General features: G+C 40.9%; 2 protein-coding genes across 6 annotated transcripts; one reads left to right on the plus strand and one right to left on the minus strand.

Moving 5' to 3' along the window:
* Window positions 1-13,011: 13,011 nt before the first annotated feature.
* Window positions 13,012-74,271, minus strand: PPP4R1 (protein phosphatase 4 regulatory subunit 1). 5 transcript variants are annotated; one of them, XM_039219087.1, is made up of 20 exons: window positions 74,177-74,271; window positions 73,925-73,969; window positions 54,699-54,783; window positions 53,814-53,920; window positions 49,366-49,508; window positions 48,768-48,914; window positions 45,480-45,587; window positions 45,277-45,342; window positions 44,443-44,601; window positions 40,197-40,324; window positions 32,780-33,303; window positions 26,167-26,339; window positions 24,750-24,845; window positions 21,880-22,065; window positions 19,251-19,412; window positions 18,743-18,843; window positions 15,904-16,024; window positions 15,670-15,804; window positions 15,061-15,202; window positions 13,012-14,112 (listed from the first exon to the last, which is right to left on the minus strand). In XM_039219087.1, exons 1-20 carry the CDS (start codon window positions 74,181-74,183, stop codon window positions 13,949-13,951), a joined length of 2,799 nt encoding a protein of 932 aa, XP_039075018.1. In that variant the 5' UTR covers window positions 74,184-74,271; the 3' UTR covers window positions 13,012-13,948. The 5 variants fall into 5 exon arrangements, with proteins under 5 accessions (XP_039075018.1, XP_039075016.1, XP_039075019.1 ...); XM_039219085.1 differs by having other exon boundaries at window positions 54,699-54,834; XM_039219088.1 differs by lacking the exon at window positions 73,925-73,969.
* Window positions 74,272-112,419: 38,148 nt separating this feature from the next.
* On the plus strand, window positions 112,420-113,013 carry LOC120221591 (ubiquitin-40S ribosomal protein S27a-like). The gene is made up of 2 exons (XM_039219081.1): window positions 112,420-112,592; window positions 112,851-113,013. The coding sequence occupies exons 1-2, from the start codon at window positions 112,420-112,422 to the stop codon at window positions 113,011-113,013; spliced, it is 336 nt and encodes a 111-aa protein (XP_039075012.1).
* The last annotated feature ends 31,166 nt before the right edge of the window (window positions 113,014-144,179 follow it).

Genomic DNA, 144,179 nt, shown 5'->3' on the forward strand with positions numbered 1-144,179 from the left:
GAAAGATTTTGAAAACGGTTTTTATCAGGAAAAGATGCTGTATTTTGTCAAACGCTTTCTCTGTGTCAATTGAGAGGATCATGTGGTTCTTGTCCTTTCTTTTATTGATGTGATGAATCACATTGATTGTATTGCAGATATTGAACCAGCCCTGCATCCCAGGTATTAAATCCCACTTGGTTGTGGTGAATAATTTTTTTAATGTATTGTTGGATCCGGTTGACTAATATTGTATTGAGGATTTTTGCATCTGTGTTCATCAGGGAAATTGTTCTATTCTCCTTTTTAGTGGGGTCTTTGTCTGGTTTTGGAATCAAGGTAATGCTGGCTTCATAGAAAGAGTTTGGAAGTTTTCCTTAAATTTCTATTTTTTTGGAACAGCTTCAAGAGAATAGGTGTTAACTCTTCTTTAAATGTTTGGTAGAATTCCCCTGGAAAGCCATCTGGTCCTGGACTCGTGTTTTGAGAGACTTTTGATTACTAATTCGATTTCCTTACTGGGTCTATTCAAATTTTCTATTTATTCCTGTTCCAGTTTTGGTAGTTTATATGTTTCTAGGAATTTGTCCATATCTTCCAGATTGTCCATTTTATTGACATATAATTGCTCATAATATTCTATTATTGTTTATATTTCTGCTGTGTTGGTTGTGATCTCTCTTCTTTCATTCTTGGTTTTATTTACTTGAGTCCTTTCCTTTTTCTTTTTGATCAAACTGGCTAGGGGGTTATCAATTTTGTTAACTCTTTCAAAGAATCAGCTTCTGGTTTCATTGATCTGTTTTTTTGTTTTTGGTTTCAGTAGCATTGATTTCTGCTCCAATCTTTATTACTTCCTGTCTTCTGCTGGTTTGGGGTTCTATTTGCTGTTCTTTTTCCAGCTCTTTAAGGTATAAGGTTAGGTTGTGTATCTGAGACTTTCTTCCTTCTTCAGGAAGGCCTGGATTGCTATATACTTTCCTCTTATGACCACCTTTGCTGCGTCCCAGAGGTTTTGGGATGTGGTGGTACCATTTTCATTGGCTTCCATGTACTTTTAAGTTTTCTCTTTAACTTCTTGGTTAGCACATTCATTCTTTAGTAGGATGTTCTTTAGTCTCCAGGTATTTATCTTTCCAAATTGTTTCTTAATCTTTTTGTACTTGTTGAGGGCTGATTTGTGTCCCAGTATGTGATCTATTCTGGAGAACATTTTATGCACACTGGAGAAGAATGTATATTCCACTGCTTTAGGGTGAAATGTTCTGAATATATCTGTTAAGTCCATCTAGTCCAGTGTGTCTGTCCATTGCTGCAGGTGGGGTGTTGAAGTCCCCTACTCTTATGGTATTATTATCAATGAGTTTGTTTATGATTAATTGATTTACATATTTGGGCGTTCCACATTGGGAGCATAAATGTTTACAATTGTTAGGTCTTCTTGGTGGATAGACCCCTTAATTATGATATCATGCCCTTCATCTTTTGTTATAGTCTTTATTTTAAAGTCTAGATTGTCTGATATAAGTGGCTACTCTGGCTTTCTTTTGTCGACCATTAGCATGATAGATGGTTCTCCATCCCCTTACTTACAATCTGAAGGTGTCTTTAGGTCTAAAGTGGGTCTCTTGTAAATAGCATATAGATGGGTCTTTTTTTTTTTTTTTTTAATCCATTCTGTTACCCTACGTCTTTTGGAGCATTTAGTCCATTGACATTTAGAGTGAGTACTAAAAGATATAATTTATTGCCATTATGTTGCTTGTAGAGTTGGGAGTTTCTGGTGGTGTCCCCTGGTCTTTTCTAGTCTTTGTTGCTTTTGGTCTTTTTTGGTCTTTTCTCCCCTCAGAAAGTCCCCCTTAAAGCTTCTTGCAGAGCCGGTTTAGTGGTCATGAATTCCTTTAATTTTTGTCTGGGAAACTTGCTGAATAAAGAATTACTGGCTGCATGTTTTTCGGATTCAGCACATTGAATATATCCTGCCACTCCTTTCTGGCCTGTCAAGTTTCTGCAAACCTGATCTGTCTTCCCTTGTAGGTTAAGGACTTTTTTTTTCCCTTGCTGCTTTCCTTGCCTGAGTATTTTGTGAATTTGACTATGATATGCCTTGTTGATGGTCGGTTTTTGTTGAATCTGATGGGAGTCCTCTGTGCTTCCTGGATTTTGATGTCTGTGTCTTTCCCCAACTTAGGAAAGTTTTCTGCTATTGATTTGCTCACATAACCCATCCACCCCTTTTTCTCTCTCTTCATCTTTTGGGACCCCTATGATTCTGATGTTGTTTCTTTTTAAGGAGTCACTGATTTCTCTTATTTATAAATCTTGCTCTTTTGCTTTAGTCTCCATCTTTTTTTCTGCTTCATTGATCTCCATGGTTTGTCCTCTATATCGCTGATTCGCTGCTCTGCCTCATCCATCCTTGCCATCATGGCACCCAGTCAAGATTGCAGCTCGGTTATAGCATTTTTTATTTCATCCTGACTAGCTTTTACTTCTTTTATCTCCGCAGAAAGGGTTTCTAATCTATTTTCAACCCAGGTAGTATTCTTATTATCGTGATTCTAAGTTCTGGTTCAGACATCTTGCTTGTATCTGTGTTAAGTCCCTGGCCATCTTTTCTTCCTGCTCTTTCTTTAGTGGTGAATTCCTTTGTTTAGTCATTTTAAAGGAAAAAAGGAATTAATAAGGTAAATACAAAATGAAAAAACACAAAATCAAATAAATGATGCTAGATCCTAGGTTTTGATATGGTTGTTGAAAGGAGCTTAATGGATTAGAGAAAAAAGGAGGCAAAAAGTTTGAAAATTTAAAAAAATCAGTACAATGAAATAGAATAAAATGAAATGATGGAAATAAAATAGAACTTGAAAATTTTACAAAAATTAAAAATATAGTAGAAAAAATTCAAAAATATTGTTCATAGAAATTGAAAATAAAAATAAATTTTCTCTGTATTCAAGAAAAAGAAAAACTGAATAGATGGACCAGTGAACAGAATGAAATACGATTGAAATTACATTGTTTTCCCCTAGAAGTCAAACTGTGAGGCACTTTATAGTCTGTAAACTAAGCAGGAGGAGAGACTTGTGTTCCTGAAGAGCGAGGTTGGCCTGGTTGGGTGGGGCTTGGTGTAATGGCTGCATTCCCCACTAGATGGCGCTGCTTAGCTTACTGGAGTGGATTGTGGCTCCTGTAGGTGTGCGTGCATACGTGCAGGATGGGTGAAAAAGGCATCACCTAACTACCAAGTCTCTAGTGTTGGAACTCTGTTCTCCCCAATCAGGAATTGCACACCTGTACTTTGTCTACAGCTTCTGTCAACTCCCTGTTTTTACATCGTCCGTGACCAAGTCAGGAGGCTGCCAGGCACACCTCCCTCCTGATGCAGCTGTGTTTCCCAACCCCTCACTTCTGAGGGACTGCAGCTTTGACCCGCTCAGACCTTTTGCAGGAGGGTCTCACTGAGCAATGGCCAGGTGCCGGCAGCACCCAGCAACGTTTGTGGGACCATGCTGCTGCCGATGCCCAGAGACTGTGGGTAGGTGCCAGCCCGCCCCAAAAAAAGTTCATGCAATAGTGTGGCAGCAGCGTTTAAGGGATTATGGAAAATCACAACACACATCTGGCACCAGTCTTCCCCTGTAACATCCTTGTTCCAGCGCTAGTGAATGTGGTTGTTCTCCAGGGTCCGCTGGGACCTATGCCTGTGTGGAGGCCGCCACAGCCTCTACCAGATGTCCTCCTAGCAGGGGAACTGCCTCTCCCCATGTGTTCTGGGGACCCCTGGACCTTGTTTTGCTCCTGATTTGCCCTTCTCACCAGAGCACCACCAGGTATTGAGCTGTGGAGTTTCTGACTCTGGCTCCCCCTGTTTACAGACTCTTAATGGAATTTAAACCTTCTCCTTTCTCCCTTTTTGCTCAGTCACTGTGGCTGTTTCCACTTTTCTCCAGCTGCTTTTGGGCAGGGGGTGCTTCTCCCATACTTTCCCCTTGTCTCCGTCTCTCTTCGCAAGAACAGCTCCCTGCCCTCCATGGCTTCTGTCTCCCCCAGTTCACCTCTCGGTGCCGCGTACCTGCTGAGTTCTGTGGTTCAGATTGCAGATTGTTGTATTAATCCTCAAATCAGCTTTCTAGGTATGCTGGATGGTTGAGTGTTGATCTGGCTGTATCTCATGGATGCGAGAGGCAAAAAAAAAAAAAACCTTCCATGCTGTTCTGCCACCTTGGCCCCTCCTCCTGAAAACTATTTTTAGGGAGACATACCAAAAAGCATAATTGTTATGGGGTTTCCTTAGTGTTCGCCCAGAAACCATAATTGTTGAAAAGTTCACTTATAAAGTTTATCTTACATCTATTTAACTTACTTGTTCTTAACAATTTAGACTGGTCATGAAAATTTCATGATATTAAACAGCTAGCCACCATCTTATCTTTCTTGCTGACAAATCCTGTAACAGAGATAATGTGAGCTCATTTGATTTTTAGTAGAGTAAGGTAGAATAAAAGTTATATGTACACATTATATTTAATAATTCTAAAGACATGCCTGTTTTAATGAAACCAACAAACTTAACTAGCTTTTACTTACTGAAGATTATCCTAGATCACATGAATTAGAAAATCATTTGGGTTAGTTTCTGTATTTCTGAGAGTATACTTGATTTATATAATACTTGTTTGTCTTTAAGTCAATTAAATGGGGCTCTTTACAAATTAATTGTATCAACACCATTTGGAGCTTAAAAAAATCACATTTATAACATACATTGACATACATAAACCGTTAGATAACATATCTTGTAGCTTTCATTTTTGGATTTTAGCTGTGAGATAAATAATGCAAAACTCAGTAGTTTACAAAAGAACAGTTGGATCTAAATTTTATTTCTGGCAGAATGGAATAAAGTAAGGTGGTCAGGTGGCTTAAACTTTTCATTAATATTTCTGGAGAAGATTTTAAAGATAGATTTTTTTCCCCCCTGACAAGCATTGCATCAAGCAGACCAGGTAGAGAAAACTCTTCCATCTCAAAAGGCACAAAGAATGCAGATTCTGCTAAGGACTTTTGTTCCCTAAGTCCACATTTTTTACAATACCTGCAAGACTTCTGAGGTGAACAGGGGAGGTTTTAGGGTTCATGAAAATGATAGGTGAGCTTTAGACTCAGAGCCAAATTTCTATTCTTGTGAAGGCTCAATATGTAAGGCAAACACGTTTTTATTTTTTTAAAGTTTGTTTTTAGTAATCTCTACACCCACTGTGGCGCTTGAACCCATGATTGAGATCGAGTGACTCACTCCTCTGAGCCAGGCACTCTGCCAGGCACCCCAAGTACAGTTGTTTTGAATTCCTCAAAGATTGGGTTGCAACCAGAATATCAAGAGGCTGCCCACCTACCCAATTACAACTACATTATCTTTTTAAAATTTTTTTAAAGAGTTTGAGTGGCAGGGGGGTCGAGGAGATGGGGTCAGAGAGAGAGAGAAGCCCAAGCAGGCTCCATGATCAGCAGAGAGCCTAATTCAGGGCTTGCTCCCAAGACCCTGGGATATGACCTGAGCTGAAATCAAGAGTGGGATGTTCAACTGACTGAGCCACCCAGGTGCCCCCAACTATATTACCTTTAATTTGCTGCTGTCTCTTTTTTAGAGACAGAGAATGCAAGTGGGGAGAGAGGCAGAAGGAGACAGAAAATCTTAAGCAGTCTCCTTGCTCAGCATGTGGGGCTTGATCCCACAACCCTGAAATCATGACCTCAGCCAAAATCAAGAGCCAACTGAGCCACCCAGGTGCCTGCAACTCGCCCCTTTTACACCAGGGAGAAAATCTTCAATTAAGATGGAAATCAAAAAATTCCTTTCTAGTTTTAGAGCTCGGTGTCTTTGGAATATTTTAGTAAATCCTTCCACAAAGACTTCAGAATATTTTTCTTTCCCTTGGGGGACATAGTTTCACATTAACTTTGGGGAGAAGGCCTAAATCTGTTCCTGTCAGGCTCTGAATATCAGCTTCCAGTTTGGCCAACTTCTGGCCATTTAGCTAATTAAAAAAATTCTTTCAAGTAGCTGGTCGGGTTCCAGCTGAGAAGATGCAAAAGATACCACATGTCTGATTATCCAGAGCCACTCTGAAGGACAGCCAGAAGAGACAATTCCCCTGAGGGTTGCCAACAGAGGTTTGGACCCTAGCCCCAAATGGAGAGTGTAACCCACATTTTTGTCCAGCCATACTTTTAAGGTCCCAGCCTGAAAGTTAACAAGCTAAGTTCTGTGGATACAAAATGAGACTGACAGTAAGGCAATATAACCGTCCATGGGAGAGAAAGGATCGACAACCAATTGGTAACTGAAAGCAAATTCCAAGTTACGATGGAAAGATTTAATCTTTTTTTTTTTTTTTTAATGTTTTTTATTTATTTCTAGGAGAGAGAGAGAGAGAGACAGCATGAGCAGGGGAGGGTCAGAGAGAGGGAGTCACAGACTGAAACAGGCTCCAGGCTCAGAGCTGGCAGTCAGCACAGAGCCAGACACAGGGCTCAAACCCACAAACCAAGAAATCATGACCTAAGCGAAAGTCGGACGCTTAACCGACTAAGCCACCCAGGCGCCCCAAGATTTAATCTTTAAAAAAAAAAATATTTGAGAGGGAAAATGCAAGCAGAGGAGGGACAGAGAGAGAAGGGGAAGGACAGAATCCCAAGCAGACTCCGTGCTGTCAGCATGGAGTCTTACGTGGGGCTTGATCTCATGAACTGTGAGATCACGACCTGAACGGAAATCAAGAGATTCTTAACCAACTGAGCCACCCAGGCGCCCCAAAAAGATCTAATTCTTACAAATACTTCTTGCCTGCCACTCTGAATTGGGAATAAAGGGAGGGGCACAGTAATGTTTTACCTTCCTCTCTGGACCAGGCACCACAGACACACAGGAGTGCTGACTGGTAAGAATTCTCACAGTTCTCTGGCTTCTGCCAATTTCCCCAGGATCCTGGCTGCAGTGAGTGAGTTGTTCCACCAGGTCTCTTCCTGGTCACCAGAAACTGTAGGCGAGGAAAAATAATTTTCCCTCTACTTTTAATGGTGAGTGCTTGGCTAAGACCCATTTTTCTCTAGGCAGGTCATAAATGGGTAAGCTTAGCCAGGTTTAAAGTTGTGACCACCATGCAACTCAGGATTATCCTTGGTAAGGTAAACCTGCTTGTTCAGCCTTATAACAAATTTTATTCATCTGAGGCCTCACACTGGACCCAGTCCAGCTAAGTTGGACCTAGTCTGACCTTGGACACAATCCAGTTTTCAGGCTGGACCTAGTTAAATCTGGATCCATTCTAGTTTTTAAGTCAGACCCAATCTGTGGGGGGTGGGGTGGGGGGGTGGGGTAGGGGAGTAAGGGGATGGCTCAAATAAAGTCTGAAAGCTCACAACGCAAAAGCTGCAAGGCCGGAGCTAAGGAGGACTTACCCACCACCTCCAAGGCAACAAGAAAGCAGCAAGCTCCAGGGCCTCGATGGGTACCTATGCTTGGTTCTCTGCTCCTGGGGGCTGATGGGTGTCTCCTTCAGATCCCACATCTGACACCAGAATGATTACACACTGGGGCATGTTAAAAGTTTATTTGAGCAAAAATTGATTTCAGTTAGGCAGTATCCTGTCCAGTAGACAAAAGGAGTTCCAAGGACCTGTATGAAATGAGATTTTTATAGGCTACAGCGAGCAGGGACAAAGAAGTGATTACTGGCCCCCCCCCCCAAAAAAAAAGCAGGTTGGTTATTACAAAGTTGCTTTCCCAGGATGGCCTGGCCCATTACCTTCAAATTGCATTTCTGGGGGAGTTGGAACTGTAAGCTGAGTCTTCGGTTTGGTGACGTGGGGCTTAACATAATAAGAGACTCCACTTTGGGCCTGTCATCTTGTTTATAAACAGGAGACCCAGGCGTAAAGCGGTGACGTGGCATGTGCTGTCATCACAACCCCCGAGACAGAGGGAATGAAGTAGCCTCTGTGCAGGGCCAGAGTTCCGGGCCCAGTTCTGATGGTCTCAAAATAGACGCAGGGGAGGGGGGAACCAGCTCAATTCTCTGGAGTGCCCAGCTCCAACAACTGCCAAGAATTCCAATTAGAGAAAGCAGGAGTTGCCTCTTCACGCGCGTGTCCATAGCTTTGGGATAAAGGTCGCACCAAAAATTCTGGGGCTAAAAAAAAATCTATATCATTTACTGCTATTAAGATTGTGTCAGTGACATCTGCGGTCTGCCCTCCTAAGCAGGGAGAGGAAGTACGGAAGGAATGGTGAGTTTTCTGGAATGGAACAGTAACTGGAAGGTGGGGCCGCCCAGGCCCGTCTGTCCAAGGGGGACTCCTCGGGAGGAAGAGCCCCTGAGCAGCGATGCTGTTGTGGTCCTTGGACTTCAGTCTTGACCTTCAGGTGGGGTTGCCATTAAAGTGCGGACATCCTGTTACATTTTACTTTCAGATCAACAGTGACAAATACTGTCCTGGCTTCTCTCTCCTTTCCTGTATTTTTATTTTTTGTCCGGTCGCCCCACCTTAGTGCATTAACTGGTGATGGGGCTGCTCATGCCTCTGCAGAAGGTCACAGCGACCCTGAGTGCTGCACAAGCCAGAGCCTTTCTTACTGGGGAACAGAAGGGGCCTCGGTGTAACGAAGCGCAGGAGAAAACTCAAGAAGTGCTGACGCTATCAAGTAGGTAGAACTGGGGAAGGAAGGGTGGATTTAGGATTGACCAGTTTGGCTCTTTGCCTTCAATGTAAGATAGCGGGAACTCTTGCTGAGCAAGCGTAGAGCCTGACGAGTGGGCGGATTTGTGTACAGGAGGCGGCGGCTGACAGGAGATGGTGGGTGAGCTGAACAGAACAGTCGGGGGCCGCTGGAGGACGCAGCCACCCCGGGCCCACGACCCTGTCCCTGGCTGACCCTTGCTGCCTCTGGTCAGCTGCAGGACGGCTGCCCCTGGGCCTTCCTGGGCTTCAGGCTTGCATACCGGCTGTGGGTGATGCCACTGCAGCCACTGGCCACGCCTGTCCCGATGGCCAGCACCACGTGGCTGCTGCCACACGTTAATGCATTGTTGGCAACTGAGGAAACCAAATATAAATATTAAATACTTCATCTTTTTCTTTTTAATGTTTATGGGGGCGGGGAGGCAGAGAGGGAGACAGAATCCGAAGCAGGCTCCGTGCTCAGTGCAGAACCCGGCATGGGCTCGGTCTCACGAACCGTGAGATCATGACCTGAGCCGAAGTCAGACTTCAACCAACTGAGCCACCCAGACGCCCCTACCGGCAATATTTAAAAGCCAGAACCAACCAAAACAACAACCGGAAACATCTCAGAATAAATGGCTGTCCAAAACAAGGCAGGTGGCGCCTTTCCAATGCGCACACACGCACGACACTGCACCGTTCTGACCGCGTGAGTCACCGAGAAATTCCTTGTTGAGGGTGGGGGGTCCCGCCGAGGGGGCAAATCCTGTTGCGGCAGCACCAGAGGTTAAATGGCAGCCGGCGTGGCCTCCCTAGAACTGAGAAGAGAAGGCCCCAGGAGAAGCGGGCCCGCTCTCCTCCTGTCAGAGCCTGAGCTGGCGGCATGCCTGTCCTCCGACATTTTCCTTCCCAAACTCATACCTTCCCAGGCTGCTGGGCCACTGGCGAGCTCCAGGCCTCGCCATCTCACGGGGATGGCAGCGGCGACGCTTCCCTAGGCCGCCTGACAAGAACTGCTCGCGGCTTCCTCACAGAACATCTACAGACACGGCCCAACACGGGCTTTGTATCCAATTAGGAACTGTTGGCATCGTGAACACGAAGTACAGCTGGCCAGGCTGAGATTTATACGCGAAACTTTGACTAAAAGCCCCAAGTTTCAGATCTGGCCAAATTTCTATCAATCAACAAAATTTGACTTAAATGAGACTTGGTGAAAATAAACCTGCGACAGCAGTGTAAAACACTGCGTGGAATAAAATCTGATCCCTCAGTGGGACACTTGCTGTCCCAAGTTTCTAAGAAAAGGATTCTTAAGGAAAAAAGGTTTCTGTGAGATTAAAACTAGTTTGTTCTCTATAGAAAACAGATGAAGGAATCCATTTGGCTTAATGGGAGTTCACTGCAGAAATGTCTTGAACAAAACGTATCACGGTTGGAATGTTTGTGTTCACGAGCAGGCAGAGGTTCTCAAGGTCAACACTTCCCCTGGGTCAAAACATTCATTCTCATTCAAGAATCACATGGTCTCAGATTTGGGGTTTCTGGTGGAAGAATCAGAGACTGAGGCTTCCTTACCCTCCCCTCTCCCAAACCACCACTTGGTTTCCTAGTGAGCAGCATGTACATGAACCCTGACTCATCACAAGCACAAAGAGGGCAGGGCCTGCCCTCCATCCACACGGGGTCCCCACCCTGCCGCCCACAGGGCCTAGTGTAGGGTGCAGCCGGGCACCTTTTGCGGGCGTCCTCCCCCCAGTGACCAACCCCTCCAGGTGGCCTTGCGCTGGACCTTCTCCATGTGGTGTGAGGACTTTAGAAAGGCTCGAGACGGGAATTCACAAATACAGCAGAACCACAGAGTCCCGTTTACTCACATTTATGTCCAGACTCAACTTCTTTTCCTCTGGTTTGAGTCAGAAGATTATTAATTGTAAAGAGGCCGTTTGCATGGTTTCGAGTTGCTGGGAGTCTCTTTTCCTCCCGTCACTCATTCCTTCCGTCTCCTGGAATCTTGCACGGAAACATTACCTTACAAGGAAACAATCGCGTGTGTCCCAGCCCTGAGCCGCGCTTTTTCCTATAGATGGTCAGTTTCAAGCCCCATCGCCCCCTCTCTCGAAACTCCCTCCTTGGAGCCGCGTCTGTGAAGTATTGCTCCCTGATGCTTCCCAAATATGCCATGCCTGCGGTTTCAGACATCCGTGTTCCCCCGACGCTGCAGTGGGCAGATTTTCTACTTGCTTCCTTGAGTGTATTCTGCTGCCGGTAGGCCAGGAAAACAGACTCACCCAATGTAAGGGGGCGCCCGGACCCAACAGGTGTGGGAAGGATCGGTAACACCCTGTGCACCCGACTGCCTGCCCGGCAAACTAAGAATCGTCTGGACGGATGTTTCCTGACAGGATGCGGGCAGCTCGGGGGACACGCACGCGGTAAGCTATCTCAGGAACTCCGCACTTGCCAGCTCAGCTAGAGGGGTCCTGAGAAACCAGTGGCCTGGCAGCACAGAAATACCTCCAAGACGCAGGGACAAAGATCACAGCCAAGACGTGGCCCCGAAACCATCCCGCTACGCAAACAGGTCTGGTGACCCGGGGGCTGGGTGAAGGGATGCCCTGAAAACTCAAAAAGCATCGCCAACAGGTTTCTCGCAGACAAGGGGCGGAGCAGCCAACGTCGTGTCCGGCACCGTGACACGGAGCCAGGCAGGCTTGAGGAGGCAGGCTCTGCCCGGCGGGGGAGGGGAGAGCGGAGGGCAGGAGAAGCACCTGGCAACGACCAACTGTACCCGCTGAGTAATGAGCTCTAGTTTTTGAAAAATACAGTTTTCCTCTTCACCTTGTCGACCTCCCTCAGAGGTCCTAGGATCACAGGATATCTTCTAAGATTGGCCACCCCATATTAAATACCTAGGAGGACACGATTACTATTTTATTCATTTTTCTATTACGAAATTAATCTGAGTATTAACTGGCTTGTAGACTTTGCCTCCTAGAGGATTTCAAAGAACTGCTGATTTCACCAACTTTCCTCACTCGCTTGGTTCTGTGCTGCCTTTGCAAGCCCACTCTTCTCCCTTAGGAGACCCTGTTGACCGAGAGGGCGCCCTGCCATCCTCCGGACCCAGCCGCCGCTTCCCGTCGCACCCTGAAGCAGGACCAGCCACACCCCAGCCAGCCCGCTGCAGGCGCTAAGTACAGTTGAGAATCTAGGAGGTGACACCTGCATCTTTGTCCGGATTTTGAATTCACGATTATCCATCCACGCTGGGGTTGCTTTCACTGTAGTCGCCGCTCAACAGGGCAGGCGGCTTTCGTACGTGCTGCCGTGGGCATAAGTGGAATCCCACGTGGCTCCCGGGGCACCTGGGGACCCTCAGCATGGGACCGGTGGCAGCAGGAAGGCTCGAGAGGAGGAATTGGCAGGTGCATTTCTCAGCTTACCCTAGGTTCAAGTTCTTTGTCCCAAACCATACTGTTATTGCCACTGCTTAAAAGAAAACGCTGCTGTTAGTGTTTAACTGTAGTAGTCGGTTTACAGTTGTACGATTTCAGTTGTAGTTCATACACCTGAAATTCTGGGAGGCAAAGTGTATTATCAAAACAGTGTCAGAGAACATGCAGCCCAGAGATCTGGCTACAAGGCCACACCCTCCTCCAATCTCTGCTCTGGTCGCCCTCCAGGCCCCACCCACGTCCTCACCTTCCTGTGCTCCCCAGCCCCGCCCTCGGCACCCACCCGTGTCACACGCTGCCCGTGAACTTCCTGCCTCCTCCGTCCTAGTGGAACTCGCTCACATTTACACTCCTGGGGCCATAATGCAAGAGTAAGAGACGAGGCTTCTCCGGAACGGTCTGCACGGAAAGTGGCCTCCACACTCCCAGATCCACGCGCCAAGGTCCAAGGGGGCCTGTCCTGCTACGGCCACCCTGAGGAGTCCCTGGCAACTGAATCGCCGAGACCGAAGCTCACGCGTGCCCCACGGGCACTCGGGCCGAGGGTCTTTCAGCCTGGGCTCCTCAGGGTGACAGACACTCCCATGCTGTCTCATTTGGACAAGCGTGTGTCACTACCCCGTTTCGCAGAAACGACAGAGGCTCTGAATGTTCTGGAAACAGAGCTGCAGCACTAAGCACCCGGTGCATGCTCGGCGTCCGGGAGCTGCAGAGGCCCAGGGACACCCTGCCGGCCACCGAGAGCAAGGCCTAGCCCCGGGTGGCAGGTGCGGACGGCAAAGAAATTACTAAGCTGCTGAAAAGAAATATTTTAATCTAGTTTCCCCACTTTGTACTAAATCAGTGCTACAGGTCACAAATTGCATTTATTTGCAGACACCTAGAAAACAATCAGAAGTGTATATATCTCTCTAAATAGATCTCATTAATAAATTTTATTTGGACAAGAGAACTTGTGCCACAACAGGGTAAACAGCATGATTAAAGACGGCAGCACTCCCCAGAGTGGTCATAGGTGTGTGCAGCGCGTGAAGGAAAGCCGCACCTCACAGCCGGTCGTGATCAAGGTAAAAACACCTGACATACAGCACACGTGCCAATAAACTCCTTCGGGTCATGACCAGCATGAAGAAACTCAGGACATAGATACTCGGCCAACGTTCTGTAATGTACACAGCAATATGCTGCATTTAAGAGTTAAAATCAGATTCTACTTTAGTGTTAGCATCAAGCCCTTAGGAGAAACCCCCCAAAATCTCCTTTCCCATTTACACACATCAAAAACTATTCACACTTAGGGCGGACTGGGCAGAGGGCCACAGAGCCGACAGGTCCGTGCCTGCGTGGAGACAGGGCTAATACTGAAGGTCTCTCTCGCATCCTGGCTCACAGCCGCCTTCTGGCTGCCATTCCACCTATTTAAATAAAACCAGGAGAAAGCAATGCAGGTCTCTGGGAATCGCATCCCTTCCATAAGGAAAATGCTCTGCCAATTCAAGTTTCATTCAGTCAGGAAGACGGAAGGATTTAAGGCTTCGGTGACAATTATAATCCTCTGAGAAATTATTTTCCCTTAAAGTCAAGATAAGATAATAGTGTTTACTGTACTTTCTCTTGACTCTTAAAATCCCTGGTATCAGTGTAGGCAACTTGCACCTGCAATTAAGTCTGCAAGCGAGGAAGGTCCCTCCTCCTCCCAAAGGCTGTCCCAGATCACACATGTGCGGAGCGCTTGCCAGCCCGTGGCTCCCTAGGAAGCAGGAAGACGACGAGGTTCAAGCTTTCTAGTAGGTTGAGGAAGCGGTGCTCATGGCGTCTTCGGAGATTTTGGTGCTGGCGGGGTGGATGCTTGCGAAATACTTGACGTCACTGTCACGATCCATCTGAAGAGCCATGATGGTTTGTTCTACGGCTTCCTGATGACAGCTGGCAGAGGTTAAGAAATATTCTGGAAACGCAAAGGGCCGATTACAAGTCAGTTTTAATGAACATTTCAGTTTTATCAAGTGTACCAAGTTCATCATCATAACCCTAACTTCTCCAAGTATAAACACAAGCCACACTGAATTTTAAACAGTAACCCAAACTGATTTCTGTGATACAAAAAAAACCTCCCCAAACGTGAGAGAATTAGAAGGTTTATCTTGATTGTTTTCAGAACAGAGTAATGGCTTCACTGCGCTAAGCTGATATATTAAAACTTATTACACCTGTGACAGCTATTAATTCCTTAGTAAAAACACCAATCACACACAGACTGAAAGCCAGTCTTCTCTAGCCATTTCCTTATAATTGCTCCTAAAACAATTAAACTGGATTCTAAAGGAGAAAAAAGAAACAGCATTCATTTACTCATATTCTTATAAATCTTTTACAAACCTCTTTCTGTGCCTCATTCCTGAGTTCATGCATTTAAGTGATATTTATCAGGTATTTTAAGGGGATTAAAATAAATAAAACAAGCGAAATCTTGAGCAGATTAGGATTTGCAGCAAAGCAAACACTAGGGGGCTTTTGTCTTTTGTCTAATGGATGAAGAGGAGGGAAAAGACAAACACGCCTTCTGGCCCCAAACAACAGTAACTGATACCAGGTGGGGCCGACCAAAGGCAGTCATTTTTTATATGATCTTAAGTGACTATCCAGTTTTTCAAAAGACTAAGTTTGCAATTACAAAATAAATGCAACTAGAGCAGAAAGGCAAAAAAGTCCCTATCCTCTAATCTATGTCCTCTCTCAGGAAGAGCCTCCATTAACAACTTACAAATCTATTCTTCTATCAGATTAGGTCCATCAACGTACAGTACTCCTGCTCAGCGGCTCACCTACCCATGTAGCCTACGAACTGCCTCCCCGCCACATCCGGTTTTCCTAATGCGGTCACCTACCCACCCACCTTTCTCTAGTAGGGTTTGTCTCAATGTCTTTGCAAGCAGCACTCGAACGTTTGGAACCCTATCATTTGCCAAGGTTAGCAAATGTGGCATCAGATGCACAGCGAACTGGTCCATGGGAAGGCAATCATCCTCAATGACAGTCTGGGGAAGAGAAACAGCTGCTTTAGATTTGTCGAGTTGGTCTATCAAACCATAATACCAGCTAGCGTCATCTTTTAGTGACAATTTAAGTGTTACAGATTTTAGTTACTTCGTTTTAAACCAATATTCCAGGCACCTGGGAACCCAAAACAAAAATGACATAATTTTAAGTCCCTGCAGACATGCTGTTTTTAAACGGCTCCCTGGAGACCTGGAACATGCAGTCACATTCACTTGCACACATGTACCATGGGCCATGGACCCCGAGCACCCTCTAGTGGATGGCTATGGGATGGGCAAGGCAGACACCCAACTCCAGAGAACAGGTGATCGATCCTATGAAGAGCACCCTGGCAAAACTGTTTGTTCCTTAAGCATAAGAAAGAGGGCGTTGAGAGGCAAAGAGTGAAAGAAGAAAGATACTTTTAGATAGAAAGAGGTATATAAATGGGTGAGTCTTCACTTACCTGGCAGACAAAGACAAAGGCTTGCCGACCAGACCACTTGGGACATCTACCAAAGTTTTCCACCAGCTCATTGATAAGGTCCACTCCAAATGTGGGTGGCGTGGCCATGTGCAGCTTCTTTACCATCTCACTAACCTAGGAGGGTGAACACAGACAAATGAGGAATATATCTTCTGTTCTAAGATCTTATTAAATAGTTAGCTGTTCTAAAATTGTAAAAATTTTAACACATACCAACTTGTAGGAAATCCAACGAACAGAAGAAACTTTATCTGCACACAGATTCAGAGCAATGGGACGTAAATAGTCATAAACATCTCTGGGACTATATAATTCTAGAAGTAAAATCAGCTGTCTATAAAAATGAATATAAAAATAAAATTGTAATTAAAATTTTAAAGTAAACAAATGAAAACAGTTCACATTAGTCATGTGAATAATGTGTACTACACTATCTGTAAGACAAGTGCATGCAAACACTAGCGATCAGCGTCGTCTCTCACGCACAGACTTATCTCCAGTCTCTGGGTATCTGGAAATGCATTTAAACCCTATGTAAGTTCAAAAAGTAGCTCCTGCCTTCAGAATGTAAGGAAAACAAATGTTGAATTCTGTGAAAGTAGGGACTGACACGAAGCATAGTTTCCTAGTATGTTTAACTGGGGCATGGAACATATTCTTTCCACAGTAAGTGTTCAGATGCTGAGACACTTCCATCTACAAACCAGTTTCCTAAATAAGAAGTTCTAACAGCATTAAGCAGCCTGGTGTGGACCTGTCAGGGCTCTGAGCAGCCTCGAAGGGAATGGCAGGCTTATGAGGGATAACAGACATGAAGAGGTCCTCTGGCGAGTGTTCCTATTATGTCTCGTGAGACCTGAAGACCGAGTGTGTCCATTTGGCTACTCTGAGTGGACGCAACAATGCCCTTGAAAAAATATCTCAGATATGAATGAGACTTTTTGCCTTTCAGATTTTATGGTTAAGATTATTTACATTTGTAGTTGGCAGGGAATAAGGTAGAGACATGAATATACACAATGTAGCAATGACCAATGTACCTGTGTATACACACAAACATAAATCCTCAGAGACAGAGGCACACTATCAACTCTTATTTTCTGACACTGCGATGTTCCTTGCTGGCCTCCCCTGGGTACACACCACATGAGACAGTTGGGCATCAGAAAAGCAAACTGGAGAGAGGCCCCTTAGCAGGCATGAAATAACCGACACATGTTGGGGGACAGGCATCAAGCCCCACGCACTCTCCTCCTGGGCCCTTCTCTTCACCAAGCCTGAGCCTTAAGGGGCTCACAGAGGGCAGAAGGGCGGCAGAGCCTGTCCATGCCTGGGTGCAGGCAACCACTGCAGCTGGAGGCAGAGGAGAACAAACTCTATCCCAGGGAGAGGGGCAGCGAACCTTCTGAGCTAAGACCCTGCACTGATAACAGGCACAAGTCTCCTGCTGAGGAAGGGCAGGAGCCTCTGACCACATATACAAGGCAGAAACTGGATGTTACGGGGAGAGGAGCAGAATTCTGAGAAACCCCGGGCACACAGGACCTTCCCAAATAACTGGGATTCTCCCCTTTCCCAGCACGAGCCAACCACATCCTCTCAGCAGCCTACAGCCAGGGGAAGGGAAGAGACCCACCCATTTCACAGGGGCGTGTGAGAGCTGAGGGTGGAATGCTAACACATGAAAAGGCCCCCTGGCATCCCAGCTCCCACCCTCACTCAGCAGAAGGCACTGGCAGGCCCTGGCAAGAAGAATCAAAGCGTATCATGCACTGAAGGCAATCACACAGACAACAAAGCCCAAACCCATCTTGCTCCTGAGCAGATGGACCCGACCCTCCACACCAATGGCAGAAGAGCTATGTCTATTCTGTCAGAACCTGGCAAGCCAGAACTCAGTGGAGTGATCCCTTTAAGGTATGAAGAAAACAACAAGCAACAACCCAAACTGGCAGTCCTGATTCAATACCCAGCAAAGATAGCTTTTAAAAATTCAAGTGAGGTCTGGAATCCGGAATATAGAAAAAACTCCTACAACTTAATCCAACCTAAGATAAACCCAATTAAAAAATGGGCAATGGAATTGAATAGACATTTCTTTAGATTATATACAAATGGTCAACAAGCACAGAAAAGGTGTTAAATACCACTCGTCCTTAAGGAAATGCAAATCAAGATCACCATGAAACACTGCTTCACACCCGCTATAATCATGGCTATAATCTCTTTAAAAAAGGCAAATACCAAGTGCTGGGGAGGATGTGGTAAAACTAAACCCTGTACATTGCTCGTGGGACTGTAAACTGATACAACTGTTGTGGCAGTTTGGTGGCTCCCCAACAAATTAAATAGAATTATCAAATAACCCACCAAATCCACCACAAAATAAGTGAAGATAGGTATTCACAGAAAAACTTGTATACGAATGTTCACAGCAGTACCAGTCACATCAGCCAAAAAAGTAGAAACAACCCAAACGTTCATCAATGGATGAATGGATTTTAAAAACTGGTACACAATGCAGTATTAGTCATAAAAAGCAACAACATTCTGACATGTTACAACACGAATGAATCTTGAAAACACTATGCTAAGTGGAGAAATCAGACACAAAAGACCACATGTAATAAAACTCCACTTATAGGAAATGTCCAGAACAGGCAAAGCCACACATAACAGATTAACAGTTGCTAGAAGTCAAACGCAGAGAGGGATGAGGAGTGACTAGGAAAGGGCATGGTGTTCCTTTTGGGAGGATGGAATGTTTCAGAACCAGACAGTGGTAATGTTTGCACAACACTGAATCTACTACATTTCACCAATGGTAAATTTGGTTATGTGTATTTTATCACAATAATGAGGAATAAAAAAGGAAAAACAAGCTTTAAAAAAAAAGGCTAAGAAATTTCACTGTTGGCAAACCTTGCATTTCCAGAAATGTTAAAAGGAATAGAATTCCAGACAGAAATTTGTTATCTACTCAAATCTAGAAAAGGTAAACACGAAGTAAATATCCTTCCAAAATATAGTCCAGTGAATTGTTAGAACTTACTCAGCCAGTTCAGCTCGAAAGCGCCAATTTCTACTATTGTCTGTCACCAAAAACTCCTGAAGTTGATAAAGATATTCTCTTCTTTTGTCAATATGAAGAAGCTGAAGGGACAAAATAAAAATATGCACGAAGACAATATATAGGCATTATTACTTTTACCACACTGCTTGAAAACGATATAAACAATGTAGTTAATTCTTCTGAATTGTAAGTATTTTTAATTCTAAATTTTGGGGAAAAAAAGTACAAGTGTTTGTAATCATGATGTAACACTGTTTAGAATGAGATTTGCTGTGGACATTCTAAAATTAAAAACTGAAAGACCACCAGCAAAAGTGAAGAGAATGGGACTATTTCTTTTTTTAAGTCATTACATCTATCAAATCATGGCTACATTTTCTGACTTATGAACATACAGAGACTTAATCTTGGTGGGAATAGAAAATCAAAAATCTCAGACCACAGTGGAACTTTACTGTGTTTTTATGCAGAATAATTCAAAAGTTACCTTCAGAAAATCATGCAAATGTTTAAGGACACCTATCCTGACTTCGTCGAGGTCTTTTAAAAATCCATTGAAGATCGGAACCAGATCTGCCGCCGTCAGTTGATCTCCAAGAATAACCGCCAGCTCGTGGATAGAGAAGGCTAATGTCCTTCGAACCTTCCACTGCAGAGACAGAGATGACCATGTTCATAAGTGAAGCACACAGTACTGATTTTACTCTCAGTACATGAAGGCTAACTTACATCGGAACATCACCAATCTCTAACTAAAAGAATAGAAGTAATGGCAAGAACAGATCCTCAGTTTTAAATGTCTACTATGCATCAAAAACTGGCTGAGATGATGGGCATGGGGGAGGGCACTTGTTGGGATGAGCACTGGGTGTTATATGGAAACCAACTTGATAATAAACTATTTAAGAAAAAAAATACATACATGTTAAAAAAAAAAAAAAACTGGCTGAGAAAATTTCAAAGCCAGTACGTATTCTCTCCATTTCATTTACGAAGGGAAAAAGGATTGGAAAGCACCACTGGCATAATCTCTGTAGTTCTCTGAATGATGTCCGATTCATGGATGTGTCCCACATCCATCATCCTCGCCTGACTGTTCCCCTTCTGATTCCTGTACAGCCGATCTTGGATTAAAAAACAATAATCAAACTGGCTTTTAAGGAACTGACAACTAAGGAAATGTAGAAATGGGAAGACGTAGGAAAATTTACATTAAAAACATGTTTTTCTTCATGGGGTCTTAATTTTAAAAGTTTTACTTTGTAACTTGGCTTAAAACACTCTACTTGTGGAGAAGCTGTTTACAGCAAGGGTTTTACCCCCAAACACCCCGTTCTTGAAATAAAATTTTGTACCCACATTCAACACATCAAGCAGGTGAAGGCAGAGGTGATCTGATCGAGCGGAGGGGACGGAGGAGGCATGAAGCCCTACCATCCAGGGCCTTCTAGTCACCGGGGGCCCTGACGTGCACGTGCCACAGGAACCCTGAAAGGTCTGCGGACTGAAGACGGAAAACCACCGATGTGGAGGACGCAGCACTCTGGACGCTGGGCCTCTGTGGTCCCCTGCCCAGTTCTACTAGTGAAGAAGCGTGTGAATACGAGGTAAATTCACTTCACCCGGACCCTGGCTTCTCAACCTCATTGGTCAGTGGAGGATCTTAAACCATGTTCTCTCAAGATTACTGTCAACTCCTACCTTGCTTAATCAACAGCACGATTCCTTGAAAAATGCAATAACCACTAACACATTTAAGGGAAAATTATTCATATGTCAGCATAAATTAGTCTAACCAGACTGCTTTCTTAATAACCGAGAGATTAAATTTCACTGAAGGAACAGATTTTGTGGAAGAGGGACAAAATTTTGGTATACCATATGGTACAGCCCCTCTGGAAAACAGTGTGGAGGTTCCTCAGGAAACTAACAATAGAACTCCCTTATAACCCAGCAATAGCACTGCTAGGAATTTACCCAAGGGATACAGAAATGCTGAGGCATAGGAGCACATGTACCCCAATGTTCATAGCAGCACTCTCCACAATAGCTAAAACATGGAAAGAGCCTAAGTGTCCATCAACAGATGAATGGATCAAGAAGATGTGGTTTATCTATACCATGGAATACTACATGGCAATGAGAAACAATGAAATCTGGCCATGTGTAGCAACATGGATGGACCTTGAGGGTGTTATGCTGAGCGAAATAAGTCAGGCAGAGAAGGACAAATATCATATGTTTGCACGTATAGGAGGATTAGGAGGAACTTGACGGAGGAACAAGCGGGAGAAGAAGGGCGGAAATGGTGGGGGAAAGGGAGAGAGGCAAACCATGAGAGACTCTTGAATGCTGACAAAAACTGAGGACTGATGGATGTGGGGGGGAGGGGGGGATGGGCATGGAGGAGGGCACTTTGGGGATGAGCACTGAGTGTTATGTAGAAACTAATTTGACAATAAACTATTTGTAAAAAAAAAAAAAAAAAAAAAAAAAAAAATTTTGGTATACCATAGAAACCAGACCTAATGGCACGGGAAGTCACATCGACAAACTCTGGGAAGAGAGCCACAAAAAATACACAGATATCCAGACAAGATCACCCAGGTCAACGTTTCATATTTTGTTTTCTTTCAGAAAGAAGGGTGGTGGTGGTGGGTCTGGACAAAGTGTGCACATGTGCACCCACACACGTGCACCACACACAGAACTTCTCTCACCTTTATTCCTGCACAACCTGCTGACCCAGGGCCAGCGCTCGGAAGTGCTAACATTACTATGTGTTAAGCTCTATTAAGGTTTAAAAAAAAAAAAATCGAAGAACCCATTTATAACACTATGTCCAGAATTAATCTACACATACACTTCAGACAGTAACACGTTTGTAAGTTAGGAACTTAGGAGTGTCAAATGTGAGGATTTCCAAACTGGCACTTGGCCCATACAAAAATGAAACCTCTCTGGTATTACTTTTAAACTCTTCTGCACGTCATTTCCTGCAATACCAAGTATTTGCTGGAACATGAACAGGAATTCAGGTTTGAAGGTTTTGCAGGGAAAATCACCATGCCTTCCATCCACGCACACGGTGCTCATTCCTCAGCCGCCCTGCTCACCTGCATGTCTGATGCCAGTGTCTCATAGGTCTCCCTCAGGCAGTGCCAGTTCTGCCTGCCGAGCGTCAGGGCCACACCGGGAAGGCTGTACGCACAGTGCTTAGCAATCTCAGTGTCGACCGTCTGGGCACGAGAGGGGTCCGTCATAGATAAATACTGATCTAACAGAGCCTGAGGCACAACATCCTAATGAGGAGAGAGACACGACAGTGATTCATTTTAGCAGTGTAAGCAAAAATCAGGTAAACGTATTTTTAAATATATTAATTTTTATTTTTTTATTTGAGAGAAAGAGCGTGTGAATACAGGGGAGAGGGGCAGAGGGAGGGAGGGAGGGAAGGGGAGAGAGGGAGAGAGAGAGAATAAGAATCTTAAGCACACTCCACATTCAGTGCAGAGCCTGATGCAGAGCTCGATTCCATAACCCTGGGATCATGACCTAAGCTGAAATCAAGAGTCAGCCATTCAACCAAATGAACCACCCAGGCACCCTAAATATATGAATTTTAACATAGCATCTCAACTAACAGAGAAAAAACCAGTCTCAAAGTTTTAGGTATCTACTAACTGAAATGAGGTAGGAAAAACATGCTAAGGGAAATACGTAAATAAGCAAAAGCAAATCTAGAAGGAAAATGGGAAGACTTTAAAACAGATAACAGCTCAAAAGATGATTAGAACTGATTACTACATTTAAAAGACACATTAAAAGACCAGCACGTATCAAAGACTATAAAGTTTGATGTAACCTAGTACATGTAAGAAAATATGCATTCATGTGCACTATCACCAACATGTATTTTATAAAAACAACACCTGCCTTTAAATGGAAATCGAGCAACTATCTATAAATTTTTTTTTAATGTTGATTTATTTTTGAGAGAGAAAGAGTACGAGCAGGGGAGGGACAGAGAGAGAGAAGGAGACACAGAATCTGAAGTAGGTTCCAGGCTCTGAGTTGTCAGCACAGAGCCCAACACAGGGCTCAAACCACCAACGGTGAGATCATTACCTGAGCTAAGGTGGGACTCTTAATCGACTGAGCTACTCAGGTGCCCCAATGATCTATAAAAGTTTAAAGTGTATAAATATCTAACCATCTGTATAAATGTGAGGAAAAGAAGAATGTATACACAATCTTGCTCATGTACATATACAGCTCTGGAAGAATACACAAAAGAAATGCATAAATGGTTGCTTTGGGAGCAGCCAAGTGGATAGAGGAGAAAAGCCGAGAAGGAACTATCACTGACTGCCTTTGTATCTTTTGAATTTTGAACTATGTAAACTTATATTTTTTAAAAATAAAATGGGGCACCTGGGTGGATCAGTCGGTTAAGCGTCTGACTTCACCTCAAGTCATGGTCTTGTAGTTTATGAGTTTGAGGCCCACGTCAGCCTCTGTGCTGACAGCTTGGAGCCTGGAACCTGCTTCTGATTCTGTCTCCCTCTCTCTGCCCCTCCCCAGCTCACATTCTGTCTCTCTCTCTCAAAATTAAACATTAAAATTTTTTAATGTTTTTGTAAACATTAAAATTAAAACTGCAATAAATTCATTGAAAGAATGAGACCGTCTGTTTTTATTGACTTGAAAATATGTGTACAGTAGAAGTGGTGAAAAGACTGTTTCACAGTGCCATGAATACCATTTTTTTTTTAATGTTTTTTTAAAATTTATTTCTGAGAGAGAGAGAGACAGCATGAGCAGGGGAGGGTCAGAGAGAGAGAGGGAGTCACAGACTGAAACAGGCTCCAGGCTCTGAGCTGGCAGTCAGCCCAGAGTCTGACGCGGGGCTCGAACCCACGAACCGCAAGATCATGACCTAAGCAAAAGTCGGACGCTTAACCGACTAAGCCACCCAGGCGCCCCCAATTTTGTTTTTAACAAGCAGAAAAAGAACATATATCATCTGACCTAGGAAATCTACAGTCCCAGAAGCAAACACCACACACAATCACGATGAGTGTGGTACTGCTTGTAAAACAGGGGACTAAACCTGCAGCAAGCAAGGAACTACAGAGGTGTGATGCCTTTGCGAGATGGAGGCCATGCGGCACGGACAATGTGCTGCCGTGGCGGGTGGGGGTGGGGGTAGTGATGGCGGCAAGCACGTGGAAAGGTCAACACATGCACATGCGTGCACACACACCTTTGTGCAAGGTACAAACCATCATATTCCAAATATTCCATAAACATATTTCCCCACATTTAAAATTTCTGAAACTGGAGTGTAACTTGTCACTGATGGCACTGTATGTGGCTTTGGGACATTCTTTCATATTTTCGTCTGAAATAGAGCTCTATCTTGTAATTTAAAAAAAATGTTTTTTTATTTATTATTTTTGAGACACAGAGACAGAGCACGAGTGGGGGAGGGTCAGAGAGAGAGGAAGACACAGAATCTGAAACAGGCTCCAGGCTCTGAGCTGTCAGCAGAGAGCCGGACACGGAGCTTGAACCCATGAACCGTGAGATGAGGACCTGAGCTGAAGTCGGACGCTCAACCGACTGAGACACCTAGGTGTCCCTGTATCTTGTAATTCCTGGCAGATGAGGAATCATGACATACTTAGGTACAACGGCATGATTCTGACAAAAGGGGGTGCATATGCATGTTTCTGTACTGATAAAATGTTAATGAAGATATATACAAGGAGCTGTGATCCGTGCTTACTCTGAAGAATGTGATCACAGGTGTGAGAAGAGAAGACTTCTGCTTGTGTTTTACTTATCTGAAGCTTCTTATCAAAAGTACGATAGACTAGTTTTATTTTTTAAAAGCTCATTGTAAAAAGGACCAAATTCAGTAAGAAATGGGTTTAGAACAGGAGTGGACAAGGTGCACACCACATAAAGACCGGTCACTTACTTGTACTTTAGATCTCCTCTCCTCATCAGGGCTAAAACTGCTGTTGGTGCTCAAGTCCGAGTCATTATGAATATAGTGAAGGGCAGAGTCCATATTCTGTTAGGAAAAAATATTTACGTCAACAACCGTCCCTTCTGTCAGTTTCCTTCACTTAAAGCATCTTACTAAGTCACTTACCTTTCAAGACTGCCAGATAACATACACACACAAATTCTTCATGCTTTTAAAAGCTTATAAACATATCTAAGACCTCCTAAGAGCTTCCCCTGACTTAAATCAAATATGAATAGATTGCTAAGTGTATGAAAATGAATTCCAGAATAAATTCACTAAAATGTAAATTTAGCAGCAGTTTTGAAATGGCTCAAATACCTAAAATTAGCTTATTCATAAGATAGTATTTACAGGGTGCTTTCAGTCAACGTTTTAGAGGCCATGCGAGGTCATATGTAGCTTTTCTTCTACCGTTTCTATTGCTGGCTATCTCTAATTTCACAAATACACTTTTTTAACAGCTCTAAAAAAAACCCTCCAAAACAAACAAAACACCTTCTGAAATGCAGAGATATCACAGTATTCAACTCTCCAATGCTGACAGGTGGCCAGGGTTTCAGTCTGAAGCACTGGTATTATAAAAGATTTCTAATCTACCAGATGTCACCTAACAAAAACCAAAAGAGAAATCCACTAACGCTCTAAGGACCCTCTCCATCCCCAGTGTGTCTGTAGGCGCTCTTTCCCCAGCTTATTGCTCAAGCCGCTCTGATCTGTGACCGTTTGATTCTGGCAACCAGTGGTGTATTCCTTATCCCTGATTTAGATAAACAAGGGATAAGAAATACTGATACCACATGATGCCGGCTTGGCGGGGGGAATGCAGGGGGAGATCAGGGAAGATCACACAGAACAGCTCCAAGTACACAGCGAAGATGATGCTAGTAACAGTACCCACCCTCACACTCCAGAGTCCAGATAATGCCACTGGCCCCTCCGCAACATGGCCTCAAGTCCCGATCTTCTGCTCAGAATATTGTGTTGCTTGCTGCAGTGAAATGGTCCGATCAGAAACAAAGCACCTCTCCAAAAAGAAAAGGGAAGAGTTAATTATTCTTGATAAAGGGCTTTGTTTCCAGTAAGACTATTTCACTGCAGTGAGCTACGTTAACACATCGAGGCTACTCAAATGGTCGTGTAGACAGGATTGGGATTTACGTTTCCAAGCACTGAACATGACACTAATGTCACAAAGACAGGATGTGGTGACAATTACTTTTACTTTATGTAAGAGGGACAGCTGAGGAAATCAGCAACAAACGGAACGTACTGATGAGAAAGTGATTAGCTACAACTGTTCCCCAACAAAAGACTTCGGATCGGAACTATTCTCACTGGATAAACGCTTGACTGAGTGCGTTACCTCAACGGCATCGCTGATTAAAGGCACGGAGGCATCGAGATTTATTTTACAGTTTGGCAGCTCATTCGCACCCGGCGCGTCCTGCCCGTCACTTCTCTTGTCGGCGTCGCCGGCCTCCTCGCGGGCGTCCAGACTGGAGGCGCGCAGCGCGGCGGACAGCACGTCCACTTGCGCTGTGGGCGGAACACGGAAAGGGCGTGTGAGCGGCAAAAAAAACAGTGTGCTTGCCAGTTTCTCCTCCGTTCGCATTACAGGTTATCAATGAAATGTATACTTTTCTGACACTGCCATCAAAAAGCTGAAAAAAAACTACTGTGGTAAATCATTAGTCCTTCAAGAGAAAAAAGGAGAAAACTAATATGCTTTCATGGGATTAAAAATGTTTATCCACTACTGTACATTATTCTGCGTTAGTATGAGAGAGAGAGGCTATCTAGTTTTGGAGGTACCTCCAGTTTATTAAAAGGAGTCAATTTCAGTGTAAGTTAACTATGTTTTGGTAGTGCAGGAATCAAACTGACAAGGCTTACTTACTAAGCTATTTTAGCAGAAGAGCAGTCACACAAGCCCTGCCAACATAAAACAATGGGAATTACAAAGATTTTTGTTGCAATTACATTTTAACACGTCATATCTTATTCCAGTTTATTTCCCCCTAATTCCTTTTGAACATGCAATCAGTGACTTAGACATCCCAAACTGAGCACTGTCTTGCTTGCAGCAAACCAAAATGACCAATTATAGCACTGGCTATGTTTCGAGTTACACCTTCTTTATAAAAGTGATTCAAAACTAAAATAAGGCATTCTTCCTTCCCCCAAAACAAATGAGACACTCAGCAAAAAAATGCTGCTTAGAATTTACTTTAAGTAACAATTCACCTGGAAGCTCAGCATATAAAAATTCATCAACTTCAAAGTTAATTAGTACAAAGGTCAGAAAATATGTTCCCTCTCTACTTAAAGATTATAAAAAAGCAATCAGAGTACTCTCATTGAGTCAATCTCTTACTGTGCTGCAGCATCAGAGATTTCAAGAGACATACAGAGATACAAGAGACATACAGGATGCAGTTCTAGTCTACTAGGTCATTAGTTGCTAAATTAAGTAAACTGAAGATGTTTAATCATAAAAAGTCACTCATGAAATGAAAAGTAATGCTCATTCTTTTGAGAATTCCAGCTATAATTTTTACTAATCCTTATAAGTGATTTAGTTAGGCCCCCTTCTGGAATCTTCTAAGTTCCAAAACAAAATCACAACAGTATCAAAAGAGATTGTACAACACATAAAGGTCAAAATGTTTTATCCCACATAAAATGCATGGGGGCGGGGGATGTGAGAGCGCCCTAATGCATTTTATCTCTGCTTCCCAGGAAGTAACTGATTAATGAAAGCCTTAAGGAAAATGCCTTACCTGAGTCATTTATCTCTACAGGGACCACTTACTTCTCTTTGTTTATTTGCTAGAGACAGCGTGAAAAGAGGAAGGACAGAGAGAGACACAGTCTGAAGTAGGCTCCAGGCTCTGAGCCATCAGCACAGATGGCAATGCTCGAAGCACAAACCGCGGGGATCATGACCTGAGCCAAAGTTGGACACTTAACTGACAGAGCTACCCGGGTGCCCCCCTCTATTTTAATGTTTGTGCACTGGAAAAAGTTTAAGTGAGTTACACTGTGATGTTACCTTCCTCAAAAAATTGATATAAAGATTATCAAGACAGAGCCTAGTGCTGATTCCCGAGGAACCCTGATCTGCTTCAATTCTTGGGCCAGAGAATAAGGTAGATTCTAACGCCTGGCTAATGCTGACATTTTAGAAGGATGTCACCACCACGACAAATTTAAGAAAACACAACATACAGGTCTTCATCAAGATCTCCATTTTACTTATAATACAGATGGAGATCCCAGGAATTGGGGCTGTTTTCATCGTGGCCTCATGAAAGAAATGCAGACCCTAGTGATTCAAGCTCAGAAACAGGGACCACCTAGAAACTTCGCATTTTACTCCTTTCCTGAAGAAGCTGGTAGGGTTATAATCTCTAACTCTTCCACATATTATACTGGTGGTTAGTCACCATTTCCTAACAACTTATTGATTTCAAGCAAGGAACATTATGATTTTTCTTACCACAGCTACAAAAATGGCTCAATTCTTCCATTGGGCCTAAATTGGGTAGAAATCTGTATTTTGTGAGCCTGGGCACTTTTTCCTTTTGTAGTCCATGAATCTAGATACAGTAAACCAAGCTGGCATCAATAAGGCTACTCAGTAATAGAGTTCAATCCTGAATCAGCTTGGCAACAGACAAAGACCGAAAAACCTCAAATTACCTCAGTAAGTATTTTAGAAAAGGGGATCTCTTACACCTTCTTTGCCTTTCACTACTTCCCTCTCTGGCCTTCCATGTAGGCTATGTTTCTGTTCTAGAACACAGCAAGAGCTTTCTTTTTCTGACAAGAATATCTCATTCTGATCCCTGGAAACACATAAATTTTTTGACCAAAAAGCCCACAAAGTTAAAAAAAAAAAAAAAATCCATGCTTTGAAGAAGAGTTAAAGTAGCAAGACTGATCAGCAAGGGCTGCCTTAAAAGAAGAACCCCTAGCCTTGTTATTGTTTCCCACGACACCGCCCACTGGACAGCGAGTGATACGGCGAAGGAACAGGTGACACAGACGCTTGGGAACGTGGAAACCTGACTGCTGAGCATGTGTCCTCGTTTTACCATTTTATAGCCCAGCTGACAAGAAAAAATTACACATGCAACATGTGCAGTTCAATCGCTGGTCAGCAGTTAGGGTCCCCATTTTGGACTAAGGGTCTGCCTTTCAAATACGTGGACATTTTCTGACAGTTCTGAAGGAAATGGATGCCCACAAGGCAGAATCAAAAATGAGAGGGGCGCCAGGGTGGCTTAGTCGGTTAAGCGTCCGACTTTCGCTTAGGTCATGATCTCGTGGTTTGCAGGTTCGAGCCCCGCGTCGGGCTCTGTGCTGACTGCCAGCTCAGAGCCTGGAGCCTGTTTCAGTCTGTGACTCCCTCTCTCTCTGACCCTCCCCTGCTCATGCTGTCTCTCTCTCTCTCTCCTAGAAATAAATAAAACATAAAAAAAAAAAAAATTAAAAAAAAAAAAAAGAATCAAAAATGAGAAAGCATCCAAAACTAAGGTATATCCCTTCAAAATACCTTCTGACACTACAGAAAACTAAGGCACAGTTACTGAAACTGACAGAAGTTAAACATGTCCTCAGATTTCAATAAAATTAAAAATTCAAGCATTCTGTAGCCTAAGCAGAAAATGCCCAACACAGGCCCACTGATACTTTACTGTAGAACATCTGACACACAGGCAGCGTGTGCACCAAGCGTCTCATCCTTCTGTGCTCTCTGACGCTGGGATTTCTGTCTGGTTTGTGGCTGCTATATATTTAGTGCTTAGGAAAGTATCTGGCACAATAGTAGGTGCTCACTAAGTAAGGCCGAGTGAATGAATCCCTGCACAGGTTATGAAAGTGTCATTATTACAGACAGGAAGAGCACCAGGACAAATTTAAACTGCAGCATGCCTAAGAGCTAATTTAGAAAGAAAACTGATTAAATCACAATATAGTGCTTGTGCTGAAATCTCTTAACTGCAGCCTGTAAATTTATAGTACTATTTTAAGGCAAACAGTATTAGCTGTCTTCGGAAACACAAAGTCATATCCTAAAACTTGTACATGCAGGTCTTTTTATTTTATTTTATTTTTTTAATTTTTTTTTTTAATGTTTTATTTATTTCTAGGAGAGAGAGAGAGACAGCGTGAGCGGGGGAGGGTCAGAGAGAGAGGGAGACACAGACTGAAACAGGCTTCAGGCTCCGAGCTGGCAGTCAGCACAGGGCCCGACGTGGGGCTCGAACCCACGAACCGCGAGATCATGACCTAAGCGAAAGTCGGACGCTTAACCGACTAAGCCACCCAGGCGCCCCGTGTGCAGGTCTTTTTAAAAAGCACACTATGAATAGCGCTTTTAGCTTATTTGTGAAAACAATTTTAATGCGGCCTATTTGATATTTCAGTTGACACTTGTTAAGTGCCACAATGTGGCAGAGACCTAGCAGGTCTGTAACGCATGCAGTGAGAGCTCCCAGAACAGGCCAAAAAAGCTGGGCCAGCAATCTTTTTTCATAAAAATGGAGCATAAGATTCACTGGAAATAGGAGTTACTGAAGTTTGATCAACTGAATAAACGAATAGTAAAATTTTTAAAGCTAAAAGCTATAAATGTGTATCAAAAGTTGGATACCCTCAGCTGTGAACATCCCTAGTTTGAGGTATAATTCTGTGTCTCACTGCTCCTCATCTGGGGGTGTGGAAGGGATGGGGACAAACTACTACAGGAAGATTCTAACGAAGACTCTAACAAAACAAAAGCCTCAGTAGTTGCTGTATCACCAAGCTGTCATACACTGCGGAATCCCAGGTCATGGTTATAGATCAGAGACAGGAGCCACACTGAGGAGTGAGCAAACTAAGTAAAGCGGTAAGATTATTTTTCATAAAAGATAATCTACCATGAGAGGTAAAAAACAGGACATTCTATTAGAAATATTCCATCCTCTGTTCTTGCCCTTGTTTCAGAACACAGTAAAAAGAATGATCAAAATAAATAAATAAAAAGGAATGAACTAGTGATACATGGAATAACCAGGATAACTCTCAAAAACGTGACACCAAGTGACAGAGGTCAGACTCAAAAATAACTTATATTACTTGCTTCTATTTATGTGGCATTCTGGAAGAGGCAAAAATCACAGGGACAGAAAACAGGTCAGTGGTCGCTCGTGGCTGGGCAGGAAAGGAAGGACTGACTATAGATGCACAAAGGAATGTTCTAGGTTGATGGTAACGGTTCTGCATCTTGACAGTGGTAAGGGTCACACACAACTGTATGTGCGTCTACTCTTACACAAGTGTCCATTCAAAAGACTGGATTCTACAGATCTGAATTATATTCCAATAAACCTAACAGAAAAGGTTAAAAAGAAGAAACTGGTCATCTGCCAGTTAAATTAAAACAACTTTCAAATATCAAAGATATGAATTTGTCTTTAGTCAAATCACTTAATTTTTCTCCAAGTGTAAAATTATCACAGGAAATCCTTGAAAATGATAAATTAAAGCCAAATAAAGATAATTGTGATTTTAACCACCACTGATGTAATTTTCAAAGTTTAAAGAAGCAGGTTTTGTATGTTTTAGAAGAATACTAAAAATATCCCTTTATCTGCTTTAAAAATGAGTATTTCCTGAGGTGCCTGGATGTGTCCGACTTCGGCTCAGGTCATGATCTCGTGCTTCATGAGTTCCACCCCACATCAGACTCTTCTGCTGTCAGCACAGAGACCAGACCGTTCAGATCCTCTGTCCCCCTCACTCTGTGCCCCTCCCCTGCTTGCCTGACCACTGTCAAAAATAAAAATAAACATTAAAAAAAATAGTATTTCCCAACACTGAGCAAACCGACAGCTTAGAAATTTTAGCTTCTGGAACTAACAAGGCAAAAAAAAAAAAAAAAAAAAAAAAAAAAAAAAAAAACATCCATAAAGCGATAGGCGATCTGAAGACGTGTAGTTACAGGACTTTTCCAGAACTGTGTTTTGTTCTGAATACTACTTCACTGAATGGTTACAGAGAGCCCCCAGGAGGGCTTTAGTCTTCAAAGGGAAAGATAATACTTGCATCGGTCCCCGCTGCGGTGGGCAGAACAACGGGGACCCTTCCAGCGTGCCGCATCGCCCACAGACTGCCCTAGAACACACACCCTCTTTATTCTAACCTTGAAACCACCTCTAGAGCTACTGTCACAATGAAAGAATCTGGGTGATACACGTATAACCCAATGGAAAAGAAAAGTCAAAAGTGAGAAAAAGAAATCCAGTTTACAACTCTTAAAACACCATGGTCCACAGGAAACAGATACCTCTGTCTGGACCACAGCCCCTTCTTAAAAAGCAAAACTGCATCTGCTGCTATTTTATAAAAAAGTTAGTAAGGCCCAGAGAAAATATTTTGTTAAGGCAGGGCTCCAGATGTGAAATGGTAAATATAAAGCATGGTTTGAATGACTGTGAAAATTTCAGGGCGAGTGATCTATAAATCAACAAATCTGTATATGTATGCCACGATCAGAAACACAGTGATGAGCTTATCTAAATGAAATTTACTAAATATCAGGTTAAGTGTATTTATCAAGACAAGAACTCATGATTATGGTGAAAATAAATTCTTTAAAAAAAAAATTTTTTTTAATGTTTCATTTTTTTATTTCTGAGAGAGAGAGAGAGAGAGAGTGTGAGCAGGGGAGGGTCAGAGAGAGAGGGAGATACAGAATCTGAAACAAGCTCTAGGCTCTGAGCTGGCTGTGAGCACAGAGCCCAATGCGGGGCTCGAACCCACGAACCATGAGATAGTGACCTGAGCTGAAGTTGGACGCTTAATCGACTGAGCCACCCAGGCGCCCCGAAAATAAATTCTTAACAGGCAATTTTTCTGGGGAAAAAAGTCACCAATAATCGTTTATATCAGCTTTAGAGTAAAGAACTTGATAGACTCTTCCATACCTTTAACGTCTGGATCATCAATATGCGGCTCTAGATTTTCTATCATTTCTTCAAGCTCCTTTCTGGTGGCCATAGTGATATTTGAAGAACCTGGTATGGTGACTTCTGGTGTTTCTTCTGGTCCCTCTGGGCTGAGGATACTCCCAGAGCCCTGCTCAAGCTCTATATCTAGATCTATTTCAGGAAGAGGAGTCCTCCAGAAATGGAAGGAGTTGTACAATTCCTGATCTAAAAGAGCTGAATCTGGTGAGCTGGTGCCACCCTCTGGCCGTAATGTAGATTTGTAGTTAGCGGGCTTTTTATCATTCTCATTACTAGCTGCTTCCTGATGAGATTCTGAGGACAAAGTACAAAGTAAAGAGCTGTCCATTGGAACACTTATTTCACCTGGAGATTTCCTAGATGTTTCAGCATGATCTTCCACCATATTTTCCAGTTTGACACTGGAATTACTAATACTGGGATCTGAAGAAACATCCTCTGGCCTGATCTGTACATCGTCTGGGACTTCTTGATCTCTGATCCTTTTATTGTTTCATTTGGGGAAAAAAGAAATGAAAGTATAAAAATAATTACTGGAAAAAACTCAATGAAAGATACTACATAAAGTATTTAGACACATTAAATATTAAAAATTACATATTATCCATTCAAACTGTATAGTTAGTGTACTGGCAATGCTTCTTTTTCCATCAGCTGTTCTGTGTTCAGAGATGTAAATATCTGTTAAGTGTCTAGATTTTAAAGCAATACAGGAGTCGGAAAAGATAATACTGTAGAATCCCAGGATTCTTAAATACCAAGCTAATTTCAATAATAAACTAAATAAAAGAGAAATTGTAGGAAGATAAATGCCTACAATGCATTTAAAAAATGATCTGATTCTTATGATTATGGTATCACCACTGCTCCAATGACATACTGAAAAGCTGAGAAATAAAGCTTATTTGCTTACATAAAAAAGGAAAAAACCTCTATACTAGTGTTAGAAAAGATCCTTCCTAACTCACAAAATATTAAAATTCACTTAAGTGTGAATAAACTTTTTAAAATTTCTTCCACTTTCCAGTTCTACTCCCAAAGGTTTTTTCCCAAAATAGAGTCATAATGTAATTAATAAGGACAGATGGTACAAGCTCCCAAATTCAAGTCCACTGATTATTACCATCCATTATCTAAACTAAAGCACTACAATAAGTCTGAATGTTTATTCCTTATATTTTATCTGACTCAATTAAATTTAACAAACATGTATTGAGCACCTACTAGGAGCCAGGAAATGAAGCCAGTATTGAGGATCCACATGTGACTGAAATGCAGGTCTTGTCAAGGAGATTACAATTGGAGGGAGACAGGAGAAACAAATATGCAAGCCAAGTACCTGCCAGACAAAGTGTGGAGCACAGCAGTACGCACGCTGAGCGCAGGAGGTGGGGATGGAGCTGAAATTGAAAGGCTTAGAGGAAATGACAGGAATGGGTTTAGAAGAGCCAGTAAATGTTTATGAAGCAAAGGAGGAGAAAATGTATTCAAGGAAGAAAAAGCATATGCAAAGGCAGGAGTGACAGAAAAGGTATTACATACTCAGAAAGCAGCCAGGAGTTTCTTACGGCGAAGAGAAGGGAATGACAGGTGACCAGGGTGAAAACCTTCACCAGAACCACTGTATTCCATACCAAACACCTACAGAATGGATCCTATGGGCTATAGGGAATAATGCAGGAATTAGGAAAACTGCATTTTACATGTGCTATTTTTGAGACAGCATTCTGGAAGCAGTGTAGGAAATGGGGTGGAGGGGAGACAGGAGGCAGGGACTATGGGAAGGGTGGGGAGAGGCAATGATGACTTTGTGAACTAAGACAAGGCGTCTGGGGCTAGAGAAAAAGTAAACACATTCAAATGACAACAAGACCAACAGGGCACGTTTACTACTGCATGCTGGAGATGGGAAACAAAGGGAGGAATCTGGAAAGTTGGCCAAATTTCTGGCTAGCGTGACGGGACAGATCCTGGTAGTAGCAACTGAAAGTGGAAAATGCCAGAACAGTTTAATGAGAAAGCTAATGGGTTCTGGTTAGTTAGGACAGGCTAAGTGAGCTATCTAGGGCACACTCCAGGTAGGGATGCCCATGGGAAACTGGTCAGACACCGGGGACAGATCTAGAGGTCGCCAATCAAAAGGACGTGTGCGGGCCTTCAATGTGTGCGAGGCAAGAAAGGTGAACGAAAACACGATGGGCACACAGAGTGAGTGTGGGGGCATTTTTCTCGTGACGCCTGAAAGAGGTCAGAAGAGACATAGGAAGTGCAGGCACAGGAGACCGGTGAAATCACTGAAAAAGCATCGTCTTTTGAGAAGAACAAACATGGGCTCAAGAACACAAGTGCACAAATTAAATGGGTGAAGAGCCACCTCTTTCTAAGGAATATGAAAGGGAAGTAAGGATGGGTGGAGTAGATCAATTTGAAGGTGAATGTGGGGCAAAAATTAAAAGGTGCTCTCTTGAAACAGTATATGCTTTGAAACAGACACAAAGATACTAAACAGGGGCTTACCAGGACCATGAAAATGGAAGGGGACATTAACACCTGTGCAATATCCCAGGTAAGTAGCCACCATGAAATCATCAATTCCCCCTGATCGGGCTTTAGTAATGTCCACATTGTTTTAAATGTAGAAAAATTATGTAAGAAGTCATCTGGAAACATATCACACATGGCATTTTAATTCTGGTGTTTCCCTTCTGTTTTAGGACTCTCGAGTCAGTCAGTGTGCACACACAAGAGAGTTGTTGGGCCTGCGGGAGAGCTGGGTCCCAAGATCTGAGGCCCTTGTCCCTATTGCCTGCACTGCACCCCCATAAATCAGCACTTGGATTCCGCAGTTACTCCTTATTCATACAGGAGGGACTGGCTTAGACAACTTGTAAAATCCTTCCCTTTCCGAAACTGTTCCTGAAGCTAGTGCTTCCATGCCAATTAAATTTCTTCTACGTGATTATTTTCCAGTCATGTGATCCTTACTAGAAGACATTATTTTACTTTTGCTTAAATAATTTTAATGTGATAATTGGTGAAATCTGAATGGCATCTCTAGATTACATGACTGTGCCATATTGATGTTAATTTCTTAATTTTGGTAACTGGACTGTGGTTATATAGCCATGTCTGCATTTTGAAAAACACATGCTGAAATATTTACAAAAGGTAAAAAGAGTATCATGTCTAAAACATTCTCAAAGAACACAGAAAAAAGAACAGTAAAGCAAATATAGTAAAATATCCCATTTGGAGAATCTGAAGGGTATATGGGATTCTCTGTGCTATTTTTGCTATGGAAATTAAATTTTTAGAAACTATAGTAACAAGATTTTGCTTGGTGGGAGTGTGGACCAAATGGGTTAAAACTTGTAAGACTTTATCTATTATCTGATAAATTAAAAGTACTTGCATTTAAAATACACATAAAGAACCCAATTAAAAGGTCATTCAGGGGGTACCTGGCTTGCTCAGTCAGTGGAACGTGTAACTTGATCTTGCGGTGGTAAATTTGAGCCCCATGTTGGGCATAGAGAGCACTTAAAGATAAATAAATAAATAAATACATAAACTTATAAAAAAAAAAAAAAGCCATTCACAGTATGCAAAAACTATTCCATGGGTCTGAAGTTCCTTGATTACTATTCTTACTGTGGCCATTAAGATTAAATTTTAGAGGCACCTGGGTGGCTTAGTTGAGCTTCTGACTTCAGCTCTGGTCATGATCTCATAGTCCATGAGTTTGAGCCCCATGTCGGGTTCTGTGCTGACAGCTCAGAGCCTGGAGCCTGCTTAAGATTCTATGTCTCCCTCTCTCTCTCTGCCCCTTCTCTGCTCACATTCTGTCTCTCTCTCGAAAATAAAATAAAAACATGAAAAAAAATAAAAGAATAAATTTTAATATTCTTAGCCAAGAAGAATGGCCAAATCATTCTATTTGCCTGCTGTTACCATACTAGTCTGTATTTAAAACTCCTAGCATGGAGGCACCGAGGTGGCTCAGTTGGTTGGGCGTCCAAATTCGGCTCAGGTCATCATCTCACGGTCCGTCAGCACAGAGCCCATTTTGGATCCTCTGTCCCTCATCTGCCTGCACTCTTCCCAAACTAAATAAATATTAAAAAAAAAAAAAAAAAAAAAGACTCCTAGGATCATTTTAAAGAGACAAAAAAAAATCCTTCCTACTATTAAATTCTGGGAAGAATAACTACATGTATGAATAACGGTTGCTTCAAACTGTCAAAAAAATTAATCTAAATATTGATTTTCCCTTGAGCTAAGTTAACAGTCAATGCAAGATCAAGCTGCTAAATACCCAAATCCTGATATTCTTATTTGTCAAGACTTCCAAACGCTATCACGTAAGCAAACATTGTTTTGAAAACTGGGGAGACCTCGGATTCCGCAAAATGAGAGAATTTTCCTATCTCCTAAGAGATGTAGGTAACAAGAACACCAGAGGGTAAGCCAGAAATCTCTGTAACAGAATCTTAATTTTCCTTTAGTGTCTACTTAAGTTTACTATTAATACCCTCTGAGTTCTTGACAGACTCTGAGCCTACAAAAATAAGTACATGTATTTCAAGGAGAAAATGACCTGTGGGACATCTGGTTAAAGAAGCTCTATATCCTGACGTGAAAGTAAAGAACATATACCTCTTTCCAGTACTGTGAATTAGCTAAATCAAGTTTTCACATCAGTGAAATAAATTTGTACCAACAGCAATCTTACTTTCACACAGTTGGCATGAGGCTAAACTGACAAAAGCTGGCATAAGTGGTGTAGCTACATAAGGCTTCTGAGATTTCCTTACAATTCACTCAGGGTTTATTATGTGCCAACCATGTGCCAGGCCCAGTGAAGGTGTTCTTTTCCACGAAAATAACAAACTAGATTGTCACAGCAAATGGACTGCTGGGTGATATCTGCAAATACACAACTGAAAAGCTATGGATCAGAAATTAGAGCTCTCATTCCAGTACTAGTGTTAGCCAAGACGCAAAAGCTCTGAACTTCCCAAAAAAGCTCAGGAAAAGATTCGTGGAGGAAGTGAGTCCAGAGACAGCAAACATGCTGACACTTTGTTAAAGGAGATATGGATAGAACAGAACAGCTTCTTGAACAGAAAGCAAGGAGAATCAAAAGAACATAGTGTATTCAGAGAATAATATAACAGCTGATTTGACTAAAAAGAAGAAAATGCCTATTTTATATAATTTAAAAATGCAAATTTAAATATTTAGCTCTGGTTCTGGAAGTAGCCTTTATTAATACCTTCAAAGCATTAATAGCCTGATGTAAAGTGAGTGAAAGATAAATCTGGTATAGAAAGTCAGAGGTTTAAAATCAATTAATGCTTCAAAATCTTAAGTGATATTGAATGTTTCCAGGATCAGATTAAACTATATTATACATAAATTGTAGTGGAAACAGGCTGTCAAAAACTTGCTTACTTTGTAAGACCTGGATTCTAGAAAAACTGAGGATGTTGAGAACAAGAACCAAGTTCTTGCTTTCTATCTACAGGAGCTGATTCATAGTAGGTGCTCAATTAATTTCTGCATAATCAACCAATTAATCAATCCTAAATAACAAAACAGCTTAAAACAAAAGCCAGTATAGAATTAAGAGACGGTAAACAAACTTAACAGTTCTGAGATGAATAATACACAGGACTATCTTTTTTTGAAGTCAGGAAGTAAAACTACACAAAAGCTTTTATAGTACAACTCCCTCCTCAGCCAGAAATTCTCTTCCCTCCCCTATACCATTAACACGATTCAATGAAGTCCAACAATATAGTGAAAACCCAATGCTACAAATAGTACTGACTTGACATTAAGACATACCTCATTACAACGGAAGAGGAATTAAGGTTTCCAGGTAAAAGATGGCTACCTTTACACATCTCTTCCAATAATGTCCTACACCGGCAGTCAGTACAACCACTGGCCACGACAGTCACACCAACTATTTTGGCCAATAAAGTTTTACTGGAACACAGCCATGCCCGTCCGTTTATGTACTGTCTATGGCTGCTGTCATGTTGCCGAGGGCAGAGCTGAGTGGTGGTGGCAGAAACTGAAAATATTTACTTAGCCTTGAGAGAAAGTTTGCTGACCCCTGACCTATACAATTTACTATAAATTCGTATCTTCACTTAGTAGACTCCAGATTTAAAAATGAAAGTTATGTAATTGTCCTTGTACAATCAGTTAGTGAACAAGGCAGTGAACACTGACTTTAAAAATGAAAACAGATAACATTCCCCCCATCATCATTTTTCTCAAACTCCTTGCAGCAGCTGTTTTTCAAAAGAACTGACAAAATTTGCTTGCCAGGAGGACAGATTTAGAGTGATTTTCTTCCTTTACAAAAAACAGTACCTCAGGTTTGTTTGGCTATTCAGCAGGACAGTAGGAGAACGGGCAAAAAGGTAAAACAAGGCAGCAGAGAAGAAAGGAAGAACTGCCAAATCAAAACACCAAGAAAGCAAATATCACAGTATCAAGACCTACAGAAGAAAATGTCCATTAGCATCATGACAAGGGAGGGACAAGACACTATGGTAACTCAAGCATTATAGTAGGGACTGTTTCACAACCAGGTTCTAAGTTATCTCAAGCGCGCACCTGTAAAAGTGCAAATTTCCCATGCACTAAGTTTGGCTTGAAATTTTTCCCCTAAGTATAATAAATTTTAAAAACTAAAACTCAGAATGTTTTAGGGTTAAAAAAACTTAAAAATAAAAATCAGAGTTGTGCTTTTTACTTTAAAATTTAGCTGCCCTATTACACTTAAAGTTGATATTCTAGTTAATAAGTACATTAATTTGGTGCTAATCATTACAATACTTTCCCCCTCAATAAGAGATAATCATCATTCTGTAGACAGAGTTCAAGATCCCCAATTAAATTAACTGACTGAAGGGAAAAAATAATAGTTAAGAAATGGACTATATGCTAAAATAAACATATTCCAAAATTAGGTTTTACTCCTTAAAAAACTGAACTCTTTAAATTGTACAAATATTACTTCATCTATTCTAAATGTCAACAGATGATTTACTAGGTAACTAATTTATTAAATAAATTTATTAATTAAAAAATTACCATATCTATCATCTATACTTTTCTCTATGGCCGGGGTCAAGCTCACTGTGCTACATGCATCTTTAGCTTCTCATTTAAGGTGCAACTAACCAGAGACATTCAACAAATGTATTTAGAATATAGCTCTTTAAAAACATTTACCAATTTTTACAAGCATATGAAGTAGCAAAGTCTCCAAAAAGAACATTTATTATAAAATAGAGGAAATGAAAACATGTTCACAAGCAATAAAGCTAGAAAGTAAAGTTTTAAGAAATCATACCTATTTTTGTCTTCTACTGACGTGTCTTCTGAGCTTTTGCTTTCTTCTTTGAAATACTGGCCTGAGCTAGACGGATTAGCAAAAGTAGATATGAAAGGTCCCAAAGACTGAAAAGCTGCTTGGCGAACCTAGGAGGAAAAAAAGAGGAGGTACAAATAAGGGACTATTAACCCTCTACTGTCCATACACTGAAGTATGGTTAAGACAGGAATAAGGTTTTTCTAAAAAACCCTCCCAGCTTCAGAACTATAAATGGTCCTTCAGCTAGGATTTAAAATTCTTTATAAACTATTCTCTTTTTTTACTTTCAACTTTTTAAAACCTGGCTTGAAGATTTCCATCATGAGAATATGAACGTGAGAGTCCATAAAGCATTTGCATGGCACTAACGGGGGCCCTGCAGTGTTCTCAAGGAAACCAAGATTGCCAAACAGAAAATACAGAGCCAGAAAGAAAAACGTGATAATCCATCTCACGTTTTCTGGTAGGAAAGACTGTAATTTGTTTACTACAAGGAAACAAGACAGATGTGCCAGAACTACAGACTTAATCAGAAATAGAATACTGACTTAAAATAGTTCACAAAAATCTGGGCATACATACTACTGTTATCCATGACTGTCTCAAGTAGGAAAGCTGAAAAAAAGTTACAGAATTTTATTTATTTGTTTCATATTGCACTTCTGTATTATTTTTGTCATCAAGATCACAAAAAAAAAAAATTGGGGGAAGAGAGGATTCATGAGAGGAAGCAGAAGGTCTGACAGAGGCCACTCTGGGGGCAGAAACTGCAATCCAATTTCTCTTAAGACCCTGCCCCTGAGGCATAACAATACCCTTTCCATGGTTTAAAATGAGGATTACATGGGGAGCCTGGGTGGCTCAGTTGGTTGAGTTCGACTTCGGCTCAGGTCATGATCTCATAGCTCATGAGTTCCAGGCCTACACTGAGCTCTGTGCGGACAGCTCGGAGCCTGGAGCCTGCTTCAGATTCTGCGTCTCCCTCTCTCTCCCCTTCTCCCCCTTGTGCTCTATCTCTCAAAAATAAACAAACATTAAAAATACTTTTTTTAAATAAATAAAATGAGGATTACATGACATATATAAATCCTATAAAGGCAAATACATGTAAACTATGCCTATTAGGGACACCTGGGTGGCTCAGGTCATGATTTCACAATTCACAGGTTCGAGCCCTGCAGTGGGCTCTGTGCTGACAGCTAAGATCCTGGAGCCTGCTTCAGATTCTGTGTATCTCTCTCTCTCTGCTCCTCCCCCACTCGTGCATGCTCGCTCACACTCTCGCTCTCAAAAACAAACATTTAAAAAATTTAAAGGAAAAAGTATACCTATCACTAGCATTTACCTTTTGGGAGAAGCAAATCCAAAATGATTCAATTGGTTAAAAAAAAAAAAAAAAGGCTACAATTGTATACAAGACAGCGAAAAGGAGCATATGTGTGAACTTACAGAATTTTCCTTTATACAGTAAATAAATGTTACTTCCATAAAAACATAAAAGGTAACTTTTAAGATTATATGCATGAGTATAGTCTATTCCACATGCTGTTAAAACTCTGAGGTTGTCCCAAATACTCCTAGGATTTACATACACCTCAAATGACAGATTTAAGGAATCCTTCATTTTAAATATAAACATATCCCCAAATTAACAGGAAATAATGCATGTCACTGAGTCAAAACAATGATAAAATAAAGCTTCAAAATGAAAACTTCAAATAAGCTACATAATCTTTTCTAATAAACTTATAGAAGACATTTTTTAAAAACATGAAAACAGTACTAAGGCTTAACAATCTTTCCTTCTATGTAGAGTCTATTTGAATACGGTAAGGTCCTGAGATCTATTTTAGTTGTAACAGCATACGGAGACCCACTGACCCGCTCTCCAGTGAAACAGTTGAAAACGGGGAAAAAAAAAACCCAAACCTCCAAAACCCCACCATTTAACACCCCTGGACATGGTTCTAAGGGCAAACAACAAAAATCTATAAATACTCAGTAAAAACCCCTTAGGAGTCTGTAGTACTTGAACCAGGGAGGCAAATCTCTACTCGAACAGCACTGGGCCCCTCTCTTCTAGCTTCCAGCCAAAGGGATTCTGAGGTTTCTCCCCCTGCCCCCAGCTTCTCGCGCTGAGGCCAGGTCCCGGACAAGTACAGTGGGCATGGGGGCTTCCTTCTCCTGCTCGACGCCCATGGGTAGAATGGAGGTTCCACCTTGGATGTGGCTCATAATACTGGGGCATGAGTACTCAGAATATGGGCCCCGCCCCGGCTTATGAGGCCAGGATAGAGGAGCTGAGAGAACCCCAGGCTGCCGTCCTTCCATCCCACCAAAATGCGGTCACCCCAAGGTGGTTGGGGGCATGCCCGAGGCTGTGCCTCCTGGAGGGGGAAGAAGGGTCCACTAAAGCATTCCCATCAGTCACTAAGCAAATAAGCAGGTGATTGTAATGAGCCCCAGAGAAGGATACCAGTATCCAAATTTGTTATAGTATCTAAAATGACCAGTTTCAAAAAAAAAATAAATAAAAGGCATGCAAAGGAACAAAAAAGTATGATGCATACACTGGGGAAAAAATCAGGGAACGGAAATCATATGTGGGAACAGTTAAGATGCTGGACTTAGAAAAAAGCTTCAAAGTGACCACGATAAATTATTCACAGAACAGAATGAAAGCATGAATAAGGAAATAAAGGAAGGTATGAGGACAGTGTCCTATCAAACACAGGTTAATGAAGAGAATCAGATGGAAATTCTAGAATTGAAAAGTATAATTGAAATAAAAACATAAACTTAAATAGATCTGAACTGGCAGAAAACAGAATTAGTGAACACAAGGTATATCATTAAGCAAGACAAAGAACAGAGAGAAAAAAGAAAATGAGGAAAAACGAACAGAATCTCAAAAAACGTGGGACACTAAGTGTACTAACCTATGTATAATAGGAATACCAGAAGAGTCAGAAAAGACACAATAAACAGAAATTGAGAATTCAATTTAGATTGATTCAATTTAGAAATCTATTCAATTCACATTAGAGTAAATACAAAAGGAAGCTCTTCAGGATGAAAGCCAGTTATCCTGGATGGTAATTCAAAGAAAGATGATCTCAAATTGATAACTTAATCTACCTCAAGACACTGGAAAAAGAGCACAAGTAGAAAAGAGGGTAATAATAAAGATTAGAGTGGAAATTAATGAAATAGAGAACAGAAATTTAGAGAAAACCAGTGAAGCCAATGTTGTAAAAGGCTGAACAAAACAGACAAACCTATAGCAGACTAGTCGAGAAACAAAGAGACAGACAGGACTCAAATTACTAGAATCAAAAAGAAGGGCTATTCTGCTTCAAATTCTGTGTCTCCCTCTCTCTGATCCTCCCCCGTTCACATTGTCTGTCTCTCTCTTTCTCTCTCTCTCTCAGAAATTAAAAAAAAATTTAAAATAAATAAGAAGGGCTATTACTACTAACGTTAGAGAAATACAAAGATTATGAAGTAAATACTATGGATCACACACCAGTAAATTAGAGCACTTACATGAAACAAATTCTGACAAACTACCAACTCTGACTCAAGAAGAAATAATCTGAATAACTCTTTAACAAGTGAAGATAATAGTCCTATAACAAGTGAGTAGTAAACACCCCCCCCAAAAAAACACACACACACAAAGAGAAGTTAAAACTAAGATCACATCACTGCTGATTTCTACTAAACATTTAAAAGAGAACACCAATTCTTCACAAATTCTCCCAAAACACAGAAGAGGAAAGAGCACTTCCTAAACTTGTTCTATTATGAGGCATTACTGTGTTAACAAAAAAAAACAAAAACAAAAAGCCATCACAAGGAAGCTAAAGACCATTATCTTTTACAAGAATATGAAATCCCCTAACAAAACCATAGCAAACTGAATCCAGCAACACATCAAGAATTATTACACTATGACCAGGTAAGACTGAGTAAAAGTTATTTAACATCTGAGAATCAATATACCACATCACATCAATAGAATGAACATGATTTACGTCTGTACAGAAGTTCCACCTGGTTTAATAAACAAAGTTAATACAAAGGTTTACTTACTGTCTACTCCTAAAAGTATTAACAGTAAACGTACTTTGAATAATAAATTATTTGTTAAATTATGAAATCAAAACCATGTTTTGTGTAAAAGGTATTATTTTACAAAAATGACAATTAGACAAAACCCTACCCAACGTGAAGGATCACTGATCAAATTAATAAACAGTGCTGACAATTTAGTCCGCCGGGTCTCTTGACATGTTGCGCAGGAAACCGCCATGAAGCACTCAGCACAAGCCTTCCGGACTCCCCACACGTTATCAGAACAAAGTTGGAAAAACCTGGGCAGCTATGCAAGAATAGGGCTTTGTTAGGCAGATGAAACAGGTTTCAGTGGTTACTTTCACCTCATTTTCTGCTTTCACAGTGTTTTAAAAATATTAGATTTTCCTATAACAATTTAGAAGAACTGTGTAGTATTAATACTCAGTGATTTTAAATAAATCACACCTAATTCACTGCTGACTACGGAAGAGCAAAACCAACAAATAAAGCTGAAGTGTTACTCAAAAGCTTGCACCTGAACGGTTTTGCCTAACAGAGGGCTTCAGAAACTCTCCGTGTATGTTAACTTATATCATACTTGAAGCATGTATATCCCATGTACTAACCCTATAAAAACAAGCGGTAGGTTTAATTTGTCACTTAAAATACTTGAGTGTTGCAGTTAAAGATTTGTTTGAATAAAGAACTGACTTGTTTAACAGAAATGGGAGAAGTAAAAATAAATCAATGGTTCTTACACATCACATACCTTCATTTTTAACAAACTATCATCTAAATACAATTCAAGGGCCGGATTACAGAAATTTAAACCCCCAAAGTCATATTATCTTCCTGGTTTACATTCAGAGAACTGTGTTAATAAAAGGTGACTGTGAACGGATGTGTCTCAAATTCATGTGTTAACTGCGTAATGTATTGCTTGCTCCTTTATTTACCCCTTCATTTCTGCAATACTTACCAACATCTCCTCAGTAGCTTGCTGGCCAACTACGCTGCAAATATCTCCAAAATTGGCAGCACAGACCTGCCAACAAAAACATCAGTGACGCTTCTAAATATTACAAATACACTGCTTTAAAAATAATCTTCTACGTTTCACATATCAATACAGTAACCACTAAAGCCACATGTACTTAAGCAAACAAAATGCCTAAAAAATACCTTTCGAACATGAAACATTCTGCAATCACAGCACATCTCACAAAACCTAGGGAGGATAAGACGCTCTGTAATGTCCTTCCCAACCATGGGAGCCATTTTGCACATTATCTAAAATGGATAAGAACAAAAGCACACTGAAAATATCTTCAAATTAAGACTTTTCCAGTTAAGTTCACTAACCTATTAAAAGTATATACTTCAGGAAATATAAAATGGGATATGGTATCACACTGCAAACATCACAAAAAACATTCATCTTATTTATCCAAGTTGAAGACAGAAAAAACAGATATTTACTCTAACCAATAAAATCAATCAATAATTATTAAATGCACAGTAAACCCAGAGACAATCTGAAAAATCTCATTCTGACTATAGTTTCAATCTTATTAATCATTTTGCCTGATAACTTAAAAGCAAAATACCCTACATTTTCCCAGTAAGAAGATGAATGGTAACTGTTCAAAGGGACAGATTATCCAGAAGAATGTGGATTTAGTACATTTGTACTGCTAAGAAGAGACTTATTTGGAGGCAGTCATTACCTTGCAAAGTACCGTTTTAACAGAAACTTGTGCGTAAGAGAACTGCCTCAGTTCCAAGCAAAGCAAGGACACAGTTCCAACACGCAGCTTCAGTTAGCTTCAGTTAATGCAGTACCAGGCAAAGCTAGGATGAACTGTGTTTGAATGTGTTTGAAACCTGGCCGATGTTATTTAAATAAACCCCACCCTCCCAGTTAGTACAGAAAGAAATCTGATGGTCTGTTATTATGTATCTCTTACATCTCCTCCTAGCCCATACAAATAAGATTAGAAGTAAATGGAACAGAGATTGCAAAGAAATAAAACTCTATTCATACACGACAGGATTGTCTAGCTAGAAAATCCCAAGGAATCTACAAAGAAGGCACCAGACATGAGCGAGCTTAGGAAGTTTGCAGGACATATGTCAGAACATAGAAATCAAATGTATTTCTATAAATTAGCAATGAACTGAAAACATTTAAAACAGTATCACTGGCAACAATGTTAAGAAACATAGTTCAACAAAATACACACGTGTTCTGTCTACTGAAAACTACAAAACACTGACGAGATACATAAAGGACCTAAATAAATGGAGAGATCTACATACTCATGGATTTTCAGGCGGGCAACTATCCCCAACTTGATCTACAGATTCAACACAATCCCCATCAGAACCCCAGCATTCTCCGAACTGTAGAGAACATCTATATCTCCCAAATCCCAAAGCCAGTTTTGTTTTTTGACTCCATACTACTACTAACCATTTTCAAATTCTAAAGATCCAAAGTTTTACTGTATCACTGATCTAGTGTAATTAAATTCATCAGAAAGAATTATTCCCAAGATAGAGGACAATTAGGAAGCCAGGGAATGCAAAACGTGACTAATAAACTGACTGTAAAAGAATTCTGGGTTTCATACTAGCATTGGAGAGTCTTTTTATTACATTACAATGTTTCACTATCGTTAATCCCATAAAAATAAAAGAGCAAGTTAAACTCTGCTGAGTTACACAAAAACTGATTTCCTTTACTGAGGAACTTGTGAAATTAAAAAGCAAAAACAAAACCTATGTTTGGGATTTGACAGAGGTGCTGGTTGTACAATACTGTGAATGTACTAAATGCTAACTTAACGGTGCACTTTAAAAAATGGTTTTTTACTATGTGAATTCACTTCAGTAAAAATGGTATTACTAAAAAGTGCCTAAATTTATTATTCACTGTTACAGAGTGTCTAAAAATAAAACGGAATCAAGAAATTTCCAAGGGAGGGGGCGCCTGGGTGGCTTAGTCGGTTGGGCGTCCGACTTTCGCTTAGGTCATGATCTCGCGGTTCGTGGGTTCGAGCCCCGCGTCGGGCTCTGTGCTGACTGCCAGCTCAGAGCCTGGAGCCTGTTTCAGTCTGTGACTCCCTCTCTNATAGTAGAAATGATCATACAAGTGTTATAAAAATCTGACAACAAAATACAAGACACTTAGTAAAATATCCGGCATATATTAAGTGTTCATTAAATGTCTGCTGGTAGATTACTCTTATCCTCAATATTATCATTATCGGGGCCTCTGGGTGGCTTAGTCGGTTAAGCGTCCGACTTTCACTTAGGTCATGATCTCGCGGTTCGTGGATTCGAGCCCCGCGTCGGGCTCTGTGCTGACTGCCAGCTCAGAGCCTGGAGCCTGTTTCAGTCTGTGACTCCCTCTCTCTCTGACCCTCCCCTGCTCACGCTGTCTCTCTCTCTCTCCTAGAAATAAATAAAATATGTAAAAAAAAAAAAAAAAAAGAAATTTCCAAGGGAGGTGCGCCTGGGGGCTCAGTCGGTTAAGCATCCGACTTCGGCTCAGGTCATGATCTCGTGGTTCGTGGGTTCGAGCCCAGCATCGGGCTCTGTGCTGACAGCTCGGAGCCTGGAGCCTGTCTTCAGATTCTGTGTCTCCCTCTCTCTCTGATCCTTCCTTGCTCATGCTGTCTGTCTCTCTCTCAAAAATAAATAAAAGATTAAAAAATTAAAAAAAAAAATTTCCAAGGGAAAGGGGACTAGAGAGATGACCTAACTCATCCTTCTAATGATTCAGAAATACAGTACAATTTTGGTATAATTTTTTTCACATCAACTAAGGTGCAATTATATTATTTTAGGTTTAAATGGTAAACTCTCACTATCCAAAGAGATTTGAATTTTTAGATGGATTTATTATACTTGACTTTGTTATGCGCAGAATGATTTAATCTGTGTATTTTTCTTATAATTGCAATTTATATCACATATATCATAAAACTACTCGCCTGACTATGCTTCTCTGAAAGACCATACTGTCAAGGGTAGGAGGTAAGTTTTATTTTTCTTCTGGGTTTACACAGTACCTAGAATGTGTTCAATAGCATTTAGAGTTTCACAAATGTTTCTTCACTCAATACAGTGTTGTGTTTTTTAACTACACTATTTCTCCCATCTTATTTCTCCATAGTAATGAATTTATAGTTACTTCTTACTCTCTTGCTGCATATCTGCTTCCTCAGAGCTCAGTGATAGGGCCATCTAATTCACAGGTGCAAAGCATAATATGGGGCCCACAGAACACGTACCTTTTTTGTATGCCTATGTCCCCTTTTAGCCCTTTCTAATGATCTGTGGTTACTTTGATACCTAATATGTATAAACTCCATAGCACGGAATGCAGTGTAATACTTGATCATCTATTATTTGTCAATATAGTGACTTATTTTTACCTAAATAGAAAAAATGCATCCTACTTACAGCCACAGCTTCCGTTTTCACATCATCGTTGCTGTCTGGGGCAGTGAGCTCTATGAGCACGGGGCACACTTTGGTCTCCACATCAAATCGCTCAATCAACTCCTGCTCCAGCAGAGCCAGCAAAGCTGCCTGACTTGTTTTTCTTACCTATGAAAAAAAATCAGCAGTATAAACAAAGTACAGACATAACAAAACTCTATTACTTGATTTTCACAAAATGGAAGACTTTTCATCTCAAAAGGGATCCGTAAGTGGCAAAACCTTGCAAACAAAAACTGATGGCTATGTTCTCCAACTGTTGCATAGACAGAACCTGGCAGACTGTGATATGACAAACGGTGGCTCGCAAATCAGCACTTTCTGGGGGACACCCATGAGGGTACCATGTGAGAACACAGAAACTGGCACCATCTCTAATGCATTAAGGAGACTCTCTAGATTTGCCAGACTCTCAACGTATCTTGTCTAAGACAAATGGTCATTTCAAAAAATAGAGTAATAAGTAAAAAACGTTCAAATGAGGTCCCCTAGAAAAGGCCATTCTATATAGATCATACTACATAAATTTCCATTAAGAACACGTAAATGGCACTCTTACCTGATTGTTCTGATCTGCGAGATATCTAACCACGATAGGTAGTAAGTATTTGGAAAAAGCATATGGGATTGAAGGCCGGTTTTCTTGACAAAACAGTGCAATGTGAGGCACCTGTTCCATCAGCTCTGCTCTCACAGTTGGCTCTATTGAAATAATAGAAATGTGAGCATACATGTTCTCCCACAGTACAAAATCTTTGCCTGGGCTTACGACTACTTAGGAAAGCTCTAGACTTCCATCCTCAGCATAAAAAGGGCTTACAAAATGTTCTCTGACTCTGGGATTCTTTCCACAATCATACGCAGGTCAGCCCACGAGTGAAAGAAGACCCTACTCCTTTCCCACGCTTCTATTTTCATATGACACATTGAGTATGCAATCATTTCTATGACTGAATTTATCCATCACCTACATTGTACCACATATGCTAGGGGTTAAACAGCCAATATTCACATCAACAAAATATAGATTACCTATAAGCGCAAGTATTTAAAAACCTCCTAGGACAAGCCATAAGGACTGGTTCCTAATAAAGTTAATCACTCCATGGAGAATTTATAGTAAAAATTATGACTAAAATGGTAACTGACCATTAAAGAAGACCAATACAGTTAAAGAAATTAAAAAAAAAATCTGAAGAGACCCAAGTAAATAGAGCAAATTTAAATGTGACAAATACAGCATTTCAAATCTCTGGTTTCAAAAGGAAGAACTGTCTAAGAGTAACGGCAGAGAATCAGTAACGTGAGAAAAAAGGGGGATTCCTATACTATACAGCATAAACTCTAAGTGAGTTAAAGTTCCAAACTTTCTTTTAAAAGATCAAAAGCACTAAAAGACAAATTTTAAAAATGTTTCATCTTGAGGCAGGAAGCCCTTCTAAGGCAAACAAAACCCCCAAACCAACCAAGAGACCAACTAATTCCACTTTATAAAGCCTTCAATACAGACAACAGGTACAATACTCAGTTAAAAGGCAAACCAGACTGGCAGAAAACCCAAATAACAAAGTATTAATAACTACATACAAAGGATCTACTGTTCAAATGAATACAAGAAAGAAAATAAGGATGCAAACAAGCAATTCACAGAAGAAATGCAAATGACTAAGACATGATGGATATCAATACAATTCATTATATTAGACCCAATTAGAACTTTGGTACCCATCAATGATTATATTATTAACATTACTTTAAGGTAAATATACATGCCTGGGGCCAGAGGAACTTTAGATTTCAACAAATAGAAATTAATCAAAGTATCAGCAGCAAATGTACTAGCATTTTACAAAGCTAAGAATCTTATCAACAAACCAGTATCTGGAATCTCTATTACATGGCTGTGCCATTTGAAGTTAGACAATAATTGAACAAAATAGTGCTTCTGTTTTGAAAATTAAAAACTTAGTTCAAAAAAAAAAGAGACCTAGGCCTCTCCTTTTCCTCATTAACCCTGAATCTGCTAACTGAACTAGTTACATACATTTTTGAAGCAAATAAAGGACACAAGTTACAGTTTTAGTTGAGAATGAAATCAGTTTTCTTTCTTCAAAGCTCTCTTAGGCAAATAGAGCAACCGAACAAAACAGAGTAGAGAAATGAACCCACTGTTAGTTGTCTGGGAGAAACTGAAGTACTGGGGAGGGATTTCAGAGCTATTGCGATGGCTGAAGGGAGTGAAGGAGGAGAAGGGAGTTGAGCCTGAAGTCTCTAACTTGGTGGGCTGGGCTGATCATGACATTCAAGGTAAGGACTACTGAAAAATGTACAGTTGTAAACTTAAAGGAGATATTCTGTTCTCCTAAACAAACAAGGAGCTTAGAACCTTTAAATCTTCTGTCTGCCTTATTTGTATCAACTTTGATCTTGACTTTTTTTTATTCCTCTAAAGTGGTCACTCATATTTTAATGATTTTTATACAGCAAATGCCTGGTTAGATTTACTCCTAATTTACTAATTTTTTTTTTACCCTCATCAGTACATCTTTCATCCAACTCTTTTCTGATTCAATTTAAAAAATCCATAAATACAGTTCCACACCAACAATATGCTAAGCTCAGAAGTATAAAGAAGCTAGGCACAAAACATATTTAGTATGATTCCATATAACATTCAGAGAAGCAAACTACTTTATATCCTTAGTGGTCAAAATATTGATTTCCTTGCGGAAGAAGAACAGGACAGAAACAAAGGGGTGCTTCTGAAATGGTTTCTAGGATGCTAGTTCTATTTCTTGAGCTGAGTACCAATTACATGGGCCTTCATTTTGCTTTACTTCATGGGGCTGAAAATTTAGAGTCCGTGACTTTTTGTAGTGAGTTTCATTCCATATTAAAGTAACAGTAAACTTTTCACCAAGTCAGTCTTCACTGGTACATCGCTGTTCTAAATCACAAAAACAAACTCTCTAGCATGGCACACGGTATAAAACCCTACAATCCAGACCTCGACTACCTTATTGAACAGCCTCATTATTTTAAACTGTAGACTCAGTAAACTACCTGTTGGGCAAATGGGCCACTATCCTGAATTCCTTAAACCTCTAAACCAGTCTTCTCTTCTCTTGAGTATGCTCCTTCCCTTCTCTGTACCTCATCATTCTATTAAACCCAACTCAATGTCACTAACATTCTGAAGCCAGTGCAAATCCTCCCTGTTATAATTTACTATTTAGAAGTTAGCTGCATTCATCAAACTGTTAATCTGAAGACAGATATTCACCTTGGTAACTGCTCTAGCATTTATCCTAGATTCACTGTGCACTGTATTATGAAATATATAAATGCCAATAAAGGTATTTATCATGAACTTAACAACTTGAGAAAATATATTTTTTTTAATTTATTGGTTTTGAGAGAGAGTGAGCAAGCTGGGAAGGGGCAGAGAGACAAGGAGAGAAAGAATCCCAAGCAGGCTCCATGCCGTCAGCTCAGAGCCTGATGCAGGGCTCAAACTCACGAACTGTGAGATCATGACCTGAGCCAAAACCAAGAGTAAGATGCTTAACCAGCCAAGCCACCCAGGTGCCTCGAGAATATATTTTTAAAACAGTTTACCCTTGACAACTAGCGGGCTAGGGTACTGACGTCCTTTGTGCAAAAGATCCACATATAACTTCTGACTCCCTAAAAACCTGACTACTAACAGCTTTACTGCTGACTGGAAGCCTTACCTATAACAAACAACTGACTAACACATGTTTTCTATATTATATGTACTGTATATTGTAGTCTTATAATAAAGTAAGCTAGAGAAAAGAAAATATTAAGAAAACCATAAGGAAAATAAATTTATAATCTACTCATAGAAAAAAATCTGTAAAACTGGACCTGTACAGTTCAAACCCACGTTGTTGAAGGGTCAACTGCATATACATGTATATTAATAAAAACCAGTACTACAGGTGGCAAAAAGGTAAAAGAAAATAAATACAAATCCCTCCATAAAGAATATCTATTTCTACGAGAAAGGAATAACCACAAAGGGATGCACCAACAATTTAAGTTAAATCATTCTATTGCTGCCCAATTAAAAATAAATTATAAGGAAAAACTATAATTGAGGAGAGTAATTAAAAACTATTTCGCACAAGTGTCCACCTAAGCAAGTACATACACAGAACACTGTAATGACAGAGATTAACTTACAAATGTTTTTTCTACCCTATAGGAAAACTGAAAATAACTTAAGGCTTATGTAAATAGTAAAACATAATCCCATAAAACAAATTGCTCACCAAAAGATGAGCTCATCTAAAAATAAAAAATGAGACCGTTAACATGCCAAAAAGTTTGTTAGAAAGTGAAAAATAACACATTTTAATAAAGAGATCTAAAGGAAAAAAAGTATTTACTTTTGAATCATTTCTAAAATAAAAACATGCTTATGACTTAAGAGCAGGTTAAAATGGTAAATTGTATGTTATGCATATTTCACAAGAAAAAATATTATAAGGAAACAATATAACTATATTTCAAGCCTCAAATCAGGTTTACCTCTTGTCTAAACAGACCCTTCTAGTTTTGCTTTGGAGACAAAAACTTTAGCTTTACCATGAGTGGCTGACTTTTTTTTTTTTTTTTGCAAGTGAGAAACCATACAAAAAGGAAGACTTTTATATTTGCTTGAAAAAGTTTACAGCCCACTCTATCCCTTTTAAAATGTATTCAAAATTATTTTTAAGTTTTTTAGTAATCCTACGATTAACATACATGATGCAAAACAGTATTTTTAGATTTTTCTGATGCGAAATTTCCAAAATTAAACTAAACAGACCAGCTATTAAAATGTGTGGATCTTAGGAAAAGGATTTTCTTGTTACTGACACATTTGGTAATTTACTTCAGAAATCTTTTTAAAGAAATCTCATATCACACTAAGGTTTTCAATAGCTTTTAAAAACTCAAAGTTGGTAAAAGAAACTTTTCTCTGCATTAAATATATACCTGAATCGTCAGCTAATCTGCTAATTCTTTCCAAAACAGCAATGCAATCTCTTTCGTCATCGCAGACTTCCCTCAACGTGTCCAGCAAACTCCGGGCCACCATTTGTCTAACAGAAAAAGAAAATGATATAGCATTTAGTGGAATTTTAGAATTTCAAAATGTAGAATCTATACAGTTCTAAAGAAAACTTTTCTTAAAATATTTTATAACATAAATTAAGTCACAAATTTCCTAAGTGACAAATATCAGTATGGATTTTATTTTAACAAGATGAGAGTGAATAGTTACCAAAATATTTTTCATCTTTGTGGCAAATTTCTAAGGTCACTGAAAATTCTATAAAATTTCAAAGCACGATCTTCAATGATCAAATCATGGGAAAATACACACATTCTTCATTATTCAGAATATTAGCTTCATACATTTTTACTAAATGAGTTTTACACACCTATACTCAAAAAATTTAAGCAAAGACTTATCAAGAAAGTCTGATACAGGTGATCTGGGGACCACCACTGGACAAACAATGCATTAGGATGTATGTCCCAATCCCCGTGAACATCACCTGCTCCAAGAATAATACAATCCCTTCAGTAATCACTTTACATAATTATCAAAATTATTGCTCATAGCAAATAAGTAATGGTATTTTTTTTTTTTTTTTTTTTTTTTGCCAAGAAACAAAGAGTGCCACATGGTTACTAGGATCAAGGAATAAATAATTATAAGAGAGGCCATGGCTGTGATAATTAAATAAAACGTGGTGACTGAGATTGCACATGTTAACAATACGACTTTAAACTGGAAAACTGTATTTTCCTTACTGAAATTAATGTTGTAAAAACTGTCCTTCCACTTCCACAATGAAAAGAACATGTATGTACCTGTTAAATACGTTCTCACTTGCAGCATACTTGTCCAGTCTCCCCAGTGGCGTCAACATTTCATCTTGTGAGACAAAGTCCAGGGCTGAAGGTATAATAATCACATCAGACTCTGAGCTGTAGTCATCCACACCAACTATCAGAGACATCAGAAATACTCCTTATAACACTTTGAAACTAAAATGTATCCTTTGCTTGTCTGAAGCAGCTTATAAAATTGCCTTTATTGTTTCCGGAGTGGTATAAAGGGTCACAGGTGACTCTTACATCAACTCGGAAGCCATGAAAAACTGAAGGATGCTTCCTCTCCTTTTCCTACAGATAGGTCGAGTTGTCTCTAGAAACAAGAAAGGCTACAGAAACTCAGCATGGGGTGATCACTGAGAATTTACAGGCTCGATCAGAACACTAACTTGTAAATAAATAAAATGTCAAACACGATATAGTTAACTCTGTAATGCAGTCAGAGAAAAACTCCCATTATAAACAAAGAACAAAGAATTACAGCAGACTTCTCATCAGACAATAAAAGCCAGGAGACCGTAATCTTTAAAGTACTAAAAGAAAAAAAAAAGTCTAATTAAAATTCTATACCCAGTAAATAACCATCTTTAAAATATCTTTGAAATTTGTATCTTTCAAATACAAAGGTAAAATAGACCTTTTCAGTCACACAAAAGCTGACAGACATCATCACCAGCAAACCTGCACTACAAGAAATATTAAAGTCAAGTCCTTCAAGCAAAAAGAAAATTGTACCAATTAGAAATCTAGATCTACGCAAAGGAATGAAGAGCACCAGAAATGGCAAATATGTGGGTAAATACAAACGACTTTCCATATTTAAGAATCTCTTTGAAAGATAACTGTTTAAAGTAAAAATATGTACTGCAAAATAAAAAGATAAAAAATGTACTGTGGGGACTCTTAACTATAGAGAGCAGATAATTGGGGGTGGGGGATGTCTGAAATGGGTGAAATAGGTGATGGGGATTAAGAAGTGCACTTGTGGTGAGCGCTGAGTAATATATAGAATTGCTGACTCACTATATTGTAACACCTGGAACTAATATTACACTCTATGCTAACTAGAATTTAAATAAAAGTTTTTAAAAACTACTGCGGGGTTTCTAACGTGTACAGAAATAAAATGTATGACTATATAGCACAAAGGCAGGAGAAGGGTAAAGTCCACCATCCTAACATTCTTTCACTGTATATGAAGACATACATATTATCTGAAGGCAGACTGTAATAGCTTAAAGATATATACTAATTATTAACTCTACAGCAACCAGTAAGCATCAAAAAAAGAAAAACCCAGTCCAGCAAAGTTATACAGCTAGTAAGCCAATAAATGCCATGGAATGGAATCATAAAAAATACTCAATCCAAAGAAAGGCAGAAAAAGAGGAAAAAAAGAAGAGAGAGGGCAAACAGATGAGAAATAGCAAGATGAGAGATTTAAACCCAACCATGTCAATTATCACGCTGAGCACAAATAGTCTCAGTGCCCCAATTAAAATGTGGAGATTTTCAAATTGGATTAAAAATAACACCTAATATGGAAATAATTACTTACACAGTGCAGAAAGTTTTATACAGGTTATGCTGATCTAGAACTCACAGCAAAGTGCCTTATTTATTTTGAATCAGGAAGTTGTAAAAACTCCTCAGACACTCTCACTTGGCCTCTGTTTTCTCCTTTCTCGCACAGGCCTGTTGAACTATCGGGCCTCAAAGGCGCCTTTATGCAGACTCTAGAATTCTATGACTATGACCAAACTGTTTCATCAGCCTCACACTTATCAATCTTAAAGATAAACATTAGTAACACGACTCTGGTCCTTACTTATCTCTAAATGCACACTGCCAGGTCTCACTCATATTCAAATACCGATTACACAGGTCGGAGTAAGGCCTAGGAGCATTTATTTGAATGAATATTCCTACTAATTCAAATGCAGATTGTTGAACTCTATTTAAGAAATATATTCTCAGAGGGCAACAAAATTGTATTTTCCTTCAACTTCTGTCACCACTCTATCCATCATGGTTGACCATTCTCTACAAAAGGAGGTGTTCTACTCTGTCATAGGCAATGGTGACAAAGCTTCATTTCTATTTCCTGGAACTGCTGCCTCCTGCCAATATCTGTGGAATCATTCTGGCCTGAATCGTCCTTTCTGAATTCAAGATTCTTCATCAATTCTTGATTGGACCAATAACACTCTGGATATCATCTTTATGGAGGCCACAAGGAGTGGTTACCATAGTTATAGGCCGTGCATTTAGGTCTTACCCAGTCATCCTGCAAACGCCTACCACAGGTTACAAGAAAGAGTAACTAAAATAATCACTAAAAAAACACTATTACCACTAAGGAAAAAATCCTACAGCATATACCCTGACTGATGGTACAGTAAGTAATATCCTCTGATAAAACAGACAACATAGAGTAAATGTAGCTGTACTGCTACAAGGATTCTAGTTTCTGTAAAGTACAACACTAACTTTAAACAGAGTATGATAAATTAAAGACCCAGATTATAGTCCTTAGGAGTAATCTCTAAAACATGTAAGAAAGCAGCATAGCTGGAAAGCCAAAAGGGGAATTAAAATGCAATACTAAAAAAAACATTGTTAACCCAAAAGAAAGTCAGGAAAAAAAACAAAGAGAAAAAAAGAAAAAAAAAAAAAGACAAATAGAAATAAGCAGACCCAAGGGTACCTGGGTGGTTCAGTCAGTTAAGTGTCTAATTCTTAATATGGGCTCAGGTCATGATCTCAGGGTCATGAGATCAAGCCCCAGTCAGGCTCTGCAATGATCACAGAGCCTGCTTAAGATTTTCTCTTCCCCCCCCCCGCTCTGCCCCTACTAAACACATGGGTGCACATGTGCAAGCACATGCTGTCTCTAACAGACAAAAATTGAAAGAAAATAAAAAGAAAAAAGCATACCTAAATACAACCAGACCAGTAATTACACTATATATACGTGGACTAAACATTTAAAAGCAGAGATTCCCAACTAATAAAAAAGTAACACCTAACTATAGCTGTCCACCAGAGACATAGCTGTAAAGCCACAATTTCAACCAAGAGATTGAAAGGAAAAGGATTCATTTTTTAAGCTTATTTATTTTAAGAGAGTGTGCGAGTGGGGGAGGGGTAGAGAGAATGGGAGACAGAATTCCAAGTAGGCTCTGCACTCTCAGCGCAGAGCCCAACGCAAGGCTCAAACGCAAGAAACCGTGAGATCATGACCTGACTTGAAACTGAGAATTGGACGCTTAACCAACCAACTGAGCCACCTGGGGGACCCAAAGAATCTTTTTCTTTAAAGATAAAACATGAAACAGTAAGCATAAGAAAGCTGGAGGGGGGGGGGATAATATTATTACTATACAAAACAGACAAAGACAAGGAATATTACTGCAGATAAAGAGAGACATTTCATGCCTCCATACCCCATCTGAGGCTTTCTTTCTGGATAACTAAACTTTATGGATGCTTCACAATGGCATCCATAACCCCTTTAGGGTTTCACAGCTTTATAAACTTAGTCCCCTCCATGGGGTGCCTGGGTGGCTCAGCTGGTTAGGCTCAGGTCATGATCTCATGGTTTATGAGTTCGAGCCCATGTTGGGCTCTGTGCTGACAGCTCAGAGCCTCCAGCCTCCTTCAGATTCTGTGTCTTCCCTTCTCTCTGCCCCTCCCCTGCTCATGCTCTGTCTCTCAATAATAAATAAAAATGTAAAAAAAAAAAAAAAAAAAAAAGCCAAAACCTTAGTCCCCTCCACTGATGAAGAAAAAAATGTCATCTTTTCATGTTATTTGAAATTTCAAACTTACCAAAAAGCATATAAAAACAATGATCACTCTGAAATGCTTTTTCAAATTATCTGACCTCCCCAAATTCCCATACTTCCTCAGCTCCCTGCACCAGCACCAGCAGAAATCCAAAGTCACAGAAAGCAATGTTCCATTTTCAGCTGTTTTAAATTGAAGGAAAACAGTGTGTAAAACGTCAAAGTTTAGAAGTTGCACCCATTCGGAATTTTTAAGATGATTAATTCAACTGCAACATAGTTACAGCAAAAGTGGTGTGAAAAGGGCAGAGACTCTTTAAAGTAAGACAGATCTGGGTTCAAATCTCATGTTTTCCTACTTATGAACTATATATGTGAACTTCTACAAATACCTAATTAATTTAGGTCCACTTCCTCATCGATAAAATACTGCAAGACTTAAGTAAAAAGGTCAAGACTTTTTTTTAAGACACACATTCAAAGATAATGTCTATAAAATATGATATGGTGTCAGGCAAACAAGTAAATGTTCTGTCCCCTCTGCATTTAGGTTTGTTTCTAGATACAGAGAATCTCAATGCGGTTTCTATGTGTTTTTAAATGTTGTCATCCACGTCAACCAGTAAGTAGGGCAGCACATATACTCTAAGTGCCAAGCACTCCCAAGGAACACAAATATTAGACAAAAAGTGTATGCATGTAGTATATATGTGTAAATATGTGCACATATCTTTATAGGTCTCTCTCTATATATGTATATACTAAGATATACAGCGTTAAGAATACATACAAAATATGCTGTTAACTATCATATATCATTTACTGTTATATGTCTAAACCTGTCCTAGTGAGTATAAGAAGGCTTTTGTCAAGCAATTCTTGGAAGATATACTGGAGTTTGCCAAGCAGGGCAGAGGGCAGAAAGAGGGCGTTCTAAGCAAAGAAATCTAAAGACAGTGAGGAAGTAAAGGAAAACTACAAGGAATTTATTTAGTACAGGTGGGACAAAGGGTTCATACAGAAATGAGGCAGAAAAAGCAGAGGAATGTGGCCAACCAAAATCAACTTAGCCATCTAATTTTTAAAAAGTAACATTACATTTTGCAAAATCCTTTTACCTGGCTAAAGAAATCACATTACCACTCTGTAATTAGGAATGGCATTTAAAATTTGCTAAGCAGCAACTTAGTTAAATTCAACAGTAGATATACCTCTTTTGAGCAACAGACAATTCTGGGCAGTATATGTACTTACTCAATTGTGCTATAATAAGACTTTATTAAAATCACTGGTTATTAATCAAAACCATCATTTAAAAAATGTGCATTTATTTATTTTGAGAGAGAGAGTAAGCAGGGGAGGGGCAGAGAGAGAGGAAGAACGAGAATCCCACGGAGGCTCTGAGCTGTCAGCGCAGAGCCCAATGCGAGGCTTGAACTACCAAACCGTGAAATCATGACCTGAGCCGCAATCAAGGGTCAAAAGTTTAACTGACTGAGCCACCCAGGCGCTCCCAAATCATCATTTAAGTTAAGAAAGAAAAAAAAGATCATTCTGTCTTTTCCAAACCGAAAGACCCTTTGCCTTTACACAGCATTCTAAGGCAAGTGCAAGTGTCACATTACTCCTGTTCCAATTATCTGACACTCCTCGCTGTTGGGAGCAGAGGGAGAGAGGAGTATAGAGAAGCCCTAGTCCCCTTCAAGAGTACATTCTAATCGGGGTGCCTGGGTGGCTTAGTCGGTTAAGCGTCCGACTTTCGCTTGGGTCATGATCTCGCGGTTCGTGGGTTCGAGCCCCGCGTTGGGGGCTGACTGCCAGCTCAGAGCCTGGAGCCTATTTCAGAGTCTGTGTCTCCCTCTCTCTCTGACCATCCCCTGCTCATGCTGTCTCTCTCTCTCTCTCTCTCTCCTAGAAATAAATAAAAATATTAAAAAAAAAAAAAGAGTACATTCTAATCCAGTGGAGGCAACCTGGTGGTACCTGCATCAATACCACAAGTAAGCCTCTTTTCTATTCCTTGCTAACAATGCTCTGACATACTATACCTTTATGCTAATTTCAGGCTCACTCAAGAATTCTGAATGTACTTTCTTAAATCTTAAATTCTCTCAGAAGATGTTCCAGATCTCTAAGTTCCCAGAACTACCCTCGAAAAATCAACTTCCTTTCTTCCTTTACCATCACACATGTATTTGATGAACTCTATAGCACCAAGTCAGGAGAAATAATGCCAGCAGCCAGGAGAACAAAAGCAAGGGAAACGTTTGAATAGTGCACCTGACAACCACATATATGCTTAAGAGCACAAGATAGGGGCACCTGGGTGGCTCTGTCAGTTAAGCATCAAACTTTGGCTCAGGTCATGATCTCACAGCTCACGAGTTTGAGCCCTGGTACAGGCTCTGTGCTGACAGCTCAGAACCTGGAGCCTGGTTCGGAGTGAGTGAGTATGTGTGTCTGCTCCTCTGTTCCTGCTCTGTCTCTCAAAAATAAACAAACATTAAAAAACTTTTTTTAACTAAAAAAAGGACATAAGAAGATATAAAAGTCCTTCAGCTGTCCTCGCATGCTTCTCAAAATGTAGCATCTCACTACTGCTGTATGAAGATGTATTTTTCCAAAAACACTGCCTTTTTCATTTAGGACTCACTACAGAAACGACAACATTACAATGGCAGAGGGAAAGTGAGGCCACGTATACCATACTTTGTGAGCAATATAAAGGTAATTAAGGCCAATTCTGACTATGTGGCTTTTTCCTGACACAATGAATCTAGAATTTAAGCTTGTGATTCTCTAAAAAGACTTTTTCATCAAACTTCTTACAGAAGTAGTTTCCTTTACAGCCTTCACCCCCTCCTGAAGAAAAATAATCCATTCTATTTCTTTTTCACTCTCGTGACTCTCATCTTAAACATTAGCAATAATTTGCCAAAATTAGAGGGCCCTTCTTAGGTTCACTGCCTTATTCTCTATCGCAGTTGGCAAGGCTGCCTCCCCCTATCCCAACACCCTCCTCTTAAATTTTCTTTTCTTGGGTTCTGTGGAAGTAACAACCCTGAGTATTTTTCTACCTTTCTGGACTGTTCTTGCTTACTTTTTTCTGATCTCTTTATGGAAGGGGTTTCCTTCTAATTTTGTCCTCATATTTTACACACACACACACCTCTTCCCCTTGAAAATCCCCTTTACTTACAATGCAGATGACCCAGAAAGTTCTCTTGCCCAGACCCCCAGATCCATATGTGCAAATACTTCATAGACTCTCCACACCTCAATGTCACATTTGTTCTGAAAATTTAACTGTCCAAACCAATCTTATAAACACCAGTTCTTCCTCATGACTTTCTCCCCCACAGTAACTCTCTGCTCCCATTACCTAATCAGTTTCTAAGAACTACAAATTCTGCTTTTATAAAAAGTATCCTGTATTCCCACCTCCCAGTTCCCAACACCCTAATTCAGAGACTCTTGATACTTTTTGCTGGGAGCAAACCAGGGCACTTCAACTTCACGTGGGACACAAAAGATTTTCCTGGAAATAAATCAAACAGATGACTTTAAGGGATATTCCAGACCTCAACTTCTAGCAGTACTCATTGCAAAAATATGCCTAGTGGTTTGGATCCTAAGGCTTTTCCTTTTACAATCTTCCAGACTCCCAATGGACAAGGAAAGAGGTATCTCTCAACTCCAAGGCCACTGTTACACTGACCCAAGGCTGGAAAAAGACTCCACTGTCAAACAAAGAGACCCACTGAGACATAATGCTGAAAGTGTTAAGAGATCAACTCTCTAAGATTGCAACAAATACTTTTACAAGTCAGGTATTTTTCAATCCTTTGCTTTAAAAAAAGAAAAACTTGAAAAGCTGATAGCTCATTAAAAGTGTAATTAAAAAATGTTAGCATATAAGTTGGATGAAGTTAGAGGAAATTAGTGGCACTGTTAAAATCCTTTCCATCAACTTAATTATGTCAACAACACTTCTCAGTGTGCACATAGGTCTTAAAACAAAAAACAGAAATCAGTGCTAAATATTGTCACATCCTGGCAACAAATTACATTCAACCATGAATACATAAATTAAGAAATGCCCATTCAATCAAATTTTGTTTACAAAGTCTTTACCATAATGTGTGATACATTTTGGCTGACCAAATGAGTATTAATTATAATAATGGAATAATAACTGAAACAAAAAAATTTGTATTTTGGTCACAGGAAATTAAAATTTTCCATTTCTCTTTGTATACATATTTTTGATGCAAGAAATGTGATAATCAGTGAAACTTTCAAGCGTAAAAAATACATTAGGGTAAAATTTTGTGTAAGAAATGGAAAGAGATCAAGAAAAAAGAACGAGGTAAAATTCCCGGTTTATTCTTGAAAGTGGGTATCAAAGTGTATTTAAAAATATCCATAAAATTAAAAATGTATGAGGTGGAGTTTTTGAAATTATTTTAGGAGGTATACAGTAATTAAGTGTGAAGACCACTGCCCTCAATCGCGGACGTGGCGTCCCTCACCCTAGGCCGGCTTCCACAGCAGAGCCACTTGCTTCACCTTCCTCGTGCTCTGCTCAACTCCGTTCCCTGCCCTTCCCCCCGCCCCAAACTCGCTGGCGGGCAGCGGTGACCAGGATGAAGGTTCGGCCCTGGGGACTCCAGGATCCGGCCCAGCTTATTTCCTCTCGAGCACAGAGCCCACTCAGGGGGCCGTTTCCGGTCACAGGCCCTACAGCTCTCCTGTCCTGTGTGCTTATGTCTGCCCCATTTCTGCCATTCATCTTCATCTGAGCTTAAATTTACCTACTCACTAACACCATCCAGGAAGCACTTCCCAGTCTTTCTAATTAACATCTCTTCCTCCTTTGAATTCCCCAGTCTTGGGGGTCCTTGCTTTTGTTCTGCCAGCAAGAGCAGTGCTGGAGTGGTTTTTTCCTTTCCTTCTCCTCTGCCTGCCCCTGGCCCCAAATGTAGACAGATTCCCTGAAGGCAAAGACTGTCTTGTTAATCTTTTTATTCTCCAAGAAAGAGTTTAAGGCTTCTCCAGAATAATGCACATTCACTAATATTTGTTAGTGAAAGGTAGCCCACAGGGATATTTGAGGGGACTAGGGTACTTCATCCCCGGCTAAGGTAGTGACAAGGCCATTAACATATTAATGCCTCTGAGAAGTACCACACCAGAGATCTGGTTAATTGGTGTGACTGGACATTCACCAAGCTTGATCACAACATCCTTCTGTTCACCATTCAGCCTCTAATAATAGCCTTTAAAACATAAAGAAGCAGGAGCGCCTGGGTGACTGGGTTAAGTATCTGACTTCTTGATCTCAGCTCAGGTCATGGTCCTCCAGCTCCTGAGATCGAGCTCCAAGTCCGGCTCTGCACTGTCAGCGCTTGGGATTCTCTCTCCCTCTCTCTGCCCCTCCCTGGTTCATTCTCTCTCTCTCTCTCAAGAATAAATAAAAATAAAACTTTAAGGGAAAAAAAAAAGATAAAAGCAGATGGTGTGTCTTCTCTTCTCTTCAATTTTTCCCTTGATACTGCTTAGGCCACAATAAAACTTAACCAAATTTCCTGTATTTCAATTATTGACATCTTAGAAAATGAAAACGAGATATACCCTAGAGATTTAATCATCTTTATAAGACTTGCCTTAAGGCGTGGGCTTTAAAATTGATATTTTAATAAATAACCAAATAGGGAGGAAGGAGAAGCTCTTCGGTAAAGCAGACTGCCAGCCAGTAAATGTAAATTGATTCAAGAATCCTGGCCACATTCTAGCACTAAAGGGTAAAAGTCTGTTTGGGAATGGCTTATTTCCTCAGTGTCAAAGTATTCCTCTTACTAATCACAAAAGAACAGAATCTTTGAGAAATCTTGCAGACATCACCTTAATTGAGTGGTTAAAAAATTACCACCACCAGTAATAGACAGCTGACATCAGGTGCCTCTTGAGATAATGCACTAAGAAAAATCACAGTATTTCTTACACAGTGTTCCTGTCCCTCCCACCTCCCCCCAAAAGCACAACCTGAATCAAATCATGATGAAACAGATATAACCAAACTGACTCTTCAAAAATCTCAGTATCATGAAAAATAAAGGCCTTTAAAGAGACATGACAAGGAAATGCAACGCTGGAGCATGGCCTGGCAAGACAGCTGCTGTAAAGAACATTATCAAACAACTGGTGAAATTGGAAAATGGACTACTTATTACATATTTGAATTGTATCCATGTTACATTTTCTGAATTTAATTGCTGATGAGAGAAAGGCCTTGCTCTTAAGAGATCCAGGCTAAAGGTCCTGCTTTCTACAACTTATTTTCAAAAGGTGCAAAGAAGATTAAGAACAATGTATACATATACACACACACATACATATAGAGAAAAATAGAGGAAACTGGTAAATGTTAACAACGGGTGAATGCAGGCGAAGGGTTTGGGGAATTAGCGATAACAGCTGTGCAACTTATGCATAGGTCTGACATTTTTCAAAGTAACATTTTTAATTTGAAAATAAATTATTTCGTTATTTGACTGCAAGTATGGTTTTACGGTCAAATTTAGTTTGACCAGAAGAACCAAGGCTCACCTCAGCAAGTTGTATGCTAAAGCTCTGCTGTGTGATGGCACTCTGCTATAAAGAATAAAAATGTTATGGACCTTGGACCTAACAATACAGTGCAGGGGCAGCAAATCGTGGCCAGTAGGTTAAACTGGCCTACAGTCTGCTTTTGTAATAGAGTTTATTGGCAGATAGCTATTGCTCATTCATTTACATACTATGGCTGCTTTCACCTTATAATGGCAGATCTGAGCACCTGCCAGAGACCGTGTGGCCACAAAATTTAAAATATTTACAGCCTGATCCTTTACTGAAACTTTCCAACCCCAGGTCTTGTAATGTTACAAAAATGCACGTACGTCATTGCTTGGAGGAAAAAAAATTAATAAAAACAACAAATTTGAAGGACCATATAACTTAGTCCTTACATATATAGCCTCGAGCAATGGGTATGCCGTTTCAAATTTGTACTTTGTGACAACATAACGTTTATCAGATATCTTTCCTTTAAATATAAAAAGTTTATTAAATCTTTGGCAATGATCTTTACTACTAAGTATAAAGTCATCTCACACTGAGCTTAAGAATAATTTCCTCAGGTTCATTCTATGATATTCCAAAAAGCATTTCCCTAAACATATAAATAAAACAGCAGTGTATTTATCGATTGTCAAATTGGTTGCAAAGATCATGCTTCCTAAACAGTACCTGTCAGAGAAGCATGTGGCATATCAAAGCCCTTCCAAGTGCGGATCTTGCATACATTATAGATGTGTTGTTTGTTCCCTTCAGTGAGTAAACATTTTCCTCACAGTCTTATTAACCCGATTGCTTTGGTCAGTAATCCTTTTTTCCAGAGGTAGTCCACATATAAAATTTGAGCTAATCCAGGTCCAAATTACCACCAACCTCTAACAGTCTTGAATTTATTTGAAGTTCTAAAGTTATTTCTACCAAAAACTACCTTGCTTTAAAATTTAAATGTAAATATGACATATCAAATCTGACTTGGACTATAAATTCAAATATAAATTCAGAGTTTAGAATGACCTCTTCAGGTGATTAGCTGGTGAAAAGATCAGACACATTAGATCTCATCAATATTCCTACCCACTTTTAGACTGACCCAGCCATACACGGGAGCTTAAAACACAAAGAAAAAAATGTATATTTTGTAAATTACAACATTTCTATGGCAGACAGGAGCAACTCAGGACAAAAATTATTTTATCCACTAGATACTTGGAACCTATTACTACCTTTATGTCCTCTAGAACCTTTAGGAGGTAAAATGACCTAAATAAGTGATAAATTAAGGAAAGTCAAAATGGCAGGCAGTTAAGAACGTAATGGTAAAATGTAGTAAAGAAAGAAAGATTGTGTCACACAGGTTTATTAGCCTAACACTTTCAAGTTAGGTGACTGAGCAAATTGTTATTAACCATCAGATAAGCCTCAATGGACACCACTTTTGTAACTTCATGATTACTACGCACCTCACAGGGGAATACTATAAGCAAGGTTACAGCATAATGCCCAACATCAGTAGGACAATAAATGTTAAGTTAAAAAAATACATAAAATCCAGAAATTTCTCCCACCTCCTGTTTGCAGCTAAAGAGCTATGTTAGATGATGTCTAGGAAAAGATTATTAAATCCTGCAAGATCTGAACTGTATTCTAGGATACAGTTTTTATCTGGGAGACTCTGGGCCTAAACGTTATATTGCTTAAAGGACAAATTCATAGCTCTTGATTTCAGTAATTCTGGGAACACTGGCTCACTAGAGGTACAGCACAGCTCAAATTTTAAAAGTTTATATGACCCTCTAAATGATGGAGCAAACCAAAATAGAAAATTCAACTTTTGTTCACCAGTATTCTTTTACTACCATAAAGATTGACCCAAAAGGGTGAAATGAGATTAGCATGATAAAAATAAACAAGATGTTGCTTCTGTTAATTTGGTGATCAAAATGAAAGTGAACTGAGTGGTCACTTAAATGTGCTTTATTGCTGTAGAACTAGCAAGGCAAATGCCTACAGAATTTAATCATTTAAACTTTCACCATTTACCACACCTTACACTGTAACCTTAGACGTCCTTCTGTTCATAGATTAGAACATCACACTTCAAGTATATGCCCTGTGAAATATTTATAGCTAAAATAAAATGACACCTGGGATGTCTTTAAAGCACTCTAGCTGCCGCCTCCATTTCCCCCACCAAAAAGCCCAGATGTTAGAAGGGGATAAATGAAAGTTCGAGCTAAATGGTGGGTATGTGGTGGTTCACTGGCTATGTAGGTTTGAAATTTCTCATTTAAAAAAAAAAATGGCATTCACTTAACATAAAAATCAATGTAAATATTTAAGAAACTAAAAAAGATCATAGATGGAGGAAAAAAATGTGACAAAACTCAACATCCACTTTTTTTTAATGTTTTACTTATTTCTGAGAGAGAGAGAGAGAGAGAGAGAGAGAGAGAGAGAGACAGCGTCAGCAAGGGAGGGTCAGAGAGAGGGAGACACAGAATCCGAAGCAGGCTCCAGGCTCTGAGCTAGCTGTCAGCACAGAGCCAGACACGGGGCTCGAACCCACGAACCGTGAGATCATGACCTGAGCCGAAGTCAGACGCTTAACCCACTGAGCCACCCAGGTGCCCCCAACATCCACTCTTAATTTCAAAAAAAGATCTCAGGAAACGCAGGGAAGCTTCTCAACCTGATAAAGGGCATTTGTGAAAAAATAATAAATGGAACATCAAAATTCAAAACTTCTGCTCCTCATAATATACTGTTGAAACTCGTAGGACAAGTCATAGACTAGAATATTTGCAAATCACATACCTGAGAAAGGACTTGTGCCTAGAATACATAATTCTTATTAAAAAAAAAATAATCCAATAAAGGAATGGGCAAAAAATTTGAACAGATACTTCATCAAAGATATCTAGATGGTGAATGAGCACACGAAAATAAAAACATTATTCGTCATTAGGGAAATCAAATTCAAACCACAAAAAAAACAACCCCTCTATAAACTCAATAGGATGGCTGAAATGAAGACTGGGGACACCTGCATGGTCCAGTGGGTTGAGCGTCTGACTCCTGATTTTGGCTCAGGTCATGATCTCACAGTGATGGGATCAAGCCCTGTGCTGGCCTCCAAACTCAGTGTGGAGCCTGCTTGGGATTCTCTCTCTCTCTCTCTCTCTCTCTCTCTCTCTCTGCTCCTCCCCCACTGACACATGCTCATGCTCTCAAAATAAACATTTAAATAAACAAATAAAATAAAATGAAGACTGCCCACACCAAATGTTGGCAAGAGTATGGAGCACCTGAAAATCTTCCACACTGCTGGTGGGAGTGTAAAATGGTGCCACCACTTTGGAAAAAGCTTCAAAAGGAAGCCAGCCACTCCACTTGTAGGTATATACCCAAGAGAAAGAATGTGTGTGTCCACACAGAGACTTACACATAAGTGTGCACCACAGCTTTATTTGTAACAGCCAAACACTGGAATCAATCCAAAAGTCCATCAACATTTTTCAGATTGAGAACAGCTGAGAAAAGTGAAGTAACTTACTCAAGATGATAAATGAATAAACAGCAAGGGAGGGCCAGAATCTGAATGCAGGCCTAACGTTTACAAAACCAAGTGCTCTCCTGTGCACAGAACTATACACTGAAATGTATTCCACAATTACAGCACAACAAATGCTCAACCACCAACAAAGCTGACATCACTTAGGCCAGAGACCAAGCCTACCCCAGGCCTAGGGGGATAAGGAGCTACGAAATCTTGACTGAACTGTTAAGATGATCAGAGGATGGATCTGGAGAAGGGGGACCTTAGGTGACCTGCCAGATGAAAGATGTGTGTAGAAGTACCCTCCTCAGAACTTACGGGGGATACAGACCCTATAACCTCCTTAGTCCAAATTCCACAAGTGTGCCACTGCCTCCTCCTTACAAAAGACTCAATTAGGTGTATGTTCAGATCTAAGTTAAATGCACACTTTAATTCCAGTCGAGGGACTGCCAACCCTATCATGTAGCTGATGGCAAAAATTCTTTGCTCTCAAGAGAGAAAAATCCCAAATTCCAAAATAGAAGGCAAATAGAGGGGTGAGTAGCTTAAAATATAAATTCTTTGTTTCGATGAGAGGAGGAACTGAGGCGAAAGGACTAGAAATAATAATTCAGTGATTAAACAAATGTGGTAGACTAATGAACTTTATCTAGCAAGGGCTATTTGTCTTTCATAGGCAGAAAGAGCAAACAGAAACCTATACTTTTTTTTTTTTTTTAAGTAGTGCAGCTACAAGCCCAGGCAGCTGACATGCATATTTACAAAGTGTTTTCCTCCTTTTCCCTTCTTTAAAAAAAAAATAAAAGTCTAGAGAGAATTGTTACCCAACACATCATTAACTGATTCTATACACATGTAGGTATCAGTAAAAACCATTTTTAAGCACACTTTTCTAGGTTATTAATTATATTATCCCTAAATAAAGATTTCTCCTGTCCAGTCTTGTTGGTAACAATCAAAATATGCTACAAGTCTCATGACTCATTCTTCTAAATCCCCACTTAACAACGCTTCTAAATATCATGACTTTCAAGGGCACCTTCCTACAGGTTTTTAACTGATTCCCTGGCCGCTACCAGACACAGCCCCAGTTTTTGGCTCCTTAATTCCCTAGGTGGCAAAGACTTTAAGAACCTTATCAAACGTGGTTTGCAAAAAGTAGTTGGGAGGGCCCAGAGACTCTCTGAAAGAAGTGCAGCAAAGAAGTTACACCCAATTCATTCTGGATCCATCCTTAATTCACTCTAGCCCAACAGTGCCCTCTAAACCTGAAAAACAATACATGTAGTATGAAAGGTTTCCAAAACTTCTTCAAACATGAACAATCCTGCAGTATGGCACATGCCGTAATACAGCTCCAAAAGCTCTTCGACATCATGCTAGTTACAGCTGAAAGAAAAGTTAACATAAAGACTAAATAAGCTATATTACACCCAAGCGTCACTTGAATGATCTCTCTTGGTTAAAGTAAACCATATGCAGCATGCCAGATTAACCTTCAAGGATATGTGAAACAGGAGTTCAAACAAACTGCCTATGTGACAGGCTTGGGCTGCTCAATGTTGTAAACTGGGCAATTTAAGAAAAGACTATTTCAGGGGCACCTGGGTGGCTCAGTCGGTTAATCGTCCGACTTCAGCTCAGGTCATGATCTCACGCTTCGTGGGTTCGAGCCCTGCGTCAGGCTCTATGCTGACAGCCACCTCAAAGCCTGGAGCCTGCTTCAGATTCTGCGTCTGTCTCTCTCTCTGACCCTCCCCTGCTCTCTCTCTAATAAATAAAACATTTAAAAAAATTTAAAAAGAAAAAAGAAAAGACTATTTCATATACAGTATTTAGAATCAGGAGGCCTACCTTAAAATTCTGGCCGGTAGTTAAGGAGTTTCATTTCTTCAGAAAATAATTTAGTCCCTTTGTGCATCAGGTGACTTGTTTATTGATATCAGAACACCACAGCCTACATGTCCCAGGAGTGCTATGAAGAATAATCTGTGCAATAAAGCTAACTCATCTAATCTGACTGTATCTTAAGTCCTATCTCACCGGTTTTAGAAACCTAGCAACTTACATGCTGAAATGTAAAAACTGCACCTTTGGAAAACTGACAAAAGAAACTTAAAATCTCTCTCTGAAAGTCGCTTTCACTTTGAAATTCAAAGTATGTTTCACAACGCAGTGTGGAAAGTATTACTTTTAACCTAAGCCAAACTTAATTTTAACAGCATGTAACCTACTTTCTTTTCTTACCTTTATGACCTCCTGCTATGTACATGTAATGCATCATCTTTCACATATTAGGATTTTGGATTTTTTTTCCTAAGGGTATTGTATCAGTCAAGTCAGTCTTTGACCAACTCTGTTCTCATTCTACCCACTTTTCTCTGGGCTCTGTACAGAGACTTTGGGGCTTAAAATAAATCAAAAGACCTGACACTCTTATCAAGGCTTGGCAAGGCCCCCCTTTCAAGATCCAGACCCCACCCAGGTCCCCTCCGTCTCCACAGCTGCAGATCACCTGTACAATAGCAGTCGCTCTCTTCTTACTCTAGGTTCTGCATTCAGGAAAGGCAACCAAGATTCTAGAGTTGGCCAGAAACTAATTTCTTTCCATCACAAAGACCGATCTAGACCTGGCTGAAGCGGCAGCATCTGGTTCAAAACATCTCCAGAGGCGGGCCGCCAGACCAGCGTTGCTTGAGACAGAAAATCAGGCTCCTGTGATCTTTTCTGGTTGTAAGGGCAGCCCAAGCTCCATTCCAACATCTCTGGTCCTCCACCTTCTCCAGGATGTGACAAGCTTTCTCAGCTTCTCTGTACTTCTCTTACCCTTGACCTAGGTAAGCATCACAGCCAGATATCCCCTCCCTCATTCTTTCTCCCTACATAATGGACAGCAAGAGATCCTTCAAACTGGCCACAGGTTCAAAGACTGTTCCTAAATATCCTGGATAAAGGTATCACCTGTAAAGACCTTAGCAACTGAAAAAAAAATTAGTAATTACTCTAACAAAATCTTTAATCAACTTATAAATATGCAGATAAACTATTTATGCCTTCAGATGTCTAATGTTTTATCCTAAATTAAAATGCACTGGGAACTAAAATAACCTTTATACAGTTACCTGCAAGCATTAGCAGCATCTACAAATATATTCTGTCGTGTAATGTTCAACATTAGTACTTTTCTGCTCTTTCAAGCCTCCCTACTCTTCACTCATAACCACCACCACATAATAATCACCATCTACCAGGTAATGTTCTAAGTGCTTTTTTTGCATTAGTTTACGTAAGGTTCTAAACAACTCTAAGTAGGCAATACTTACTATGCCAATTTACAAATGACAAAACTCAGGCACACAGAGGTTTAAGTGAATTGTAAGAGTCTGTCCAAAGCGGCAAGAACAAAACTGGAAAAGTCTGGCTCTAGAGCGCTGTCTATTAACTACCATGTTATACTGCCTTCAGTATCTTCGTTATCACACTTATATTAAAATTGCTTGTAAAACCACTAGAGGGCATAGATTGCGACCGTCCTTTGCAGAGCCACATCCTCAGTCCCCAGAAGTCCTGAGAGGCTCATGAATAAATCATTGTTGAGTTCCTCACAGGTGTGCTTTCCCCTCTGGGCTACGCTCCTTTAGGGTCAATGAGGAGACTGACACTACCGCTCAACCTTTAAGCGTGAATGGCACCTAAGTGAAAATAAAGGAAAGCACAGAAGTTGTTGCAACACACCCTCCTACTAAACACCTGCTGAATGACGGGGCTTCTACTTCTATAAAGTCTTGAACCTAATTACTCAAACGAGAAGCCTCCCCGTTGGAGATAACAATCAGAGCCACCTCACCAATCCTAACTTTGCAAGCAATCTATAGCTGCCTTAAATAACGTTTCAAACTTACTGGCAGGCAGGTAGGTGGCCTAATGTAAAACATTAAGTGAAACGTCAAAGCTGTCCTTCACTACATTAGTATTGCTCCGTTTAAGAGAGCTTCTTGCTTAAAATACAAAAACCAGAGTAGCAGAAGTTTGCATTTGAGTCACTTGCTTTAAAAATACTCTTTTTTGAGAACCCTTCTGAATAGTAGATGCCTCTTACTTCACTCAAAACACCTAGGAATTTAAAAATTAAGCTTAGTTTGGCCAAGGGAAACCACATTAGACGATGCTATGGATTAACTACACAGTATTTAAAAGAACAATTGCAGACTGCAACCATCTGAGTTACTTACCTAGGTATTAGCCACAATAAATCTCAGCATCAGGCAGGCTTTCCCCTAAATACACCACAGATTCTACCAGGGTTATCATTTCAACGCAGAACAATTTCCAAATTATCTTCCGATGCTTAGAAAAGTACACACGAAATAAACAAATTCCTTTCTAAAGATCAGTTCCTTCCTGATACTATTCTGGAAACAATGTCAAAGTTTTTCTTTCTTTTTTGCTTTTTTAAACAAAAGAATCGACTCCTTTGAAACTCCCCTCCCTCAAAGAAAAGCTGAAACTGTAATATTTAGGGAGAGCTGGGTGATTCGCGCACATTTGCATTAAAGAAATACGCTCTGTTAACGCAGTACCTCCAGCTAAGGCCACACCTTCTAGCCTTCCCGTAATCGACAAATCACAGGGGGGTGTCGAGGCAATCAAAAAACTGCCAGGAGCTGAAGGGAAATTACAGGTATGTAGTCTCCACACAGGCAGAGCCAGGGCAACCGAACCGAGGCGGCAGAACGCGGACCAGGCTCCCATACAGCTGGCCGCTGAGTGATACTTGCGAGCAACTCTAAGTAAACACACCTTCCTTCTCCGAGCCTCTTCCTTCCTGGGGCGGGGAGGTTAGGGTGGGGGTCCGCGGAGGGCCCCCACCTTAACAAGCACACCCCAAACGCCCATTTCAAATCTGGGCCCCGCCACTTTCTCCTCCCCGAACAGACTCCGAGCGGCCCCCGAGCCCACGGACGCCCGGGTGGGGGCACCAGGGGTGATGCGACGGTGGGCGGCGGGGCAGAGCCCGAGCTCGGGCGTTAGGGCATCTCTCGCCGCCCGCGGCCCCGGAGCGCCGTTCCCTTCCCGTACGCAAGGCTCCCTCAAGCTGGCGGCCCCGGCCGGCCCAGGGCCACGCCTCGCCGAGCCCCGTCCCCGCCGGCCGGGCCCAGGCCGCCGCCGCCCGCCCTTCCTTCCCGGCCGCTCCCCGCGGGCCGCCGGCGCCGCGACGGCGAGGAGGGCGCACTCACATCCGTCTGCGTCCTCCTGCAGGTCCTCCTGGAGCAGCGAGAGGTCTGAGCCGAGGGGAGAGAAGAAAGGCCCGGTCAGCGCCCCCGGGACCCGGCGCGCCGCCCCCGCCGCCCGCCCTCCCAGCCCCGCGGCGCCTCCCCGCGCCGGGGCCCCGCGCCGGCCGCGACTAGGGGCGGCGGCGGCGGGAGGGAGGGCGCGGGGAGGAGGCGCCGCCGCCGCCGCCGCCGCCCGGAGGACAGGGGGCCACGTACCCGCCATCTTGTGGTCGCCCCCTCCTCCTCCTCGGTCTCCCGGGGATCCGGGGCTACATGGAGCGGCGCGAGCCGGGGAGCCGGGGAGCGCGCGCGGGAGGGGCGGCGAGGAGGAGGGACGGGCCGGCGGGGACGCGCGCGCGCGCGCGCGCGGGGCGGGCCGAGGGCCCGGGCCTGGGCCGCGGGCGGAGCGGCTCCCGGACGCCGGGGGCGGGCGGGCGCCGCCGGCTCCGGGCCTCGCCCCGCCTCGCCCGGCCGCTCCGCGCGGCTCTGGGGCGGCCGGTGCTCCCTCCCCCCGCCTCCCTCGCTGCCGGCCCGGCCCGGTGGCGCGCTCACACCCACGGCCGGAGGCGCCCTCAAGTCGAGCGCTGCCACGGGGGCGCGCAGGCTGCCGCCGGCCCGGGACCCTGCGGCGTGTGCCCGGAACCGGGCCCGGGCGGGGCTTCCCGCGGCCCGGCCCGCTTTATTGGGTCACCGGCCTCGCCCACCGCCTCGTCGGCCGCGGCCCTTCTTCGCGGGTGCGCCGTTCGCCGCCCCGCGCCCCCTCCCCAGGGCTGCACGTACGTCGTCGGCGATCCGAGGCCCGGCGGAGGCCGAGGGTCCCACCCTCCGGGTGGAGGAAGCGCCGCCTCCCAGCGCACAGGGGGCCCTCGCGAAGTGGCTGGTAACAAAGCCCGGGGCCCGGCTGCACAGCGGTTAAGTGACAAAGTCATCGTGGTGCAGCCCACTTTCCCACCCAGGCGCGGTTAAGTCTGAAGCACAGGTTATTGCCCCCGTGTCCTGCCCATCCTTCGCTGACAAAGCGGGAAATTCTCCAGCAAGAGCGCAGGCAGGCCTGGGCTCAGATCTCCATTCTGTCATTTACTTAGGTGTGTAACCCATTTGTAAATGCAGGATGTTTGGGATTAATGGAAAATGTAAGGAACCCAGAGAGTACTTCCTATCTAGGAGATGCTCGGTGAAGGGGGCCTATGATTAGCTTTTCATTCTTTAGTTTAAATAATTTTGCTAGCACTTGAGGTGTATGCCTGAAATCACTATTACAGTGACTTTATTATTCCGCTTTTTAAAAAAAAAAAAAAACATATTAAGTGATTAGCTCCAGTGTAACGTGGAGGCTGAATCCAGGTTTTCTGACTCCATTTCACACTGTCCTATCTTCAAGACTCTAACCTATCTCGTATCCCACCTAAGACCTCCAAACTGTAATCTCCAGAAGTGGAGAACAAAACACCCAGTTGTTTAATTGATACCAAATTGGCAGGTCCGGTTTCTTGGAGAGGAGAGGGAATTCCTCTGGTCAGCCTGTCCCTTTCCGCGTTGTGGTCTTAACCAAGAACACTATGCAGCTGACCCTTGAACTCCACAGATTTGAACTGTGTGTAGAATTTTAAAAATAATTATATTGGAAAAAATTTTGGAGATTTGCAACAATTGGAGAAAACTCAAACGGCATAGCCTAGAAATACCAGAAAAAGAAAACGGTATTATTGTAAGCATGTGGTATGTAATACATATTATATACAAATCAACTGTGTTATGGGTAAGGCTTCCAGTCACAGTAGACTATAAAAAAGTTTGGAGAAATCAAAAGTTTTACAAAGACTTTTGACTGCAGGTGGGTGGGCATCCTATCCCTCTGTATTGGTATTTAATGCCACTGAGAATCAGACTAAGGATCAGATTGATTCTCCGAAATCCATAATTCTGTGTAATAAAATGGGTTCTAGATAGCTATCCCCAAAACTTGCCTTACAGATATTACAAGGTGGAGCACATCGTGTGGTATGTATTATATTTCTAAAAGCAACAAAAATCGGAGTAGACCCTATTACTCCAGGTGTGTGTTTAATTTTATCAAATACAGAATCAATAAAACTAGGGGCTCCTGGGTAGCTCAGTCAGTTAAGCATCCAACTTGGGCCCAGGTCATGATCTCACAGTTTGTGAGTTCGAGCCCCACATTGGGCTCTGTGCTGACAGCTCAGAGCCTGGAGCCTGCTTCGGATTCTGTGTCTCCCCCTGTCTCTGCCCCTCGCCCTGCTCACATTCTGTCTCTCTCTGTCTCAAAAATAAGTAAACATTTAAAAAATTTATAAAAAATCAAAACAAAACTGAAAGCCAAACTCATATCCTATTTCTTTCTTTCCCTTGCAGAATGCCCTTATGTGAGTTCAGCTGACACTGATTCTCAAAATGACAGCAATTCACAAACTACAACAGAACCCAGTCCCAATTGACTCAGTCCATCACAGCTCTGCCCTGCTTGTGGATATTTGTCTTGTTGACACTTCGCATTTTAGCAATTTCTGGGTAGAAAGGTGGAGGGAAGAGGATTTGGCTCTTTGCACTAACTGGTGATCTTGTAACAACACAAAAATAATAGCCACTGGGTATACAAAGACGACAAAAGCTATCTGGACATTATACCCAGATGTCAGATTTGTAATTCTCAGTGATGGTGGTAAAATAGAGATTATGTACCAATTGCTAGCCTGGGATACGAAAAGACAAACTCTGCCTTTTGTAGCTAGGCCTCAGTAAGCTTTATCTCACTGTTCTCTGGGAAGGCAGGAAAGGAGGAAGGTCTGTGTAATGTTGCTGTTCTTCAGGAACTATGCATTTATTATCCTACCTGCTTTACATGTTACTACAGGTCCTTTTAGTCAGTATCATCTTTAGACATTTCACTGAAGGGTTTCTTATTCACAGTTCAGCACAAGTACATGGTTTTTGCATTTTATTTTCTTTCCTTTCTTAAAGATGAGATCAATGGGTTTTAAACCAGCATTTATAAAATTCACTCTGTTCCCTTCTTATAATATTTAAACAAAGGATAGCACTCATTTTTCTATATAGCCTTACCCCAATTTCACTTATAATGTAGTCTGTGGGTTCCAGAAGCTGCATGTTGTTTAGTGGTCAGAGCACAACACAAGGTATAAATTCTGAATCTGAATGTCACAAGTCAATTTATTTTATGTAATCTCTTTAAAAAAAATTTTTTTTAACATTTATTCATTTTTGAGGCAGAGAGACAGAGCATGAGTGGGGGAGGGACAGAGAGAGAGGGAAACACAAAATCCAAAGCAGGCTCCAGGCTCTGAGCTGACAGCACAGAGCCCAACACGGGCTCGAACTCACAGACTGTGAGATCATGACCTGAGCTGAAGTAGGATACTTAAGCTACTGAGCCACCCAGGCGCCCCTATTTTATGTAACCTCTATACCCAGCATGGGGCTGGGACTCACACCCCAGAGATCAAGAGCCATGTAGTCCCCTAACTGAGCCAGCCAGGCACCCTACAAGTCAATTTGTTCAAAAGTATTATCCAACTATGTGGCTATGAAGGCCTGAACTTCTCAGAATTCGTCATCTTTCAAATGCTAGTGAAAACTTCCACTAGATGCCTAGGAGTCTTGGAAATCGATGTTTTTGGCTCTTCAAAAACAAACAATGAATTTCCTGGGGAAAATCTTGCCAATAAAAAGACCTACTTGGCATTGCTTGATGCTATCCCACTTATTAATTTTTGTATTGTTAATCAAACTGTTTACTATTTTCCTCAAATGATCATTCCTGAAGCTGAAAATCTGTAAAAGGCAGATCTATTAGTTATTGTTTCGAATAATAAAAAAAATGAATCCATTTGAAAATGGAAAAATACGAGAATGTGCTTTTTAAACAGATTTTTAACATTCATTTTGATTCATCTCTGTGTTTTTTGGAGCCAGGCTGGTGAGATGTCCCTCACAGACTGCCATTCCTAAGTAAAAAGAACAAACATTTTCCACTTTCAAAAAAAATTAATTACCAGTCTCCTACCGAAAGCCTCCTTTACATATTTTGGTATATTGTATGAAGGTGAATATTTGTGTAAAATTCTTATCTTTTTTTTCCTCGCCTCTCCCGGCCCCCTTGAAAGCTCCGTGTCAAGGTGACATTCCAAAAGGTGAAATCTTAGCCTTTCCTAGATCTTTCATAGTCTGGTTTTGTCTTTCAAAGACATTGACTCTCTTTTTACTCACATCTGCTAAAGATACATTTTCTCAGACCATCTAAAAAAGAAAGAAAGAAAGAATAGACGGAGAAATAGCTACAGAACTGAGCCCCTTCCCAGTCACCCCTGTTCAGGCCGTTCTCTCTCTGTTTAAAAGAGTTGAAGGCTGCCCATAGAATGGGGCAGAGCATAAGCTCTGTCTCACGGTCAGCCTCTGCTGCAAGTTTCTTAGCATCAGCTTGTTCTAAACAGAATAGAGCATCGTGTTAGAACCACCACTGTAAACCAAGTATAAAGGAAAATAAACCCCATTTCTCATCCATCATGTGCAGCTCTCTGCTATTTTCCACGTTAGTAGAGCCAAAAGGATTCTCCACTGACAGTCGTGTAGTTACTCCAGCTGCACCTTTCACAAAGTTTAACTTTATTGTCAAAACTAAGAGGTGAAAGTGGCAAGCAATAAATCCATTACAACAGCAGTGTCAGTTTTCTTTGCGCCTATCTCCTAAAATGCAGAAAACATTAGTTGCAATTCAAAGCAAGGTGGAAGAGCCTACCCGCCCCCCCCCAATACATGCTGAGGAAATGTTATTTGAAATTTGGATGGATGAGTCAAGTGCAACCAGGAAGTGGACATAGGTAAACCATATATTGAAACCCAGATGAACTCCACAATTGAACTATACCTTGATTTTAAGGTCACTTCACAGTAACGTTCGTTGCCCTGTGGTTCTAGGATTCAGAAGAAATTGTTTCCATTCTCATTTCACTTCTGTGTAATTCTTTGTGATCAAATTTCTTGTGTTCCTGGTCTTTGAGTCCTTCATTTGATAAAGAAATAAAAATTTAAAAATTAGCACAATGACACAATACAATTTATGCACATGATAGCTAATACATTTTTCAACTTTTTATTTTGAAATAATTACAGATTTACAGGAAGTTGCAAAGAATGTACAGGGAGATACTGTGTACCCTCCCCCCAGTTCCCCCCACTGGGAAACATTTTTGAGATACATGTGTCAGGTATTATGCTGAGTGCTTTTTTTTTTTAAGTTTATTTATTTTGAAAGAGAAAGCATGTGTGAGCAGGGAGGAGGCAGAGAGAGAGGAAGAGAAAATCCCAAGCAGGCTTGGTGCCAGCACAGAGCCTTGAGATCAAGACCTGAGCCCTGAACCGAGATCAAGAGTCAGATGCTTAACCGCCTGAGCCACCCAGGGGCCCTAATGCTGAGTGTTTTTATGTACTTCCTGATTTAATCCTTAAAACAATCCTGTGAAGTAGGTATTGATATTGCCATTTTTAAAATAATACAAACCAAAGCTCAAAGAGGTTAAGTAATTTGTAAAAAGTCAGATCACAAATGGGAAAGCTAGGATTCAAACACTGGATCCCCATTCTAACAGCATTTATCTATCATCATGTTCATGACTTTTCCATCAAAACTGTTGCTTAGCCAATTTCTCTGGCATCAGGGAAGCCTCTGTCCTTTTCCGTGTATGGTTTTGCCAACTAGGCCATCACTATTCCCTGCTGATTTAAGCACTAAAACATGTAATCACCTTTTCACTCTTTTCTCACTTAAAATCCTGACCAAAGTATTAACCACTTCAAAACCAAAGCTTCTAACTAAGCTTTTTCAATTTACTCTGGCCAAGCATGCAAAATTATCTTTCTAATATTTTGCTCATATCAAGTCTATGAAAATGATAAACGTGTGCCTTAATATTAAGCATCTTCCCAGTAACTAGACTTATTGTGGTGACCAGTTTGCAATGTGTACAAATGTCTGTCTGATCACTGTGTGGTACACCTGAAACTGATATAATATTGTATGTCAATTACCTCAATTAAAAAAAAATATGTATATAGTCTTTCCACAAAATGCCCTTTGCTTTGTTAGCTACCATTTACCACCATTTAACTCTACTGTTTTAAGCCAAATTAAGCTGGGTTAAGACGATCTTGAACTCAGGTGCCAAGTCATTTCTCTTCGAACTATGTTCTTGCTTTGTTTGTTGTTATTGTTGTTGTTGTTGTTTCTGTTGGGGGGAGAGGGGAAGAGAGAGACTAAATCTCTATGACATTTCTTCTTTTTGATTTTTCCAGTTACAAAAATACATGTATAAAAATCCAAAACAGTAGAAAGAAAAAATAAGAATTGCCAAAAATCTTCCAATTCAGATATTATACTACAGAACATTACCTCCTTTTTAAAGCTTTCAAGATCCTACATAAAAAATTTTAAACACATTTATCAAGGTATAAGTCACATACTATAAAACTGACCCATGAAAGCATACAGTTCAATAGTTTTGAGAATATTCATAGAGTTGTACTACCATCACCACATCTAGTTTGAGAACTTTTCATCACCCTGAAAAGAAGCGTACCCATTAAAAATCATTCCCCATTACCCCCTCGACACACCTCCCTGGCCCTGGGAAATCACCAATCTATTTCTGTCTGGATGGATTTGCCTGTTCTGGACATTCTGTATAAATGGCTTTGTAAGATCTGTGGTCTTTTGTGACTGGCTTCTTTCACTGAGCATAATGTTTTCAAGGTTCATATCTGTCGTAGCATATATCAGTATTCCATTCCTTTTTATGACTGAATAATACCTTATTATACAGATACACATTTTATTTGTCCACTCATTAGTTGGTGGACATTTGGGTTATTTCTACTTTTTAGCTATTACGAATAATGCTGCTATAAACATTTCTGTACAAGTTTTTGTATAGATTTATACTTTCAGTTCACTTGGATATATACCTAGGATTGGAATTGCTGGACCATATGATAACTCTATCTTTAGTATTTTGAGGAACTGCCAACTGCTGTCCAAAGTAGCCACACCATTTTTTATTCTCATCAGTAATGTATGAGGGTTCCAATTTCTCCACATTCTCCTACGTAAAATGTGCCTCTTCCAAAGTAAAGCTGTCATTATTCATGAATGATGTGATTGTATATGTGGAAAATACAAGAATCCACAAATAAACTATTAAGAGGTAAATTTAGCAAAGTCACTGTACACAAGGTCTATTCTATATGTGTCAGTACCCAACAGTTATACATAGAATTTAAAAATTTAGTACAATTTACAACAGCATTTAAAAAGTCAAATCTTAGGGACCCCTGGGTGGCTCAGTCAGTTAAGCGTCCAACTCTTGATTTTGGTTCAGGTTATGATATCAAGGTCGTGAGGTTTCCCTCACGTTTGGGATTCCCTCCTTCTCCCTTTGTCCCTCCCCAGCTCACACAGGCTTGCTCTCTCTCTGTTAAAAAAAAAAAAAAAAAAAAAGTCAAATCTTAGAAATGAATCTAATGAAAGAGATGCGGGACCATTACATACAAAACTAGAAAAACATTATCGAGGGAACTCTATTAAGTTCTTAAGTAAAATGTAAGGCTATATTAAGGCCTTGGATTAGAAAACTCAATTTTGTAAAGATGTCAATTGCAATAGATTCAATTCATTCCCAATAAAAATCTGAGTAGTGTGTGTGTGTGTGTGTGTGTGTCAACAGTCTGATTTGTAATGTCTATGTGGAAATGCAAAGGGCCAAGACAAGAATAGCCAATCATTTTGAAGGACAACAACAAATGGAGAGGAACTTCCTTTACTGGATATCCAGACTTATATTAAAGCTGCAAAAATGAAGCGTGTGTAGTGTTGGAGTGGACATAACAAATACACCAATGAAATAGAGTCCAAACAGCCCGACACGTGTCTGGATGCCTGATTTACAACTGCAGCATCAATGTCGAGTAGTAAGAGAAAGACAAAAGTAACACTGTGGAGTTATAATGGAAAGCTCGTGCAGAGTCAATCGGAGTACCATGTGAGGGGGTAAAAAACGAAGCTTGACCCCTGCCTCATTCTATACACAAAGATCAGTTCCAGAGGGACTGGGATACAAGTATGAAAGGTAAAACAATAAATCTTGAAAAGATCTAGAAAAATATCTTTTTGGCCTTGGAGTAGGGAATGATTACTTAAACAGACCCAAACCATTGGTTATGAGAAAAAAAGATAAAAGATGGTCTTAGAAATCCTGTTGTCTATTTAAAATAAAGGGCGGGGGTGCCTGGGTGACTCAGTTGGTTGAGCTTCTAACTTTCGATTTCCAATCAGGTCATGATCTCATAGTTCATGAGTTTGAGCCTTGCATTGGGCTCCTTGTTGATGGTGAGCCTGCTTGTGATTCTCTCTCTCCCTCTTTCCCTCTCTCTCTACCCCTTCAGCACTCTCTCTCTCAAAATAAATAAACTTAAAAAAAAAAAAGAATTTCTCTTATCCAAAGACACTATTAGGAGAGGGAAAACCCATGATATAGAGTGGAAGATAATATAAATACAAAGATATACAAAGAAAGTAAGATAAAGATTTACAAAGAACTACACAAATCAATAAGGAAAGAACAATCAATGGGAAAATGGGCAATAGATATGGACATTGTAAGAGTATGTCCACATGGCTAAGAAATATATGAAAAGGTGCTTAATATAATTTTCTGTCAGGGAAATATAAATTAAAAGCACCCACCAGATAATGAAAGATAATACCAAATATTGTTGAGGATGTGGAGTCTGCTAATTTTCTATTGATGCTTTAGCAAACTACCACAAATGCAGTGACTTAAAGCAACTCAAATTTATTATCTTACAGTTCTGTGAGTCTGAGGTCTGTCACAAGTCTTACTGAGCTATATCAAGGTTTCATTCAACAGGGCTGTATTCCTTTCTAGAGGATCTAGAGGAAAATTTATTTCCTTGCCATTTTTAGCTTCTAGAGACTTCCGTGTTTCTTGGCTCTTGTCCCTCTTCCTTCACCTTTATAGCCAGCAACATTACCGTGCTATGGTCACATCCCCTCCGACACTCTTCTTCCTCTCTCTCCCACATTTAAGGACTAATGGGATGATATTGGGCCCACCTGTATAATCCAGGATAATCCCTCTCTGTCAAGGCCCTTAATTTAATCACAACTGCAAAGTCCCTTTTGCCATGTAAGGTAACATATTCACAGGTTCTGGGAAGTAGGATGTGGACCTCTTTGCAGGGGGCGCACTGTTCTGTCTACCACATAGAGCAACAAGACTTTGATACAATGCCCTTGGCAATATAAATGAGTTCAACCACTTAAGAAAATATTTGGCAATATTTACTAAAGCCAAACACAGGCAGAACCTATGATCCAGCAATTCCACCACAAAAGATAGGTACATATATGCACACCATTATTTGCAAAAACTGCCAAATTAGAAAAAAAATCCAAGTGTCCATCAACATTTAGGATGAATATATAAAATTGTGGTATAATCATATCATGGAATACTATATAGCTGCAAAAAGAAATGAGCAACTGTCACTGTCACACACCATAAAATGAATGACACCTCCAGGTGTAGCATTAACTGATAGAAGCCAGATGCTGAAGAATACATTCTGGATGATTCTTTCTATTCAAACTTTAAAAACAGGCAAACTAATCTTTGGCGTTAGAAGTCAGTTTAGAGATTAATCGGTGGATGGGTGTGGGGGGGATGGGTAGATACCATTGAAAAAGGACTTTAGCAGGGTTTCTGGGGGTTAGAAACCTTCTATCTCCTAACCTGAGTGAAGTTTGCGCATATGTGAACTCTGTGATAATTTTTCATGCTCTATCTTATGATCTGAGCATTTTTTTCTGATTGCATGTTTTACTTTATTTTATAAATAAAGCATGCAATGTGAATATACTTAACTAAATATATACTCAATATACTTAATATATGTGAATATACTTAACTAGTATGTTACTAAATTTTGCATTTCAAAATGGTTAAGATGGTAAATTTAGGGGCACTGGCTAGATCAGTCAGTAGAGCATGTGACCCTTGATCTTGGGGTTGTAAGTTCAAGCCCCATGCTGGGTGTAGAGATTACTGAAAAAAATAAAATTAAAAAAAATGATTACTAAGGAAATAAAGATAATTTGCATCTTCCAGAAGAACTTGTGTGACAAGATCTAATCCAGCACTCAAGAATTTCAAACAGTGAATTTTTCTTTATCATCTCTAGGGAGAAATGAAGAAGATGAGAAAGGGGAACGGGAGGGGAATGGCAGGGAGAGGAAGAGGAAGGCAAGGGGAAAGGTAGGTGGAGATGGGTGGAGAGAAGGAGAAAGTAGAAGGGGAGGGGAAGAGAGAGTGGAAAGAAGAAAGAGGAAGAGGAGGAAATGTTTACCTAAGTCAATTTGATTACTTAGTAATTATTTTGCCTCATCAAGCAAAGCGTCCTTCTATAAGCACGGTAAACTTTGCCTTTCCCCAGGCAAATTAAAGAAACCAGTATACACCCTTTGCTTTATTCCCATCTTTTCTCTCTTACCCTTCATTTCTTCCCTCCCCTATTAAGTCTTCAACCCTGCTTTCCTCAGCTGCAGTTTGGGACTCTCAGTCTCCTCCTGCACCCTCTGAGCCTGTTGGACATAAAGCACTGGTCAAAGTCCCCAGGCCTGGAACTTGAGAGAACAGGGCATCTGAAGCCAATCACGGGATGATCCCTCCATCACCACATGACTCACTCACACACAGGCAGCATGGTGGAGTCAGTAGGACCCAGGCTCCTGGGTCCTGGCTCTGCCACTCCATGTCTGCGGATTTGGGGCAAGTGCCTCACCTCTTTCTGATTTGGTTTCCGTGTTTGTGAAATGGCAATAGCAAAACAAAAGTGCCTTTCTCATGGGCCATTTTGAGGACTGCAGGAGTTGGTACCTATAAAGTGCTGAGACAGTGGCTGGCAGATGGTAAGCACTCAGTCACTAAACTCAACAGAGAACTTATTAAAGAGTCATCCATTCTGAGCATCCAAAATTACTGACGTGAGGAGTAATGTTAGTAGATCTAGCTGAATTCCAACAAACTTGGCCTCTGAGTGCATTCTATTTTTAGCTGTCATTGCTTCAGAGAATGGAAACGACAGCCCCCCAAATGTAATGGTGCTTAGGAAGGACTAAGATCCCCATGCTCACGGGGCTCTCATTTCTTTCAGCTGTTTTAGAAATAAATAATGCATATATTAGGGATGTAATGGCATTTGACTTCAGTCTTGGTGCTCGGCCCAACTCTGCTATTTAACTTCAGCTTTGATTTCAGCCTTTGGAAGGCCAACACTCCAGTGTTTCCTGAGTGACGTTTCTAGAACCCCTGAGAGGCTCCTGCTCAATGATCAAGTACACTCACAGCCCACCAAAGTATCTAATGAGTGTGACAGTGTCGATAGTCAGAATAACTGTGGCATGGATGTGTTGTTATTATCTGAAGATGCTCTTTCAAATGTAATTAAGGATTCTAAATATAACTTGGAAGAACATCTCCTTATGAACTTCCAATGTTCAAATTCTGCCGATCAAAAGTGCTACATAAACACAATTGCCAGGGCAAATGCTGCAATATTAATGAATATGGTGAAATCTTTTCTTTATAAGAGACTGTTTAAAAAATAAGTAAATAGAGTGCTTTACAGAGTTTATTTTTAAATAATCTTTTAATGTTTATTTTACTTTTGAGGGAGAGAGAGACAGAGCACTAGTGGTGGAGGGGCAGACAGACAGGAAGACACAGAATCAGAAGTGGTCTCCAGGCTCCGAATGGTCAGCGGCCAGCCCAGAGCCCAACGCAGGGCTCAAACCCACAAGGCATCAGATGATGACCTGAGCCGAAGTCAGAGGCTTAACTGACTGAGCCACCCAGGCGCCCTAAGAGAGGTAATGTTAGAAAGAACATTATATATTTTTGGAGCCAAAAATTATCATAAAAATTTAATTATTAACATAAGGGAATAGAATAGTGATTATATCATGATTCCAATATTTTCAGAATTGTTTGTTGTTGTAATTCTGTCACTAATCAAAATAATCTGTAACAACTGCATTTGATTTAGGTTTAAAAAAATTCTCCTTAAGGCCAGAGTCTTTTAAAAAAAAAGTTCTGTGTGAAAATTCTTTATATCTCATGAGGGTGATATTCAAATCATAATGTGAACTTTGCCACCTCATGTCCACAAAGATAAAAGTTCCGAAATGACATACAATAACTCCATGATAAACTATCCTTGATCCAAATAAATACACTAAAATGTGTCAACAGTGGGGAAAAAAGAGGTATCAGAGAAAAACTAGGTATCTCAAATACATTTTGTTCCTTCTAATAAACTTAAAAGTAGACGATGTAAGAACACTTAGAAGATAATTCTTTTTTTTTAGTTTTTCTTATTTTTACTACATCAATAGCCCTCATATGCTGTTTTTAAAAATATAGGTTATTGTCAAGTTGGTTTCCATATAACACCCAGTGCTCATCCCAACAAGTGCCCTCCTCCATGCCCATCACCCATTTTCCCCTCTCCCCCACCTCCCATCAACCCTCAGTTTGTTCTCAGTATTTAAGAGTCTCTTGTGGTTTGCCTCCCTTCCTCTCCTTAACTATTTTTTTTTCCCTTCCTCTCCTCTATGATCCTCTGTTAAGTTTCTCCTGATCCACATATGAGTGAAAACACATGGTACCTGTCTTTCTCTGCCTGACTTATTTCACTCAGCATAATACTCTCAAGTTCCATCCACACTGCTACAAATGGCCAGATTTCATTCTTTCTCATTGCCATGTAGTATTGCATTCTATAGATAAACCACATCTTCTTGATCTATTCGTCAGTCGATGAACATTTAGGCTCTTTCCATGTTTTGACTATTGTTGAAAGTACTGCTGTGAACATTGGGGTACATGTGCCCCTATGCATCAGCACTACTGTATCCCTTGGGTAAATTCCTAGCAGTGCTATTGCTGGGTCATAGGGGAGTTCTATTGTTAATTTTTTGAGGAACCTCCACACAGTTATCCAGAGGGGCTGAACCAATTTACATTCCCACCAACAGTGTAGGAGGGTGCCCGTTTCTCCACATCCTCGCCAGCATCTAGAGTGTCCTGATTTGTTCATTTTAGCCACTCTGATCAGCGTGAGGTGGTATCTCAGTGTGGTTTTGATTTGTATTTCCCTGATGATGAGGGACGCTGAACATCGTTTCATGTATCTGTTGGCCATCTGGATGTCCTCTTTGGAGAAGTGTCTGTTCATGTCTTCTGCCCATTTCTTCACTGGGTTGCTTGTTTTTTGGGTGTGGAGTTTGGTGAGTTCCTCATAGATTTTGGATCCTAGCCCTTTATCCTATATGTCATTTGCAACTATCTTTTCCCATTCTGTCAGTTGCCTATTAGTTTTGTTGATTGTTTCCTTTGCTGTGCAGAAGCTTTTTATCTTGATGAGGTCTCAATAGTTCATTTTTGCTTTTGATTCCCTTGCCTTTGGAGATGTGTCAAGTAAGAAATCGCTGTGGCTTAGGTCAAGGAGGTTGTTTCCTGCTTTCTCCTCTATAGAGTTTTGATGGTTTCCTGAGAAGAAGACAATTCTTTATAGATTTGAGCCTGTAGAAACTACACATTAAAATTTAAAGCTTGCCAAAGGTTTACTGCGGTGTGACAACCATTTTTTGGTATTGAAGATATAATGTATTTTTGAGATTTTCCTAGGTACACAGTTCTTTTGAGAGAAGTCAGTACTGAAAACCGAATTCTGTTCTGCCATGCATAAAAGATTAATGCCATGTGTTCAATGAGCTGCTGGCAGTTTAGTCAGGAATATGCAATGAAATGACTACAAAAGTTGTCACAGATGACAACATTGACTAATTTCATTCCTACGCTGCAATTTCAAACTTTAAAATATTGGTTACCTAAAATATTGAAGGGTGAAATTATAATTCTAATTAAATTTTTGATAACATGTCACTTATTTTTCTACTTCAGAAGTTTAATCTGTGATGGTGATATTCAGCTTCTGTTTCAGCTTTGAGTGAATTTGGAACTCTCCCAAGCTTTGGCTGAATATGGTTTTTAAGATTTGGTTATTTGGTGTTTTGCCATGATATGTATTCAGTGTTCTGGCCAAATGTAGATAATGAAGAAATATGCATATTTCCATGCATGTAATTCGACTTACCTACAGTTTCTTTTTATTTTTTCCTCAATATGTCCCAAATCAATAACGGTTGATAAGGGATGCTAGCCTATAATAAGATGAAAATGTTTTTATATTTATTTAAGATCTCTGAGAAATGAGTTCCCCTGAATCACAGTAAAAATTGTTTTATATATTTAATGGGCAAAGGACTTGAATAGACATTTCCTCCCAAAAGATACAAATAGCCAATAAGCACACGAAGAGATGCTCATTATCACTAAGTTTTAGGGAAATACAAACCAATACCACATGACATATCACTTCATACCCATTAGACTGGTATTATTTAAAAAAAAAAAGAAAGAAAAAATAACAAGCATTGGCAAGGATGTGGAGAAACTGGAACCCTCAGGCATTGTTGGCAAGAATGTAAAAGGGTGCAGCTGCTGTGGAAAAAAGTATGGTGGTTCAACAAATTTCACACAGAATTGCCATACAATCTGGAATACCCAAAAGAATTGAAAGCAGAGACTCAAAAAGATATTTATATACTGTATATTCATGTAGCATTTTTCACAGTGGCCAAAAAGTAGAAGCAGGCCAAGTGTCCCCTGATGGATGGATAGACAAACAAAATGTGGTACACACACACACACACACACACACACACACACACACTCATATACTGGCCCCACACAGAATCTGGGTGGCTCAGTCAGTTAAGCCTCTGACTCAGGTCGTGATCTCACAGTTCGTGGGTTCAAGCCCCACATTGGGTTCTGTGCTGACAGCTAGCTAAGAGCCTGCTTCGGTTTCTGTGTCTCCTTTTCTCTGTACCTCTCCCCTTCTCATGCTCTGTCTCTCTGTCTCTCAAAAATAAATAAAATGTTTAAAAATTTTTTTAAAAAGTTAGGACACTGACATGAATGAAACCTGAGGACATTGTTTGAAGTGAAATGAACCAGTCGCATAAGAACAAGTGCTGTATGATTCCACTTATATGAGGGACCTAGAAGTAGAGTCAGACATAGAATGGTGGTAGCCAGGCCTGGGGGGAGGGGGAAATGGGGAGTTAGTATTTCATGGGTAGAGACTTTCAGTTTGGGAAGATGTGAAAGTTCTGGAGATGGATAGTAGTGATGGTTGCACAACAATGTGAATCTACTCGATGCCAGTGAATTATATACTTAAAAATGGTATGTTTCATGTTACATATATTGTACTGCAATACAAATTACTTTGTATTTAAAAATTTACATGTTTAAAAAAATCTTTTTACTGTTTTATTTATTTCTGAGAGAGAGAGCGAGAGAGAGCGAGAGAGCATGAGCAGGGGAGAGTCAGAGAGAGAGGGAGACACAGAATCCAAATCAGGTTCCAGGCTCTGAGCTACCTGCCAGTACAAAGCCCGATGCGGGGCTCAAACCCACGAACCGCGAGATCATGATCTGAGCTGAAGTCGGAAGCTTAACCAACTGAGCCACCCAGGTCCCCCTAAAATTTACATGTTATACATGCTTATTTGACTACAATGGGCAGGGTGAGGACAAGTTTCTCCTGAAGAAATAAAGGCGGGAAAGAATATTATCAAGGTACTTTGATTTTGTAGATAAAGCGTCTTCCTAGTGCACCAGTAGGGTATAGTGGAAAGAGGTATTTCTTTAAAAGATCTAACATCCCACCCCCACCCCCCCCGCCAGTGGACCTGGGCCCAGGACTGGGAGCCAAGCTGGGACAAATACACAAGTTTACATGGTCCAGGATTGGGAGGTCTTGGGAGGACACGCTCTAGAGCGTTCAAGTCCCAAAGTGAAAAACTGAGCACATGCCAAGTTCAGCGCTTTGGCTGGGTCAAGGGAGAAGGAATTAAACCCAGAACTGGATGGGAAATGACAAAATGAGAGGTAACAAGCTCGACCACATCTGTGGTATATGTAGATGTATTACCTGACTTTTTTCATAATCAGAAACACGGAAGATACGGAGATTAATCCTTGGAATGCAGCTGGGGTGCAGGGAGCAAAAAGGACCTCATCGAGTATTCAAATGGCTAGGCATGTCAGGCAGACTCTTTCTTATTACCTATAGTCCTATATTCAGATTCAGTTCATCTTAGTGATGGATAGAGCCGCTGATAGTTGATCCAGTTGAAAAAGCATGTAGAGCACCTAACAGCTGCTAGTGCATAACTGTTACATGCAGTTGGCACCTTTAGGGAGCAGTGCTGGCCTGGAGGCCATATGGATCCCACCACATGAAAGCAGAACATGGGAAAGACCCAGTCTCCCACGTTCTTGGTCTTCATCCCCTCAGCTTGTTGCTGAAGTCTTCCTTCCCGACTTACCTTTGGGATGGATGACCCTCTGGCTAGTCTCCACGGCTTTGTAAGTCACCTCTCAAGGATGCTGTATCTTGGCTCTATGCAGGCCTCTGGACTCAGGCTCTAAAATGACATATGCCAATCCAAACCAGCATGCCCAGGACCCCACTTATCCTAGGACAGGATTTAGCATTATTTTTCTTGTCAAATAGCGCTAGTGCTCACCGGGGATGCTGATGGACAAAGCTTCACCTCCATCTCAATTTATTCTCAGGAAGTCCTGCCCTCAGATGGAAGCAGATGTCCAAGTACTAGGTCTACTACATAAGTGTCGTTCAGTCACTCAGAAAAATACTCAATGCCTTCCGTATGCCTCAGTATTAGGGTCCTGTAGGAAAAACATGTTCAAGGAGCTCGCGGTATAGGGACGATAAAGAGTAAACCAATTGTAACGAAATGTGTTAAGTGCTTTGATAGAAGGTGGCAGAAGGTCCTCTGGGAACAGTCGGGGTGAATTTGAAGAGGCTGGACCAACAAAGTGCTTGGTCAGAGGTCCTAAGTGAAGCACACCCCTACAGCAGTGCTCCGGTTTATACATTAAAGGGCTGTCAATGAGGCAAGGGAGACCCTTCGTAACTAGCCTAAGGTCTTGTTGGCTATACTGTGTAGGTCCTTGAATAAAACTGGCATTGGTCACTCCTCCAGGAGAGCGTTGCCTGGCTGCATAAGGGCAGTACCATATCTTTCTGCCTCTCCTGACAAAGAAGACATGGAAAATAACCAACCTTTCAGGTTCCCCCAGGATTACAAGCTCGGAGGCCAATAGACAACTGTAGCTGTACTAACGTTATGCAGTTTCTCTGAGTCACATTTTTAAAAATTATTTTTAATGTTTATTTATTTTTGAGTGAGAGTGTGTGGTTTGGGGAGGGGTAGAGAGAGAGAAGGAGACAGAATCCAAAGCAGGCTCTGTATTGTCAGCACAGAGCCTGACGCTGTCCAGTCCTATGTCTGCTGGACACTCTGCTGCTAACGTGCTATCACATCTGCCTTAGCCCAGAGGACTTGCAAAAGAATGAGCAAGCAATTTTTGTAGCATATTCACTTAAATTGTATTTGTTGACTAAAGAGATATTTATTCAAGAACATAATGGATTCCAACAAATATTAGATTGAAATAATTATGTAACTGACATGCTTTAGTTGACCATGAATTTAATTTTTTTAGTGTTTATTTATTTTTGAGAGAGAGAGAGAGAGAGAGAGCGAGAGAGCGAGCAAGTGAGTGAGAGCATAAGCAGGAGAGGGGCCGTGAGGGAGGGAGACACAGAATCTAAAACAGGCTCCAGGCTCTGAGCTGTCAGCACAGAGCCCGATGCAGGGCTTGAACTCCCAAGCCGTGAGACCATGACCCAAGCTGAAGTCAGATGCCCACTGACTGAGCCACCCAGGCACCCCTAGTTGACCATGAATTCAGTCAACCCTCTTGGGTTAGGGAGTTTAGCTGTCTGCAGAGTGAGTTGTGTAATCCTTATAACAGTGGTTCTCAAACTGTAGTTTGCTGGGAATAGCTCAGAAGGCATTTCAGAGCACAGATTCCTGTGCCCCACCCTGATTGAGTAGGTCTAGGGTTGGCCTGAGAATTCCCATTTCTGACATAGCATCCTGATCCATGCTGCTGACCGGGAGGCCTCACTTTGAGGGCCACTGACACAAAGCTTGTGGGGAAGTCATGCACTAACCTCACAAATTTGCATTAAATAACTGGTTCTTTCACATTTTCCAATTTCCTCTTCTTAAATAGAATATGTGTTATACAGCCATGAAAAAGCTTAAAACATCAAAGGGGTGCACCTTGAGAGAGATATTCAAAATTTCATGTATAAGAATGTAAGATTGTTTCCATAGAAGACACCTTTGTATTGAAAGAACAGGGGGCGATAAACCAAGGCCTGTGCTCTCAATCTCTGAAGACCCTGCTGAGAAGCCTGGGGACCAGACCGGCGAAGACAGGCGGTCAGAGAAGGTCAGGGTCATGTGACCAGTTCCTTCTCCTTCCCTAACCTGCGGCCATGTTTACAGCAATTCACTAAGAATGCAAAGTAGATTAAAAAGGCAGCTATGAAAAGACACTGAATCACTGAAATTCTCAAAAGCATCTGTATCTTTATGAATACTGGGGTGACGTCAAAGATAATGGGTTTGTGAAACTCTCCATTTTTACAAAATTCAAGAATAATGATATTACTCTTTTTGGTGAAGGTTCAAGTGCAAGACACACAGTACCTGAACGGAATCAGTCATTTGTGGGGTATGTTCTTAAGGGAGGAGAAAACTCCCTGGAAGATCCCCAAGGTGGTTTGTCTTGCCTTAAATGAAAGACTTTTTTTTCCCCCCTTGGAATCCTATAAATGGAGGAAAAAGGGGCTGGGCTGTCTGCTGTTGAAATCAAATAAGCAACCTACCAATCTGCCCGTATGTAATAAATGCAGAACATATGAAATGTAAAGTTGAAACAATAGCTAGGACCTGACTTCATCTCTGCCATCTATTAGCTGTGTGATCTTACTCACTTATTTAGAATACATATCATTATCAAAAGCTCATTATCTGCCAGGTCCATAGCTTATACAAAGGACTTTTGTTTCTTTTGTAAAATAGGGATCATGCTAACCCACCTCGCTGTTGTCAGGGACCACACGCCCAGAACCCCTGGGGACTCTGGATCTATGAGGTGTCTTCTCTCTGTCTCCTCATGACGAGCCACCCCACCAGAGCCACCCCCAGGTGATGCGTTGGCTGGTGAGTGCCGCCTCCCTCAGTGTGACTTTCCAAACTTCAGCTGCTTTGGGAGCCAGATGAAATACAAAGTCATGGAAGTGCCTGGCAATCGCTTTCTCGGCTATAAGACACCACCCGCGTGATGCCAATTTAAAGAAGCTCACGCACCTAGAGCATGCCATAGGCGATGGTAGGCACGATATATAATCAGCTTATTCTATGTTCACTTGTGTGTCGTGCAGTGAATCAGCTTGGCTTTATTTCTGCAGTCCCCACAAAACCCCTAACAAAGTGCCTTAGACTTAGTGGGAGCTCAGCTGTTTACTGAATTCAACCAAACACCCTCAAAGTGAATGCTTTTAAGCAGTTATTGTCAAAAGGAATTTGCAACTGTTTTTAAGAAGTACCTACTAATTTTCTCTCCTCCACCCCACCCCCATATCTGAAAACAACAACAAGGAAAATCTCTTGAATTAAGCATGGAATAGACATGCTGACTTCATCTTTAGAAGTACAATTACAATTTACCTCCACAGAAAAGAGAACATTTGTAGAGTTAGAAATGAAAAGAAAGATGTGAAAGACTAATCCTTAAATTCAGAAATCGTATCTTTTCAGTAAAGTCTTTTGTAATCGTGGTCAACTCAGCTGATCGGAGAATAGTTATAATAAACCAGATTACAAGTTTCATCCTTATACTGGTTCCACACTACACAGTAGCCACAGATGCTCCTTTACCCCTTTACCATGGAAGGGGCCAGGCCAAAACTTGTTGACCACCATGAATGTTTGGAGAAAGGACCCACATTCCCTTTTCTGGTAGATCAGTAGTCCTCTTTATTGTTCTTTATTTAATAAACTGATGAGGATGTGAGTAGTCTTCCACTCGTCAATAAATTATCCAGCCTTGGAGATAATGCAGCAAAGAGATAAAAAGCCCCTTTGATGTGAACCTACATAAGCACTGAAGCCGGCGAGAGCATGCCCAAAGTCCTCTTTAACAAGGTATTTCCTGGTTTCTTAACTTTCCCAACTAAAAAAAGTCGCTGACAAAGCTAAATGGATAATTATTATGGGTAAGATTTCTGTGCAGGGGAATCAGGGTGATAAAATAGAGCGAGAACATGTTCAACCTGATATAATCACATTTTATTTTTTTAAATTTTTTTTAATGTTTTATTTATTTCTAGGAGAGAGAGAGAGACAGCGTGAGCAGGGGAGGGTCAGAGAGAGAGGGAGTCACAGCCTGAAGCAGGCTCCAGGCTCTGAGCCGGCAGTCAGTACAGAGCCCGACGCGGGGCTCGAACCCACGAACCGCGAGATCATGACCCAAGCGAAAGTCGGACGCTCATCCGACTAAGCCACCCAGGCGCCCCGATATAATTACATTTTAACATCTAATTTCCACGTTACTAGAAATACAAGAGAGAAGAGCGGGTGAAACAGCATCTTGAGAAAACAGAGAATTCTAGAAAGTGGGCAATTGAACAGGACCGCAGTTCACTTCAACAAGTTCACTTCAACAAGTCAAGCAGCAGAGGTACCTGGGAGGCTCAACTGGTTAAGCATCTGACTCTTGACTTCAGCCCAGGTCATGATCTCACAGTTTGTGAGTTCAAGTCCCACATCGGGCTCTGTGCTAGCAATGCAGAACCTGTGCGGGATTCTGTCTCTCTCCGCCCCTCCCCTGCTTGCTCTCTCTCTTTCTCTGTCTCTCTCTCTCTCTTAAAATAAAGAAAAATAAACTTAAAAGAAAAAAGAATAAAAGTAGCAGAGGAGTACTGTCCCAGATTAAAAGAGAAGTTTAATTTTTTTAAGCAACCAAATGGAAGGTGTACTCTCAAGTAGAATTTGGTTTGAATAAGTCAGCTGTCAGAGACAATTTTGATGCCGTTGGGGAAATTTGAATATTGGCTGGATATTTGCTGATGAGAGGGGAATTACTGCTAATTAGGCTTTGGTGATACTACTACTGTATTTATGTAGGAAAAATATCCTTATTTTTCAGAGGAACATTCTAAGTATTCAAAGATGAAATGACACATCAATGATAGAAAACGTTTCAGCAAAAGACGAAGCAAATACGTTGGATATTTATTGATAAATCTAGTTAATGGCTAGATTTATGGGTAGAATACTACATTCTTCTCTGTACCTTTTTTATTTTGAAAATTTTCAAAATAAAAAGTTAACATATATTAGATTTCAAATTTATGTTCAGGTATTTTCCTGGCTTTCACCTATATGAACTGCACAAATCATTTAAATTCTCTGAGCCTTCCGCTTCCTTATTTGTAAACTGGCAATAATTATGAAGTTGCATGAAATTTAATGTGTATGTGGACATGATCCCTAAATGGGCAGAGCGCCCACGTTTTGTTTGTATGCATGGCTTTGAACAACTCAAGTCTTGAACTCTGGATTGCAGGGCAGTTCATTGTCTCTCAAAGGTATGCAGGTGCTTGTATTAATCAGGGTTCTCCAGAGAAACAGAACCAATGGTATGTGTTGAGAGGCAGAGACAGAGAGATTAACAGAAAGAGAAATAGTTAAGGAATTGGTTGATTGTGGAGGTTGGCAAATCCAAAATCTGTAAGGCTGGCAGCCTGGAGGCTGAGGAAAGAGATAATGCTGCAGTTTGAGTTTGAAGGGGGTCTGCTGGTAGAATTCTCTCCTCTCCAGGGGACCCCAGTCTATGTTTTATGAAGGCCTTTACCTGATTAAATGAGGCTTACCCACATTTTGGAGGACAGTCTGCTTTACTCAGTCTAATGATTTAAACATTAAATCTCACCTTAAAAAAAATTCCTTCACAGCAACATCTAGAATATTTGACCAAATATCTGGGTACTCTGGCCTAACAAAGTTGACACATAAAATTAACCATCACAGTGTTTAAAATTTTTTTTAACATTTATTTATTTTTAAGAGACAGAGTAAGACAGAGCGCAAGCAGGGGAGGGGCAGAGAGAGGGAGACACAAAATCCAAAGCAGGCTCCAGGCTTTGAGCTGTCAGCACAGAGCCTGATGAAGACCTTGAGTTCACAGACCACGAGATCATGACCTGAGCCAAAGTCTGTCGTTGAACCGACTGAGCCACCCAGCAGCCCCAACCACCACAGTGTTTAATAAAGAAGTGAGTAATGAGAGAGATAGCTAGTGTTTTGCTCTGTAGAATTCTGTCCAATTACAGAAAATCAATGTATTGTTGGTGCCATTCTGAGTCATTCAAAGTCACAGCTTTCCAACCAGCAAGAAATATTTAGGGATTTTTTAAAAAATGCATCCAAATATAATTGGTATCTTTCCTATAACTTCCTACGTAAAATTTACCCTCAACCAAAATATGCTAAAGTCCTCATTTTCATTTTCCATAATAGGAATGTAAGACCTGTGAGAATCCAGGCCTTTCTATCCCTTTACTGCTGTAGCCTTGGTGAGTAGGGCAGTGCTTGGCAGAATTTGGGTCCTTAGGAAATATTAATGAATGCATCTGTGATGATGGAACTGAGCAGATATCAAAAGTACAATTAGTAAAGTGTGATCAGGATATCGCATGTATATAGTCTTTGCTAAAATTTAGCATCAGTCCATATATGGAGAAGAAACTCCAATTCAATTTAATTTGAAATGTTTTACTCCTTGCCTGGATATATGAAGATCAGGTTTATTTAATTGGCAATTGTAACAAAATATGAAGACCATGTGCAAATATATTGTCTATGTAGATGAAATGACATGCTGAACGGTGAAATGATTTAACTTCTTCTAGTGAGAATTCTCAGTGGAGCCAGCCTGCGGGCTTGCTAGTGGGCAGCTGTATGGGGTGCAGGACTGCCTTTCCCCAACTATCTCCCTGTTATCTCAGGGCATAAAACACCGGAAGTGCCTCAAATAGGATGTATTTCTTTGAACCTTGAGGGAATTTTAACTTCCAGTATTCTCCACCAACACAGATACCTCACAAAGGATCTGTTAAAGCTGTTATTTTAGTACTTTATGAAAGATCAACTAATCTGTCAATCAACTCATCAATTGGTAGATGTCCCTGTTTCTTTTCCGTAGTGATGGCTTTTTCCAATTTTGACAATTCAGAAATATCCATAATCAACTCTGCCCTGCCACTTGTAGAGGAATCAAATCCCATGAAAGCCATAGAGTTTTCATTTAGTGTTTTCCACGCTTCCCCCATTTTGAATTAGATTTACATTAGTAATAATCTCATTGTTTCCACATTTGTGAAAGAGAAGAGTGGGCTCCCAATTGCTCAGGGAAGAGTAATGGCTGTGGAATGTTGCTGGACGACTTCCTGCTGACGTGGTTGCTAGGGTACTCACCCATATGTTTATTCACTTATATAAAAATGACCTAAGAAATAAGGAAGGAGCACAAACACTTCAGGGATTTGGTGATCATTTTCACAAGCCTACTAAATTCTTCTTTCATCCATTCTTCCAAAGTCAAAACCATATATTTAAGAGAAGACATGACCACGAAAGTTTTACATAAATTCGCTGTTGCAGTGTTGGATCCTGATAGCAGAATATTTGCTCAAATGATATAATTATATGAGAAAATGTAATTTTAAAAAACACACAAGACCCAAACCTGTTGGAAGAGTTTAAGGCTTCCCAATTGTACGTTAAGTTCTCTTATGAATGTATCTACTTCATAATACCAATCATTGAAGTTCTGATACACAAGTTGAAACACAGGGAACTTGCATATTGACTAGAAAAACTGTTTAAGTCTTTTTCTCGGTTACAATTTTACAACAGTATATTAGTTTTAAGATCACTCAAGATACAAATGGATCACCAGTGATAAAGCCGTATTCTATGAGAAGAGAATTTCCATGCTCTAATTCTATTTCTTTTGGTAACAGAGGCATTGGAAATGAATGGATTGCAGTGAATGCCTTATCTCTGATAGAACCAGAAGCAGAATAAGAAAGCGGTCTCTGGGCCAGCTCTTAACCACACATGTCCCAGGGCTACAGCGGAAATTAAATGCAACAAAATGTATCAAAGTTCCCAACAAATGCCTGGCATATTTTAGACACTCTCCAAGTATTAGTTTCCCTTGCCTATCCTGAGGGATTTTTACATTTGTATATGAAAGATTGGAAAAGGAAAATAATAAGATAGATGGGAATTTTTATGAATCAGGCAAAATTCTATCATAGGTCAGGTAGTTTTCTTGTTTCTATTTTAAACCAAATCAAATCTGTTAAAATGTTTTCTATGATAAGACTGAAAACCTTTCCCTCCCTCTTCTTCTTCTTTTTTTTTTTCAGTGTTTATTTATTTTTGAAAGAGAGAGAGAGACACAGAACGTAAGTGGGGGAGGGTAGAAAGAGAAGGAGATACAGAATCAGAAGCAGGCTCCAGGCTCCAAGCTGTCAGCACATATCCTGATATAGGGCTTGAACTCCTGGACTGTGAGGTCATGACCTGAGCCAAAGTTGGACACTTAACCAACTGAGGTACCCAGGAACCCTTTCCCCTCCCTCTTCTAAGAAGGCCAATCTCTTCTAAGAAAGTACAAGCTCCTTGTAGTGTTAAGATTGTGTGTGTACTGCTGCCCTTTTGTTAAGATAAAGAACACATTATATGCTACATGTTCAAGGGCACATCTAGAAAGCAAATGTGCCTATACTTAATGACCAGTGTCATTCGCTAGGCGAAAATACAACTGTTTCCTCGTCTTCTTTTTTTAATGTTTTAACATTTATTTATTATTAAGAAACAGAGAGAGACAGGGCACGAGCAGGGGAGAGGCAGAGAGAGAGAGAGACAGAATCTGAAGCAGGGTCCAGGCTCTGAGCTGTCAGCACAGAGCCCGACGCGGGACTCGAACCCACGAACTGCGAGATCATGACCTGAGCCAAAGTCGGACGCTTAACTGACTGAGCCACCCAGGCGCCCCTCCTCTTCTTAACTGGTACTCAGCTGTTTTGAAGAAATGATGCGTTTGAGAAGCCTAATAAATCACAGGTTTATCGTGAGTCAACCAGATTTTCTTTAAAAATGTAAGACGCTTTTAGACTAAAGTACCAGCCTTTCTTGTTATACATTCATAGTTACACAAAGCCACAGGTATTTGAGGAAACGTCTTGCAGTTCTCTTCCTACACTGTGGCTCTGGTTCTTATGGATGTGTAAGCTCTTAAAAACCCTCTCTGTGTTCCCTAACACTTCATTTCACTAAACAAAGGATTGAAACCTTATTGGTGAACATGGTTTTGCCTCCTGTTATAGAGGCAATGAGCTCTCGGTGCCTTCTCCCTCACAAATGACAATTGTTTCTCACTGACCAGACTCCAGCCTCTACTTCCAGAATTCAGGCCCAGTGATGTCAGAACTGTGCTGGCTGGTAGCTACCTACGTAATTTCAAGATACCCATCTTTCAGAATGTTGAAAAATGGAAGTTCCTAATATGAGATTCTCTCAAATAACAGATAAAAAAAAATAGGTGAGATGCCACTGTCTCAGGTTCTGTAAAATAAAACCTGGGCGCTATCACAGATGATAGACGGGCATCAACTTGCTGCCATTTGGGACAGCAAACACAAGCCATCTGTATCATACATAATAGTGCCTCTTGTCCCTTAAAAATGTGTGATACTATTTGGCATTCACAACTATCTTTGCTGCTTTGCCCTCAGTATTAAATTTTTTCTTTGACTTACTGCACTTGCTTACGCATCTTTGTCTCTTTTAAACCTGGTTGAGGGGCACCTGGGTGGCTCAATCGGTTAAGTGTCCGACTTTGGGTCTGGTCATGATCTCGCGGTTCGTGGGTTCAAGCCCCACGTCGGGCTCTGTGCTGACAGCCAGCTCGTAGCCTGGAGCCTGCTTTGGATTCTGTGTCTCCCTCTCTCTCTGACCCTCCCCTGCTCACGATGTCTCTCTCTCTCTCTCTTTCAGAAACAAATAAAACATTTAAAAAAAAGATTTAAACCCAGTTGATAATGGTTGTTTGCACAATTGTATCTGTTTTTTTCTGCTCCAATTGCATGAATAACTGAAGGCTGCAGAAGTCTGTCAGGCTTGGACACCAAGGACAATTAAATTGCTGGCTATCTCTTGGGCCTCATTTGTTCTTTTCCAGTGAGAACATAAATGTTTGGCACTAACTGTGCTCCAGGAAATTCCAGTCTGATAGGGGCAGACCATTAGGCTGCACCTTGGGTTGCCGTGAAGTCTCAAAGTCTAGGGCAAATAATATGAATAAGCAACGTTACTGCTTCGCAACCTCTTATCAGAAAGTCAAACAAGGGGCGCCTGGGTGGCTTAGTCGGTTAAGCGTCCGACTTTCGCTTAGGTCATGATCTCGCGGTTCGTGAGTTCGAGCCCCGCATCGGGCCCTGTGCTGACTGCCAGCTCAGAGCCTGGAGCCTATTTCAGAGTCTGTGTCTCCCTCTCTCTCTGACCCTCCCCTGCTCACGCTGTCTCTCCCTCTCTCCTAGAAATAAATAAAAAAATATTAAAAAAAAATAAAGTCAAACAAGGCAGCTCAGCATTGACAAGGAGCTGTAAGTGGGCTGGAGGAGCTGAAGGGAAAGTCACCACAGCTTGTTTTCAGTCTCCCCCTGGCTCCTAGCAAAAGGCAAGTTGAACAAAGGAAGAAGGGCTTCTGGGGCTGGTCTACCACTTCTTGATACCCTAGATCCATAGCTCTTTCTGGGGTAGGGACTCCATAAGAAATATACAAAGCTGGATGCTGTCGGATGTGCCATCCTCGTAAGGAGTATGGACACGTTGCAGTTAGGGCTTACCATGATACTATGAGGAAGTGCCATCTCCAATGACGTGACAGTAATGAGGGAGTTGAACCTTAGCGCAAGTAGCTTGCCTGAGGTTGCAGAGTTAGCAAAAGTTGCGAGTAAGATTCTTAAGTGAAGGCGCCTGATTATGAACCTTTAACAGCTTTCATCACGAAGGGCAAGACTAGAGGAGTGGACAAAACAGCAGGCCTCAGATAGGGCACCGATGGAGCCCCAATTCCCTCCGCCATCATCTTGCCTTCACCCGTTTCCTTTATTCCTCTCTTGCGTTAACAGATCTTGATCTCCCCACTCAAGTCTTCTGGGCCTGTCATCACCAAAGCCTTGCTGTGATGTGGCCAAGCCACATGCGTACACTTTCTCCGTGGCCCCCATTCAGTGTTCCTTGTTCTGGTTCGACTTCATAGAGACTGTCCCGTGGATCACTCACGGTTATCCCCAGATGACTGTATAATACAACAGCGAGCTGGGCAGTTGTTTCTCTAGCTCTGATCTCGTTCTTAAATATGTAAGGAATTTCTCTCTTTCAACAAGTGCCATTTCATCTCAGACCACCTTAAAACAAAACAAAGGCTCTGGTGACTCCATTCTGTGGGCATGAACCCTGTGGGGTCCTTATCTTAAGCATTTTAACTATCCTTGAACCACACCTGTCCCTTGTTCAGACTGATGTAGGAGAGGCCTCAGGCCAGGAACAGATCTCCCTGTGCCCTGTTAAGACTGTTAACAAGACGGGGCGCCTGGGTGGCTTAGTTGGTTAAGCGTCCGACTTTCGCTTAGGTCATGATCTCGCGATTCGTGGGTTCGAGCCCCGCGTCGGGCTCTGTGCTGACTGCCAGCTCAGAGCCTGGAGCCTATTTCAGAGTCTGTGACTCCCTCTCTCTCTGACCCTCCCCTGCTCATGCTGTCTCTCTCTCTCTCTCCTAAAAATAAATAAAAATATTAAAAAAAAAAAAAGACTGTTAACAAGACATGAAAAGGAAATGAATTCTGCCAACCCCCCACCTTGCCTGTGGGGATAAAAACTCAGGGTACCCATTTCCCACAAGGAAAGTACGAATTCTCTTCATGAAAAGTTTTCAATCTCAGACAGTGTGTTAGGGAAGATAAGGGCTCTTTTGTCTTTTTAGGTTTTCGATATTGGACTTTATTTAATGTCTTTCATTTTGAAAGTTAAAGGAGTTACTCCTTTATTCTCCAGCAGTTCAAGGAGTTCCAGGCTAACTTTGTTCCAGAGCTGGTAGCAGAGGCGTTTAATAGAACAGATACTATTGATGTTGCTGATTGACTCAAGGCCCCTGGTAGCTCATTTCTCCTGAGGGTGAATGAATACTTGATTAGTTGGGGTCTATTTATAGTTCATTGGTGTGATTCACATGCCCTAAAGTACCTGTGTGTGAAGGTTAATCATTCAGCTGAGCGATTATTTACTAAGCAAGCAAGCCCCAGTGCTCACTACTCAGGAGTAGACAAAAGTAAAGGTCATGATTCCTTCTTTTTTTTGTCTTCAAGTGTTACTTAAAAAAGTGTGAGAGAGCATGTGCGCACACAGGAGGGCCAGAGAGAGAAGCCTAAGCAGGCTCTGCACTGTCAGCGCAGAGCCCGATGCCAGGCTCGACCCAGTGAACCGTGGAATCATGACCTGGCCCAAAATTAAGAGTCAGAAGGGCGTCTGGGTGTCTCAGTCAGTTAAGCGTCCGACTTGGATTCAGGTCATGACCTCGCGGTTTGTGAGTTTGAGCCCCAGGTCAAGCTCTGGGGCTCCCTCCCATGCCCTAGCTCTGTCTCTCAATAATAAATAAACATAAAAACAAAATTAAGAGTCAGATATTTAACCAACCGAGCCACCCAGGTGCTCCTGTCATGACTCCTTCTTAAAGAAGCTTAACTCCTGGAGGTGGGGGGTGACGGTGGGGATGAACAAAATAAGAGCTGTCATAGAGAGTATGATGATAAGTGAAATAAGTCAGTCAGAGAAAGATAGATACCATATGATTTTACTTATGTAGAATATAGGAAACAAAACAAATGAACAAAGGGACAAAAAGAGAGAGGCAAACCAAGAAACAGATTGTTAACAATAGAGAACAAACCGATGGTTACCACAAGGGAGGTGGGTAAGGGGATGGACAAAATAGGTGATGGGAATTAAGCTGTGTACTTGTCATGATGGGCACTGGGTGATGTATGGAAGTGTTGAATCACCTTTTGGTACACCTGAAACTAATATTTACACTGTATGTTACTGAACTGGAATTTAAATAAAAACTTAAGAATAAAATATAATATGCAAAGCCATGAAAAAAAACACAGGAGCTGTCATAGGCAATATGCAATATAATTAAACATTAGGGAGGAAAGTTAAACATGTGATTTAAAAATTCAAAAGAGAGACAGACCCCTAATAAATTGTACTCATTCAATCATGAATTCATTCATTTATTGAACCAACGAATCTATATGAACACTTGTGTTTAGATGCTAAGGGGATTTCAAGATAAATAAGAAAGGGGCCTGCCCCTGGGAGTTGTAGTAGAATAGACAAGCTAAGTCAGATACACAAGTATAGTTAAGGAAGAAGGTGATAAGTGCTGTAAGAGAAGTAGAGATCGAGGTGTCAGAATTTCAGGACACAAAGAATAACTCAGTCTGGAGCCAATCAAGGAAGGCTCATAAAGCAGACATTCAGACTGGGGCTTAGAGAACAGGCAGGATTTGTCTGCATGGAGTTGACGACCATCACTTCCATCAGTGGTGCACAATTTCTTTTTAAGTTGACCATTGGTATTTGGAACATATTTTGCATAGAAACAATTTTCTATCTGGCCTTCGGTGTCCCTGGGCTGTCCATAAAAGCTCATTTAGTCCACAATGTCCCTGAGGAATATTACAAATATATTCTTTCAACTGCATGTAGATATTGTGTCAGGGCTCCTATGGGAAATTTCAGGCTGGTCAAATGTTTGAAGCTAGACCCCCACCCTCCTGTGGCCCCAGTGCAGGGTGTGGGACCAGGGCCCCCTCCGCAGCTTCCCCATTCAGGTCTCAAGCCAATACACAAGGGCAGTTAAACCTGGGATGGGGAAGATTGTGGGGGGTGGGGGGGGGTGTCCAGGCTATGGGACCTGCAGCTTATAGAACTTTGGGAGCTCTCTTTTAAAAAAAAAAAAAGAAAATTCACTGACTTTCACTAATTTTACAAAGACATGAGTCTGTGTGAACCTGCTGGTGGGGTGCCTCCCAGGCCTGGAAGAATCTCAGCAAGTGAAAGACCCTGAAGTTGAGGCTTCATTAACTTTCTGAAAAGTGGAACCCTAGGATGTGAAATGAATGGAGCCCAGTAATCTGTTTATTCCCTATTCTTCACTAAAATGTGCTCAAGGGTTTTGCATTAGGGGTGAGGGGATTGGAGTTCCAGCAGCCGGGCCCTTTGCTGCCCTTGGGGAAGAGGAAATGGGTGGTGGTGAGGGTGCAGGGAGGGAGGCTGGGCAGGGCTGGGGCCTGGTGTAGTGGATCACTGCACAGTGCCATAGGAGCCAGACAGACCAGGGCTGGTATTCCAGAATGTTCCAGAGTTGATCTTGAATGAGTGCCCCCACCTTTTTGATCTTGAGATTTCTTATTTGTTAAAAAGGGGAAACTGCCGTTATAATTTGCAATAGTGCCAACTCCAGGGGACAGTTTCAATGACATGAATACCTAAAATACCTAGTCCAAGGGCGCTTTGGTGGCTCAGTTGGTTAAGTGTCCTACTCTTTTTTCTTTTTTAATTTTTTCTAATGTGTATTTATTTTTTGAGAGAGAGACACACACACACAGTGTGGGTGGGGGGAGGGGCAGAAAGAGAGGGAGACACTGAATCTGAAGCAGCCTCCAGGCTCTGAACTGACAGCACAGAGCCCCATGTGGCCTGGAACTCATGGACCATGAAATCATGACTGGAGCCGAAGTTAGATGCTTAACCGACTGAGCCACCCAGGTGTCCCTAAGCATCCTACTCTTGACTTCAGGTCATGATCTCATGGTTCATGAGATCAAGCCCCATGTCAGGTTCTGCACTGGAGCCTGCTTGGAATTCTCTCTCCCTCTCTCTCTGCTCCTCCCCAATGCATGTGTGCTCTCTCTCTCAAATTAAATAATAGTAGAAAAATACCTAGCCCAATCCCTGGCTTGCCACAAGTGTCTGACAACGTGGAGGGATAAGTCATCTAGAAACTGTGGTACAATCTGTTTCAAATAGCTTTACACTTGCTTGCCTATAACATTAGTTCACTTCTCTCTACACCTGAAAGGCAGAACAGACCGCAGGAAATATTGCCAGTGTTGGCTGGAATGTAAAGTATTCTGGAGAGAGGGACGTACATGTGTGTAATTCCTTTGTAAATTGCAGATTCCAGTGTACATGGGATAAAGGGTTGGTAGGAGCGTGTTTGTCAGAGATGGTTCACAGATTTCCCAGCTGCTAGCCAATTACAGCATTTCCAAAGGATGAAAGTAAATTGGACTGTCCGGAAGGAAGGGACCAGAAAAGCAGGTCAGGCAAAGGAGCTAAAACAATTTAGCATGACTATTTTTATTAAATGCTGGTCAGGAAGAGTTCTTGCTGGTTAAAGACAAAAGCTGAAATATTTCCAGAGGAAGTGATATGATGTCTGGGACTTGCTTCCCTGGGAGGCAAGCAGCAAGGATGCAGATAAAATTGGCCATCTGTCTTCTTGGATATTATGTCTGAAGTTTTCATGGTAAAGATTTTAAAGAATGATCAGAAAGGGGCACCTGGGTGGCTCAGTCGGTTGAGCATCTAAATCTTGATTTCAGCTCAGGTCATGATCTCACACGGTTCATGTCAGCACAGAACCTACTTGGGATTCTATCTCCCCCTCTCTCTCTGCAACCCCCCCCACTCATTCTCTCACTCTCTCTCTTTCTCTCTCCCCCCCTCAAAATTAATAGATAAAAACACAAAAAAATAATGACCAGATAAATAAAATCACTTATTCTATAATTGGGCACATGTCAAAATGTGTCCTTCTTATGGCCCCACACTCCCTACCAGTGAGCATCTCCTTAACCCATCTCACGTGGTTGCACCTTCGTGCCTCCCCCAACCCCGCACACAATGGCTCTGGACTTATCAGGCAGTGTGTACAAAGCATCTTGGCTGATGTAGACGGTCCTTTATTTTAAAAGCTTACCTATTGGGAGACCCTGTACTGCTGTCATTAGCTTCTTCCTAGCTCCTAACCCTGCCTTGAGCTTCAACTTCTGTGTGTTCCTGGACAGCTGCCTGGCCCACTGCCCTGCGAAGATCTCTGGTACCCACATGTTTCCAACATTCTGACTTCTCTTTTGATTTTGAAACCTAGTATTTGAGCAACATCCAGGATCAATGCAGTTTGATACCTGGGGCTTATTTCCCACTTTCCCCTTTCTCTCTGAGTTTGGGTACCCCATCCCATGTCCGAGATTGATTGGTACAGCTCAGACAATGACAATGAAAGATGGAGCAATAATAGTTTTTTCAACTCAAAAGAATAATGTGCATTTCATTTCCTTGTGGTGTTAGTCTGGAATTTTTATTTATTTATTTTTTAAACTGGTTTTAAATTAAAAAATTTTTTAATGTTTATTTATTTTTGAGAGAGAGAGACAGAGTGTGAGCAAGGGCGGGGCAAAGAGAGAGGGAGACACAGAATCCAAAGCAGGCTCCAGGCTGTGAGTTGTCAGCACAGAGTCCGACGTGGGGCTTGAACCCACGGTCCACAAGATCATGACCTGAGGCAAGGTCAGATGCTTAACCGACTGAGCCACCAGGCACCTCAGTCTGGAATTATTTTTTTTAAAGAAACTTTTAAAAAATATATATTTATTTATTTTTAGAGAGAGAGAGAGAGAGAGAACATGAACGTGAGTCGGGGAGGTGTTTGAAAGATATGGATAGAGAGAAATCTCAAGCAGGCTCCACACTGTCAGCACAGAGCCTGATGTAGGGCTTGATCTCACCGACCACGAGATCATGACCTGTGCTGAAATTAAGAGTCAGATGTTTACCTGACTGAGCCATCCAGGTGCCCTCAGTCTGGAATTTTTTTTTTTTTTTAATTTATTTCTAGGAGATAGAGAGAGACAGCGTGAGCAGGGGAGGGTCAGAGAGAGAGGGAGTCACAGACTGAAACAGGCTCCAGGCTCTGAGCTGGCAGTCAGCACAGAGCCCGACGCGGGGCTCGAACCCACGAACCGTGAGATCATGACCTAAGCGAAAGTCGGACGCTTAACCGACTAAGCCACCCAGGCGCCCCCAGTCTGGAATTTTTAACTGACTTTTTCTTTTGCTTTAAACTGGTCAATTTTCAGCTATCTTAATGAAATCATCATAGTAAATTTCTGAAGCATTGCAATACATACCATCTCTCAGTTTCCTATTTCTGCTGGTACAAATTTCCACATAAGTAGTGGCTTAAGACAACATTTATCCTCTTAAACTTCTGGAGGTCAGAAGTCTGAAATGGGTCTTACTGAATTAAAACCAAGGGGTTTGTCCTGAGGCTCCAGGGGAGAACCTGCTTCCTTGCATTTTCTAGCTTCTGGCGACCACCTGCATTTATTGGTTCTCATCCGCTTTCTCCAACTTCAAAGCCAACAGTGTGGTGGCCTCAGGTACCCCCCCTGACTCTGACCCCTCCTGCTTTCCTCTTCTACTTTATTTTTTTTATTTTTTTTAAATGTTTTATTTATTTCTAGGAGAGAGAGAGAGAGACAGCGTGAGCAGGGGAGGGTCAGAGAGAGAGGGAGTCACAGACTGAAACAGGCTCCAGGCTCTGAGCTGGCAGTCAGCACAGAGCCCGACGCGGGGCTCGAACCCATGAACCGCGAGATCATGACCTAAGCAAAAGTCGGACGCTTAACCGACTAAGCCACCCAGGTGCCCCCTTCCTCTTCTACTTTAAAGCACCTGTGATTAGGGGCGCCTGAGCGGCTCGGTCAGTTAAACATGCGACTCTTTATTTTGACTCAGGTTATGGTCTGGCAGTTCAGTTTGTGGGATTGAGACTCACATTGGGCTCTGTGCCGACAGCGTGGAGCCTACTTGGGATTCTCTTCTCCCCCTCTCTCTGCCCTTCTCTCACTCTCTCTCTCTATCAAAATAAATAAACTTAAAAAAAATATTTGTGATTATAGTGGGCTCACCTGGATGATCCAGAAGCGTCTCTAAAACCAGCTAACTCGCCATCTAATTCCATCCGTTATCTTAATTCCCCCTTGCCATGGAACCTAGCGTACACAAAGGTTCCAGGGCTTAGGGAGTGGACATCTTTTGGGGGACCATTATTCTGCCTACCACATGCTGTTTTATTTATTTATTTTTTTAATATTTTTATTTATTTCTAGAAAGAGAGAGAGAGACAGCGTGAGCAGGGGAGGGGCAGAGAGAGAGGGAATCACAGACTGAAATAGGCTCCAGGCTCTGAGCTGGCAGTCAGCACAGAGCCCGATGCGGGGCTCGAACCCACGAACCGCGAGATCATGACCTAAGCGAAAGTCAGACGCTTAACCGACTAAGCCACCCAGGCGCCCCCCACATGCCGTTTTAGAGATTGAATGTCCTTTAAGGAATGTCCAGGGCAAAAGTTATCCCAAGAATGAAGTGGTTAGGTTAACAAAAACCATGCCGATGACCAAGATACTGTTATGTTCGTCTAAACAAACTGCTGATTGAACCACTCATGCTCCCAGCACCATTGGTTTCTAACTTCTCTTTCCCCTAGGCTCCAGGCTTCCAAAAAGGACACTTGGTGATTTTGAGTGAACTTATGATCCTATGACACTGTCTTGAGGATAACAGAATGAATGACATTTGTGTATCATTTGCTGTTCTTCGTTGGGACAACCCTAGACTTGTTCTCTGTTCAGCCCCAGGACATCAGCTGTGCTGCATGAGGGCGTAGGTCCCAGGGACATGACTTCAGTGTCCAACATGCCTGGTCCTGTCACAGGGGCAGGAGACCCACAGGCAGAGAAGAGAATCCTGACCTAGAAGGGAACCTAGAGATTGTCTGATTTATTTTCCCCCAGCTTATTTTATGGATGGAGAAAACAAGGCCCCAGGATTCTAGGTGACTTTGAAAAGATGTTTGGTATTGTCAGAGACCAGAGCCAGAAGCAGATCTTTGAGGAGCCAAACCAAACCTACTATTCCACACCCCCCAACCGCCCCCTGCAAATAACCACAGGTGACATCTATAATTCTTTTAGAAGAAAGCTTGCGTTGGGGGCACCTGGGTGGCTCAGTTGTTAAGCGTCTGACTTCGGCTCAAGTCGTGATCTCACAGTTCATGAGTTCGAACCCCATGTCAGGTTCTGTGCGACAGCTCAGAGCCTGGAGACTGCTTCAGATTCTGTGTCTCCCTCTCTTTGCCCCTCCCCTGCTCGTACTCTGTCTCTCTCTCTCAAAAACAAATAAACATTAAAAAATTTTAAAAATTAGAAAATAGAAGAAAACTTGCTTTTAACAAGAAGTTCAATGTCACATAATTTTCCAAGACTAGAGCCCCGTGATAACAGAAGAATGAAACGCCTTTGTTCCAGAAGTATAAAGGACATAAGATGTGGTGAAATAAAGCAAAGGAAAGCAACACAGTGAAGATAATGGTGAGGCCTGTATTCAGATTAAGCTTCGAAGTGGGGCCAGAGAGGGGTGAGAGTCACTGCCCAGACCCCAGCGCAAGGTGGGGGACTCATGAGGCCAGCTGCAACCCAGCACCAAGCGGGCTCAGCCTGCGGGCCCAACGCAATGGTGACACCCACACTAGTACGTCTCCCCATGCCCTTGCTCATGCTGTCTGTAGTCATTCATGCATCCACCCATTCATTCATTCTCAGGCAACAAATATGTAGTCAGCACCTGCTCTGAGAGTCCGAGCAGAGAATGAAGGCATGAACATGCCCACGGGCATTGACTTCACGAAGCCTCCTTTCCAGGTGAGTTGTTCGCAGTATGAAACTTTCATACAACAGAGGCAAACACACTCTGAGAAGTACTGCAGCTAGAAATGTTTGAGTGTGCAGAAGGACTTCCCCAGGGTGAGCCGGGCCGGTGCCCTGAGAGAGGCTGCATCTTACAGACCAGCTCCGAGGCAGCTCTCTTTTCTAAAGAGTGAAGTCTATGTGTCTGCTGCTTGGTGTTATTTCCTCCTCCCCTAGAAAGCACAGTGATAATTCAATGGATTCTGTAATCCATCCATTTCGGCCTGTCCAGTGAGTGGATTCTATCCTTGGGCCAGCAATCAGTAAATATATGTTAATTGCTCGTCGGAGCCCTGAGGTCAGAATGTGCAGAGTGCTTCCTTATTTGATATTTCCATTTTCAAATGAACCCAGACCTTAACAAAGGGGAAAAAATGGTACTCTTGGTGACAGTTTTGAAAGATCAGCTTGTGTTAAATGGTGGATTTAATTGTGAGGTGTTCTCCCTATCAGGGACTGGCTGTTTGACTCAGCAGTAGTTTGTCAGTGGGTTCTCCCATGATCAGACATCTGTGTAAGCTGTGTTTTAGAAAGAGAAATAGAATTCCTGCATAAAGGATATTGAGATGATTTATATCTTTTTAATGCATAAAAATGACATCTAGTTAAACAATAAATCCTTTTAGGTATTAAATAATACAAAATGATTTCTGACAAATAGGCATCAGATTAAAAAAATATGTGGGCTACTTAATTCAGTTTCACATCATTTGACCTTCATATTCTAATTCATTGCCATATAAAATGAGCTTTCATGAGAGAGAGACTGATTTATTGCTCTTACTCTTCTGTTTCCTTCTTTACAGTACTCCTGAAATAGGGCTAGAGTTATTTTTAGAAGCACAGCTCTTTATGTACATCTGATCAACAGCAAATAAATCGAGAATTTTAAATAAAGTAAATTGGAGGATCCTTATAAGCCTCACCATGGAGACCAGAGACCAAACTGTTACCATGGAAACATTTTTAAGTCCACTATGCCTGGAGTTATGATTGCCACACATTCAGGTATTAGCATGGATCAGATATTATAAAAGCATTTTAGGTTTCTCACTGGAAGCATGGCATTAATATCAAACGGACTTCAATGCACTAGAAGTGCCCTCATCTCTTGTACATGAAGGGGGGACCCAGAACTCCCAGATTTCACCCCCATTCCTGATTCAGTTTGGAGTGGAGGCTGAGCAGTTTATGTTTTACATAAGCTTCTTAGGAGCTGCCAAGCGTGAGAATCTCACAAACAAGGGTCTGGGTAGATAATAATCAGATATGGTGTCTCGGTTTGGTTTTGGTTAAATAAGAGTTTTTACTGATCTTTTATTATTTTATTATTTTTTATTCATTTTTATTCATTTTTTATTTTAGAGGAAGAGAGAGAGGCTGTGAGCTGGGGAGAGGGGCACAGAGAGGGAGACGGAGAATCTCAAGCAGGCTCCTTATAGCACGGAGTCCAACACGGGGCTCCATCCCACGACCATGGGATCATGACCTGAGCTGAAATCAAGAATTGGATGCTCAATCGACTGAGTCACCCAAGCGACCCTAGAAATTTATTTTGATGTTGAAAATGAACCACAATTGATTACAATTTGTAAAAATGTAGTTCTTTCTTAAGTATTTATACTCAATTTACTTATTGTACTCTATTTAGTAATTGGACACCTTTTGGCCAGTGCCTTTTAAAAAAAAGTTCACTTATTTATTTTGAGAGAGAGTGAGTGAATGAATATGGGCAGGGAAGGGGCAGAGAGAGAGAGAGAGAGAAAGAGAGAGAGAGGCAGAGAGAATTCCAAGCAGGCTCTGCACTATGAGTGTAGAGCTGGATGTCTGGCTTGATCTCACTAACGATGAGATTATGAACTGAGCCAAAATCAAGAGTCAGATGCTTGACGGACTGATTGGGTGCCCCTAGCCATCACTTTCAGAGGGGTTTTTAAAACTTAAATTCCCTTAGATATTTCCAACTGTTGGTATAATTATAATCTGCTTGATTTTTTAAGGACCTCACACTTTCAAAGTTTCTCATATTCTTAAATTGAACTTGAAATTTGAACTTTGATTCTCTTCAGTATTCTAACAGTATAAAAGCACAGTGAGATTTCACCAAAATCATCACAGATCAGAGTTACACATTTTAAATTTGAATCATTGTGCTAACTTCTCTGACTCAAAGAAGCCAATTATTAAAAACTTTGCAAGTAGATTTCTTTTCTGATCCACCATCTGCGGTGGAACCACCACCAAGATATAGATTTTCATGGAAACTCTTACGGTAAAGACCATCACTCTTGAGGTGGAACCCTCAGATACAAAAGGAAATGTTAAAGGCCAAGATTCAGGATAAGAAAGGAATGCCCCCTGATCAGCAGAGACTGATGCTTGCTGACAAGCAATTGGAAGATGGACATACTTCGACCAACTATGACATTCAAAAGGAGTCTACTCTTCATCTAGTGTTGAGACTTCATGGTGGTGCTAAGAAAAGGAAGAAGTTTTTTTTTTTTAACTTTTTAAACATTTATCCATATTTTGAGAGAGAGAGAGAGAGAGAGAGCGAGCGAGAGCATGAACAAGAGTGGGAAGGGACAGAAAGAGAGAGAGACAGAGAATCTGAAGCAGGCTTCAGGCTCTGAGCTGTCAGTACAGAACCCGATGTGGGGCTCTAACTCAGAAACTGTAAGATCATGACCTGAAGTCGGAGCTGAAGTCAGATGCTCAACCAACTGAGCCACCCAGGCGCCCTGAAAAGGAAGAAGGCTTACACCATTCCCGAGAAGAATAGGCATGAGAGAAAGAAGTCTAAGCTGGCTGTCCTGACATACTCTAAGGAGGATAAGAATGGCAAAATTGGTTGCCTTTGTTGGGAGTGCCCTTCAGATGAATGTGGTGCTGGAGTTTTATGGCCACTTTGACAGACTTTATCATGGCAAATGTTGTCTGACCTATTGCTTCAAGAAACCGGAAGACATGTAATTGTATGTGGGTTAACAAAAGACATGAACTAAAAGCAAATAAACAAAGCAAACAAAAAGACTTTGTAAGAGAATAAATTCAAATTCACAAATTCCACAACACAAAAATGCCTTTATTGGACTCTGCAGATTTGATTTTCTTAAACATTTATAGACAATTCTAATTCCTCTCAAGGAGAAAATTTCCTCCTTGCTTGTCAATCTGACTGAGATTTGGGAAGCAGCACTAATGGATGAGATCTGCTGAAGATGAGTTTTAGTCACTATATATATATTAGGGTTTAGAGTTTTTTCTGGAGATCGTAGGTGGCAGCCCTCATGTGGCTGGTAATCACCACTACTGTGGTGGCAATGTGGAGACTTGGAGCCCACGACCTGTGTATACTGTCCACTAGTGGGGCTGTGTGTCCTGGCCACCCAATCTTGGTACCACAGGGTAGTAAGTATGCAGGGTTATAATTTTTCAAAATTATATATATATTTATCTTTTTAAAAAAATAGTTTAAGACATACAGAAGTGATATTGTAATTTTAAGCCAGAACTCTTTAACATGCATCTGAAGGCCTGGGAATTGAGATGGGGAGAGGGGCATGATGTTAAGACTTTCTCACCTGGTAAATATGCCTTCTAGGAAAAGGTAATCATAATGGATATCCCCTCAGGGACAAGAGGCAGCTGCTTCCCAAATAACCAGGGTCTGAAAAGTAGTTCGTCATTCGGATTTGATGAAAGAGGGTCATAAGCTCATGAATTTACTGAAGAGTAGTCTGTATCAGTGAGGGTAAAGGCTAAGCTGTTATGACAAAGAGCCCCCAAATAGGATGGCACATCAAAAATAGAGCTTCGTTTGACTTTCACTTAAGAGCCCTATGGAAAATGGGCCAGGTTGACCAAGAGGCTCTGCTCCGTGTGACCACTGTGTGACCCAGGTACCCCAATGCTGTTGCTCCACCATCCTTCAAGACTACTTACACTGGGTTTCTTGGACCTCCAGAGAGTCCACGGATAGAGTTCAGAAGCTCCATAAATTCGAATAAGAAAAAAATTACATCTCTGGTTTATATTTAGCATTTTCTGTAATTCCAGTTATAGGCAGCAAACTATAGTACTATTAGCCATACTTATGAATTTATCACCAATACAAATAATAGATATTTTATATCAATTTCAATTGTCTTGAAATATCATTTGTATTCATCACTATTTTGAGATGATGGTAATTATTAGACTTGTTGCTACTTATCTGATACACCACTAAGGAAACATATGCTACTGGTGGGCCTGGGTGACTCAGTTGGCTAAACGTCTGACTTCAGCTCAGGTCATGATCTCATGGTTTGTGAGTTCGAGCCCTGTGTCAGGCTCTGTGCTGACAGCTCCGAGCCTGAAGCCTGTTTCAGATTCTGCGTCTCCCTCTCTCTCTGCCCCTCTCCCCCACTCATGCTCTGTCTCTCTCTCAAAAATAAATAAACATTAAAAAAATTTTTGAAAAGAGACATATGCTGCTATATACAACTTAGTTTTTTAAAACATTTATGATATTTTAATAGGGTATTCCAGTATAATTTCTTTATAATTTTCAAGAATTTTTTTTTAGGTAAACTCTACCCCCAACATGGGGCTTGAACTCACAGCCCCACAATCAAGAGTTGCATGCTTCACCAACAGAGCCAGCCAGGTGCCCCAAGAATTATATATTCTATTTATTTGTATATTTTACTTTTTCACTGAGCTATTTATACATAGTAAAGTGAATAAAATAAACACAAATCTTAAGTGTATAAGTAAGTGAAATTATATGTTCTAATGGTATCAAAATAGAGAACTTTTTCATTACCCCAGGTATTTCCTGTGTCCTTTTGTGGTGCCGCTCTTGCAAAGGTAACAGTTATTTGGACCCCTGTATCATGAATTAGTGTTATCAATTCTTGACATCCATATAAATGAAATCATGTAGCGTATATACTTTTTTAAAGACATTGTTTTTTAAGAACAGTTTTAGGTTTACAACAAAATTAAGAAGGAGGTACAGAGATTTCCCATAGCCACCCTGTTCCCACACATGCATAGTCTCCCCCATTAACAGTTCTCCAGAATGGTACATTTTTTACCAAGAATGAACTAATGTTGACACACCATAATCACTCAAAGTCCATAGTTTACTTCAGAGTTTACTTTTGGTGTTGTACAGTCAATAGATTTGGACAAATGCTTGATGCTGTAGATCTATCATTATAATATCATGCAAAATATTTTCTAATATTGCTCTAAATATACTAATATTTATCTAATACTGCTCTAAAAATCTTCCGTGCTCTGTCTATTCGTCTCCCCCTGAGACCTCAGAGTCTTTTTATATTGAGATATAATTGGCATATAACATTACATTAATTTCAGGTATACGACATAATGATTTCATATTTGTATACATTGCAAAATGATAACCACAAAGTCCAGTGAATGTATATACACTTTTGTGTTGGCTTCTTCCACTCAACCTAAATATCTTGAGGTTCAGCCAGGATTTTGTGCATATTGTTAACCCATTCTGTTTATTTTGTGTAGTATTTTATTTCTATTAATAGAAACCATTGATTTATGGATTCTTCTGTTGATAGACATGAGTCATTTCTTGTTTTTGACATAAATAAAACCACTAGGAACATATATATGTATGTATATATATGTATATATGTTTACTATGAAAAAAGGGTATATCTTTACATATATATGTGTGCTCATTTCTCTTGGATATACATGTATGGGGGGGGCGTTGCTGGGTCATGGGTAAACCTACATTTAGCTTTAGTGGATACTGCCAAACTATTTTCAAAGTGGTTGAATGAGGTGATACTCCTACTAGCAAGCAGTGTATATGACTTCCAGTTGCCCCACAGTCTCACAGATATAAGGGATTATCTGTCTTTTAAACTTTAGCCACTCCTGTGGGTGTTTTGTGGTGTATTTTATTTTATGCACTTAATTTTCTGAGGAGGCATCCCTAGGTGTCACCAGACTCTAGAACCCTGTATTAGACCACAGTCATAGTCCAACTATGACCTGGTCAAATGCCTGGTCAAAACCAGGCACTTTGGTTTTCTAACTCTAGAGAAGGACAAAAAGCAGAAGTTCAGGATGAGCAATTTCCTTTCAAGCAATGAGGAAGTTGTTAGTTGCTTAGTCACGTACTAACTTAGTCACTTGGCCCCACCTAGACTCCTGCGTATCTGGGAAATGTAGTCTCTAGCTGGGTAGCCCTATGCTCAGTCGAAATTCTATTAATATGGAAGACAGGGTGATGGATTACTAGCAGATGCTATTGACTGCAAAATGCTATTGACTATCTCGGTGATTTTTTGTGGGGTAGGTTTTCACAGCAGCAGAAATGAACCCCCACCCATGGTGAGGAACTGTTGAATTACCTACTTGCCCTGTCCCGACTTTCGGCAATACATTGCCAGGGCCTGGGGCAGTGTCTCCCAGGGAAGTTGGGTGCTGATTTCAGGCTCTCATGCTGAACTTGCCCCTCAGGCAAATGAGTAGATTGACCAGGCCCACGGGGTTCTTGATACACAAGACATGATATTTGAGATGTGTCAGTAAGTACCTGCATGACCCAAGGATGAGTAGGACAGTTTTATTCAGGTCTTGGGGAAGAATTGCTGACAGTGTTTGGTACACGATGGCCTAAGTCATGCCTTTGTCAAATACCTTGCGTGGCACTTCACTCTTCAACAGCATTGCCAAAAAAGTGTTGAAACCTTTCCAGGATGTTGTCACAGTGTCCTGACCAAACCCTCTTGGGTCATCCATGAATGTGGTTACCTACTTCTCAGATTGGGTACAGTGGCTACCCGAAGACATGTGTGGGCCTCAGAGTCAGCTGTCCTGATTCTGTGCTCCATGTATTTAAATGGCAGTTCAGAGGGGGGCAAACGATGAGGTGGGAAGAAGTGAGAATATATCTATGAATGGAAATACCTAGATGGCAGCAAAACTATGTGGTTGTGTTACTCAGGACTTGGGGAAGTATATGTGGGCCTGCCAACCAATGCCAGGTTGATGGAAGGGGCTTTGCCATGTAATTGAAGGCTAGCGATGAACCCAATACTCTTTTCTTGTGGTAAACTCACACATGCCAGCAGGGGATGGGATGGAGTTTTGAGTTCGAAAGAAAACCCGAAGAGGGCAATGATAAAGAGATTAACTCTTTCAGTGTGAACTATATGTAATTTAAAATATATCTACTTGGGGGCGCCTGGGTTGCTCAGTTGGTTAAGCGTCCGACTTCGGCTCAGGTCGTGATCACACGATGTGGTTCAAGCCCCACATCAGGTTCTGTGCTGACAGCTCAGAGCCTGGAGCCTGTTTCAGATTTTGTGTCTCCCTCTCTCTCTGCTCCTCCCCCACTCATGCTCTGTCTCTCTCTGTCTCAAAAATAAATAAAACAAAAAAAAATTAAAAATAAAATAAAATATATCTACTTGGAAACAATCAAAGAAAAGCAAAAAGCCAAACTATACCTGGGAAGTGGAAAATCACCCCAAACCCCTTCCTCCCCACTCTGTGCAATCTTGGGCTCCTGTGTTGGTACCTCCCTTCTATTTAGCAGATATAGGCAGAGAGGAGACTAGTTCTGATTTACAACTCAAGGAGGGGACTGGGAAAATCTTTGAGATGCCACACAAGGTTTGGGCTCTACTGACATCTGGGGGCAAAGGAAGAGGAATATGGTGCTGCCAAGAAGGGGGATGGTAGGAATTTGAGGGGAAGAAAGGACATTAAAAAGACGAATAGCATTGGGAAGAAAGTGTGTTTATTCAATGAATTTCTATGAAGGGAAGTTTGGGCAGTGAGTCGGGGCTCTCTGGTATGACATAAAGGGATGTGTTAGTGAAAATAGAAAGCCTGAACTGCTGGCTTTATCACCCTCTCCCTAAAGCCTCCAAGCTCTACCATGTGGGTTTTAATGCTGGAGACTCTGAGTTGCTTGAGTCCTGTGTGATGTGCATGAATGCCTGGGGCATCTACCTCCCCCAACACCCCCCGCCCCCCCCCCCCGACTCCCGGCAGCCCAGGAGGACTCAGGACACACTCTGCGGGTTGCACAGGTGTGCACAATTCATCAAGGGGGCTTTGTGGAAAATCCAGCTCTCTGAATATCATGGCCCCTCATTTGGCTACAGGGGTTGTTTAGACTGTACCTAAGCTTTGAACGTGTGAATTCCATTCAGATTTGTTCCGAAATTCTAGTTTGGGAAGCATTATAAATAGGTTTCTCACGAACACTTATGAGGAAAAAAACACACAAGTGAAAACATACCCATTGGCAAAGGCTCTGCCGACAGATCTGAATAAAAACTTCTTGGCTGGCACAAAATACACTAAGATCTTTTGAAAGAAGCCTCATGCCTGCTTGGCAAAACATGAATGTGCTGACTGTATGAAAAGGTCATATTCTCCTCACTTGGCAATACACACAAAAAGTGTGTTTACTGGACAATAAAATTCTGACCTTAACTTAATACTCTTTTTTCCTTCGTTTGCAATATTTGGTTTAATTAAGAAGTGAAATTGCGAATGTTTTCTTGGCAATTTGGCAATAAACATCTGTACTGAATGTAAAGTTCCATTTGGTATTTGGGTTCCAGTTCACTAATGTATGGGTAAGTTTCTTGGAAAGTAAAAGAGAGCCAGTGTTGGGATCCAAATTTTCACTTTTTTTTTTGCTTTTTTCTATTAAAAAATGTATTTGAGAGAGAGCACAGGAGCTGGAGAGGGGCAGAGAGAGAGAGAGAGAGAATCCCAAACAGGCTCCACACTCAGCATGGAGCCCAACGCGGGGCTCCACATGGGGCTCGACCCCACGAGCCTGGGATCATGATCTGAGCTAAAACCAAGAATCAGACGCTCAGATGAGGCACTCAGGGACTCCAGGATCCACCCTTTTTCTTAAACATGGTACTCTGCTTGACCCTGCTGAAGCGGGGCAGAGAGCGTTGGCCAGGACGCTTCATCAACAGGATAAGAACCCTTGAAAAATCCATGCACAGGGAGGACATTGTTGATAGCATCGACAACCATTTCCGAGCAGTATTTTATTAGCACACTTTTTACAGTTGCAAAATATGGTAAGAACACAGCCTCCATTTAAGATACAATGGGGGCATCACAAATGAAGGGAAAATGGCATTTACTTGTTTGCTTCAAATCCTTCACTAACATTAAGTTCATTAGAAGTAGAGGCTAAGAATAAAATGGCAACCATAGGTGAACTGGGAGAAAACATAACTGACTAGTAAGCAATCCTCGGGTGTGTGGATGTGAGGAAGTACTTTAAGTTTAGAAGAAATCACATAGCGCAAAAGATAGATGTACGTGCAAATTTTGAAATTCAATATCTGCAAGTAATAAAAAAGATGAAAAAAGAAAAGTTTGGAAAATATCACAGGTCAATGAGAAACAAGTGATTCATTGTTGCCTTCAATCAGGTTCCCTGGCAACTGGCTCAGATGAAGCTTTCATCAACAAGTATTTTTGGCTCTACATGTCTGTCAGCAGATGAATGGATCTAGAAAATGTGATAGATTTATACAGCAGAATGTTTATTACTCAGCCTTAAAAATGAAGGAAGTCAGGGCGCCAGGGTGGTTCAGTTGGTTGCACGTCTGACTTCGACTCAGGTCATGTTCTCTCAGTTCGTGGGTTCGAGCCCGTGTCGGGCTCTGTGCTGGCAGCTAGCTCGGAGTCTGGAGCCTGCTGCAGATTCTGTGTCTCCCTCTCTCTCTGACCCTCCCGTGCTCACGCCGTCTCTCTCTCTCTCTCTCAGAAATAAATTTAAAAAATTAAAAAAAATTTTTTAAATGAAAGTAGTTCTGCCATTTGTGACAAGGTGGATGAAACCGGAGGGCATTATGCAAAGTGAAATAAGACAGACAGAGAAACACAGATATTGCACAGTATCACTTACATGTGGAATCTATAAAATACGTCAAACTCATAGAAACAGACAGTAGAACGGTGATTGCCAGGGGCTGGGGGTGGTTGGGAGAGGTTGGTAAAAGGTTACAGATTTTCAGGTATAAGCAGAATGAGATCTGAGAATCTACTATATGACTTGCTGACTATAGCTGATATCAGCATATCGTATAATTGAAATTTCCTAACAGAATAGAACTTAAATGTTCTTACCGGAAAAAAAAAGGGAGAATATTTCCACAATGTATACATATATCATATCACCACTTTTACACTTTAAATATCTTAGAATTTTATTTGTCAGTTATACTTCAGTATACTTCAGCTGAATGAACAAAAAGTTTAGAAAGTTCTAGAAAGTGCCTTTGAGAGAGGGAGAGGGAGGGCAGCAGGGCTGGGCGGAGGGAGAAGCTGAGCAGTGATGTAGCAGCAGTTAGGGCTTCAGATGACCCTGCAGACTTGTCTCGATTTAGTCAAGGGGTCTGGTCTCCACTGGACTCCTCTATGGAAGCCTCCAGAGAAGGGGACCTAACCTTGGGCAAGGCGTTCCCTTCCCTGAAGACAATTACCAGAGAAGGAAGCAGTTTTGAAATGTCCACAGCTAGACTGCCTGGCAACGGGGCAGTGAGAGCCCCCACCTTCCAAATCCCCCATCTTCCAAGAGTTAAATAAAAGGAAATAAATAAACAAATAAAAGCTAAATGAATAAATAAAAGCTAAATAAAAGGAAATCTCATTTAAAACGGAATCCGGAGGCCAGAAGGGGGAGCTCTCAAGCCCTATCACTCCTTGTCAATTGCAGACCCAAGCCGGAAGTGCTGTACCTTGCAGGTCAACACTGCTTTACTACCCCAGCTGCTGGGAGACGGGTTTTTCCCTCCTCCCCACAACAGCCCAGCCAATGGGACACTGTCACAACTCAGTCTTGGAAAAGCTGCTACACTTGGAATTCCTAGTTTAGCTCAATGGACTTTGGCTTTTAACAACCCTTCCCATTGCCTCTTTCCTCTGTAAAAGAGCATTCCTTTCCTTTGTTCTCTGGACTTGCCAGGGGGGCTTTCATTGTGCCTTGTGAGTTCTGAGCTGCAATTCTCTGCTCTTCCTGCATAAACTCATTTTTGGCTGGCAAAATGACTGGTAGTTTTATTTTTAAGGTTAACACACCCATCACATTCACTACGAAGAGCCAAACTTACTATAAAAACTCACAGCGATAATAGGAAAAACAATGATTCCAATACATAAATGAACAAAGGACATGACTAGACAATCCACAATTCACGAATGGGAAAATGTCCAACATCACTAGTAATCAAAGAACCACGAGTCAAACAAAGATAATAAAACAGAATTTTTGCCAGTTAAAATATACAAACTATAATAGCCAGTTTTAGAGGAACTGTGATCTTATCCATGTACATTACTGATGAGGAGTGTAAATTGTTACACTCCTTTTTGCAAAGCAGTTTGGCATTCTATATCAGCCCCTAAAAATGCCCCTACTTCTTTGACCCCACAATTTCCACCACAATTTGAAAAGACTATATGCATGAAGATATTTATTGAAACATTACTTGTAATGTGGAAAAAATGATATAACTTAAATGTTCAATGATAAAGAAAAAATTTAAGTAAATATAATTATGAAGCTATGCAGCTATAGAGAAAAGGTCTTAAACACATTATTTTAACAGATAGCGAAATTCTATATAGACATGGTTACAACTATAATAGATTTTTTTTTTTTTTTTTTTGGCAAGAAGAGAAAAAGCGTGTGCCTGTGTACATGAGCAGGGGTGGGGTCGTGGGAGAGAGAAACTTAAGCAGGCTCCTCAGGATCGTGAGGTGATCATGACCTCAGCCGAAATCAAGAGTCAGACACTTAGCCGACCGAGCCCCCCAGGCGCCCCACGACTATAACAGATTCTAAAAAAAGAAACTAGGAGGAAGTAGGAATGTAACCAAAGAATTTTAAAATTCAGGGGAAGAATAAATAGATGCAAATAGTAATGACAGTTTTGAAAACTTGGCAGAACTACTCTAAAACATTTATGAAGTGTTCTGGTGATTTATTGCTATATAATAAACCACTCCAAATTCAGTAACTTAAATAACAGTAATCATTTTATTATCATCTCTCATGAACTGGGGCCTTGCCTGGGCTCAGCTAGGTGGTTCTTACTTCGGAGTGCACGTGGCGTTACAGTCAGATGGTGGCTAATGTCTAAAGAATTGCTCACAGCCAGGCTTGGTAGGTACTTGGGCTGGGAAAACTCGAATTGCTGAGGCTGGAATGATGGGGCTCCTGGTCATCTTTCTCTCCCAAGTGCTCTCTCCAACATGGTGGACTTGAAGTGGTAACACTTTTGGGGGTTAAAGACTCCCAAAGCCAGTGTCCATCAGGGCCATTTTCATTGCGTAATATTCCTTGAGGCAGTTACAAGAGTCCATCCGGTTTCAAGGAGAGGTCACAGAGCTTATACCTCCTAGTAGAGGAATGCTAATGTTCTAGAAGACCCGTGAGATGGGAAATACTATTTCAGCTGTTTTTTGAAAAATGCAATCTGTCACACGAAACTGCAATAATTAAATGGGTTTATTTGCAGTGTAAAGTAAAACACTCTCATCAGTGGCACAAAACAGAAAGTCAAACAACTGGATTTATTATATTTAAATTTTAATATATGATTAAATAATCATCTAAACTCAGTGGGAATGAAAAATTATTCAATTACTTATGTTGCAACAGCAGATGAATTAAAGAATTAAATGTAAAAAAAAAAACTGAAAAAATATCAAAACACTGAGAGGGTGGGGCACTTCAGAAGCTTAAACTTGTAAGACAAATCCCAAAGGAAGAGATTTTTAAATGACTAAATAATTTTGATAAACCTCTAAGTTAAAAAAAAATCTCATTTTGGGGCATCTGGGTGGTTCAGTCCATTAAGCGTCTGACTTCGGTTCAGGTCATGATCTCATAGCTGGTAGGTTCGAGACCTGTCTCGGGCTCTGTGCTGACAGCTCAGAGCCTGGAGTCTGCTTCAGATTCTGTCTCTGTCTCTCTGTCCCTCCCCGGCTTATGCTCTCTCTTTCTCTCTCAAATAGAAAGTAAAACAAAAAATTTTAAATCCAATTTTCCAAACAGAAAAAGAAATACGTGACAAACATGAAATACATGACAAAAACATGAGATATACGTAAAGTATATCTCAAAAAGAAACAAGATTTAAAAAAAGAAACAAGATTAATATCTTCTAATGTATAAAGAGTTCATGCAAATAAATGAACTAATGGTAAAGGACAAGAGATAATTCATAATAGAATACAAGGAGAAAGCAATTTTGTAAATTGTCATAGAACGTATAATATATAAAGTATATAAAATAAAATTTACCATTTTAACCATTTCTTTTTTTAATGTTTATTTATTTATTTTAAGAGAGAGTGAGAGAGAGAGAGAGAGAGAGAGAGACTGTAAGCAGGGGAGGGGCAGAGAGGGAGAGTGACAGAGAACCCCAAGCAGCCTCCACCAGTCAGCACAGAGCCCAACACAGGGCTCAATCCCATGAATCTTGAGATCATGACCTGAACCAAAATCCAGAGTTGGATGCTTAACCCACTAGGTTCACTAGGGACGGCTTAGTACAGCAGAAATTCATTGTCTGGTAGTTCTGGAGGCCAGAAGTCTGAAATCAAGATGTCTCCCAAGCCATGCTCTCTCTGTGGGTGCTGGGTCTATCCCAGGTCTATTTTCTTTTTTTTTTTTAATTTTTTTTTAAATGTTTTATTTATTTCTAGGAGAGAGAGAGAGAGACAGCGCGAACAGGGGAGGGTCAGAGAGGGAGGGAGTCACAGACTGAAACAGGCTCCAGGCTCTGAGCTGGCAGTCAGCACAGAGCCCGACGCGGGGCTCGAACCCACGAACCGCGAGATCATGACCTAAGCGAAAGTCGGAGCGTAACCAACTAAGCCACCCAGGCGCCCCTCCCAGGTCTATTTTCTTGACTTATAAGATGACTATCTTTTTTCTGTGTCCTTTCACATCATCTTCCCTGTGTATAGGCCTGTCTCTGTGCCCAAATTTCCCATTTTTAGTAGGACACCAGCCCTATTAGATTAGGGCCCACCCTAACGACCCCATTTTAACCTGATTACATTTGTAAAGACCCTATTTCCAAATCCAGTCACATTCTGAGGTACCAGGGCCTAGGACTTCAATATGTCTTTTTGAGAGGACACAATTCAACTCATGATACCAGCCCAATCTCATAACCAGCTTCAGAAAAATAAAGTGCTTCCATCTGTATTTTATTGCTTATTGCCAAAGTGAACCAATTACTACCCTTTTCCCTTTTAAAAAGAAGTTATTATAATTTGTCTCTTTTCCCCTCTCTCTTCTACTTGATGTTGAATGTCATGTTGTCGCTTGAATGTGCCAATGACGCTAAGGTGCAGAACGTTGAAACAGAATCTCAGCAGGATTAGAGAAGCATGGGCCTGGCCTGTGATCCTGGCCCTGGGGAACGTGGCTCCATGAAATGACTTTTGCAGGCAGCTGCTGAATTTATCTTGGGTTATCTCCTCTTGGGGAGAGAGGAGTGCACAGGAGATTAGTTCAGTTGTGTTAGGGCTGGCTCTAAACGGACAGGAGAAGAAGTGTATAACACAAAATAAAGAAGGCTGCCTCTCAAGGTCTTTTTCCGTGGCCATGCCTGAACTGGGTGATTTTGTATAAACTACACTAAGAGGTGTCTGTTTCTTGTGTAATTTGCAATGCAGATACCCAATGTGCAGGGAGGAATTAACCTAACTCAAAAGGAAGTCTGGCCTTTGCCCTCAGCTACTGGGAGGCGATCTCCTGGCCCTGGAATGTCCTGCGTGATGGGAGTGTCTTTGTTTGCCTAGGAGATTGGGCCACTGTACAGTCTTACAATGTGATTTATGATGGGGACTTTGGGCTACATGGTATCAGTCCTGCCTCTGGAAGGAACTGGAGAGGGTGCGTCTCAAACAGACCTACAGGGACGTGGGCAGTAGGTGATGGAGCTCCAATAAAGACCTTGGACACCAAAGTCTCTGGTCAGCTTCCCTGGTTGGCAGTAGTCCATGTGTATTGCCATATCATGGCCGGGAGGAGTTAACACGATTCATAGCAAACCTAGAGAAGATGACCAGACAGAAGCTCTGTGTCTGGACCCTCCTGGACTCTGCCCCATGTGTCACTGCCCCTGGCTGATTTTAATTTTTTCTCCTTTAAAAAAATTTTTTTAATGTTTATTTTTGAGAGAGAGAGAGAGGAGAAAGAGAGAGGAGATAGAGAGAGAGAGAGAGAGAGAGAGAGGAGGGGCAGAAAGAGAGGGAGACACAGAATCTGAGGCAGGCTTCAGCCTCTGAGCTGTCAGCACAGAGCCTGACACGGGGCTTGAACTCACGAACCGTGAGTTCATGACTTGAGCCGAAGTCGGAAGCTTAACCGACTGAATCACCCAGGCGTCCCAATCTGTTTTGTTTTTTTTTTTCCCTGTAATACACCATGACCATGACCATGAGTATTATAAAAATTGAAGGTAGATTTGGGAACCTCTCCAACTTGTAATTGATGTCAGAAGGAAGAACATTCTCTTATGGGAACTGTTCTCTCTAACCGGACAGCAGAGTAAATTCCTGCCCGCAGGTTCTGGGAGTCCATGTTGCTGAGTCATGTGAGTGGTGACTCTCTGAGGACAAGGTCCACAAATGCCTGCTGCTGAGGTGCTCAGAGCTGACTCTTTCTCCTTCTGGGCTCATTGTTTTTATGGTTCTGTAACAGCCAGTATCTTTCCAATAAATTACATGTTTTTTCTTAAGCTTTTGCAAACTAGGTTCTGTTATTTCAACTGGAAGAATTCTTAACTGCTCCAGAAGAGGTAGGGAGTGTTACAAAAGCATATGGCGTGAGATTTGACCACAGACGTCCCCAAGGAATGCCTCTAAGGGTAGATAAAAGCCAACTTAGGTAAAGACGGGACAGGACAGAAGGACAAAAAGTGAGGCAGTCCTAAGTTTGATATGGTACAGATCTGCTATTTCAAAAATTTGGGACATTGAGGGAAAATGTCAAGCATTTATCCTGCCTTCCTGATGGGTTGTTTCACAATAGACAATAGTTCACGGGACAAGTTCTTCTTTATAGACAGATCAGTGTTAATGATTGCAGGGAGAGAGAGTTGGAAAATCACTGTGTGTCTCCTCTAATGAAATGATGGATGCAGGCACTGAAGAATGGCCTCTAAAGCCAGTAGGTGAACAGTTGATGGGGAGTGTTCTACTGGATGGTCTACACCTGAATCACTGATCAATCTTGGTGTGACTAAGTGTCAGATAACCAGAACTGAGGGCACGTCCTCATGAGACGTAGTAGGAAACAGACAGCCCCACCTTTGATGTATTTTTGCCTTGAACCAAATTGAGTCTGAATGTCAACAAATTTTTGGTTCTAACCATCAGCTTACAGGCAATATGGGGCACATTAAATATTAAATGACTAGTAAGGATTCCATCAACCAAAATCAGATTGTGAGAAATGCTACAGGAAAAGTTTCCCAATGTCTTTAACAAATACGTGGGAGGAATAAAATGGAGAGGAGAGGTAAATTGTTAAAGTCTCAAGGAGCCTGGAGACCTATCAAATGCATTGTCTGGACCTAGTTTGAACCCTATTTTGAACACCCTGACTGTGGAAAGACATTTGTAAGACAGTCAGGAAAATTTAAACATTGACTCTGTTTGATAATATTAAAGTAATTTTTTGAGAAGATAATAAATAGGTTGTGGTTATGTTTGAAAAAAGAAAAGAATTTTCATTTCTTAGAGTACATCCCAAAGTATTTCAGAGGGACTGTTATGTTTTCTATATAACATTAAAATGTATTGAAAAGTGACAGCAGTTAAAATTATGTGATGCTAGCACCCGAATGGAGAGATCAGTGAACTGAAATATCACGAAGTCCAGACTTCATGGCTATAAAATAGTTGAGTCAGAGATGGGTGACAGGGGTGTAGCTAAAACAGAAATCATCAAATAGTTATGATTGTTAAAGCTGGATGACAGGAAGTCGTTCTGTTCTGCACATGAAGTCAGCTTTTGTGTGTGTGTATGTGTGTTTGAGTATTTTGACGTTAAAAATGACCTTGGGGAAACTGGGTAACATACCTCACATCCTACTCTGGGATAAATACAACTTAACTGTAAAAACTGAAACTGAAAAGCATTGGAAGAAATCATGGGAGAATTGCTTTGTAACCTCAAAAATGTGGCGGGATTTTCTAAGAATAATACATTTTTTTAGTCTTCTGATGTGACTGCATTGCATTTGTTAATATTTTACTCATGCTTTGTTTCTGTCATAAAGGATGTTTGATGGTAGTTGACTTTTCTGTGCTGCCTTGTCAGCTTTTCAGATTAGGCTTCGGATACCTTAAAACGAATTGTGACGTTTCCTGTCTTTTCTGACTCGGGATTCAAGTACCTATTTTGGAGATGGTTCTCCAATGACTCATTTATTTTTTTTTTCCAGTGGTATCCAATGAGTTATTGAGCGTGTGCATGTGCGTTTTTCTTTTTTTCTTTCAGTATCACGATGAGCTAATGAGCTTGTATATATTCAATGTGTTTCGATCTTCCCTTCAAGTTGGTTCCTTTGTCTTTGACATTAACTTCGAAGTCTCTCGTAGTTTCCTTGCTTTCTGATATAAGATGTTCGAGGCTCATTTCATACTTTTCCTGCCCTGGGCCTGTAAATAGCTGTTTCCCTAAGAAACCCTCATTCCTCTTAGTGAAAAATGGTCTTCAGAGACCAGAGAACGGATGCCAGGTAACTTATTGCTACTGTTGTCGTTGCTTCAAGGCCTTTTCACTTTAAAGCTAGGAAATACATATTAATTTTTTTCAAAAAAGAGAAATACATCATGAGTTCATACTTATTTTTCAATTCAAATTAAATACTTCATTGACTTCACTGTTGAGTTTTATGTTTGTGTCCTTATATCAATTAGCTTGGTTCCTAATTAACATAATTACTTATATATACATAGGTATATATAAATACATACTATACAGGCATGCTATATATATACATATAATATATCATGTATGTACATGTGTATGTGTATAGTATAGTGTTGGCTTAATAATATGTCACCTTGGCTAAACAGAACTGTATTTTCCAGACTTCCCTTTCCAGTAGATCTCTGCTCAGGGTTGGACACGGGAGAAATTTGCAAGACATTTTGAAGTGGCCATTCTTACTCTCTGACAGTCAGTGTAGACTGGGCCCTGTTGGAGCTCAATCACATTTATGTGAATCTGCCAGCTTACCTGTCATGGGCAGGGTCCTCAGCACCTGGCGGATCTGTCTAGGTGCCAAGTGTGAAGGGAAAAGAGTCGGAGGTAAGTCCCTGCTCTCCCCCATTTCACATGCGTCTTTTCGCCTGACCACAACCCTGTGACGACAGGCTTGATACCAGGTTCAGGATAAAGAACTGAATTGAGATTGGTTAACCAGCTCCCATAACTGTGTAAGGTCCAATCCTTATACATGAGTTTTTTATTCTACATCATCTCTAGTGGTTCTGCTTCTCTGATTGATTCCTGACTGGTACATACGTACACACATCATATATATATGTGTGTATACATATATATATGTATATAGCTATACATATGTGTATATGTACATGTATATGAGCATATATGTGTATAAGCATGTATGTATATATATCCTACTATGTGTATGAAATAATTTTAAAACAATGTTAATTTATTGCTATCGATACCCATTTTAAGATTTATGATTCTTTTTGTCTCCAATAGTATGAATTGTATAAAATATCTTTCCTCCATGATTTGAAGTGCTATTAGTTTCCTATACAAAATTTTCATATTTCTTTGAGTCTAGTCTGGACCTCATGATGCTGGCCCATTGATCTCCCTAGTCAAGTGTCAGTATCACACAATTTTAATCACTGTAGCTTTTTAATGTATTGTAATATCTAATAAGAACACCCTCCTCTCAATTGGTTTTTTAAAATTTTCAGATTTTCCTGGCCATTTATCATTTGTTTGTTTTTCTGATGAAATTTAGAAACTGATAGTGTACTCTCGAGTAATCCTATTAAAATTTGTATTGGTTATATACGTTTTGATGATTTATATTTTTGTAGGAAATCATTCAATACATGTAATTTTTTTTTTCACAGAAGTCTCACATGTTGGGGCATCTGGATAGCTCAGTAGTTAAGCATCCGACTCTTGATTTTTGGCTCAGGTCATGATTACATGGTTCATGGAATCAAGTTCCACGTCTGTGCTAATAGCACAGAGCCTGCTTGGGATTTTTTCTTTTCCTCTCTCTCTCTGCTTTTCCTCCTCATGCATACTCTGTCTCTCAAAATAAATAAACTTTAAAAAAAGAAATATCACATATTAACTATGGTTATATTCTCTTACTCTGTCTTAATGGAATGACGTCAAATCACTTGTTTTCTTGTTTATATCTGCCCACAAATTGTTTTTTATCAGAGTTTTTATATTTGTCTATCAAATGTATAGCTTCATGTTTTCTAATTTATTCATTTTTGCTTTTGACTATATAATCCCTTTCTTTTGTTCTCCTTAGAGACAAAGAAATTAGAAGAAAAGCTGCTTGTGTATGAGAAATACCTGTTTGCAATTTAAAGAAGTATTTTTTCATTCATTCACTGAATCATATTTAATATCCTGAATTAGATGCTAGACAGAGGGAAATTAAAATATCCTTTTTGTAATGAAATAGAAATACCCCAGCATATAAATACTAACAGATTCACAAAAATACTTTTCTGGAAATTCTAAGCCTGAATTGGCAGTCCCGGCCTTCTCTCTGGCTCTGTTCGTAATCACCTGGATGGCTTCCCTAGTTATGACCTCCCTATCTTTAATGGAAAAACAGAGTTCTTAGAACTGGAGTTAATAATTTACAGGTATTGTTCTGGGATGCCTTAGCCCTGGCTCTCTCTCGCACTGGTATCTTCGGGTCTGCACCACCTCTAAACCATACCCTTGTGAGGAGAGAGGACTTAGAATCCATAAATCATATGGTTCTCTGGCTACCAATGAAAGGTAGTTAGATACCAACAAATACAAACATCTCATCCAAATGGCACTCTCTTGCCTTTCTGTAAGTGCCATGCATCTTAGTATATATTTCCTCAAGGAATTTAATAATTTCTCGTATGTGTAGTAAATGCACGTCAACCAGAAATAAAATGTCCTATTGGAGTCATTCATAAGGCAGTAAAAGATACGCTTTTCATCTGTGAGTTTCTGTAACACAGATGTTTCCTTTTCACTGCTTAATAGACTAGTGAACCTACAAGGGCCTGTTAGCTTAGAGTCACTGCCATCTAACGTTAGAGGTTAGAAGTCACAAAGAGGCAGGTCTAACCCCTCCGCTAAGGAAGAGCTTGTGAACTGCCCAGGGACACAGGGAGTTTGAGGAAGAGAGTGGTACCAGTTCTGAATCTCCCGGGCTCTGCTCTTCTCATAAGGTGTCGTATCCTCCTCTGTAAAAGCAGGGCAATCATAGCATTGGGCGATACTATTCTTGTGAGTAGTAGACAGGGTAACATATATAAGGTGCTGAGTGCGGTGACAGGTGTATCACATTGAGTAAGTGTAGGCTTAAGTTTTTACAACTTTCACAGACACCTGGATACCTGGAATCTGCAACACTTCAATGGTCATGGTGTCCATGGGTAACGAGAATTAGATGGGAAAGAAAATAGAACAATCTTGGATTGCAGAACTTTAGGTATTTTTAACTTATCTCATGAAACTAATGGGCTGGCTGCAGCATTTCCGCCTGAGAAATGTTTAGCAGTTAGCAATCCGTGAAATGAGAGCAGTATTTCATGGCAAACCCACACCTTTTACTTGTATATCATATCTACTTGCACATCATCTACGATGGCACTGGTTTTATTCAGTTCATATAATATTGAAACAAAGGTCAATCTTCCATACAAGAACTATCATTCTGTGGGTTATCTGCAGGGAGATGCTAGGAAGGTTCTAGGGGACTTAATGCCTTCCCCGTGCAACTGTTTGCCTCCACCACTGAACATCATCTTTGTGATTTCTCTGGAAAAAATTCAAAGCAGCAAACTTATTTTTAACCAAAGCTTTAAATAAATTGAGTCCTGGTCCATTATTTCTCTTTCGTATGTTCCTCCACATGCTCCAACTTAGGTCAGCGACAGCATTTCAGTACCTCGGTGACAGGGTTTTTACCTTGGGGCATCTACCGGTGACCTTTCAGTATTCATTGGACAGACAGCATTTGAAAGCCCTGACTGAATTAAGGGTCGGTGGAATTTTTTGGCCCCCAGGAGTATTCCTCTTTAAAAATAATAAATAAGGCCAACGTCCATTGAACATATGTGGGGAAAAAAATTCCAGCTGAAGAAGGGAATTTTAGGTACCAGAAAGGGTACAAGTCCTATGCCGAAATGATGAGAAGTGGGAGACGGGCCCAGAGGGACTTGAAATAGCTTTCAACTACCCACTCCTCCTCAAAACTGGTTACCCAGCATGCTCACCTGATATTGTTTGAGTATCTTCTTTCTCCACAGGGATGAAACACCAAAAGAGTTTGCAACTCATTTATGGCCCAACCGGGCAGTGCCTGTACCTCCTGCTTACGTTGGATGGAGAATCCATCTTGGTTGCTTGTGTCTCGGCAGGAGGATGGGGCAGCGGGCGGCAATTTGGCAACTGTACCACCAACTGGGAAAAGCTCTACTGCGTCTCCTTGACATTCTCTCCTCAGAATGTTCCTGCGCTCTTGATGCTTCTTCATTTCAGACATTTCTGGTCACCAAATGTGTCGGTGTTTTTCTCACACTGGAGAATTCTCTGACACCAGCTAGATGTCCTACAATTTAACTCAATTCTGACACCATCTTCCTGGAGGTAGTATCAGATCCCACAGGTGAAGGGCTCAGTCCTATAAGACTGTGCCCACTTCACGCCTGGGTGGCTTAGTCGGTTAAGCGTCCGACTTTCGCTTAGGTCATGATCGGTGGGTTCGAGCCCCGCGTCGGGCTCTGTGCTGACTGCCAGCTCAGAGCCTGGAGCCTGTTTCAGTCTGTGACTCCCTCTCTCTNGGAGCCTGTTTCAGTCTGTGACTCCCTCTCTCTCTGACCCTCCCCTGCTCACGCTGTCTCTCTCTCTCTCTCTCTCCTAGAAATAAAATAAATTTAAAAAAAAAAACATTAAAAAAAAATAAAATAAAATTGAAGTATAGTCGGGGCGCCTGGGTGGCTTAGTCGGTTAAGCGTCCGACTTTCGCTTGGGTCATGATCGGTGGGTTCGAGCCCCGCGTCGGGCTCTGTGCTGACTGCCAGCTCAGAGCCGGGAGCCTGTTTCAGTCTGTGACTCCCTCTCTCTCTGACCCTCCTCTGCCTACACTGTTTCTCTCTCTCTCCTAGAAATAAAAACATTAAAAAAAAAAAAAAAAAGACTGTGCCCACTTCAAATGCCAGTTGTAGGTCCAGGTTGTTACCTGTGCTTCTGACCTGCAGCTGTATATCAGAAGTTCCTACCACCACCTCTTTGGGTTCCATCATTTGCTAGAGAGTCTCACAAAACTCCTGGAAACATTTTACTTAATATTGCCATTTTATTACAAAGAATATCTCAAAGGATACGTATGAACGTCGAGATGAAAAGAATCTGGAGGCCAGGATATGGGGGAAGAAGCCCAGAGCTTCCATGCTCTCTTCAAGACACACGACCTCAGCCCAGAAACTCTGAGGAACACTGAACTTTGGGGTTTTATGGAGGTTTCATTACCTAGGCAAGCTTGATTAAATCATTGACAGCTGGTGATTAAGTCAACCTCTAGCCCTGAAAGTTCCATCCCCCTAATCCCATGGTTGGTTCCCTTGACAACCAGCCCTATCCTGTGGTTGGTCATCTAAGGGCTTTCCAAAATTCGCCTCACTAACGTAAACTCAAATGTGGTTGAATGGGTCAACCGGAAGGGTCTAAGAGAAGACCTTTACCTTTACAACTTTTTTTTTAAGTTTACTTATTTATTCATGAGAGACAGAGAGAGTGCAAGTCAGGGGAGGGTCAGAGAGAGAGAGAGAGAGAAAGAATCCCAAACAGACTCTTCATGGTCAGTGCAGAGCCTGATGCAGGGCTCGAACTCACGAAACTGTAAGATCAGGACCTGAGCCGAAATCAAGAGTCAAACGCTTAACTGACTGAGCCAGCCAGGCACCCCTACAGATCTTATTATTTAGGAAATTTGAAGAGTTTTAAAAGCGCTGTGCCAAAATGGGGACAAAGATCAAATATATATTTCTTATTATATATCACAACGTCACAACCATAATTTGTTTATCCATTCACCTGTTGATGGACTTCGGGCTATTCCAGTTTGGGGCAATTACAAATAAAGTGCTGTCAATGTATGTTTTCATTCCTTTGGCAGTTAAGAATAAAATGTCTGTTTCATATGATAGGTAAATGTTTAAGTTTTTAAGAAACTGCAAAACTGTTCCAAAAAGGTTGTAACATTTTGCATTCCCACCAATAGTGCATAAGGGCTCCAATTATTCCACCTCTATACCACCTTTGAAATAATCAGTCTTAATTTTAGTCATTCTAATGGGTGAGTTTCCATGATGTGTAACGATGTTGAATATCTTTAAATATGCTTATGTGCTATTCAAATCTTCTTTGGTGAATGTTTATTCATATCTTTTGCCTATTCTAAAATTGTTTGTTTTGTTTTCTTCTTTTTTTTTTTTTGGTTGCTGTTAAACTTTATTTATTTATTTTGAAAGAGAGAGAGCGCGCGCGCGCGCGAGAGAGAGAGAGAGAGAGAGAGCACAGCAGGGAATGGACAAGGAAAAAATGAAAGAATCTCAAGCAGGCTCCACGCTGAGCACAGAGCCCATGTGGGGCTCAGACCCATGAACCATGAGATCATGGCTTAAGCCAAAATCCAGAGTTGGATGCTTAACCACTCAGGTGTCCCTAAAACTGTTTGTTTTCTTACTATTGAGTTTTCAGAGTTCTTTATGTGTGCTACATACAAGTTGTTTATCAGATACACCATTTGCATATTTTCTCCCATTCTGTGGCTTGTCTTTATTAGCTTAATAGTGCCTTTTGAAGAGCAGAAGCTTTAAATTTTGAAAAAATATAATTTATCAATTTTTCTTTAGCAAGTGAGGCTCTGGTGCAGTATCAGAAAATCTTTAATTAACCCAAGGTCACAAAAGTTCCCTTCTGTTTATTCCTAGATGTTCAATAAATTTAGCTTTTACATTTAGGTCTATGACTTATTTTGACTGAAGTTTTATATATAGTGTGAGGTATGAAACAAAGTTTGTTCTTTTATTCATATGAATATCCAACTGTTTCAATACCATTTGTCAAAAAAGATTTTTTTTCTTCTATGAATTGTCTTTGTATCTTTGCCAAAAATCATGTGTTCATATATCTCTGGGTCTTTCTGGATTCTCTATTTTGTTCTACTGAGCTATTTGTCTATATGCCAACACTATGTTGTTTTGATTGCTATAGTTATTAAAGAAGTCTTCAAGTCAAGTAGGTATTAGACCTCCAACTTTTTTTTTCTTTTTCCAAGTTGTTTTGCCTATATAGGTTCTCTGTATTTCCATATGAGTTTTCGAATCATTTCATCAATTTCTACAAAAAAGGCCTACTGAGATTTTGATTGGGATTATGTTAAACCTATAAAGCAATTTGTGGAGGATCGACATGTTAACAATATCAAGCAAGTCTTTAAGTTAATGAACAAAGAATATATTTCCATTTAATTAGGTGTTATTTAATTTCCCTCAGCACTCTTTTATAGTTTCATGTATAGGTCTTACACATCTTTTGTCAGATTTATCCCTTTTTAAAATGTTTATTCATTTTGAGAGAGAGAGAGAGAGTGTGGGCCAAGAGAGGGAGAGAGAATCCCAAGCAGGCTCCATGCTGTTAGCACATAGTTTGACATGGGACTCGAACACATGAAACATGAGAACATGACTTGAGCTGAAATCAAGGGTCAGATGCTCAACTTACTGAGCCACCCAGGCACCTCTTTGTTATACTTATCCTTAAGAATTTCATAGTTTTTTTTATCTTATTGTAAATGTATTTTATATTTTATTTAAAACAATTTTTTATGCCTTTATTTTATTTTATTTTATTTTGAGAGACAGAGAGTGAGTGGGGGAGGGGCAGAGAGGGAGGGAAGACAATCTGAAGCAGGCTCCCGGCTCTAAGCTGTCAGCACAGAGCCTGGTGCAGGGCTTGAACCCATGGGCTGTAAGATCGTGACCTGAGCAGAAGTTGGACACCTAACTGACTGAGCCACCCAGGCACCCCTATAAATGTTATTTAAAAATTTCACTTTCTTTTTTTAAAATTTTTTAATATTTTATTTATTTCTGAGAGAGAGAGAGAGACAGACAGACAGACAGTGTGAGCAGGGGAGGGTCAGAGAGAGAGGGAGACACAGAATCTGAAGAGGCTCCAGGCTCTGAACTAGCTGTTAGCACAGAGCCCAACGTGGGGCTTGAACCCATGAACCGTGAGATCATGACCTGAGCCAAAGTCAGACGCTTAACCGACTGAGCCACTGAGACACCCCTAAAATTTCACTTTCTGATTGTTATTACAGAGAAATGCAATTGATTTCCTAATGTTGATTTGCATCTTGCAACCTGCCAGCCTTGTTTATTAGTTCTAGTAGATTTCTTTTAATTTTCTACACAGATGATCAAGTCATCCACAAGGAAAGAGTTTTACTTGTTCTTTCTAATCTGGTTATGCTATTTACTTATATATTAGATTTTTTTAAAGTTTATTTATTTTGAGAGAGAGAGTGGGTGTGCAAGCAGGGGATGGACAGAGAGAGTGAGAAAGAGAATCTCAAGCAGTCTCTGCATTATCACTGCAGAGCCCGATGTGGGGCTCAAACTCATGAACTATGATATCATGACCTGAGCCAAAATCAAGATTAAGACACTTAACTGACTGAGTCACCCAGTCAGTCAGTTGAGCGTCCAACTCTTGATTTTGTCAACTCTTGATTTCGGCTCAGGTCATGATCCCAGGGTCGTGGGATTGAGCCTTACATCAGGCTCCATGCTGAGCATGGAGTCTGAGATTTTCTCTCTCTCTCTCTCTCTCTCTCTCTCTCTCTCTCTCTGCCCCTCTCCCTCACTCACACTCTCTCTCTCTAAAACTAAAAAAAAATTATTATGAAAAATTTCAGAGTATACAAAATACAAAAATAGAGAGAACAGTATAGTGATTCCCCACGGATTTACTACCCAGTTTCAATGATTACTAACATTTTGGTACCATTTATGTTTTCTAGCATGTGTATGTTATACATTAAAACAAGTAAAAAATTATGAAAATAAAACACACACGTTCAAGTCATACTACAGAACTATAGAGACAAAATCTTTGGATTGGGGTCCAGGAATCTGCATTTTCTTTTTTTTTTTCTTTCTTTTTTTTTTACAGTTTATTGTCAAATTAGTTTCCACATAACACTCAGTGCTCATCCCCACAAGTGTCCTCCTCTATGCCCATCCCCCCCTCCCCCCCACATCCATCAGTCCTCAGTTTTTGTCAGCATTCAAGAGTCTCTCATGGTTTGCCTCTCTCCCTTACCCCCACCATTTCCGCCTTTCTTCTCCCCCTTGGTCCTCCGTCAAGTTCCTTCTAATCCTCCTATACGTGCAAACATATGATATTTGTCCTTCTCTGCCTGACTTATTTTGCTCAGCATAACACCCTCGAGGTCCATCCATGTTGCTACACATGGCCAGATTTCATTCTTTCTCATTGCCATGTAGTCCATGGTATAGATAAACCACATCTTCTTGATCCCAGGAATCTGCATTTTAATAAACTTCTTGCCTAGCTGGTATCATTTGTTGCCTAAATCCAGAGTCTTGAAACTATGATCTAGTTTTTTTGAGGGGTGGAGGTGGGGAAGGGGTTGTTATAGGCAGGAACATAAATCAGGTCCCTGTTACTCTATTTTGGCCAGAAACAGGAGTCTAGAATCCCTTTTAAAATTTATATTTCTCTCTAAATATAGTAAATGAAACTATATTAGATCTACATTCCAGTAAGAAAATAAGAAAGCATACGTAGCCAAGTTCCTTTATGTATAAGTAGGAAAAGCATGTGGTCACACATGTTATTTAAAGACATTCAAAATCAAGACAAATAGCTGCTCCAGATAAATTCTAACCTCTCCTAGTAGGTTGCACTCCACAGAAAGACCTGCATAGCCAAAGGAAGAAAAGGGATATAGTGATCAGCTAGACCATTCAGGAAGAACTTGCATAACTGTCACAAGTTTCCTTTTCACTTGTGTTCTCTGTCTGTCTCTCTCTCCCTCTCTATCCTTTCATCCCTCCCTCCCAAATTATAGTATCTGGAACTGGCTTTAGAGCAAAAAGGGGAACTATTAAAATGTTTATGTTAGTAGCTGAAAATTTGGCTTTACATTAAGAGTACTTCTTTAAGTAAAACAGTAATATGAAAGAATAACATATTCAGCATTTCAAAATGTTCCTGTTTCAAAACCCAAACAAAAGTCTCTGAACATTCAACTTCCATAATTCTGTTTTCACCAGACACTGGAAAACATTGAAACCACACCAATCCCTCAGAAATGTGTTCCTAACCACAACTCCATGTAGGCAGACAAACAGAATTTAGGTCAGTTCCTGGAAAAGAAAGGCTTAGGAGTCACATTTAACTACTTCATGTCTTTGGTCATTTGTTCTCAGTCTGTTTCTCGTCTACAGAAGTCATGAAGGCCACAATGTCAGTTGTCTTCCCACCTCTGCTCTGATTGTACATCTCGGTTCTCACTGGTCTGCCTAATTTCCCAGAGGCCTTCCTCTGGCTCCTAATCCCTTCCCAACTATGTTCAGAAAAAATTGGGTCTCCCTAGGTTCTTTCCATGATGACCTGATTCAAGCTGGGACGGAGGCTATTAAGTAGACAAACTGTTCCCTCCGTGTTATATTTTGGGACTCTTCTCCCATTATTCCCAGTCCTGGGTGCTCTCTGCTATATGTGCCCAGTTCTAGAGGCTGATGTCTTGTTCCAGCACAGCGAGCCTGCGGTGCAAGAGAGGTTGAGGTCCAGCCACTTGGTTTGTGTGGCTATCACTTTAGTGGGTGGAGCTCAGAGGTGGTGTGCTGGTCAGGACCTGCCACGTGGATGGGACAAGCAGAGACGCCCAGCAGCCTGTAGACTGGAAGAAGAAGGAATCAGAAGTGCTGACAGAAGCAGAAAGGAAGGTCCAGATGACTTTGTTCCTCCAAGTTCAGCGCCTTACTGTGTCTTACATGTGTTTTCCATGAGCTATCCTTGAAGCTGTTCAATCAATATCTCCCTCTAATTACCAGTCTTTTCAGGCCTAAGTGAGCTCCCAAACTGGTTCCTATTATATGACACAAAACCACTCCCAGATCTGTTTCATTTCAATGGATTATTTTAAAAAATTTATGTTAATTCCTTGGGGTATGTGAATGATGTAGTAATTTTTATTTTTAAATTTTTATTTATTTTGGGTTTTTTTATGTAGTAATTTTTATACTTTGAAAGTTATATGCTAGAGAAGTGTTTTCCAATAGGTATATAGTGTGAACTACATATGTAATTTTAAACCATCTAGTTGCTAAATTCCAAAAAGTAAAAAGAAACAGGGTTAAATTAATAATATTATAACATATTTTATTTAACCCACAATATCCAAGATATTATCATTTCAATATGCAATCAATAAAAAAAGTTAAAAAGACGTTTTGAATTCCTTTTTTCACACAAAGTCTTCAAAATTTTGGGTACTTCACGCATACAGCACATCTCAGTTCGGACCAGCTGTATTTCACATGCTCAACAGCCACATGTCACAGCTCAATAGCCACAGTGTCTATTGGATGGTTCTGGTGGCTTTCCCTAATGGGAATTATTTTAATAATGATAATCTAAAATGCCATAGTGAACTGGCGGACCCTATTTCAGGATAAGTAGGGACCTAGGAATCTTCTTATGATACCATAGCACAAAGCAGGATACTTCTACTCCTTCATAAGGTGGGCTCTCTAATGAGAGGAACCTTCCAAAACTTCTGGATAGCCAGGAGGGTACTCATTATTGGCTGGAAAATTATCAATTGCATTTCTATTGTCTAGGACTATACTGAGACCTGAAGTTATAAAAACAGAAACATATTCCAGGGTGATGGACGTTACTGTATCTTGAGGGAGAGAAACACTTGTCATAATCACGCAGATATAAGTGTTATGGAGGAAAGGAAGTCAGAATGATCAGAGTAGATCCTTGGATTTGACCTAGGCTGGAGTTCAGGAAAACTTCTTCAGGGCAAGGACGTTTGGGCTAAGATCTAAAAGCTGTATAGGTAGGTGCCTACAGACCACAAGGAGAGTGGAGCATCCCAGGAGAAGAGATTGCAGGTGCAAAGGCTGCAAGAGCATGGCACATTCTGGGGGCTGAGAGAACACCTCTAGGCCTGAAGTGTGGGATGGCGAGGGTGGAGCAGCATGGGGCAGAGCTGTGGGCAAGGGCCTTATCATGCATGTTGTGTTAAACCAGGTTGTAACTGTTTGTCTTTATCCTAAGAGCAATGGGAAATCATTGCTGGATTTTAAGCAAGGGACATGATGTAATCAGGTTCCAGTTTTCAGAAAAGTTATTTTGATTACAGTGTGGAAAATGTCCTGAGGAGGGCAAAAGGTGTCTGTGGGAAGGCCACACAGGATGCTAGTGCAGGAATCCCAACAAGATTCCTGTAGAGATGCAGAGATAGGTCAGGTAGGTAAGAGACAGATCTTTGTGGAGGGAGTTAGGGGAAGTTTCCAAACATTGTGCTAGGATGACCATAAAGGAGGCCAGACTCATAGGATCATGTAAAGTTTCGGGGTCCAAGAGACATGCAAGGTGAAAATGTCAGGTACCTGGTTAGATATGAGTCTAGAATTCAGAGGAAACGTCAACACTGAAGATCACTTTGAAATCATCTGTGCATACTCCATTCTTTGGTCTCCCTGGCCTTTGCTTCCTCAGAGATGTCAGGCTTGATATCACATGCCTTTACATATGTTGCGCCATCTGCTCCAAATCCTTCTCCCTTCCCCTTTGCCTAGTGACTTCATACTTTTCCTTTAGATTCCAGATGAACAATCATTTCCTCAGCGTTACCTTTCTTGATGCCCATGTCTATAAAAATCCCTTAGAGAACCATCTGCCTCACCTTTGTGGCACTTGGGACAATTACTAATTGAAGTTTTACATTTATTTGCAGTCTTATTTGATTAACAACTCTTTCTGTCACTAGAATGTAAAAACAGAACCGAGTCTTTCCTTTTCTTTCTTTCTTTTTTTTTATTAGACAGTATTTATTACTTAGAGCAGCTTTACGCTCATGGAAAAATTGAACAGAAAGTACAGAGACTTCTCATACATACCCTCCCCCCTCAACACACGCAGCCTTCCCACTATCAACATCCTGTACCTGAGCAGTACCTTTGTTATAATCACTGAATTAACAGATACATCATTATCACCCAAAGTATATACTTTGTATTAGGATTCATTCTTGGCATTGTACATTTTGGAGGCTTTGACATGTGTATAATGACATGTACCCACCATCACAGTATCATACAGAATAGTTTCACTTCCCTAAAAACCCTTGTGCTCCACCTGACCTGTTCTTCTTTCTCATTCCCCAATGCCTGGCAACCACTGATATTTTTCACATCTTCATAGTTTCTCTTTAGCAGAATGTCATATAGTTGGAGTCATATAGGGTGTAGCCTTTTCAGATTGCTTATTTCACTTAGCAACATGCATTTAAGATTTCTCCATGTCTCCTTATGGCTTGAGAACTCATTTCTTTTTAGTGCTTAATAATACTCCATTGTCTAGATGTACCAGAGTTTATTTACCTCTTCACCTACTGAAGGACATCTTGGTTGCTTCCAAATTTTGGCAATTATGAATAAGGCTGTTATATAATACCCTTGTGCGGGTTTTTGTGTGGGTGTGTTTTCAACTCCTTTGGGCAAATACTAAGAACAATTGTTGGATCACTTGGTAAGATTATGCTTAGTTTTGTAAGAAACCACCAAACTGTCTTCCAAAGTGACTGTACCATTTTGAATTTTTACCAGCAATGAATGAGAATTCCTCTTGCTCCACATACTTGCCCACATTTGGTGTTGACAGCATTTTGAATTTTAGCTGGTATTTCTAGTGGTATCTAATTGCTTGATTTGCAGTTCTCAATAATGTATGATGTTGAGAATCTTTTCACATGCCTCTTTGCTCTCTGCATATCTTCTTTGGTAAGGTGACTGTTCAGGCTTTTTACCCATTTATAAATTAGGCTGTTCATTTTCTGTTCAGTGTTACGGGTTTTTTGTTGTTGTTGTTGTTGTGCTATTTTGTTTACCATTGGATACCCAATGTCTAGGATTATACTTGGTAGGAGTTAAGTAAGTGTACATTAACTGAATGAAGAAGTGGAAGCAAAATGGCAGGTAATTCAAGTTGTGGATAAAAATTAGTTATTGAAATAGCATAAAAATGAAATGAGAAGTGGGGCACCTCAGTGGCTCAGTTGGCTAAGTGTCCAACTTTGGCTTAGGTCATGATCTCACAGTTCGTGGGTTCGAGGCCCGTGTCGGGCTCTGTGCTGACAGCTAGCTCAGAGCCTGGGGCCTGTTTCAGATTCTGTGTCTCCCTCTCTCTCTAACCCTCCCCTGTTCCTGCTGTCTCTCTCTCTCTCTCAGAAATAAATAAAAAACATAAAAAATTAAAAAAAAAAGAATGAAATGAGAAGAGACTATCTAAGACCAATATTTTGAGGATTTCACTCATTTAATGGTTGGATAGAAGAGGCTAATCAAATGGCCAAAGAACATAAGGAGAGAGACTCAACATCATTAGTTATTAGAGAAATGCAGATTAAAAGCACAATGAAATGCTACCATGTATACATCAGCATGGTTAAAAAACTTGAAAAGGATAGAAATATCAAATATTGGTAGGGATGTAGAGCAACCGGACAACTAGAATGCTCTTACTTTACTCGGGGGAATGTGAATTCATACAACCAACTTGGGAAACTGGTGACACCAACCCAAGTTGAATGTATTCATATTTTATGACCTAGAATTTCCACTGTTTGATACGTATCCAACAGGCTGCTACTCTATGACTCTATTCCTATAAAATTCAAAAACAGGCAAAACAAACCTATTGCATTAAAAGCCAGTAAGTCATTACCTTTGAAAAGAGGTAGTTACTTGGAGGAGGACCAAGATGGAGATGATTCTAAGGTTCTGGTATTTCCTGAACTGGGTGTTGGTTATATGAATGTGCTCAATGTGTGGTGATTCATTAAAGTGTTCACCTTATAGATTGTGAGCTTTTCTGTATGCATGTTTATACCCTAATAAATTAAAAAGTGTATTTAGAAAGAATAAGATAAATCTGTTTGGAGTCCTCCAAAAGGAAGTAGTAAAGCTCGTTTCCATCTCTTCAGTGCCCCAAAGAGTGTGAGTCTCTGAGGCATTATAAGAGTAAAGGAAACTACTAATAAAAACTTGTCAGACATTTAAAATGTTGATGTTTTAACTTGGAACATAATATTGTTGTAAAGAAAAAACTTAATTAGTGGTCATGGAATGATAAAAATATTTCAGAAATGGTCTAGGATATTTAATGGGTCATGAACGAAAGCACTTGGGCCTCCAATCTGTGTTCTACTGTTGTTTCTCATCAATGTAAATTTTGTTAGCCAGAATAATAATGTATAAATGAAATAATTTATTTTCCTGGACACTTAACTCTGGTTTTTTATAAATTCATTTGTTGTTTATGCATATTGAAGTCATGAGTTGCTCTCAGCTGAGCTTGTGGTAATTGCTCAGAAATGCAGTGATGGTTTCTAGCACTGAAACGGAGTTGAGCATGGAATGTTGTCCATAGAGTCTGTTAGTTTCTCATAAGCCCTCACATACTCCCTGGATAGAGGTCATTCAATGATTGTCAGCACCTGGAATTGTGGAATTGGGGTGAAACAATCAAATCTTAACATCAGGAAGAAAGGATTTGGTAGCATTAAGAGAACACCGGAATTGAGTTCAGAAGACATTGTACAATAGTCCTGCTACTTACTGAGTGACTATGGATAATTACTAATTATACTTTCTACAGCTCAGTGTTCTCAACTATCCATGGGGACGATTCACTGGCTTGCTGGGAGGGATAATGACCTCATATTTGAAAGCATTTAGCATGTGGTGGGTGCTGAATAGCACCTTTGTTTCTTTCATGATAACTGAGAAATGAGAAAAAAGCATGTGTTATAATCTGTATTTTTTTCAGTAAACAAACTTTGTGTTAATAGAGTTGTCGAATATATAATGTATTCCATGATGTAATCTAATGAAAAGCACTTAGGCCTCACAGGATCTTGGTTCAAATCCTGCCTGCCATTTGCTGAATATCACTTTAAATATATCACCTTAAGTAAGTTACTCACAGTATCTGAAATTTAATTTTCTTGTCACAAACAAAAAATTGTTACTAGTTTTCCCATGGGCTATTGTGAAGGTTAATGTTGATGTAGGTATTAATCAGGGGCCTTTGTTTGTAAGTGAAACTCAACCACATCTCACCTAAACCAGAGAGGATTTATTGGCTCTTGTTGCCAAGTTCAGTCAAAGCAGAGGTGACCTGGTCTTGGGGATGACTGCAGCCTTGGACTTGGACACTTTCAGTCCCCCTGTCTCTTGGATCAATGTTGGCACTTTTAATACTTCTAAAGCAGATACCAAGAAAAGGACCCAAACCTGGCTTAAAAATCTTAATTATAAATGCCGCCTCCTTTGAGACTTTTCATGGCCACCTGACCATGCTTTGCAAAGGTAATGTTTGTGCCTTGTGCCACCTCTCTTTTCTTCCACTGTGGCTGTTGGCAGGGCCATCACAGCTCTTTCCCAGCTCTCT

This window comes from Hyaena hyaena, unplaced genomic scaffold (genome assembly GCF_003009895.1).
Source record: "Hyaena hyaena isolate Hyena2069 unplaced genomic scaffold, ASM300989v1 scaffold_786, whole genome shotgun sequence".
Taxonomy (NCBI): domain Eukaryota; kingdom Metazoa; phylum Chordata; class Mammalia; order Carnivora; family Hyaenidae; genus Hyaena; species Hyaena hyaena.

What these genes read in the sequence shown, in the direction of transcription:
- PPP4R1 (XM_039219085.1), bottom strand. An exon ending in TGAAAACGGAAGCTGTGGCT is followed by an intron (nt 45,588 to 48,767) that starts GTAAGTAGGATG and finishes TATCCATTTTAG; the next exon opens with ATAATGTGCAAAATGGCTCC. An exon ending in TGATGATCCAGACGTTAAAG is followed by an intron (nt 26,340 to 32,779) that starts GTATGGAAGAGT and finishes TTCCGCCCACAG; the next exon opens with CGCAAGTGGACGTGCTGTCC.
- LOC120221591 (XM_039219081.1), top strand. Translation starts at nt 112,420, where the DNA reads ATGTTAAAGGCCAAGATTCAGGATAAGAAAGGAATGCCCCCTGATCAG. An exon ending in GGTGCTAAGAAAAGGAAGAA is followed by an intron (nt 112,593 to 112,850) that starts GTTTTTTTTTTT and finishes CGCCCTGAAAAG; the next exon opens with GAAGAAGGCTTACACCATTC.